Here is a 144,179-nt window from a genome sequence, read left to right as displayed (position 1 = left end):
CTCTGTACAGAGCCATGATCCCTTCCCTCCACCTCTCCAGGGACTGGACATATGTGAAAGGGGATATGCTAGGAAATATTAATTCTGCACCAGAAGCATCAGCTGCAGATGAAAGTAGTTAAGTTGCTGAGCAATAAAGCTATTTTTCTAGTAATATTGCAACATATACTGGAAGTTGGAGAGAGGGGTTCCCCCTTTTAAAGCTCTCCATAAATGACTTCCTTATGGCTTTCCCACTGTCTCCTGCCCCACCCCCAGCAGAAATTAATTCCCACCTATAAGCCTCAGAAAAAACATAATTTTCATAGAAATCAATAAAGAGAAGTGGAGAGTCACTGGGGGCTGCTGAGTGGTAACAGACACCCATGAATATAGCCTTTGCCCCTTTTAACTGCTGGGAGAGTCCACCTCAGCAATAACAGAATCAGCAAGGGCATGGGGCAGGAAAAATGCACAGGACTAAATTGCAAAAGTCATAGCTTCTGACTTTGGTTCAGCTACCTGTCAGCTGTCTGACTTGAGCAAGTCAGCCTCTTCCAATTCCAGGAAGACAGCACTATCTGTCTAGCTTACCTGTGCCTCTACTAAGATCTAGTAAAGTGAGATAAGAACAAGAGCAGAGGCCAATCTTGACTGAAGTTTACCATTACCAGGTGCCTCCTAAGCCTCAAAGCTGTTATTCCTCACAAGTCTCCTGGAGATATTTTAATCCTCATTTCGCAAATAAGCAGACACAGCTAGTTAAGATCCTTGCCCAAGGTCACCAGCCAGAAAGTCATTCCAACTTGAGGCTGTTGAGCCCATGCTATAACTACCACGCTATACTGCCCCCTCCAAATATGTTCGAAATAAATTTGAAAACTAAGAGTCTATACACAAGTTTAATTAAAGTGTGTAAGACAATAGATCCCTAAAGAAGCTGGCAGCCATGCTTGATTCACCCATTTCTTTTTCACTTTGCCTTCCCAATGTAAACAATAGCATAAACGCAACCACTTTAAAATGGATCCAGAGCTAACAAGCAAGAGGAACTGCCTAACTCATCTTAAGTCCCCAACCTTGGAATGTTAAGATGGGGCAAAATGACTTTTGGACTTGGTCTGAACAACCTTGTTTTCCAATGAACTGTTTGCAAAGATAACAAGATAGCAATTATTCCGACTGCTGGACTAAAGACTACCAGACTGAAAATTAAAAACATTGTTTAGAATTAACATCACTATGTTCTCCTTACCATTAGAAATGCCTTCTTCCTATTGATACAATTGTTCCCGTTCCGTTTCTCATATTCATTGCCTTTCTCTCCTAATCAGAACGTTATCTAGGCTTCTGCCTAAATTACTGATTTCGGAATAGTTATTGATCTCAATAAATGCTTGTTACCTCTCTCACATTGAAAAGCCTTTGAGTTTTAGATTAGCACCACTAAGTGCTTACTTCGGCCCCTTTCCACTACCAATTTTATTAAACTCCTTTCTCCTCCCCATCTCCCTCTTTTAGTTATTCCTTTTATTTCCCTTAGTTTTCCTTCTGTGTCCCTCTCCTCTACTAAGTCATTTAAAGTTTTTATAATGAATGCGATAAGACCCACCAAATAAAAGCACAACTTTCAAAAGTATATGCATTTAAAAGACTTTGTCTATCTGACTATTATATTTTAAGTGGCACTAAATATTTAGTAAGAATGCAAGACACATTTAAAATTTTTCTTTTGGTTTGTTTTCTTAACTTCAGACATTTTACAAAGATAAAATGGCAGAAAGCCTAGCGAAATTTAAAGAGTCATCACGAAACCAAAAGTCATTTCTACTTTAGATTGTCAGCATATGATTACACTAGAATTTTATCAAATTGAAAAAGAACATAGATTTGAATTCACATAGAATCTTAAATTCTTGAAGCTTTTTCCAGAAGGGCGCTGTTTACCCAGCTCCTATATCACCTCCTACTGATGCCCTTCCCCTAAGGCTGATGGAGCTGCTCTGTCCTCTGGGCCACATAGCACTTTGTTCATTCTATACCCTTATTTATCATCGTAACCAGGTCACATTGTGCCCTGTTTTCACATCAATCTCCTCCACTAAACAGAGATGGCTAGGACAAAAAGCATTTTATTCATCTTTGTATTTCAAGGATGCCCGGTACATCAAGATCCTTAAGGCAGATGTGTTGAATAATGGAAAATTCACATTTAGCAGGAAAACATTCAGATGGACTGGGGTTACCACAGTGCAGGACACTCTGGTGATTAGTGGCTCTTGATCTGACTAAATGAAAATAATCTAAAGCCTCTGGTTCGTGAGAAGAGGAAAATATACACAGTACATTTTTCAGACCATCATCCACAGATGGGGCAGGCTGCAGCTTGCTTCCTTTTCATCCAGATGATACTGATTTTCTGAGTTAGTGACACCAAAACTTACAGATCTAATCACCCGAAAATAAACCCTCCTTTCCTTTTCCCTGGCAAGGTTCTTCTGCCACTCCCCTCTCACTTAATCCAAACATCACTTGCAGAATCAAAGCATGCTGTCTTTTTTGTGGCCACGGCCCCAATTTCTCCCTCTTCGACACACTTCCACACATCCTATACCATCTGATCTATATAACAAGTTCTCAGGGGCCAGTTTACAGGTGAGGAAACACTGTGCTTAAAACTTGTTTAACGGTCACAGTGAGTAAAACTCAGTTTTTCTCTCTCCTGATTCTTAAACCAGGCGCCCCAGCAAAATCCCCAGGGGAAGCTTTTACAAACATGCACAGGCCGGGGCTTCAGCGCCATCACTTCTGATTCAAGACCTTCAGGGTGGACCCAACAGGTGTACTTTTAAAAAACTTTCCAGATGCTTCCGGGAAGTGCCTCGGGCTAAGAAGCCCGAACTAGACTACATAAATCTTGTAATGTCGTTATGGGTGTGTTCCGAACACTTGGGAGTTCTTTCTTCTTTCATTCAAAGTGGCCAGTGTACTTCTTCACACTAGGTAAACGAAACTAGCGCCAAGGGGTCGCTTTCCCTCGGTGAAGCCCCCACCCCGCCCGCCCCAACGCGCACACACACACACACACACAAACACCCCATGCATGCTGAAGCATGGGCGCTGTCGCTGATACCAAAACACGGCTGTGCACCTGCAAAAGCTACTGCGACCATAGCCGCGGGCAGACTGTCCCGCCTGCTACCCAACAAGGACACCCCGCCCCCATAATTCTCAGTGCGTCCCCTGGGGTCCTTGGGGCGCCACGCCTTGTCCCTTTTCTCCTGAAGTCTGCAGGGATTTCCCCGCCGCTACTTTGTCATTTTCTTCCCATCAACTCAGTCTCAGGGGACCACATTTGGGGTGGTTCAGAAATTACTGTGCGGTAAACGCAGACATCCCCGCGCCCTTGGCTCCCCAGCCTCTGCGCACATAGAACCTGGATCAGGCCAGACACGCCCCTCCCCCGGCCAGGGACCGCGGGGCGGGCGGGAGGTGGCAGCTCCTCCACTCTCCTGTCACCATCGCCCGCCCCTGCCCCGCCCCGCATAGGAGCGAAGAGCAGCTGACTGCACAGAAAGGGGAAGCGCCTCTCGAGCCTCACAAAGACGGCCCGCCATCAGCCAGTGACCCCGAAGCACAAGGGGCAGCCCCGACTGGTGGGGGTTTGGGGGCCTTCGGCCCTGCGAAGGCCCCAGCCCTGCCCAACCCAGGGCACCTGCAGCCTCGCGCCTCCCCGCCCGCCACAGCCAGGCTCCCGCGGCAGCCCCGCCCCGCCCCGCGACTTACCTTCTCATCCTCCTGACTCGCCACCCAGTTTCTCCTTGAAAAGTTCTCCAGCCGGACCCCGCGGCCCCAGCCGGCAGCTTGGGGAAAGCGGGCCGGTCCGGGAGTCCACTGGGCGAGTAGCTCGGCTCGGACTCGGCGGCGCGGAAAAGGGGAAGCGGAGGGAGCCTCGGCAGGCGATCCCCCGGACCCTGGCCTGCAGCGGTGGCCTCTCCGGGAGACCCTTACGCTGACTTTCCAACCCGGCGTTGATGACCCTGTCTCTCCCCCAACGACATCATTGCCATCAACTGCAGTGGCTAAAAGTTTGGGAGTTCAGGCCACTTGGGTTCAAGTCTTGCTCCACTACTTACAAATGTGTAATCTTAAGCAACTTACTATACCCATCTGTGCAAAGTGAGGAAAAGAATAGTACCCATCCAGGGCAAATCTAGGTTTTGTGGGTCCTGAAACTTCAGCAATGGGGGTTGGGGGCGGCTCTCTTAATGGGAAGGTACGTTAGGTTCAGGGCTTTGGAAAGAACTTAGACAAGTGAGGAGGCCTGAAGCTTAAACTTCTTTAGCTTTAAGCGTCAGGTGCCTCTGTAACGCCCTTCGAAAGACTGTTGCGAGAATTAAATAAAGAGACCCTCGTGAAACGCCTAGAATAGGTCTTGGCACACTCAACGGGTGTTTACGGTGATGAGTTCCCTGTAACCCGTCAGGTGGACCTAGGGGGGAAGGGAATAACACGGATTGTCAATTATGTCCCAGGTGTTTTAAATACATGTTGCACTTAAATCATGCACAGGCGTTAGTTATGCCAATCCTACAGCTCAAAAACCGCAGGCACCGAGAAGTTATATAATTGCGGTGGTCACACAGAACCCAGTTCTGCCACATTGCATGTACCTGTTTCTTCCACAATTCCACCTCACAAATATTAATACGTAAATATATTACTATGACTGGTTGTTTAAGCAAGAAAAGAATTTTTAAAATTCCCCCATGAGAAAACAAAATGGGTCAGAAATACTTGTATTTCTGATTTTCTGCAAAATTTCCCCAGCTCGGTACAATAGCAAATGGATTGCCATTGAAACTACACCCACTGCATGTGAAGTACCCAGTTGCAAAAATCAATAAATGGCTTTACTTTAATGTGTTCAGGTTACACATTTGCTTGTTCTGCCAGCCCTATGAGTTTACTTTTTCTATCGATTATTAATACTACCACAATTTAGATTAATGGGTTTATAATCTATCCCCAAAAGGCTAATAAACTAAGACAAACAATAACATAATGAAAGGAGCTTTCCTTGTGTAAGGCGCTATACATACTTTTCTCATTCAATCACTACATCTCTTTGCTATAGTTATAGTTACCCTCCCATGATGAAAGCTCAAAAAATGTATATTAAGTTGTCTAAATTCACACAGATGGCCAGGACTTGAACCTCGTTTTACTTGCATTCTAAACGTGGGCTCTTTTCTACACCTTGGGAAGAAGAGAAGAAACTAGCAAAAATAGATGAAGTCATCTATTTCTTGCAAAGTGAGGGGAAAGAAGACATTAAATTCTACGTTATTTTCTTAAAGTACGTTTCTATAGCAGGAGAACTAATCATAAAGCTTAGACCCACAACTTGATTTTCCAGAGCGAGGAAGGAAGATTGCCTAGTATAGTGTCAGGCACATAACAGTATACTTTTTAAATTAATTAACTAATTCATCAGCTACTGAAATGTTAATTGGTGGTGCCTATTAAATCACAATCTTTCAATATACACGATTCCTGTAAAATGACAGTATAGCAAAGAGAATCCCCACCCCCACGCTATTTTTTTTTTACTGTATCCACTCTTGGTCACTGTTGGCCAATAAAATGGGTAAATCAAATTTTAAGAGGGAGCAAAAGGAAGAAGGAAAGAACAAAGAATCAAAGGACCATAGGCCAGACGGGCAGAGGAAGGGAGAATGAGAAGGGATATCATTTTCTTGGCTGCTTCTCAGAGGGAAAAGATTTTATGTGTTCAGGTTACACATAAAAGGTTAAAAATATGAAAAAGAAATTCAAAAGTACGTTAACTCCTCTAACTAAATTGTGAAATTGAAGTCACAGTTTTATTTGTATTGTATTTGCGTGCAAACAGCAATACTTTGTTAAGACAGAAAATAAAATCTGCATCTAAGCAATCTTTGCCTCTGCCCCACCCCCTGTGGCTTTGGATGGGGTGGGGGATGGGAGGTCCCATATTTAGATAAAGAAGAGTAAGTTCACTACCTCTCCCTTAGGCAGAGAGGCATTCATGCAGGAAGTGAACTTTCAAAGACTTTAAAAAACAAATTCAATAAAGGAAGTGAGAGGGGGAGCATACAAGCAATTTTCAAGGAATAGATGATTTTTTAGTGTTCTGGGGGGAAGGGAGATGAAATGGTGGCACTAATAAAGGGAATCATAGTTAACATTTTAATGTTTACCCAGGCAAGCTGACTCCAGAGTTCACGCTCTTTAGCCCAAGCTGTCAAGCACTTAACTTCTAAGTAGAGCAAGTTAGGCCATTTGATCTAGCTATGGCAGGCTGGAGAATAGAAGACAGGAAAAAGGAACTCTAGGTGCTTTCTTAAATGACCTGCAGAAGATGAGAGGCTCTTGAGCCTGAAGTTTACCGCAAAGTTTAAGGAAATGGGTGAAGGGGGTCAAAAGGTGAAAAATAAGACCAAAAAATCTGTTAAATGAATTAATAGGTTGGCTGCACTGCAATCAGAATCACCTCTTCTAAAAAATAAGAAAACAGAATTGACTTCACTCATTCGACTTCTATTAAATATTATTTTGTATTTTTAACATAGCATTTTTATTGTAATGTATACATATAGCTCATGAATGAAAAAAACATAAAATTAAGCGTATTGACACAAAGTATTAACTTCCATTCTACATTTTTTTCTGTTGAGCACAAATCAGCTTTAATGCTCAGCAACTGAAATATCATCAATTATCCTTCTGTCTTTTTAATAGATTAATAACAAATCACTTGCTTATTGTATAATTCTCTAACAAGGCCAAAAAATAAATGTATTACTAAAAACAAAAGAAAGGACAAAAGAGAGAGAGAGAGAGCGAAAAGAAAGGAAGGAAGGAAAGAAGGAAGGAAGGAAGGAAGGAAAGAAAAGATTAAAAAGGATACTTGTCTCTACTCAATGATTTCAAGAGTAAGGATCATAATATAATATACCTTGAAGTATTATAATTTATTGCATCAAAATTATCAAAGAACTCTATTAAAATTACGTTAAATATAAAATGCAAAAAATGGTGGGAATCTAAGAAAAAGTTGACAAATCTTGTTGGAGGTCACTGAGAAGCTGCGATTGTCGGATGATGCGGCAGCTGGAACCCATGCTCTGCCCAACGTTCCCACACTCGGAGCCATTTTCAAGGACATGATGTTGACACCATCTGGACTGTGTACGTGATTGAACCCAGTTAAGAATTCTACAGAAACCTTCAGAGATTCTCCCTGGCAGGTGCAGGGATCGACTTGTCTTACAGCTGTTCAGAGCAAGCCTCTTGCTTATTAAGCTTCCACCTACCAATCTGGACTGATCTGCCTCTTTCTTCAGTCTCTCTCTGCCCTCTGTGAGTATGGGGGCCAGTTTCAGTTTACACCTAAGGACTTCAGAGGTTGTGAGCCCACAATTAGCAAGCCAGCCAGGAGACTAGAGAAAAGGGCCTTGGGAAAGAGGCATCCACAGAGGAAATCTTGTGTCGGCCATCCACCTCTGTGTGGGGAGGGGTGGCCTATGTGTCAGATGTCTGTGGACCTCCGTGTGAGGACGGGGTGCCCTGAAAATGCCGACTGCATTCATGCATTTGTTTGAGAAACCACCCATAGTGCACTGTGGCAAAGAAGAGGATGGCTGCCATAGTGGGCTCGTCTCTACTGTGGGCAGCTCTGCTAGCCACAGACACCCAACTAGAGGATGAAGCTCGAGTTAGAAAGTAGGAAGAGCTGAAGTTAGAGATGAATGTGCGGTGGATTTGATTGCTTATGGCAAAGCCTGATTAGGATGCCAAGAGGTAAAATTCCAGGGAAAGTGAGAAGAGTAAAGGGGAGGATGTTGTAGTAATTGACATTGAAACAGACCCCTAATACAAAGGAAAAATTTAAATAGTAATTACCCTAGACTTTTGATAATAGAGAAATATATCCCCAAAACTCCTGGGAGAAAAGCTTTCATTTTTTCTCTGTCCTTTGAGGTTGTAAATCTTATTATATTTTTGAAATGTAAACACCACCCAGGATTGTTTGAGACTAAAAAACAAAGTGTGTGAGTGTGGGAGGGAGAGGACTTTTTAAAATACAGACTGCTATAGAAGCTCCCTTGCCCCAAATCTAGTCGACAGTCTCTATAAGGTTTGCAGTAAGAGGTAAATTCAAATCTTAAGTCTTCTCCACAAATATTAGTAAAAGGCTTTAGCTATAAGGGGATAACCTCTTTGGTCTGCCAGATAGATGCATTTGGACTCAACTATTATATAAACTAATGAGCATTATGCTGTTGTACTTGATCATGGCTATGATTCATGGCATGATTTCATTTTGAAATGAAAGCTTATGGGATCTCTGTGTCTGTCTGTATATTTATGTATGTCTTATGTATGTATGTATCACAGATACATAACATATGTGATATTTTTCTACCTCTGGATGGTATTGCCAAAATTAATTTGTAAAAGAGATCTATTTAATTAGCTTAAAGAAAAATAAATTTTAATATCAGTAGTGTGCTTATGTAAAACTGAAACAATTTCCTTTCATGTGTGTGCTAAACAAATAATTGTCTTGGGCTATTGGTCTGTTCTTGATGGGATTGTGAAAGGTTTTTTTTTTTTCTTCTAAGTAATCTGCCTAGAAAATAAGGATTCTGTGGTTCAGTAAAATAATTTCTCGAGTTTCCTGTTGTCTTTATCAAGTCTTTGATTACTTCAGAAAACTGAGTCTTCTCTAGTAAAGGAGCTAAGTTTTTTTTACAAATATGTAACTTTCTGTATTTGCCTTTGAAGTCTTTAATTGTCACTTTGGTTAAATGAATAACTAAGCATTGTTTTACAGTACCTATGATCCTATTCAGTGAGGTGTTTTAAACCTTTTGGTAATTTTGACAAATGGTGAAAATCAAATTCTAAATGAATTCTTGATCTTGCCCTAACTTTGGGGATTTCCAGAGGGCCCCTGGAACATCTCAAAAAGATGCATTCTCTCTCCTTATAAAAGAGAGATATTAGACTAATTAGGCTTGTTTGATATGCTATATTATATGGAAAGCATCTTCAAATAAGAACTTTGGGTATATTTGTATGAAATTCCTAAAAATCTGATGTGTTCCGCATAGTTATCAGTCATAATTTTAAAATATACGTCACCAAATTTCCCTGCCAATGTATTACAATGAATTCTCATCAGATCTTTAACCATGACCATTTTTAAGTCTTTTGTCATTTACAGACCGTTATTATTTTACTCTGCCGCCTTTGCAAAAGTGCTTCACCTTCAAGATGATTCATAGAAAAGACTCTGACAAGTACAGGTTTCTGATAACTAAAATCAATTGGCCTCCACGTGGGAAGAGCAACAATGAACCTTCCCCAAGACTACCTGCACAGCCCACAATATGTCATGGGATGGTAGCCTAAGCTCTGTCCCTGTTCTCCTTCCCCACAGCAGTAAAATGGGCCATTACATTGACGACATATGTTCACATGTGAAGATTTGCCTCTGTTTCACGATGCTCTGTGGCTTTGCTGGAACATTTGTAAGAGAGAGGATGAGTGGTGAACTCACAGAAAATTCAAGGTCCAGGCACCATTGTGAGGTTTTGGGGAGTCATTTGTTCAGAACACCATCATTAGATATGGGGTGGTGGGCTTTGGGGCTATAAGCCCCCAGCACAACTCACAGTACAGACCTTCCTGGTAAGCAGCTGATAGCAGCACCCGTAGCTCAGTAGCTGGTGTCATCTCTTTGCAGATGAAACACAGAGTGGAATCTGATGTATAAAAGGTAGATGGGGGTAGGTGGGTATTAATGTAGAGTGCATGACTAATCACAAAGAAGATATTGCATTTGCAAATTGAGGGCTGCTGGATGTGCCACTGAAATTTGGATGTGAGGCTTGTCCTAACTAGGTATGTAACTAAGAAGAGCTGCTCTCTCAACCTGGGCTTGGAGAATGAATTCGCTTTATTTTATCTTATTTTATGTATGTCTGGTAGATCAAGTTTGTTAATTGTGTTTTTCAAACCTCTTATATCCTTACTATTTTTGTCTGCTTAACTCAACAGTAATTCAAGGTGGTTCTGTTATCTTCCACTATGTAATCTTGGTTTGTAAACTGGCCCCTGTCCACAGAGGTTAAGGAGAGACTGAAGAAAGAGGCGGATTGCTCCAGATTGGTAGGCAAGTGAATTTACTTGTGACGTTGGGCTCGGGTGACTGTAAGATGACTAGATTTCCACACCTGCCCACCAGAATCTTAACAGTTTACGTAGAGGCCTTAACTGGTTTCAGTTATTACACAGTCCGGGTGGTGTCAACAACACCTTACTCTCTCAAGGCCATGTCCTTGAGAATGGCTTCCAATGTGGAATCAGTAAATAGGGCGTACATTCCATGGGGAGGGGTGAGGATGGGGAGGGGTGAGGAGCTCCCTACTGCCCAGGTCCAGCTCAGCGGTCACATCTAGATGATCCCCTCCAATACCCCACCCCTTGTAACCAGATCTTAACAATCTTACACACTCTCTTCTCCACAATATGCCCTGAGCAGTCAGCAAGGCGTTTTACTAGCATGGAGGTGTCTTGTTTGACAGCTGTCTGTCTGCACTGGAGACAACAATACAGGCACATGCAAGAGAAAACACAAATTACAATTAGGATTCCCAAACCAATTTTTTCCACCAAGAGCCCCATGATCTGAACTACTAATTTATTAAGTCACCTAAACTGGGGGTTGGATCATTCGGGGCATTCACCTGTGCCCTCATTTAATAAAATGCTATATAGGCAGACACATCAGGTATGAACACACAACATTCTGTTTGGATAATGGCACAGGTGCCTCCTTGGGAGGCAGTAATAATGTCCAAGTCCATCCTAATTAGAGGACAGATTTTCTCATTAGAGACACTTCAGTGTTCAGCAAGAAAAGGCTTTGTTGGCTATCATTTAAAGCTTTTTGGGTAAATTTCTTAAGGGCTTGTGTGTGTGCTAAAATGTCCTCCAGGCCAATGGGAAGGATGAAGATGGTGGCCAAGTGATTATACCAGCAGAAAAGAGAACGTGCTCACCTGGCCTCGAGGAGAGGGAGGGTGACAGCTTTAAGAACTCGACCTGTTTGTGCATACCATACATGTTGCTGAGGAGGCAGCACTGTCAGGCATGAGGAGATGGGCTGGGAATGGGGTATGCCAGACCAGACTCCCACCTTCTCCCTTCTTTCGATGGTTTGTGTCCCATTCCAGGCATAGTTTGTTTCAACAGGTCTGGCTTGCAGTGGGACCCCAGTGGAGACTGAGTAGCTTCCCCCTCACCCAGAGGTGCAAAGTAACTCACCCATTCCATTACAAATTCCAGTAGGTGACTTCTTTCTTGGGCATGATGGGGCTTGTTGTTCTCAGCAGCAGAGCAGGATGCTGATCCACAATGGGAATCTGGACAATGGCTGTGTGCTGTCTCAGCAGGGGTCTCCAGTCTGACATATGGGGCAGCAGGCTGTACTGGATCATTCAAATGTATTAAGCCTGGGGCTTTAATCTACTTTAGTCTCCCTGGCCAAAGTAGTTTTACTTGCTAATAATTTAACCTGCTGCTTTAATACTCCATTTTTTTCTTTCTACCAGCCCTATCTATCAATGGATAATTGGGTAAAGAAGACATGGTATACTGTTCAGCCATAAAAACAATAAAATCTCACCATTTTTGACAACATGGTTGGATTTCGAAGGTATTATGCTAATTGAAATAAGTCTGATGGAGAAAGACAAAAACTGTATGATTCCACTCATATGTGGAATATTTTTAAAAATCAACAACAAAACAAATAAACAAACAAAATGAAAACAAACTCATAGATGCAGACAACAGATTGGTGGTAACCAGAGAGGAAAAGGGTGAGAAATGGGTAAAGGGTGTCTGTTGCATGGCAACCAGTGGAAAATAGACTTTTAGTGGAGAGCATGCTGTAGAGTATAAAGTTGTCAAATTATAACATTGTACACTTGGATAAAAATAAAAAAAATAAAAATTACAAAAATCCAAGCCCACTAAGTGTCATGGAATTGTACACTTTAAAATAGTTAATTGTATGTTATATGAATTTTACCTCGGCAAAAAAGAATAGAGAAAAAATTCAAAGCAAAAAAATTTTTTTATCTATTTTGAAAGAAACAAAACACAACCACACATCAATTATCTTTCATGATTATGAGGGCTGTGTTTTGAAGTTTGTAGATGTATAGAAGCAATTATTTTCAAATAACGAGGGATTTAGCTTCTGTGTGTGCAGATTACTATTCTTAGTAGTGTCTGTGGTAAATCTTGTGTTTTCTAGATTAATAACCAGAACTCAGTGAGGTGAACAAGTGTATGTAGGTATCATAGTTATACAGTCATACCTTGTTTGATTGCACTTCACTTTACTGTGCTTCGCCAATATTGTGTTTTTACAAATTGAAGGTAAGACCGTCTACCAGCAAAAAGATTACAGCTCTCTGAAGGCTCAGATGATGGTTAGCTTTTTTAGCAATAAAGTATTTTTTAAAGGTATATACGTTGTTTTTTTTAAAAAAAAAAAACAATGCTATTGCACACTTAAAAACTACAGTATGATGTATATATAGCTTTTATATGCATTTGGAAACCAAAAAATTTATGTAACTTGTTTTATTGCAATATTTGCTTTACTGCGATGCTCTGGAACTAAACTCGCAGTATCACTGATACATTACTGCATATTTTATCATATGTATATAACTTTTGCATAAGTACATAGTCTCTAAATATTTTCTCTAGACTTTATACTTTTTCAACATTATCAAAATTTCATAAAGGATATGACACAAGTATAATTACTTACATTTATTAGGAACCTATAATGTGCCAGGTATTAGTTTTCACTCTTTATGTATAATAAAATGTTTAAACACTGAAACAACCCTATAAATAGGTTCTAGAATGATTCCTATTTAATGAATGAGGAAGCAGAGGCAGAAATCAATTAGGTTGCTTTTCCAAGTTTTTTTCTTACAGCCTGTAAGAGGCAGAGACAGGATTTAAATCTAGGCGGCTTAACCCCCTGATCCTTGGAGGCCTGATCCTGAGTCTTAGATCTTTCACCTCCATGCTGTGCAAAGCCTGTATTAAAGTGGTCTAAGCCAGGAGTGAGGCGGAAGTCACTAATTAGTTCTCAGCTTGTACATGCCGGTGCCCACTTCCCTCGTGGCTCCTGGGGACTTCTCCAGTTTCAGAGGGGCTTCAGGGAATCCCCATCCAAATAAAGCAGTGTGGGATGGATCTGAGAACACTGATGAAGAGCAGTGGAAAGCCCCAGCCATTGAAAGACTTGAAAGACTAGCAATTTCCCTTCCTGTCTCTTCTGGCAGAACTAGTCAGAGTTGGTTTACAGAGACTGTAGCAGGTCAAGAAAGAAGTGGATATATGTGCATTCGGAGAAATGCAGACCTACTCTGTGTAAGTCCACACTGCCTAGATCCACATGCTTTCCAAAAACACTGAGGGGAGTGGAGTTTGCATTTTGAAGATCCGTTCTGAGGGAACAAACTTACACAAAAAGTTGTTTGTCACACATGCCTCTATCCTTCATGCTGAATACTTCACTTTAGATCTTCAAAGACTTCTGTAAAAAAAAAAATTATAATAATAAAGCCTCTCTGGAATAAAAAGACATCGTATTAAAGTTGCAATTGGTTCGGTTGGGCTTTGTTTCATTTTATGGCAAACCCCTCTCTATGTATCTGACGCTATGTTATACGATCTAGAAAACTGCTGTTAAAACTTTCTATATTAGTTTCCCAGGGCTGTTGGAACAGGGTATCGCAAACTAGGTAGTTCATACAATAGAGGTTCATTCTAATCTTGATTTTGTTGAGGAAACTCCATACTGATTTCATAGTGGCTGCACCAATTTACATTCCCACCAACAGTGCACCGGGGTTCTCTTTTCTCTGCATCTGTGGCCAATACTTGTCATTTCTTGTCCATTCAGTCTTCTCCTGGTGACTGTCTCCTACTTCTCTCAAGGTGTCCACCCCTTGCCTACTGTGGAATCAGGTACCTCTGGAAGCATGGACTCCACTTGTAATCCAGGGATGGAACACATGTCCAAGGCTAAATTAGTCGATTTGTTGTTATCCCTGGCCAGAATGATTGGTTCAGGCAAAGTGGGATTTGAACCAGGAAGTACATAATCTCCTTCAGGAAATGGAGGCAGCACTGAGGAATCAGAAACTAAGAAACTATGAAAGAAACTATGAAAGAGAAAAACAGAGTTATGGTCATGTATTGGAGTCCTGGATCACAAAGCGCCAAGACTGAAGTATTTGGACTGGTCAGTGATATGAACCCCTCAGTTCCCTTTTTGTTTCAGATAGTATGAATCTCAATATCATTTTTTTTCCCTTGCAACTGAAATAATCCTGACTTAGAAAAGGGAAGACAATTCCTAGGCATAAAAACACATTCAACAAATATTTACAGCTTTATGGCATACCTACTACATCCCAGCACGGTGCTAAAAATAAGTAAAATAGTCTCTCCCCTCAAGCTTCTCTTAGAAGAGAAAGTCCTTTACCAGCCTTGTCCTGGGCAGACTGGCATTCTACCTAGACTCTTTTGTCCACCCTAAACAAGACAAATACGAAGTTCATGCTAGTAGCTTCGTCAGGAGAAATTCCTGTAAGTATACTGTATAACAGATACAATTGGACATTTATTAACCACATATTTGTGGTAAACTTGATCCTTTTGAAAACCATAATCCCTCATTACAAAAAATTAAGCCATGACACCAATATAGAGCATAAATTTAACATTATCTCTTGAAACAGCAGTGCAGTTTTAAGGAAGTTGTTATTAAAGATACCCACATATAAATTAGAGGGTAGTTTGAATTAAATCCTTTTAAGGTTTATGTGCTGTGCACCACTGATATTCAAGGTTCAGTTACTTGGTGGAAATCTGGAACAGAAAATATTCAGCAGATTAGGCTGAAGAACAAAGAAAAATGTGCCATTCTGGGTACAGCACTTGGTGTACAAATAAATGCCATATTCACTTCAGTGCTTCACATGGCAGAGATAAGCCAACTGATGTTGATTATTAACGTGCTGGGAATATAAAATTGCATTTTAGCATTCCCACAAATAGTCTGACACAGAGATTTCAGCAGTTTAGAGCTAGTCAGAAGTTATACTACTTTAAGCTCATAAAAATCAGTATTATCACATGCATACTTAAAAAAATGAGCCAGTTATTAATACTAATTGGAATTTTAAAAATCAAAGGCTAAGTGGAAACACAGTTTCAGTAAAAATCTATACATGTATTATATTTTTTGAAACTTAAAAATAGACATGCACACAGAGTGAAAGCCAATTTTTACCTTGGTAATTACCTAGGATCTTGTATCTGAGGCAAGTAAGGCTTTCATATAAATTAGAAATGATATATTAGAATGGAAAGGAACTTTAAAGATCTTTAAAATTACTTACAAGTAGGGCAAGCTACTCATTTACAGAGTAAAGGTAAATCAAATAGCTACAAATACAACTTTCGTGAAGGCATGAGGTAACCCTAATAGGTCAAAGAACAAGTTCAAGGTAATTTTACAGGTTTTTGAATGTCAAAGAGACTTTCTGTATGGTAATACACATATCTGTATCTGTATCTGTATCTGTATTTGTATCTGTATCTACAGTTGACCCTGAAACAAAATGGGTTTGAAATGTGCAGGTCCACTTACATGTGATTTTTTTTTTTCAAAAAATACTGTAAATTAATTTTCTCTGCCTTATGATTTTCTTAATCAGATTTTTTCTCTAGCTCATTTTATTGTCAGAATAAAGTATATAATACATATACATATAACATATGAAATATATGTTGCTTGACTGTTTATGTTATAGGTTTAGTCTTCTGGTCAACAGTAGGCTGTTAGTAGTTAAGTTTTGGGAGAGTCTAAAGTTATACTCAGATTTTTGACTGTGTAGGGGTCAGCACCCCTGACCCCCATGTTGTTAAGGGTCAACTGTATACTTATTTCTATTTGTATCCATCTAGAAATATATATATATTCTAAAAATTTAAATAATCCTTTCAGAAAGACAAAAACAACCACCACTATCCCCAAACTTTGACTATAAAAAATGACTATTAGGATGTAACACTAGCCTTTTATATTACATATGATGCTATTGGGAAGACATATCCTTTTAGATGGGTCCCCGATTACAGCATCCAGAAAGTTTTACCTTCCTTCCCAGTATAAACATTTTCAAGAGTGTTAGCCTGGGTGGAGTTGTCATTTGTATCTCATTATATAGATTTGTAGAGGAGCAAAGATACTGGCTTAAATAATGGATAATCTCACAACTATGGTCTCATTCAAAAAATACTTTTGTTAAATAAATTCATCACCCTTAAATTTTTTTTCAGAAATTTGATGCAGAAGCATGAATAACTAGCTCAAATATAATTAGTATCTTTTATCAAAGTACTCCTAATACAAATGAATAACCTCCACAACATTTTTCTACTATACCTACCCATAAAGTATATAAATATTATTTAGCACTTAATTCCATTTATAATGCTTATTATATAAAAAACATATGTGTGCTAAAACTATGAAATCCTTCATAAAAAACAAATGTGTGCTAAAACTATGAAATCCTTCAGACAAATATTTCTTAGCTACTACCTTAAAAATTCATGTCTCTATGCACAAACTTCAGAGAGTGTGAAATTTACTTAGGACTACATGTCTTAATATGTGAACTCTAAAGTCGTTCTAATATAAAATAATTAAAATTAAAAATAATTAAAATTAAAAATTAAAATTAAAATTAAAAAAAAAACATTCATTAGATGAATGGCTAATAGTAAAAGTTCTAACAATAAGAAGCCTACATTTGTAAAACACTTTACACCTTTCAAAATACATGCTACACATCCATGCCTGAGAAGGACACCTTGCCCACACCTGAGGAGACATGTATGAAAACGTTCATTGCAGCATTGTTTGAAATAGTGAAACACTGGGAACTATCTAAGTGCCCTTAATTAGGAAAGGGATACATAAATTTTGATCTATTCCTATGGTGTAGCATTCAAATTAACTACATTCTATATCTCTCAATCAGACTAGATCTCAAAAATATATGCAAAAAGCATAGAATTATATGCATATTACTGTGTGTCTCAATAAAGTGACATGTATGTATATACATGCATATTGTTTTATTGAGAAACAATTCATATACCATACACTTCAGTTATTTAAAGTATAAAATTAAATGGTTTTGACAAATTACATTATTTTCAAAAATTTTTTAAAATTTGGTAAATACATGTAACATAAAATTTGCCATTTTAATAATTTTAAGTGTAGAATTCAGTAGCTTTAATTACATTCTCAATGTTGTACAGCCATCACTACTATCTTTTCCAAATCTTTTTCATTACTCTAAACAAAAGTTCCAAGTACAACATACAGAATATAGTCAATAATATTGTAATAACCTATTTATAATGTCAGGTGGATACTAGACTTATTGGTGAGGGGATCAGCTTGCAAGTTATATAAACGTTTAACCACTATGCTGTCCACCTGAAACTAACATAATGTTGAATGTCAGCTGTAAAAAAAAGTCTGTAAATATTAAGCAATAACTCCCATTGTGCCTTCCCACAACCTCTGGTAATCACTAATCAACTTTCAGTCTCTTTGAATTTACTATTCTAGATACCTCATACAAATGAAATCATGTAATATTTGTCTTTTTGTGTCATGCTTAATTTATTTAACATATGTCTTCAAGATTCATGTATGTTTTAGCATGTATCAGAATATCATTATTTTTTATGATAGAATGATATTCAATTTATGTATATACCGTATCTTGTTTATTCATTCGTCTATCGATGGACACTTGGGTTGTTTCTACCTTTTGGCTATTCTGAATAATGCTACACTGAACATTGTCACACAAACATCTGTTTGAGTCCTTCCTTTCAATATATATGCATACACATATATGTATAAGTCATATACGAATAAAGATGTATGTTTGGTCTAATGGGTATCCTGGAAGAATACTCATAGAAGTTATTATTTTGGTGTTAAGGACGGGATAGATATGAGGAAAGAAAAAAAAAAGTAGGCAAGAAATGGTCAAAGGAATTATCTGTAATACTTCCTTTCATTCTTTAGAAGGGCTGCATATACATACATTATTTGCAAGATTATTTTAAAAAGAGGAAAGAAAGCGGATTTGACAAAATGTAAAGTTGTTAATGAAGTAGAAGGAATATCCATGTTATATTATTCTTTGTACCTTTCTCATTTATTTAATTTTTAGAAAAACATTTTTTTTTCTAAAAAGTACATATCATTTGCTCCTCATGTAAAAATTGATGGAGGTAAGACTGAGGTGTTATACTCATTGTAAAGGGCAGAATTCTGAAATAGACAGTGCTGGACCAGAACTAGCTGAGGGTTTGGATAGAGGAGGGAGGTTGAGGAGGTAAACTCCCTAAACTTGTTGATGCTATGTACACAATCCTTAAAATTATCTACTTCATTTTTCCCCCATTTTTAACGGCATGAGACATTTCTGATTTGAAGGCCACTGCATTTGTGAGGAGACATGGAGGAAATAAGGATATCATTCTTTAAAGCTGCAGGATAGAGTGTAAGAGAGAAGGCCAGGGGACAAGATTAACAGCTGAGAACAGTGGGTATGAAATGGAGAAAAGGAAGGATTCCGAGGTAACACAGAGCAAAGAGAGAGAGACTTCCAAGGGTTATTTGTGGCAGGCCGTTTGTGTAATGTGAGAGATGAGATGCAGCTTCCTATTTCTTGATTTCTTAGCAGCACCACTCACCCTTTCCCAGTTTTCATCATTTCTGACTGAATGGGCAGGTATATGCGATGTGTATCTTTCAGATAAGGAAAACGAAGGACATGAGGAGCCTGGAAGGAATTTGGGATATGGTTAAGAATGAACCTTGGATAGCTTCATTACTAACTTGTGCAATATAATATTCTCTTTTTTTCCTAATATCTTTAAGTTGCTAGTCTTGGAGAGATGAAAAGAATCAGAGCTGAGAACAAAGAATTCTCCACTCACTAAGGTATTCATTTTCAGCTGAGGGCATTACAATCTAAGGAGGAAAGGAAAATTATCTGTGGTTATGGGTTCCACCTACACACGGCTGTCAAATTCATTTTCAAGCCTAGGGTTGAATACATCATTTCTCTATTCAAATTTCTTTCATTGCCGAAAGCAGTACCCAGCCTCCCTCCAAATTATCTTGGTATTTCTCAAGAAAAGGAACTCCAAGATCAAATTAATTTAGGAAATGAGTTAAGCAAAACTTCTTACTGCAGAACTTAAAAAAAAACCAGTCTGAAGCATGAATTTCCAAGGTGTGGAACATTTTTGAAACTTACTTAATCAAGATATTCTCTTCCACTTATCCACCCCAGGTCCTACCAAAAATAAAAAATAAACCATCTAAACCTTTTCAAGGAATTAGAATTCTGTGACACGGTTTTGGAAACCTTGACCTGTCCTGTGAAGAGCCTGGATGATGGAATCAGACCTGAGTGTAAGTTCCTGTCTTACTTTTTACTAGCTGAGTGATATTAAGAAAAAACTTAATTTTCCCTATGTCTGTTTGCTTATTGGTAGAATGAGATAACCTTCTCAGGGTTGTTGTGAAGATTGAGATCATTGTTATCTCAATCCTTGGATTTCGACCTTAACTTGTTTTTCCAGCTTTATGAAGAAAGCAGGAGCCAAAGAACAGAGGACCCTATAAACCATAAAAAGTTATTGGAAGTTATGGAAGGGTTTTTAAAAAAGAATGAGTTGTTTGAATTCTCCTGCCCTTGCTAGGTAGGGCAGATGGTAATATCCCCAGAGGCTCATAATGCCTTGTCCTTGTCTTAACACTTGTAAATCCTACTTATCACTCAAGGTCCTGCTCAAAAGACTTTTTCAACAATGACTAATCCATTTCCTCACTGACAGTTTGCAAAGATCTCTCCTTGTAAACACTATAGCCTTTTTTTCTATATCATTCTTTAGCACTTACTATTTGCTATTACAGGTCAGTTATTTATGTGCTGCTGTATTTATTTCCCTAACTAGCATCCTCTTAAGGGTGAAGTCCACATCTTATCCCACACTTGTAAACATAATACAGAGATCTGTAGCGTTCACTACATATTTTTCAAATGAAAAACATGTTCATCGCTTTATAGTTCACAAGGTGGCTTTCTTAATACATCACTGTAAGTAAATAAAGAGTTAATTTTCTCCTAAGTTAGCAGGAATCTACAAGTTTAGAGGTTTCCAAAAGTATTTTCTATCAGAACATCACCTGCTGCCCTCCTGTGTTTGATACAAATATAATTTTATACCAGAACAAGAAAAGAATAACTGACTAGATTAAATTTATTTGCATTGTATTTTGTTTTCTTTCAGTCTTGAATGGAATTTTTTTCCATACAAATTATTATTCTATTAAAGTTATCATTATTCAACATATTTCAAGTTACATTTTACTTAGTTATATAAGAACTTTCATATTGGTCTGATATTCCTTCCACATAATCTACTATACTTTCAATATCTCTATTTTTTTATCTGAGACAATACCGATTTCAAATTATTGTAATATGGCTTTTACATACTAGACCTATTTGGGCAAGAGTACATTTAAGACTTTGTACTTTGGAACTAGAAAGACCTGGTTCAAATCCTGGCTTAGTCACATAGTAATTGTGTGACCTTGGGCAAATTACTTATCTGAAACTATTTCATCTGCAAAACAAGATAATACCTCCCAAAGATCACATAAAACACTTAGCACACCATAAAAGCTATCAATATGTTAGCTGGGATTACTATTTAGGAAGCAAGTTTTCAAAAACCTGTTTTCTTTGGTATTACCTAGTTTGTTGAAGTTGAAGGCTACCTAAGAATGTGAATTAGCATGCACCTAACATATTTTCTGGATTAAGTTCTATCTTCCCATATTCAACACTCAACATTTACTAAACACTTGTGATGTGCCAGGGACCAGATACTTGAGATATATCAGGTACTGAAACAGATCAAAACCCTTGCCCTTGTGAAACCTAACAATATAAACCGTAGCCAGTTCATAGAGGTCTTTCTCTAAATTACTTCTAAATTCTTGTAGTTCTTATTGTCCACATTACTCATTTAATTCTTTAAGCTACACCGCACTATACTGTGCCCTCCTCCCTATCTCCAGTGCAGGTTGTCATCTCTCCTGGTCTACCGCTATAATCTCCAACTATAGAGTTGGGGGCTCACTCTCATGCCACTTTGTATACCTTTATCAAGTTTTATAAAAATGGAGATTTACAACTTGACTCTCTCCTACTCTTTAAGGGAGTAAAAAGCATCAGTGTTGATATTTTTAATTGCTGACAGTTATCTGTTCTTTTACATTCCCTCAGTCTATTCTCAACATAGCAGCCGGAGGGATCCTCTGAAACAGAAGTTGTTTTTTGTGAAGTGATGGCCCATTTCATTCATTTTTTGGGGGAAAAATGTCTGCCAAATACTCAAGTCTAAATAACCATAGTTTAATCTACTATTAGTCTATCCTTTTTTCTAAAAATAGTGGGAGAAGAATTTCAGAAAATCCATGAAGTCAATCCTATTTTCATACTAAGATTTTATTTGCCATTTTCACTGTATTAACATTTGTACAGATGGCACAAAAGCGACAGTGAAAACTACAGGCACTTAGCACGAATCTATTGAGAAATGTATGGTAGTGGAGAATACAATGACTATTGGTAGTTTGGTGCCATTGCCAAACTACCAATAGTCATTGTATTCTCCACTACCATACATTTCTCAATAAAAACAAAGAAAACCAAAAAATCAACTGTTTCACTTAAAAAATGTTCTTGATGAAGCAGTAACAAGTATTAGTTTTATGAAATCTTAGCCTTTGAAGAAACACCTAAATTTTTCATGTGACAAAACTGGTAGCACGCATAAAGCATTTCTGCTGCTACCAAAGTACAATGGTTTCTCAAGGAAAAGCACTTGTTACTACGTGAGCTGCAAAGTGAACTGGCTTTTTTCTTTTATCTCAAGGAATATCACTTTTACTTGAAAGAACAACGAAGTTGTATTCATTATTGGGTATTTCAAGATTTTCTTGAAAATGAAACAAAGTGAACCTGTCACTTCATAGAAAACAGGCAGTATTTGCTACCAGTGATCAAATTAGGCTATCAAGCAAAAACTTAAAATTGTGAAAAACTAACACTATCACTGTGAGTTTTTCAGCTTCCCACAACTGTAAGACTTTCCTAATGCGTTGTGGTGATACTAACAAATGTGACTTTTTGATGTGTACATAATAAAGTATGTCCACACTTGGAAGTTCTGTATAACTCAGTGAGCCAACACTTTCCAATACTTCGTTGTCACAAAATCACCTATGGGCAAAAGATTCCTTCAAAGTTTAGGATAAATGAATGAATTTTAATGTGATAGAGAATGAAAAGTTCAATGATCAGGTTCCATGTTGTAACTTTCAAGAAATTACTGTCTTATTGGGTTTTGCTATAGTATCAAATATCCACAATTTTTTGAAAAGGCTAGTAAAATATTTCTCCCTTACTACATATTTAAGTAGATTTTTTTATACTTCAACCAGAACTGTGTATCCCAATAGTCTGAATGCAGAGCAGACAGGAGAATCCAGCTGTCTTCTACTCAGCTAGACACTGAAGATATCTGCAAAATTGTTTAAAAAAATAAGCAAAATTATTTTTATAAAGTGTTTTGCTAACATAATGGTTTTATTTTTAAATGAATTAGTAAATTAAAAATTTTTTAAATTTATAATCTGATGAATATTGACAGCTATAAACCTCATAAACAAAGGCTGTGTAGGGTCAAGAATTTTGAAGAATGCAATGGAATTTCAAGGCTAAAGTGTTCGAGAACCACTGATCTGAAACATGCCCGCTCACATCATTTAAAAATCTTCCAAAGACCAGGTGCTGTAGGCATAAAAAAAAAAAATCTTCCCATGGCTCCCCATCTACCTCAGGGTAAAAGCCACATCGTTACATTGGCCTCCTAGACTCTTACCTGTTCCTTTTCCATTACCTGCCCCTCTATTCTTTCCCTTGCTCACTCGCTCCACCCTTACTTGCCTCTCTGCTGTTCCTCGAATAAGCCAGACACAATACCATCATTAGGACCATTGCACTGCACTTCTCTTTGCCTGGAAAGCAATATCTTCAGCTTTCTGCACGGCTTTACCCCTCACTTCCTTAAAGTCTGTGCTCAAATGACACCATTTCAATAGTTTAACACGAGCATCCTATTTAAAATTACAACCATACTGCTTCTCCCATCCTCTAGAGCACCTTGCAACGTTTGTTTATTTATGTCTACAGTTTGCGTGGCCTTCCCCTCCACCTCACCAGAATACACCTCCAAAGGCTTGGAAAAATGGAAAAAATGTCTACCACATAGGGCTCCACATATACCTGTTCAATGTTGAATGAATGAAAAATCTCATTTGACTGCTCATCATTTTTAATAGTATGTCCACAAAATCCCAAGAGAAAGAGAGGTTGCAATTTAGAGAGGGCAATGACAAAAAGGTCTTTTGAATGGGAGAAAAGAGGTGGGATACAATGATCACAAACCTCAATACTGAAGGCATTATGCACCTGAAAAAGGCTCTTAGGAGAAGGCAAGGTGGGACAATATTAGAATGTTGTGCAGGGCGGATTTAAGTGTCTGGCAAGGAATGCCGGCCTCGTGCCCACCCTGCTACCCCGGTTTCCTGTTCCGACTCCCACGAAAGCACAATCCCCAGAACCCACCATGGACCCCTCCACTCAAACACAGGTAGTCCACACCAAGAGAATGAAAAATTTCTAAACTTTATGGAGAAAGCAACAATGACAATTAGCCAAAAACGACCCTCCAAAATTCCGTCTCACTCCAGGGCCGACTCCCCTAGCCTTCGCTAGCTGTAGGATCTCCAGGGTCACAGTTCTCAGGGATCCTGAGGGTTTCCCAACGCTGTGTGTTCCGAAGGGTCCACAAGAAGGCAGGTCAGGCAAGAGTCCCCGGGTAAGCACTTCTGCACAACGAAAGCACGAGAAACAGGAGTCACAGATAATCGGTCCACGTGGGGACAGGAACACGGGGGGATGACGGCAAACAGGAAGAACGAACGCAGGAGGGGAAAGGTGCTCTCACACAGAGGTGACATGGGGTAGGAGGGTCTCAGTTCTCCTCGGGCTTGTCGGCTGGCGGTCCACAGGGCTGCAGCATCTTCTCCATCAAGTTGAAGCGGACTCGCGCTTTGCTCTCATTCTCTGCAATGGCGAAGTAGTTGAGAAGGTCGAAGTGGCCCATGTAGGAGCAGTAAGAGTCGCGGTGCTGGTTCACCAGCCACTCCCACTTGGTGGTGTCGGCGTGGCCTGTGCCGATGTACTTGGACTGCAGGTGCTCCAGCTGGCTGTGAATGGTGTAGCGGTCCGTCATCTTGCCGCTTTCCGCGCTGCTCCCAGGTCAGAGGCCACAGACGAGAGGTAGGGGCTCTAGAATTTCACGCCGCAGAGGAACCGCTTCACGGAACCCTCCAAATCCGTGCAGTCGCCGGCGAATGGCGTCACGGCGATGAAGCTGCGTGGGCTCGCGGTTCTGGGTCTCAGAGGCGGAAGCGGAAGTGTGTTCTGTCGCTGAATTGGAGTTGCCTAGGCGACGCTACCAGTCGGTCGCCCGTATAGAGAGCGTTGCATGATGGTCCATTTTAGTGGCCCTTTCCCTAAGTGGGAGCTTTGCATGCTGGGACTTGTGGTCTCAGAGGCCTCGTGCACCCTGGCTTCTGGGACTCCACGTCGCTTTTTAAGAGGCCTTAGACAGTGTAATGGGGATGGTATATGGGGGACGGCAGGGTCCTTGCGCGACTTGGAGCTGATAGGAAATAGGCAACCCAAGTAGGACAGAACCACAGGCGAATGAGAAAATAAACTAGGTGTAATTTTAATTTCTGGACTAAAGTGGCGGCGCGGTAGCCCCTTCACAACGAGGGGTAGATCACCCCGAAGTCTGGAGACGCGAGTTCTGGTCTTTTACAAGTCCTGTGGAGTGAAAGTTATTTATTTCAACGCTTGCAGGGCCGCCGTTTCCTGCCTGGTGACTAATGTACAGTACCAGTTCCAACACGTTCCGGCTCTCACATCAAGCCCCTCCTTTCCTCTTGAGCATATTTTCATATACTCCCTTCAACTCACCCCACCCTGCACGCCCCAGCCTATATTTTCTCTACGTTCCGTGCTGCTCGCCTCTCCAGTTCTTTGTACAAGCTGTTCCCTCTGCTTGGAATGCCTTTGTACCCTTGGCAAACACTTCACCCTTTAAGTCAGCTCAAAAGCATCTCCTTGAAATCGGCTTTGGCTGATACAGAGAGATGTAAATTATCCCTTCTCTTTACATCTTGTACTTTCTGCACTATCGCTTTATATCCTGTGTTTTGGTTTAAGAAGTTCCTCATGAGCACACAAACTACTTGAGAAAATTTACTTTTTCGATGGTATCTTTTATCATATTCTTTTATGATACTATAGTCTGACGGAGATTGTATTCCAAGAAACATTCGATGAATAGATAAACAACTGTATAACAGCCAAATAGAACTCTTTACTGGGAGAAAGACAACTTTAAACTAGTTTTATTCTGATACAAAGTTGCAGACGAGTTAATATTGTACTAAATACTGGAAATTTTCTAAATGTACATTTTAGATGCTCTCACCACACAGGCAAAAATAAAAAAATACTATGGTAGGAGATGGATATGTTAATTACCTTGACTGTAGTAATTATTTCATTATGTATATCAAATCATTTTGCATACCTTAAATATATACAATTTTTATTTTTAAAAAGATTAAAAAAGAAAACAAACATATTCGCTATGGGATCAAATGCCCATACCAAAATGAAAATAAAAGTTTTATTCTTTAGTTTAAACTTTGTCATAACAAACATTTAATTCCTAAAATGTAGAGACTATTATAAAGTATACCTGTAAATTCACTATCTGGATAGATCAAATATTTCCATTTTGCTATTTTTGTTTTCAACTTTATTGTTTTGTTTTTTAAGAAAAGAAAACTAGAAATAAACGAAGTCCCCTGTGTTTCCCTCCCTAATCTATTCATTTTAGGATACTATCTTGAATTTAGAGTTAATTATTCATGAGCCTGCTTTTTTGATTGCTGATAGTTTGAGCATCCGTAACCAATAGGTGTTAGTGTTAGGCATGTTCTAACGCTTTATATAACACCCAGTATATATTGTTATGAAAGTTGCTTTTTTCCCCACCAGTATCCATGTTGATTTATGTAGCTTTAGTTCATTTTTACTGTTGTGTAGTATGCATTAACATACCATAACATGTCCATTTTCTCAATAATGGACATTTAATTTTACATTTTTACTATAAGAAACAATGCTGCAAGAAATACTCTTGTACATATATTCTTATACATGTGAAGGAGTTTCATTGGGGAATATAGTTAGATATAAAGTTGTTGAGATATAGAGATGAGTATCTTCAAGCTTTGCTAGATATTACCAAATTGCTCTCTAAATTGGCTCTCCCACCAGCAGAATGAGAATTCCTTTTGATCCACACCCCACCTTAGACATTAAAAACAATTTCATATTAGATGAGTGGAATGGAATTTCATTGTGCTTTTACTTCGCATATCCCTGCTTACGAGGAAGACTGAGCATCTTATGTGTTTATTGGCCTATTATATTTCTGCTTCTGTAAATTTCATATTCATATCCTTTGCCTATTTTCTTATTGGGATGTTTTTCTTACTAATTTTTAAGAGATCTTTATATATGCAGGATACTAAGCTCATCAGTTAGAATGCAATGAAAATAATTTTTTTCCAGTCCGTGGCTCATCTTTACCCTCTCTTTATTGTGTCTTCTGTTGTACAGAGGTTAAGTTTAAAGTAGTAAAATCTATCAGCCTTCCTTTATAGTTCGTGCCTTTTGCATTTGGTTTAAAAAATGAAATAAAGCAAAACTTTTTTCTACCCTGGGCCTTCATTTTTCTTCTAAAAGTTTTAGAATTTTGGTTTTTTGTATTTAGAACTTTAATCTACCTGGAGGTTTTGTTTTGTTTTGCTTTACGGATCTAATTTTGAAGTACTTTCCTATATTGCTAACTAGTTCTTAGCTTAGTGATAACCAATCATTCATTAAACAGTACATCCTTTCCTTATTCATCTTTGGTGCTTCTGTTGTATATGAATAGGTCTGTTTCTGAGAATTCTGTTCTATCAGTTTTTGGCTGCATACCCACACTAGTAATATAAGATCTTAATTATTGTACCTTTATAATAAGTCTTAATATCTGACAGGGTGAAACCTTATACAGTTTTCTTCTTTCATAAATGTTTTAACTATTCTTGATCCTTTGCTCTTCTACATAAATTTAGAATTGTCAGTAAAATCTTCATGGAAATTGTAACTGAGTAGTCAAACAAAGCCATGAAAATTAATACTATTTCTATATCACTAAGAATGATTATAAGGATATGAGAGAATGTGCAAATTCAGAGATCTTTAGAGCTAGATTGAAAATATATTTACATGTAATAAGAGCCAAAGTGTATTAGTTTGCTAGGGCTCCCAAAACAAACTACCACAGGCCATGTGGCTTAAACACTAGAAATTTATTTCCTCACAATTCTGGAGGCTAGAAGTTCAAAATTAAGGTGATGGCAAGTTTGGTTTCATTCTGAGGTCTCTCTCCTTGGCTTGCCAATTGCCATCTTCTGTGTCTTCACATGATCTTCCCTGTGTGTCTGTGTCCTAACCTCCTTTTCTTATAAAGACACCAGTCATGTTAGATTAGGGTCCACCCATATAACCTCATTTTGCCTTAATTACCTCTTTATAGGTTCTATCTCCAAATGCAATCACATTCTGAATTGCTGGGGCTTAGGACTTCACACATGAATTTTGTGGGGGACACAATTCAGCTGTGGAACATATAAGAAAATTTGTTTCTTCTCATATATTTGTAAATTTAATTAATCATATTTGTGAAAATAATTTAAATATGTGAAAAGATTTTATTTGTTAAAACAGACAATTGCAATATTTATAAGGGAAATGAAATGTATTACATTAATAAGTGTGGCTTAAAATGTTTGAGAGTTAAAATTTAAAGTGGAACTAAATTTTATCCAAAGGCCCCTTAAAAATGATTGTGAAAATTTGCTAGACTTACGCTTTAGGATTTTAAAGCTGAACTTAAAAGCTTAAGAAAAAAGGCAATTTTTAATAAATCGAACACTGACTTTTCAAATGCAAATAAATCTCAACAGTACTTTCTATATTCCCCTAAATGATCATCAACTGCACCAAAAAACCCTGCTTTAATTTTGACTGTAAGTACATTCAATTTATAGGCTTATTTGGGGAGAATTTTAATCTTAACTCTACTGAATTTTCTCATCTAAGAATACAATATATATTTCCATTAATCTATGTCTACTTTTTTTTACTTTAAGTAAAGCTTGTATAATTTTCTCCCTATGGGTCCTTCACGTCTTCTGATAGATGTAGTCCTGGGTATCTGCTATGTATACTTAAAAGATGTTCCTTATGAGTCTTAAATTGTGACCTAGCAAGGAATATCACACATTCTTTACACTTATTGCCAATAGAGAATTTTGTTCTGGAACCAGTGAACTTGTTGCCAAGACAAGCCAGGACAGCTGTTATTATTTCATGCCTCAAGATATAACTCAAATCAATCCTGTCTGTAAAGCTGCTTCTATGTCCTATGTAACTATCAAATGTTGACGTACAATTTGGCATCTGAATAAGAAAAAAATATGCAAGAAAAGATTCCACTGCAAAAAAGATATAAAGTTAAAAATTTATAAAGAAAAGAAAAATATGTATTTTTAGAAAGAAAATTGTATATTGTCTAGTCTATTTTTTAAGTCTGGAAATGCAAGGCAATTTTTTTGGTTTTATTTTTCTTGTGCTGCTGGCTTCAACTTTTTAAAAAAGTTATTTAATATTTTTGAATAGTCAAGGCATCATTCAAAACAAAAAAGTATACAAAGGAATGCAGTTTCCAACATCTGCCCATTTCCTACCCCCATCCTCAACAAGACCATTGCTATGTGTTTCTTTTGTGTCCGTTCAGAGAGTTTTTTAATGGATGTATAAGCAAATATAAAGAAATATGATATTTCACCCCTTCTAAAATCAGATGGTAGCGAAATGCTCACCATAGTTCTCTACTTTGATTTGTCATTCGTGTTTTGTTTTCTTTGACATATAATGGAGATCATCCTATATGAGTACATAAAGAGCTTCCTCATTTTTTAGTCCTGTTTTACAGTTGTGTAATATTCCATTGCATGGGTGTAGCATATTCTAAATAACCACCCTCTTATTGTCAAAAGTCTGTATCCAGAAACTATATTTAAATTTTATTATTATTGCAGAGAAATGTGAACTTCAAATTAAAATGAACTAAAGTCACATTTCCTTTGTTGAAGAATTATTTTAGATGGCATTTTTTGTTTGTCAGCAAGTTTTAAAATATTCAAAAGATTTTCTGTATTGTACAGGTATCAATGCCATGTTTCACACTAGAGGTCGCCAAAACAGTATTTAACTAGTGGTTGAGAACATTTGTTAATTAGGCATCTTGCGTTTCTCATTACGATAGCAAGAATGGTACCTTATGACTGAAATATTGAAGACAAAAATTTGATTTGCTGTATTTTTAAAGAAACTAAGACTGATAATTTAGAGGAAAAGCAAGCAATCTTACCCTTTTCATCGCAAATTTTACTTTGGGGTTTTATATTTTGTTGGATTAAGCGGTGATGTAGAATTTAGGTGATATGGAAATTAGGGAATTTATTAAAAGTTTGTTAGACATGATCTTATTTTTATGTGATTAAAAATATCTTCCACTTCAGCTTTTCTTTTTCCATCCATGATAGATTTCATATATCTGAGCAGATCTAGAACTCTCAATTTTTGGAAGCTTTTGTCTCTAATTGGGCATATACTTCAAAAGGATAATGGGTTTTGTACCTTTTTATAATCTCTTGTGGGGCAGATATGATTACCTGGGCATGTATTCTACAACTTGTCATTTGAGATTTAATAGCTCTGTTCTTTAGTGATAACATAGAATCACAAGCCAGTACAATTTTTGAACAAAGATTTCTTATAGGAGAAATTTCACAAAGGAACTTTGAAGTATTATGTGCATGTTCCATTCATTGCAATAATACAAAATTTTTCAGCACTAAGATTGATGATTGACATAGCATAGGTACTAAATTAATATTTATTGAATAAATCAATGAATGCGTGTTCATGATAGCCCTTTGAGTAAAGGATTGGGAACAACTTTAGTTCCAACAATAAAGAAATAATTACATAAATTACGGCATAATCTGGCTACATATGGTATATCTCATTTGAATGTAAGTACCTTTGAAATGTGTAACTTTTTTCTTCATTATATTGCATAATGACTTACCCATTGTCAATACTCAATATTTAAATAATTGTTAAATTAGAATATTGTTTGTTCTTACATTGGATTGGGCAAGGAGATACCCGAAATCTCAAAGGATACCCCAGTAGTTGGAACTAGCCCCTTCGAAGTCACGACCATCTTTCGCCCTAAGCCTAAAAGATGTGGATTTGGGAGGAACTATTTTTTCTTATGGAGTTAATGCCAGAGAAAAAGAGCTGTGACAGGGCTTTACAAAATTATGATATTCTAAACTGTTTTAGAGTCACTTCAATGAGTTACCTAAAAGGAGTGCATGGGACAATTTTTCAGAGCTGAGACAGTTCAATTGAGGTCTTTGAACATTCATAATCACAAATTAAAATCTAAAATAAGAAGTGAAATGAATGGGACTTGCCTTCCATGTAATATTTCAGGCATATAATTAAACATGTGATTCATTATAGTCTACGCAGAGTAAAAGTCACAGTTGAACCTTTAGTAGAGGAGCCGACTTACAGCTTTTCTTTGACATGAATTTGAGCAAGTGTAAGGTTTGTCTATTTCCTAGGGAAGATTCAATGACTCTCAGTTTTAAATCAACACAGAGCAGTTGTTTCATCTTTACTTTTTAGAATAGGTATGTGTATAGAAGTGATGACATCCTCATCAAAGTATGGTTTCTTTCACTTTTCACAAGTTGCATTTACTTTCATAAGACAGAACCATGTTTCAAATTCTATGTGTGTTTTGTGATTTTATTCATTTGTATTATATCTTCTTCATATGTTGCCTATGAGTGTTTCTTAACTTAAAGGTCCCCAAAGGATCTGTGTTGATATGTTGCATATTGTGGCCCCAAAAGAAAATGATACAGAAGCAAGCCTAATATTTTTCATGCTGTTAATTTGTTTATTATGGTAGTTTAAGGCCAAAAAGGAATTTGGGGGTGGAACAGATTGGCACACACAGCTGTGGCAAAGTACCAATGGTGCCATTTTCCCACCTGTTCTTTTCACATTTTCTTCGGCTTATGTAAACCACTGTGCAAATGCAGTTTCAAGTCTCCCCACTTCCAATAGATAATCTGCCTCAAAGTCTCTCTTATAAAGAAATTCTAGCATGATTGCTGCGAGGACTTCTTTAATAATAAGTTTTGGTGAGTTAACTGCTTTAGTTGTCTGAGGAACTGATGCGTTCTGCAGAGCTACAGGAATATCTCCAGTTAAAGTCTCATCTATGGGGCTCTCAAAATAGCAACACGCTGTTGGCATACCCTTTGGTCTCTACTTTTGTGTCCCTTAATTTGCTAGGATAATCTTTATATTTGGCTTAATAGCTTTACTTAAAGAGGCTGATAAAAGTACCTGAAGTTCTATCCTAGTTTTCGTGCAGTTCTGTCCCGAGACCAAGACAGAGTAGGCCTTGCCCTGGGCCCCCTCGCTTTAGCGGGTCCTGCCATGGCTCCCCATTAGCTGCACCCTTCCAGGAGCTGAAGTCCATGGGTCAAGCGGACATACCCACTCATGCTTTCATTCCCCCAATCCCTGCCTCAAACACACACAGTCTAAGCATTGAAACACAAATTTCAAGTACAAACGGCCCCAAGCCTGCTCCCAGAGCCTATGCAGACTTCTTTCCTGGGTCTGTCCTCCCAAAGGCTGACATCGCTGCAGATCTGCATAGCCCTGGCCTGCAATGTACCCAAGGAATGGCTATTGGCTGGAGTGTTTACCTCGTGAACTCGGAGAGGCAGGTTGGGAAAATCCACCTGAACGGTTTGGGCTTGGAGGCCACTCTTAACTTAGAAATGATTTTCAGAAGGACTCAGATGTCTACCTGTGGTTCAGAAAAGATAACCCTGTACTTAAACTTCTCTTACGCCCCCATCTAGTCTCAAATTTCTTACTGGCAATAATCTTAAGGTCATAAATTGTATACTTAGTAACAATGGCTTGTTCCAAGGGGTAACCTCCATTCTCCTGAAATGGAACTTCTGATCACCTTCAACGTCAAAACTGCTTCATTTAGAAGGTGAATGACTTTTCAATCAGAAGAAGATTTATAATTAAACACAAAGATGATCAATCTACCATTAGTATAAACACTTTTATTGTTGGGTTTAGGAATAATCTATTTATGTGTATTATTTAAAGTGTTTGTAATATTTAAAAGACTAGCATTTTAGACTATCTGACAGGTTAAAGTTATGATTCAGATGTATTTATTTAATACATCTAATTGACATTTTTAAATTAAAAGAAGAACGTGAGCAAGCGTGTAAGTGGTATTCTAATATTTAAAAGAAATGGATTTACCAAACTTATAAGTTAAATTAAGATTTACAAAAGCCTTTGACATGCTTTGGGAGGTTTTTCTTATGAAGAGCCTGTGCTCGCTTGGTCAGGCATTTGGAATGCCTAGAAGTAAATTGAAATTAATTTACTTAATTTCAATAGTACTTAATTAAAATAGTTAAGGGAGGTTGTTAGATACAAAATCAATATAAAAAAGTAAGGTATTTCTATATTCCAGCCACAAGAAAATAAAATGGCCCACGCACAAATGGATGATTGATACATGGCAGAGGTGGACTGCAGGGAAGCAGGAGAAAAGACGATCTTTCCAATAAATGGAGCTAGGATAACTGTATACCATGTGAGGACAAACATGAAATTGGACCCCTAATTCACACTGTATACCATAGTCAATTCCAGGTGGATATGAGACCTAACATGAGACAAATTATAAGGTTACTCAAGGATTAATATAGGAGAATATTTGTATGACCTTGGGATAGAGAAGGGTTTCTTAAATGAGACACAAAATGCACTAACCATAAAAGTAAAGATTAGGAGGGCTGAGGAGAGCTCTGAACAGCAGGCAACACATTCAAGGCTTTAAGAGGGTGGCGAGCTCCAGGGTCACGAAGCCTCTGGAAGGAAAATCGAGCAATCCTTTTGTAAGTCCAGAAGGAGCTCTTCCTTCAAGTAGGCCCAATAGGATAGCATCTAAATTTTTTGGACCAACTGAATAACCTTAGAATATACCTAAAAGGATAACCCCCACCCCTACCCCCCACCCAGGGAGGAGAAAGTGGTATCTATCTGTGACACATCAATGGCATCCGAATCCAACTGATGGGAAGACCAGTGATGTTTCCAGGTCACCAATCATTGCCTCTTCACACTCAAGGGTCACATTTTATTACATGAAGAAGACCCAACATCAGACTTGAGAGCTGCAAGGGCTACCTCCTCCAGAGACAAGCCAGGTAAGAAGGGTGGCTAGAGGGAGGAAGACTAGGCAGAGGATCCCTGCCCAATCCCGAGACTGACGGCCTTGAACAGCTCTCACTACCAAGTCCCCAACCTGCCGGGAGGCAAACCAGTACTTCCTCCTACTAAGGGAAGCTATCGCTTCCCCAGATCCACACAAGAAACTTAAGAGATAGGGTGCCAAATATTACAGTTTCTTTTAGCCCAAAGGCACAGGGTGGCATGAGGAGCTGTCACACATCTGAAGCCGGGTGCACAGAGGCTCCACTGCCTTCCAAGGACTTCGAAGGAGGGGTGGTAGGTGGGGAGACAGTGTCAGGCCACAGCACGGATTGATGAATCAGTGGCATCTTCCTCTTTCTTTTTGCATCAGTGATCTGCTGGCTACTTGGGTATCCAGAAATGACTAAAATAGTAGCAGAGTGTAAATTCATTGAGAGAAAGAAACGACGGGGTGGAGGTGAGGGCGTAGGAGATCTCTGGACACCTACCCGCCCTGTTTTAGGTTCTCATGCTATTTACCTTCATGGACTCAGTTTCCGTCCTGAGACCACTCCTGTGAACTCCAGTGGCTCCTTTCCATTTATCCTCAGCGTATTGTTCTGCAGTCTTTTCTTGAAACATCTTGATTGCCTTTTCTTGGCAGCTATCAATGAAAATCACAAAGTTGTTCTCATTCTTATGTTTCCTGGGAAGAGTCTGTACCCTGATTCTCTGAGGTCCCTTGTTTCTGCCATCTGAAACCTTGGCCAGATCTTAGGAGGAATCTCTACCTTTCATTCACAAGGGACTGGTTTTAGTCTCTTTACAGGCCGGTTTTGCCTGAGAATTGTTCCTTTTTTCTTTTATCAGCCTTACCTCTCAGCCTTTCCCCTTCACCAGTGATGTACCAGAGGTCCCCAATCTTTTTGGCACTGTGGACCAGTGCTCCTATGAGGATCTACACCTGATGATCTGAGGTGGAGCTGAGGCGGTGATGCTAGCGCTGGGGAGCAGCTGCAAATCCAGATGAAGCTTCGCTAAATAGCCTGTTGCTCACTTCCTGCTGTGCAGCCTGGTTCCTAACAGGCTGGGGACCCCTGATGTAGACAGTTCCCTTCACAAGCTACAGTTCTTCCCCTCTATCAGTCCACTAACTTCTACAAGACTTTAAAAATTCATCCAAATATATCTGAGTAATCGGGTTAAATCTTTCATATGTCTTACTCTATTCCTGTTAGTAGAGGGAAGAAGACATGCTCAGAATCTTGGGATTTGGGGTTGAATTCTTTAATGGTATCTAAAAGGTTATTTTTAAATGCCAATTTTATATAAATGACTGTTGACTTTGGCCTGTTTCTGACACCTTTCCAGAAAAAAGTCAGTTGCTTAGATACACCAAAGAGCAAAAAGTTTGCTTAAGCCACCCTTTACAGAGTTTTGCAGAGCCTCTGAACCATATTCACAATTTCCAGAAGAGAAACTTGGAGACCTTAGGCCAGAAGATTAAGTCATTTGTCAGCAAAGTCTCAACTGGCCAATTCCACGATATATGCCAGCAAAGACAATGGGCTGGCAAGAGCCATGTTACTTTAATCTGTCAGACAAAAGTTTGTCCCAGTCAGCCTCTAAAAAAGCTACAGTCTCAATTCCCATATTTCACTCATATTGGACCAACTGTTAACAGACGGTGTTTGGGTGGTAGAGATTTTGGTGTGAGTGCCTATAAAGCTAATGCCAGGTGCTAGAAATATCTTCATCATTATTTAAATTTAGAAAAGAAACAATTGTATTTAGTTGCATTCCCATTGGCCTAGCTGCTTAAGTACCTGCAGGCACTAGGTACCAATCTCCACTTCTTATATGTAGCACATGGCGATCTGTAAAGGGCTTTGTCAACCAAAGACAGTTTTCCTCCTTTCAATTGCCCTGCTAACTTTGGAGCCAAGAAACACTCATTCCATGTAACTCTATCAAGCACTTCCTGTCTCCATCTTTTAAATGATGTGAAGTTTCAAAAGTCCTTAAAGAAAATTATGTGAAATTCAGAGCATTTTTTCCCCATTAAAAAAAATGTCATAAATTATGGTTAGTTTTTAAAGCCCAAACTCTCTAACTTGTTTAACTTACAATGAAATGTTGTAATGGTAGAAATGAACTACCATTTATAACTTCTTTTCAATACACAAGAAAATGATTTGTGAATTCGAAATTCGATGGCCGAGAAGAACCCGGACATTATAATGCTGGCCTTGTGATCTCCCTCCCTCCCCTACCCACTGCTGTCAGCCAAATGAGAGGAAAAGCTCTCTGGGGTGGAGATGGGGGAAACCAGAGGTGAGAACAGAGGCCTACGGAATGAGGAAGCATGAACCACAGCAAGAGCGTCTGAGCAGCAGTGACGGAGCTCCCCACCTTGTCTCCCATCTTTTTCCTTTCCTTCCATGAGCCATAGGCACGGTAGTCAGTCTGGTCACCGCAAAAAACAGAAGAGGAGTTTCTGCACACGTGAGCCCCATGAGGCTGGGCATCTACTTAGAACCTGTTCTATACATTGGAGACTACATTTGGAAGATGGAAAAACTCTTAGCATCCTTTTCTCAACCTCTAAGCTGCATTGAGAAGTCATTAGTTTCTGTATCTTTGTTAAGCCTTAACCTTTTTTTAAAAAGCATTTTTTGGCACCAAGTTTTTTCTAGACTTGCATCAAAAACAAAACAATAAACCTGTACTCACATCACAATGTAATTTTGATAGGAACATGTTGTTATATTTATGAGGCAGGATTGCATATGACATCTGAATTAAACTTAGCAATCATGTACTAAAAAAAGTAAAAGATTGCTACATCAGTCACATTAAAGAAAATACTTCTGTTCATCAAAAAAATACCATTAAAAGAATAAAAATACAAGCCATAGATTGGGAGAAGATATTTGCAGCCTATGTAACCAAACAATAAAAACAACAACAACAAAACTTGTCTCCAAATATATGTAAAACTCTTTTAATAAAAGTTGATAAGAAAAAAAGGAAGAAAACCCAATAGAAAAATAAATGACTTGATTATGCATTTCACAATAGAGGAAATGTTAACATACCGAGTAATCAGAGAAATGTTAATTAAAACAATGAAGTACCACTGCATGCCAACCATATTAGCGAACTTTTACAAGTTTTACAATACTACATATTGATGAGGAATTCTAATTTTTGGTGAGAATGTAGTATAAATTGTACAGCCACTTTGGAAAACAGTTTGAGATTACTAAATTGAAGATAGCCATACCCTATGTCCAAGTAGTTCCACTCCTGGATACCTCCCTGAGAGAAGAGGTTGTCAACGGTAGATGCACTTTTAACTTGGGACTAACCGAAGCATCTTTATATACTGAGAGCTGGGAACAAGCGCAGGGAAAGGCTGAAGTTAAAAGAGAGAATAATTTGATGGAATAAATTGAAGATCAGATAAAATCTAATTGAGGATGCTATTCGAAGAGATAAAGCGGCACTCCTTTTTTCCCCTAAAAGACTAGGGAAGGAATGCAGGCATTTTACTGGAGCAGAATAGAAGGAACTGAATACATTTATTCACCTACGAGCGCCTTTATTTTCTTCATTATTAGGAATCAGGGTCATATGCAGAGAAAAAGAAGAGCTGGGGTAGGCGGCATGACGAAAGAGTTATGAAGGTTTGAAATCGGAGTGGACCGGGTTTAGACGCTGAGCATCCCAATTCTCACTGCATATTTGGAACCTGTTGCAATGGGCCAAGAATGACAAAATTGCACAGAACTGCCTTATGAGTTGATTATTTCTATCGTTTCCCTGGCGGTCTTTCATATTCTTCATCTCATCTTTGTAAACTAGGTATTTCAAGTTGTTGCCTCTGTTGAAGGAGCAATCTGCATCTCAAACACTCTTAAGACACTGTTACATTCTGTAACTGCTGCTCAATAAAAAAAAAGAAAAAAGAAAAAGTCAGTGGAAGAGGTAGTGGATAGAGGATAGAACATCAGAGTCTCTTTCAGGCATTGGTTCTTGCTGGGACCAAGTGTGATTTAGTGAAAAAGGAAAGTATTGGGGGATAAACTTTATTATTATTATTATTATTATTATTATTATTTTATTTTTATTATTTATTTATTTTTTAAATCATAGCAGCTCTATAACTGAATAATTGTCTGACTTAGGGAAATGTGCAATTCTCAGGTCAGGTCCCCTTAGCAGCAGAGCCTGAGGCGGGAATTCTCAGTCAAGTGACTTGTTAAGGGAATAGTCTCGGGAGAAAGGGAGAAAGGCAGGTTTCGGTAGAAAGACTAAGCTCAGCTTCGCCTGATCCCACAGGCAGTGATGAAGCACAGATTACTCCATACAATTCATTTCACCTTGAGGCAGGAGGGTCCACATTCAGTACTGCCCAGGTTGGTCAGTTATTGGAATGGGCTATTTTCCCTATGGGAGGTAACATCCTAGGTGAGAAAACTTCTGCTTGGCCAAGGTCCGTTCTCCAGGAAAGGAGGCAGCTGTGGAGTCTTTAGTGGTCAATATTTACAGGGCCAAGAAATTAGTGGGCCGACCTTGTTGAGGACATCTGGGGAACAACAGCATCCACCACAGTCTACTCCTCGCATCCCCTCAGCTCCACTTCCTTCTCATCAGGTTTTTGGTTGGCTGAGATTTCCTGGAAAACTAACAAGAGAAGCGTTAGTGGATCAAACGCAGCTTCCCCACTGTGGCAGTTGGTCCCAAGGCTGTAACTGATATTTATCATCTCCCTCTTCCACCACACATTCCGGATTCCCCTCCCCTACAGCGAACACCAATATTAGTCTAGGTGGCCTGCCTGGTAGGATGATACAGACTTTCATCCTGTAGAGGTTGTCCGCAGGTTACCCTGCTCGTATTGAGTTATGGTTGCTGTACTGACCCATTTATAGTTAAAACTGGGTATCAGAAAACCAAGGGACACTCCAGTAGATGGTGTGAGGGCCAAATATACCAGCTCCTTATGATGATCAGGGTTAGCCTTAATAGTGTGGCGATTCTTTTTTTGCTGGCTGGTCTATAGCAGCTGCAGCTTTAAATTCAGTGGTTCTCTTACTGTGTTCTTTGGTGAAAGCATCTCCCCTCTGAGAACCAGGACCTCTAAGCCCACAGAGCCTAATGCTATGACAATAAGAAGCATAATTTCTCCAAATAGGTCACTAGAAGTGATGGTGGAACCATTCAGACTTTCAGTGGAGGTTTCCAGACCCCTGTGTTCTACTTATTGGGACACAGCACCACACAGTGGCTGATGGTTTAAGGTATATTCTACATCATGAATGATAGTGCTCTGTCCTTTGCAGAGCATCATCTCCAAGCTGGTGCCTTAGCTGTACCTTCAAGAGGCTGCTGCGCTGCAATTTCAGGCTGGCAGTTTCTGGATGGTTCTGGCATGATTCATAATCACATGCCCAATACTACTTTTGCTTTCAAAGAAGGTTCCTGAGCCCATAGACAATGCTAGATGTGATCCCATATCAGGATATCATATTTTATGAGCCTTCGCACTGTGGTGATAGCTGAGGTGAAGTATACTCTGCTTCTAAAATCCAAAGTGACCTGTAAAGCAAGTTGCAATGTGAAATAACTTGTCCTTTACTCTAGAAGATATATTTGGGCATTCCAGAGTGTTGACTCCTAAAAACTTCATTAAAATGTTAGGCCACTGAATCTTTGTAGAGTTTATCTTCCACCATTTGGGTTACAAGTCTTAACAAGACATCCACAGTAATTGCCACTTCTTGTTCATAAATCCAAATAACATGTCACCTATTTAGTGAAACAAAGTGAAGTTCTATGGAATGTCTCGATGGTTCAGATCTTTTTGAACTATCACAGCGAGAATTAACATAGTGTTGGGGCAAGACCATGAATGTATACTATTATCCATCCCATGTGACAGCAAACTGTTTCTAATCCTTCTTCTGAGAGATAGATAAAAGAAAGCAAATCAGAGAGCTGCAAACCATACGCCAGAGGCTGTGTTAAATCTGCTATAATAAATACACTGCATCTAATACAGCAGTTGCAAATGAAGTTGCTAATTGGAAAAGTTTGTAATAGCCTAATATCATGCTCTCTGATTCACCAGGTTTCGTTAGGCCAGGATGGTGAATATAATGGAGATATAATGAGGCCCATAACCCCTACATCCTTGAAATCATTGAAACCTCTGCCATTTCATTCCTGAGATATAATATTGGTTTTGACTTACGGTCCCGCCTGAGGGGTATAGTTTCAGGGACTTCTGCTTGCCTTTCCTGCTACAATAATTCCTATTCTACAAGTAAAGGAACTAACATGAAGGTTTTGTAAAATCCTAATGTCTGTTCCAATTGTACATTCAGAAACTGGGGATATGATTTCTGCGCAGATCTGTGGATCAGTGGACACATATGCCTGGCTAGGACTCCATTAGTTACTTGCCTTTCACGTACTCCTGTTTTAACCAGAGAGTCAGAAGGTGTTTCGGGTTTCTGGATATTCACATCAGCTCAGACCCTGTATCTAATTGTCTTTGAAAGAGCCATGTGTTTCCCTGTCTCCAGTGCAGGCCACCCTAGTGTGTAGCCATTAGACCATATGGAGAAAGAACTGAGGGAATTTCTGCCGTAGGCACTTGACATGGCGTTGCGGGGTACTTGCTCATGTGGCCCTGGCCTCTCTTTCAGTAGATGGAGATGTTCTATGATGGGTTTGAAAACTGGCTTAGGTTTGAAAACTGATTTCAGCCTTCTCTGAACTTTTGCCGCTCTTACAGTTAAATCTTATGTTCTATCTTCTTTGACTGCAGGAGATGAAGATCTCTTTAAATGCTGCCAAGGGGCCCTCTGAGTCTCACACTTCACTCTAAATTGCTGATTAATATATTAGACCTTGTTATTTTCTCTCTTTACATATCAGTGGCACTTAGCAACAGGTTCCCAATTCACCACAGGTAAAAGTCTTAGCAATCTCATCTCTACAGCACTCCAGGAGCTACCGGTACCCCACCTACTACTAGTGATGATGTTCTCGTTGTCAACTGACCAGCAACTGAATCAATATCGGAGTCTTCTTAGGATTAATTCTAGGACCAATTAATTGTCTTAGGTTGAGATTCCTAGTAGCAGAGTTTGAGACCAGGACTTTTGTGCAAGTGATTTATTGAAAGATGCTCTCAGAAGAAAGAGAGTGAGGAAAGACGAATAAGGCAGGGGAGAGGCTGAGCAAGGATGTGGTCTCAGCTGAAGATGAGCTTCGGTATGATGCCATGGGAGCTCTGGAGCATTAATTGTACCTGTATGACTCCTTGAGTCACTGCTCGGATGGTTTTTCTTTTTCTTTTTTTTCCCCCATGCCCTAGAAAGTTAACTGACTGTCCTTGTGTTAAAAAATGACTCAACATTGGATATAGTTAGAACTAAAAATATTAGTCTTAGACTTTATTTTTAATCCACCCATGTACTTCCCTACGCCGACTTCTAGCTTAAGATTCAGCTAGAGCGATGTGTGATCCCAATGTTCTGATCAGTGTCCTAATTCTTTCCATACAACCGGGGTTAATATAAAGTGCATGAAATAGTTTCGATCAGATTAGAAACAGTTTCAATCAGATTAGAAACAAGAACTATGGACACAAAAAGAGGTCAGAGAGGACAGAAGGGAGATAGACAGAGGGACAAATAAAATAAAAGTATAAAAGGGTTAATATGAAATGCTATTTTTCAGAAAGAAGTGAGTGTCCTTATAAGTCCAATGTGGGGTTGCTTTTCAAATAATCTATTAATCTTAATTGGGAATTTATTGTTTATTTTAAATTCTATAGCTATATTTCCCCTGTCTGAACCTAATAAGTAGCTAATGAATTTAATCAACATGGACAAAAGACTAATATGAGATAGGTCTTGTGGTTACATTTTAACACAAACAATTCAACATTGAAACTACTTTTATTTCTACCTTCAGTCATAAGAAAATTAGCAGCAATCAAACTAAAATTTTCCTTAATTATTTCTGAATAGGACTGAGAGTTAAATAGAAAGTAAAGCAATATAAGTGACACACGAAATGACTTAGCAAGTGTTTGACTGAGATAAGTTATAACACTTCTGCTAAAAAATTGAAAAACTGTCACTTCCTTGTAAGAGCTGAAAATAGCACTTACAAATTGTTCTTCTTGATGCAAATCCAATTAAGCTTTGTATATTAACACAGAACAGTCAAAACAATTCTAAAAGGGTACGAATAGACTTAGAGAAATTTACGTAATCAATAATACTAGATGGTTGATAAAGCATTTAATCCAGTTTAAATGAGTGCTATCCAGAGAGAGCTGACTTGAGGTTTTTCTCTTTCCTTCAGTAAATTCAGTGCTTACATACCAATTCTATTTAATAAATATGTGTTATGTAGCTGTTAGGTAAAAATTCGGAGACTGTGTAATCCCAAAACTACAAAGGTGAATAATCTGTAGTGAATACAGTGGCATTTACAATATAATCATGATTATGAATATGAAAATTTATAATTTATTATAATAGAAGGCAGAATAAAAACAGTGACTATTCAGAGAATAGGTAAGTTATTTTTTATAGAAGCAATAAAAAGTGTATTTATAAAAGAAATATCATCTGGGATAGTCTTGGAAGTATGTGTTGTGTTTCAAAAGTTGGTGATGACCTTTTAGGAAGATCATTCTTGTGGAGGGGTCTGTCAGGGAGAACTGAAATCTCATGGTGTATTCAGGAAATGGCCAGTTGAGAGGAACAGAAAAGAGTAGGAAAGAAGAGAGTGATCAAAGTGAAATGGAGGAAATTCATATCATGTTAAGTAAAAGAGTTTGGACTTAATCTGCAATAGTAGGGACCCATTGAAAATTATGGGACAAGAGAGTAATTTAATCGAATCTATGCTTCAAATCAATGACAAATGACAGTGACCTAGGAGAATCTGAAAGTGGAGACAGAGAGATGGCTGTGATAATAACTCAGGTGGACGATGAGGCCAAAGTTTGGAAAGCCTTGAAATGTTAGGTACCCAAGACAAGGACAGCTTGTTGTCTCCCAATATTCATTTCCCCTTCCTCCTTTGAGTAAAGATTAATCCTTGCCTCCACTGCAGTTAGATGGGACCACATGTTCTGGCCAGTGGATGTAAGTGTAAACAACCTGTGCAACCTCTGTGGACCGATATTAAGGGAAGAGGTTTCCTCTCCATCATTTCTTCTTTCTGATGGTTAGAATATGGTGCTATAGACTGAACATTTGTGCCCCTCCTCCCCATTCATATAGTAAATCCTAATTCTCCTTTTTGGTGAAATATTTGTTCATGTCTTTTTCTTGTTTTTTAACTGGATTGTTTGCTGTTGAGTTTTGAGAGTCCTTTATATATTTGAGATATAAGGCCTTTGTCAGATACATGGCTTGCAAATCCTGCATTCTCTTTGAAGGTCTTTCACAGCAAAAATGTTTGTAATTTTTGTAATTTATTAATTTTTTCTTTCATAGATCACGATTTTGGTGTTATACCTATGAACTTCTTGCTAAGCTCTTTCCCAAAGAATACCAAAAAAAAAAGCACATCATAATCAACCTATTGAAAGTTAGTGATATAGAGAAAAATCTTTAAAAGGAATCAAGAAAAAAAGTACTTTGAATACAGACTTTAAAGTACTCAAAGAGAAGATACAAAAAAATTAATATTTTAATTTCATGTATATATCTACACACACACAAAGGTAGTTTGACCTTACACAATTGGATTGCTGGTTAAGCAGACTTTGTAAGGCTGGCGTTGGGACAGGCAGACAGCAAGAAAATAGGCAGACAGGAAGTGAACAGGCAAACAGGAAAAGGAAGATGTATGTAAAGTGGAGGAGAGCAAGAAAACCATGGAGTTCACAAGGACAGAGTGAAACCCCTGTCAGTTCCCACTCACGCAGATCTTGATGGGATGAGTGTCCTGCAGACTCTGAGGCCCCTCATGACACAGCTTGTCACACATGCCTGGCTCAAAAGTTGGAAGAGGGGGATCCTGGAGCAGGTGCAGCAGCTGGAGGCCTGGCTCCTGCCTCACATCAACAAGACCACCCAGCAGGTAAACAACAATATGCATGAGCTACAAAAATTCCCTCCAAATCTCACACAAAACTGTCTCCTACAGCCCTCCCTAATCAGACTCATATAGGAAGAGGAATTCTGGGAAATACAATTGAGCCTCACATGTGATATTTCAGTTTATTTCAGCAAAATTTTAAGAAAGTGGACATAGTGATAAAGATATCTGAAAATCATCTGGAAAAAGCAGCATGCATATTCAGTAGGTTGAGATTTATTTCCCTGTGGGTTCCACATCCCCGAATAATTTCATAAGTTTTGCTGAGTGGAGAATATATCCAGCAAGGCCACAGCAGAAAACAAGCCCCTTTTGGATGGGATTTTGACAAGAATCTGTTATATTAACACAGGTAAGGGTAGGGTAAAGGGAACCAAGAAGGAAAACTGGGGCATCCACAATAAGCAGCTGGCAGGAAGCCTTTTCCTCCCACAGCCCCTAGCAGGCTGGCGATCAAGGGCAGCCATGGTGGTTATGTCCGCAGCCACCACCAGAACCTTAGCATCAAGGGCAAGCAGCGGAGAAGAAATACCCCGACTCAGTCTCATCCTGCTTTCCAGACTCCTGCCTAAGCCTTCTGGAGCTCAGAGCAGCAGGTAGAATGCCTGAAAATGGATATGGAAAGACATACAAGTGGCTAGCACAGTGAATGATATCCGATTCAGCCAAACATCCTAACATTTTACCAAAGAGCCAGAAATAGTTATGACAACAAGTATTCTGGTGTACAGTTTACATTTTCTGTAAAACTTGCTCTTTTACACTAGTGGTGAAACATATCATCATCTTGATAAATGCCACTAATTCTCATTTTCCCTCAAATAAAACACTGCCCTATAAATTAGGTTCAGAGCAAAGAGTGTGACTCAGCTCTCGAAAAAGTGATTTATAGAAATCTGCCATGTTCTCACTCTGCTTATCATAAAATTTTCTGCATGTAGTCAACTTCCGTGAGTGTTCTGAGTCACAATAACTCACAGTCAGGCACTGAAATGCAATTCGACTATTCTAAAGGTGAAAGTGAGTAACGGGTTAACATGCCACTCAAGTCACAACGGAAGAAGCAAGCTGCTCAACAAAGGCAAAGCACTTGATGCACTTAGTTCAAAAAGATGGTGGATTTAAACTCATAAAGTCAATGCCATAACAAAGTACTCCTCAAGTGCACTCTTACCTTAAGCATAAGTTTAAAAAGTCAAGCATCCGACTATTTCTTTGGACTACATTTGGGGATTGCCCTCCCTCCCCGCCTCCCTCCTGTCGTTCTCTGTTTTCGAGCACTTTCATGTACACTGTCTTATTTAATCCTGAATAGAAGTATGATCCCCATAATGCAGATAATAAAACTGCGGTCCAGGAACTTTAAATAGCTTGTTCACTTTATCCAGCTAGGAAAGGTACAACTCATAAATTAAAAGCAGATAACCTGCTTTCAAACACTCCCTACTTTAATAAAACACTTTGTAATATTTTAAAAGGCCATTTACCTGCTTGCTGACTTTGTAACCTATACTTTCTGTGGCCTGTCTTCCTAAAAATCAGGTCTTCTGACTTTATGCCTATGAATGCCCTGTCTTGCTAGAGGCATGATGTGTTAATATAACCTTATAGAAAAGCCTTTTTTTTTAAAGCTTCTTTGCAAACTTATCAGCTCTACAGTAATTTTAAAAATGCAAGTGGGAGTAATGACCTTTAAAAACCACTCTTTATGTCAAGAAATAATAAATTGACTACAGGTGCAGAAGTCATCAAATGTACCTGAAACATACATAACCAGCTCCTTAAATCCACTCAAAATAAGAGCCCAGCCGAAAGTCTGTGCATGTCTATTTAATCTTCTTCAACAAGCACTGTAGAGTGCAGGGTGGGGTGTAAGGTTTTCTCAGACACATGTTTTCAAAATAATCTACTCTCAATTGCACCCCCCCCACACACATTCCCAACGATGATAATAATAATAATATTTATTGAGTTTTTACTACTTACCAAGCAACTCTTCTCAGATCTTTACATAGTAAACTCATTTAATCCTCCTGTGTGCTTTATGAGGTAGGTGCAGATAATGATCATATGTTTTACAGATAACAAAGCAGGCAGAGGGAGGTGAGGTGACTTGGCCCAGGTCACCCAGTTAGTTTTGGCAGAGCCAGGCTCTGAGCCTAGCAATCGATTCTTAACTTGTGCATCTCACTCTGGCCTGGGGCCTTCATCAGGCTTCTCTTAGATGTATACCCATTCATCCGTCACCTTCTTCCAGAGCAGGAGCCATCAGTAGAGTACCCAATACTGTAAACACTCAGAAAGTTTACAGAATGATAGATTGAATGAACGAAGGAAGGAGTGTAAAAGAATGAATATACAAACAGGTGTTCTGAGAAGTCAGAAAAGGAAGAGGTTCTTTTAGAGAAAGTAGAGTTGGAAGAAAGGTTATATCCAAGAGCCTTGAGTCAGGGCAGAATTTTAAAAAGCAGAGATAAAGAAAAGGGAGCTTCAGGAGGAAAAATAATATATAAATCAAGTCAGAAACTGGAAAGTCTGGAGATACATTCAGAGAACAGTAGGTTGTACAAATTGGCAGTGGCTTAGTCTTGGGCTTCAGGAAGGAAATGCAGGGAGAGGTCTGAGGCTACTTTGCTGAATATTTTAAGTGGCTGACTGAAGGAATTAGTGCATCAAAAACTGGATGGAGGTCTCTGGAGGAGTTTGAAGAAAGAGGTGAGAGAACAACAATCTCAGCACCATGTCTTAGGAAAATGACACGTCAGTGATGTGTGGGAAGCTGGAGGGCGGGGCTACCAACCTGCAGCGAAGGAACATCTAGAGTCCCTGGACGAGTTTCAGGGAGCCTGCGAATCCCTGAAACGCACATCAGTTTTGTCTGTGTGTGCACATTTCTATTGAGACTATCCACAACTTTTCAACAATTCTCAAAAATTGTGACACCCCTTCCCCTGACAGGACGGTCCCAAGGCAACAGTCCAAATCGAGGCTACCATTCCATACCTCTAAATATTTTAAAATTATAAATGAAGATAAACTGTTAAATGAAATACGTTCTTCATCCTATCTTGGCAAACATAGCCTCCCAATAAGAAAACTGAAAAATATGTGACTCAAAGTTGGCAAATATTAAAAATGACTAAATTTAATTTTATCAATGTTTTGTGTGTTGATGGATCATCAATGTTTTAATGAATAAGAAAATATAATTCATACGTTATAGCATATTTATTTCATATAATTTGTTTTTTTGCCTTCATTTCAGCAAAACATTATGTTGTTATGAGATTTTACATAACTTTGTTCTATTGACAGTAATGAGCTAAATGATTTTTTAAAAGAATAGTAATGATATTCAAATTTTACTTTGAATTTATTTTTATCAAAAATGTAAATTAATGTAAATGTAAAAACCCTCAGCATATTGAACAATATATTAGAAATGACCTATTAAAACTAAAAAGCAATTAATATAACAATGAGATAGCACTGCATACATGTTAAAATGGATAAAATCTGAAACACTGACAAGGCCAAATGCTGGTGAGGATGTGGAGCAACAGAAGCCCTTATCGTCGCTGGTAGGAATGCGAAATAGTACAGTCACTTTGGAAAACTGTTTGGCATTTTCTTAAAAACTAAAATACTCTTATCGTATGATCTGGCAATCACACGCTTCAACATGTGAATGGATAAATGAACTGAGTATATCCACATGATGGAATATTATTCAACAACAAAACAACTATCAAGCTGTGAAAAGACATGGAGGAACTTAAAATGCGTATTGTTAAGTAAAAGGAGCCAATCTGAAAAGGCTACATACTATACTATATGATTCCAACATTTTGGACAAAGCAAAATTATGGAGACAATAAAAAAACAGTGGTTGCCATTAATTCCGCTAGTGTATTTTTAATCTCAGACATTGTATCTTTCATCTATATAAGTTCATTTAGGTCTTTTTTATATTTTTTATATCTCAATTTTTTGAATATATAGAATTCAGTTAAAATAACTTTTAATATCCTTGCCCGCTAATCCTAACATTTTTGTCGTTTTGATTGATTGATTTTCTCCTCATTATAAATTGAAATTTCCTGCCCTTTTACAAGTCTGGTAATTTTTCAATGGTGCCATAGATTGTGTATTATACATTGTTGGGTGCTGGATAATTCTGTATTCCCATGAGTATTCTTGAATTTTGTTCTGTTAAATTACTTGGAAACAGTTTCATTCTACCAAGGCAAAACTCTTCTGCCCACGCTACCCAGTGAATTATGTGGTTTTCCAGGCTAGCTAATGGAAATGGGCATTATTTATGGTCCTATGTGAGCAACTGTTACTGTTCCCTCCAATCTTTTTAGGTGGTTTTGCCTCCATTCTCTCTCTTTTCCTCTCCAGTATACTGTCCTATGAATTTTAGTCACCTGGGTTTCCCTGGACACTTATCTTCATCTCCCCACCTCCAGGAATCTGCCTGGTTTCTTCTTCCTTGTGCCATGTGCTGGAATCTCTCTCAAAGCCATAAGGTGGGGCAAGCAGGGCTCACCTTGTGTGTTTCCATTTGTGCCTCCACAGTTACTACTACATTTACATTTGAGAGATGTATCATACACAATATTTCGATTCATTAGCCCCAATTATGATCATAAATAGTCAATAATGACCTTTTCCTTAATTTAAACTTGTATTTTGGCATTTTATTATAGGGAGAGTTTTTAAATGATTAACTCATTAAAAGCATAGATTGATGAGAATTCTGGTCTAAGATGGCTCTTGAACTCATTTCCTCCCATGGATACACCAAATCTATAACTATGCATAAAAAATTCCCTCTGAAAGAAATTCCAGAAACTAGTTGAGTGACTCCTACACATTGAACAAACAAAAAATCCACAGCCAAAGGTAAAAAACAAATGCAGGGACACACCCTCACCATGAACCTCACCCACAGCATAGCCACATACAGTCCGGAGAAAAAGTACAACTCACAGCTTCTCCCAGATGAGCAAAGGGTTCGGATCCAACCTAGTGCCCCAATTATAAAGACTTCCACCAGATACCTACCTCTGAAAGCCAATGGAGTTTGTGTAGGCTAGAAACGACTAGTCCTGGGGCTATCTCCCGAAGGCTCAGCACAGAGGTTACAGTCAGAAACACCAAACACCCATCTCCCAGTTTTCCCTGGAAGAGGCCTATTTGCATATTTTAAAAGCTATACTCTGAAGTTCAGGCTCATAATTTAAAGCACAGTGAGGGGCTGACTGTGATCCTCCCCAGAGACCAGGGCGGCCTGTGAGTGCCATTTCTACGTTCTTCTTCTGGTCACCTCCATGTCTTCGCTAGTGTCTCTCTAGAAAGAGCTTGTGCAAATGTCTGACACTCTGGCTTTTATGGCTGCTGCCCAGGGATTGCATCCCTCAGTCGCCTGGCTCTGGTGGCCAGGAGAACTTAAGTTCCAGGTCCCACAGGACTGTAAAAAGAAGCACTTCTTAATCAGCTACCCACCCCACCCCAACCTCTACCCAGGGCTCAGCAGAGATGGAACAGACGGAAATGCGCATCTCCAGGTCTTTCCCTGAAAGAGGCTTATTTGCTCATTTTAAAAGCTGATGCTTAATTAAGCCTCAAGCTTCCAGGCTGTATTGGGGTGCTCACTGAAATCCTCTTTTGGGGGACACTGACAGGTCTTGGTACACTCTTAACTACTGGGACTCACTAAGAACAAAGAAGGTAGTTTGGGCAATCATAAAGGTTTGAGAGACAACCAAGAACTAGGACTGGGCTGAACCCAAAGAGAAGTACACTGAGACACATAATCACATTCCCAAAAGTTAAAGACACAGAGAGAATCTTAAAAGCAGCAACAGAAAACAACTTACCACACAGGAATAGAACGAATAATTCCAAAATTTGTGCAGAACCACAAAAGATCCCAAATAGCTAAAGAAATCCTGAGATAGAACATTTCCTGATTTCAAACTATTTTACAAAGCTATTATAATCAAAACATATGGATGGTATTGGCATAAAAACAGACACATATATCAATGGAACAACATGGAGAGCAGAGAAATATACACACATATCTATGGTCAATTAATTTATGACAAAGGAGACAAGCATATATAATGAGGAGACAATAGTCTCTTAGTAACAGAGGGAATGGCCTCTCTCCACTTTAATTCCGGCCTGCATTTCTATAGGTATGCAAATTGACTGAAGGAGTTCTGCCTGAGACTTGTGTCAATGACTTTATCAAAGATTTAAGGGACTGGGTCTTATCCAAACAAAGGGATTTGGAGATTTTGAGCTTTTCCTTAGATCCCACCTCTTCCCCATCCCCCACGCTTCCCCTGCTCCTACTTGTGATGAAAGACACTTGGGCTTGAAGGCAGTGCTTAAGATGGACTTGAGGAAACCAGAATGCTCTCATCTTCTGTAAAGGGGCCTTTTTGATAAATACATCTTTTTTATTCCAAATGCTGATCTCTTGAATATTAAATAGTTGATGCACCGAGCACACAGGCCTTGTGACTGCAACATCTTCAATAACTGGTGTGGGGAAAACTGGACAGCCACATTCAAAATGATGAAACCGAACCCCTAAATTACACCATGCCCCCAAATCAACTCTAAATGGATTAAAGATTTAATCTTAAGACCTAAACCCACGAAACTCCTAGAAGAAAACATAGGGAAACAAAAGCAAAGGCAACAAAAGAAAAAATAAACATGCTTTAGCACCTCAAAGGAAACCATCAGCATAATGTAAAGGCAGCCTATAGAATGGGAGAAAATTTTGTAAATTATATCTCTGATTAAGGGCTAACATCCAAAACATGTAAAGAACACATACAACTCAAGAGCAAAGAAACAATCTGATTAAAAGGTAGGCAGAGGAACTAAATAGACATATCCTAAATAAGACACCAATGGCTAACAGGTGCATGAAAAGGTGCTCAATATCACTAATCATCAGGGAAATGCAAACCTCACACCTGTTCAAATGTTCAAATGGCTATCATCAAAAAGACAAGAGATAATAGGTGTTGACTGTGAAGTGGAGAAAAGGGAACACTTGTGCATTGTTAGTAAAAATGTAAATTGGTGCAGGCACTATGGAAAACAGTATGAAGGTTCCTCAAAAAATTAAAACTAGAGCTACTATATGATTCAGTGATCCCACTTCTGTGTATTTGTATATCTGAAGAAAACAAAAATAGTAACTCAAGAAGACGTATGCCCTCCCATATTCATTGTGACATTATTCACAATAGCTAAGACATAAAAACAACCTAAATGTCCATCGAATAAATGAATAAAGAAGATGTGGTGTATATAGGAAATCCTGCCACTTGCAGCAACATGGATAGAACTTGAGGACATTTGTTGAGTGAAATAAGACAGACAGAGAAAGACAAATCCCGCATGGTATCACTTATATGTGGACTCTAAAAAAACTCAAACTCATAGAAATGGAGCTGAAAACTGATTGCCAGGGGCTGAGGTGGGGAAAACAGGAAGAGGTTGGTGAAAGAGTACAAATGTTCAGCTATAAGGTATGAGGATCTAACGCAAACATAGTGACTATGGTCATATGTAATTGAAATTTGCTGAGAGCAAAACTTAAATATTCTCACAAAAACAAGATCAATATGAGAGGTGATAGACGTATTAATTATCTAGATGGTGATAATCTTTTCACAATGTATATATACATATATCACTTGCACACTTTAAATGTCTTACAATTTTGTCAGTTATATCTTAATAAAGCTGAAAAATTCATGAATTGATGATTCAAGATAAATGTATATTTTAAAAGGAAAACTATCATAGCAATGATAATTAGCATCATTCAAATGAGTGCCGATTGTCTTCGAAATAAAGAGAATCATAGACAACGAGTAAAGTACTGCAGTGCACTTTTCTACTTTTAGAACAAAGATTTGGGGGTTCGCTTCATCAAAACATTAAATCAATGTTTATTATAATATCATCAATTTTATATTTTAGTGTGTAGATTTGTTTGGGTTTTATAGTCTGTAGCCATAGGAATTTATACTATGCTTATGTAGATAACATTGTATTAATAGTATATTTGGGTAACATTAGAGTAGAAATAATGTATCAACACTTGGTGCCATATATTCTTTTTCTTTGAAGAGGGGTCCACTCATTACTTAAATTGGAGAGATGATGTAGTAGGACCATGAAAGAAATAAGGTATGAATAGATTATGTCCCCCACTTAGACGTGCATTGTAATCAATTCTGATTTGTGGGGGGCATTTGTTTTGTAAATGTTTCTTTGTGACTAGGGATGTTGAGTTGTAGCAAAAGTTCCTGTTTCATAATTCATCTTTGCCCATCACCAACTTGTAGAAAATAAGGTTTAAAGAAATCAGCTGGAGTGGCCTGCTTTCAACACCCGGAGCTTAGTGATGCAAGGCCACGTCAGCTCCTACCAAAGATTCCTCCTTACACTTGGGGTACACAAGTAAGGTAAGGAACTGCGGACTGAGAAGAACATCTGTCAGTGTCTCCAAGGTCTCCTCAACAGATCATCGTCCCAAAGGCCGGTATTCTCAAGAAAAGACTTTATAGATTGAACTTGTGAGTCTACCACTCAGATTTCAATCTGTTTTCACTATTACTTTTAGTATGTTCATCTTAAAAAACATATTCATCCTATGAAACATGTTTTTTTTTGTGGTGCCAATATTATATTTTTAAATTTTCTTTAGGGTCATGGAGGGATGCTGGCTGTGGTTCATGAACTCACAGAAATTATAAACCATATTCAAGGAAGGAAGTCCATCTGAAGAGTGTGTTAAAGGGAAAAGTAAGACGAATAAAGACATGGAGCTGCAGCAAGGGGATGAAATGGATGAAGAGGAGGAAAAAGAGAAGAAAATCAAATCTCAGCCCCAATGTAAGGCTTTTTGGAATAGAAATATAGTTTCTAAACAAATAGCACAAATTCATATGAATGTAAAACTGTTTAGCCTATTTGTGAAAATTATGCTATTGAGAACTAATTTAATTATTCAGATTCAAAACCAGTATTTAAAGGCTTACGACTAAATTATTATCTGTAAAAGGCACGGCTTATTTGTTACCTTTTGTTTATGCTTTTGTTTCACTTTTATGAGTTCTGCAGGACAGGGCCATGGTGCAAAAAGGGGTTTACCAGAAATGAGTATTGAGTAACAGTCTCATCTTAAAATAGTTTTGCAACTTGTTATGCAAAATCACAGTTGCAGAAAAATTGGTTTCCCTTAAGAGCTATTAAGCAGATCAAGTCTACTCTCTCTGGACTAGCTTTTTTTAGCCCATTCTCTTTCACAGAAAATATTCTATTTGTATGCATAAAGCAGCCAGTACATGCTAAACTCCAGACCTCTTACAAGTATGTCAAGTTATCAGAGGAAAGTTTTCACTTAATTGCACTTTATGTTAAAATAAGAATACAGCAATGTCATTTCAGGAATTATAGGCAAGAAAAAAATTAATACCAAAATAATACAATTTCCACCACTTTTTCTACCCCTCCTTGTGAACCATGCACAGGAAGATAAGCTTACTGAACAACAAAAATTTGCTTTTCTATGAGTTATCTGTTGCATTATTTTTTCTTTTAATAATATTTCTAAGCTTACTTAGATTTTGACATTGCTCTTTGAGTGTAGGTAACAGGATGAAAGAAATCATTTGCTTTATTTTTTGGTACTTTTGTGGTCTTTGATGATGTTCTTAGACTCTTCATTAGTGTTTAAGAACTTGGACTTTTGTGTCAGACACTAGGATTTGAATCCAGGGTCTTTTGCTTGCTGACGTTGGGACAGCAGCCAGGAGACTTAAATATGTGACGAGAAGTCAATGAAATAATATATGAAAACGTTAACACAGTGCTTGGCACATTGTAACCGAACAATAAGTACTGGTTATCTCTAACACTGGTGTTAGCATTCTGGAGTTATATTCTTTAATGATCCGATGTTTGCTAATAATTGTACATTTAAATCTTGAGTTTAAGGATCCTGTATCAGAGTGCCAACATAAAACCGATGGTGCATTCAGATTAGAATAATTCAAGAAAGGTTTATAGATAAGGTTTATACTACTATAAAGGTGTAAGCAGGGTGGGAACTGTAAGGGACATCCCCCTGGGCTGTCATACCCCGGGCCTGAGACGCCTGAGTAGGGAGACGAATCGGGAACCAGGAAGGAGAGGAATCATGTATAATGGGCCACCTTAGAGAACAGTGACCTTCTGTTGAGGGACACAGAGAGCCCTTCTGTTTGGAATAAATTCCCTGCCCTCATCCCCTGCTTCTGCTCTCCTGCTGGAGTGCCCTGTTGGCCAAGCCCAAGGGAAGCCAAAGCACACAGAAGCCTGTTAGAAAAATCCACTCAGATCAACCTCCTGGGGGTGAGAGCGGAATGGAGGGAGGTAGAAAGTCTATCTGACGGGGCAAACAGAAGATATCTGCACACGTGCTGACAGTATAAAAATCTAAAAACTTATTTTGTCTTGTTATTATAATCATTGGTGATAAGTGTCTATAAAACAGAGTTGAAGCTTTATAAACATGCACTTGACAAGATCCTGGTAGGAATTAAGTTTTAAGCTACTGTTGGAACAATGGGAGAAAGAAGCACAGCTTAAAATACATGTTTGGTAAAAAATGAAAAATCTTTTAAAACCGTATCAGTGCTCTATCTCGTTATGCCTGGGTGCCACTCTCTAAAAATGCTGTCTCAGTGCCTTGAGCTTCCCCAAGTTCAGCTCAGTGCCTACTTTGGTCATTTATTTACTCGTCATTCAACAAACATTTATTGATATTCCCCAATGTCCTAGGTATTGTGCCAGGGTTTGGGTAAAAAGTAGTAAGTGGAATAGACATCATCTCCACTGTAAATCTGAGAATATTTTTTAAAACTTATGATTTAGTAGATAAGTGTTTTTGAATAATGTAGAGAAGGATTTAAATAGTTTAGTAACTCTGTGTTCTTTTTTCTTCACATTACTCACTGCCTCTTAGATCACGTTTTTGTTTTTGTTTTTTTTTTTTTTCAAAATTAGCTGTTCTAAGTGATTTGACCTTTGTGGAATAAACAAATTTAAGTTTATGCAACAGGTGATTTTTCTTCTGTGTGGTTTCTTTCCTGCGGGCTTTTTCTCAGTTGCTGTTTTCTTGGTAGCTGCAGTCTTTCTTCCCGCCAAAGGCTTCTTCTGCTTCATAATTCCAGCAGCCTTCTTTCTTTTCTTCCTTACCGCAGGCTTCGTGCCTGGAACCCCTTCCCATCTTGGCTTCTGGCGCTGCTGCTGCTTTATCCACCTGGAGCTTGTGATTGTGGCCTGGTGAGGAATGGTGTTCCAGCACATGGTCTTTGCACATGAGTTTAGTTGTATCACGATTCTCAGGTTTTTCGGTGGATTCTTCTTCAAGGCTCCGTGATGAATTTTCTTGCATGGTGCTCAGATGGCTCTTGGGTCTCTGGGCTTTTCAAGATTCTGCTAAGGTCTGTATTGAGTGTCTTGTCCATGGGAAGGCCGTAGTTACTCTTGAAAGAGGCAGCTTTACGCCAAGTGCCGTATAGATCCTCCAAATGCAGAAAGCACTTTCAGTCCAAATGCAGAAATGGCCCACCAGGAGCAAGTTTCAAAATGTTGAGTTTGCTTACCTTATGCAGAGTAATTACAGGGATGTTTCTGAAGGCTTCGATGATGGCGTCATCCTCATTATAGATGATGCAAGGAACCCTGTGGTGGATACGGTGATACGGTAACAGTTTCTCATTTGGCCCTTGCCAGTTCTCATTCACTGAAAGGCATGGACCTTTCTGATATCATTCTAGGCCTTAAGTTTAAGTGGCAAAACAGCTTCTGTGGTCTTCTTATAGCCTTCAACTTTATCTTCAACCACCAAGGGAAGCTCAGAAACTTCCTCAATACGATGACCTTTAAACATGAGCAGTGCTGCTAAGGCCCAGGCAGCCAGGGCAGAGCAGAGGGCACATCGCTTCTGTGTTGTGTTAATCCTGCGATGCCAATGGCAGCAGGTTTTGGTTGGTGCAAATGTGAAGCCCCCGTGATACGTACTTCTAAAATTCTTTTTGCACAAGTTGGTGTGAACAAAGTTCACAATATCTGGTCGAATGGGAGCCTCGAACACAGCTGGCAAAGTGAAATTTTTGCCAGATGATTCCCCCTTTTCGAGGTATGCTGATGTCGGTGGAAGAAGTCTGTCTTCTTAAAGGTGATCATCAAGAGCAGCAGAACCACATAATCGCTGAAAGCATAAATACAACATTTAAATATAAAAATTTGAGAACTCAGAAAGCAGCCATTTATGTGCTAATGAGCCACAGGGTTTTTAGGTGGCATGTTTCCTCCCTCCTAAAAGAAGGCTCTTTGTCTCAAATTTGAAGCTGTCCAGTTGTGGAGAAGCTTATCTAAATATGATTTATGAGACAAAGCAGAAGTACTTACCAGTATCTAGAAAGTGCTGTCCAAATGGGACATTTCCATTATTGCAGACAGTAACCAAAGAACTGTCTGCAATAACGGAAATGTCCCATTCTGGACTGTCCATCTTGGACACTAATAACCACTAGTTTTTATGGTTATGGTGGCTGCTATGCTATGTCACTAATGAGACTGAGGAACTGCACTAAAATTGTGTCCAACTTCGAGTAATTTAAATCTAAGTAGCCACATGTGGCTACAGTAATAGTGTAGATCTAGAACAAGATGTGTGAGGTGGGGCTTGCAGAGTACAAGTTGATTCATTTAACCTCATTGCCCTTTTTGACAGGGTTAATAACAGCTACTCAATTCCTCATATAACAACATTATGTAGCCAGCAGGATGTCAAACACAGAGGAAATCAATGATAGGTTACATGAAAATAACAAGTGTTGGCAAAAAGATGGATAAATTGCTAGCATGAATATAAAATGGTCACCCACTGTGGAAACAGTATAATGACAAAATTACATGTAGAATTACAATATGATCCAGCAAATCCAAGTCTAGGCATATACCCTAGAGAAATAAAAACAGAGACTGAAAGAGGAGTATTATTCAGCCTTAAAAAGGAAGGAGATTCTGACACATGCTACAACATGGATGAACTATGAGGACATTATGCTGAGCGAAATAAGCCAGTAACAAAAACACAAACACTACATGATTCCACTTGTACGAGGTATCTAGAGTGGTCAAATTCATAAAGACAGAAAGCAGAATGGTGGTTGTCAGGGGCTGGAGAAAGGGAAGATGGAGAGCTAGTGTTTAATGGGTACAGAGCTATAAGTTAGGGAAGATGAAAAAGTTCTGGAAATGACGGTGATGTTTGCACAGCAACGCAAATGTACTTAATGCAACTGAACTGTACACTTTAAAATGGTTTCAATGGTAAATCTTATGTCGCATATATTTTATCACAATATAAAAAAGATATGTTAAACATACATCCTCGAGGAGTTTGCAAACTAGCATGGAAAAGAGAAATGCTCTTTGGTGATTACTGCCCTGTGTGCAGATATAAAATGATTATTTAGCTGAAGGCTATGGGAGTGTTGTTGCACCAGAGGGTGTGGCTAGGCTAGATGATCTTCCAACCCTGAGATTCAATGGGTTTATGAGCTCTTCACATCTGGATGGCAGTAGTATACAAGATAGTATATACAGGTGACAGCCTTTATGTGTCAGCCATGCCCATTTCCAACTGCTTGCCCTGCTTTATCTGGGCTTTACCCGAAATTCCTCATAAGTCCTCATGGCTCAAAAAATCCATACTGGAGGTGAGAGGCAACCTCTCCAGAAAAATGTATGAAACACAGAAGACCTACCTGGGAGTCTAGTTGAAGGTGGGCAGATCAATTGCACAGAACCCAGGTTGGTCTAGACCTTGTCATTATCAATATCTGCATCCATTCATAATGCAAGTCTCTAAGATTCCATTCTCTGATAACCAACTTTCATTTTTTCAACTGAATGTCTCTAACCCCTCAACTGCAGCAGTTTCTTGGTGCCCTGGAACCTCCAATCCATTGACCTAACACCTTTTACTTGGCCTCATCGCCATCATTCACATCCTCTCTTCTTTCCTTACTTGGTTTAGATGCCATGGTCTTTCATTATAATCATTCCGTTGCACAGACTCTAAATACCCTGTCGCTTTCTCCTCCAGCATATACACCTGGCAACTCCACGTTCTGGTTATATCTGCACCTCGGCCTAGTTTTACTTGCACCCACATAGGCAAAGGAAGCTGATAAGGACACAAAACTATATTGACTGGCTGCCCTTTTTATTCACGATCTCTGACTTCAAATGAACCCTTAGTACTACCCAACAATTCGGCTACCTTTTCAAAGTCCATTTAATCTCTCACTGTCCCCAGATGCTATTTCATACTTTCTCCTCTCTTCTCAATTTTCCTGTCTATTCCTCACTCTCAGTTGGTGACTTCGCTTCTTCACTGATAAGTCTCGTTCCTGCCTGCACATTCACCAGCATCTGTGCCCACACATTCTGCCTCCCTTCCTGTTAATGGAAGGAGTCTATCTTCTATTTACCCCAACGTTCCATTTGTGCATTGGATCCCATCCCTGCTCATCTACTCAAGAATATCACTCTAGCCATTATCTCTTTTCTCACCTTTTCTTTCCATCATCCCTTTTTCTTTCCCTTTGGGCTATTCTCATGACCATACAAACATATATACATCTTCTAATTAAAAAAAAGAAATCTCTCCTTTTACGATACATTTCCTTCCAGCTATGGCCCCATTATTCTATCTCTATTTACTCTCTTCTTATTTTCTCTGGACCCACTCCAAAGATCACCACACATCACCAATACTCTCCTTATGAGGTGTTCCATTGGCCTCTATCTGGCCAAGACCGTTGCTCAGTTTTCAGTACTAATTTTATCCCTTTTAGAAGCACTTGACAAAGTTGATCATTCTTGAAACCTTTTCATTTGCCTTCTGGAACACCATTCTTTGTTAATTTACCTCCTATCTCATTCTCCTTTCTTGATTCTTCATCTTCGTGATCTCTGAGCTTTTTTGAAGGGCCCCAGGACTAGGATTTCAGAAATCTGAATTCTATATGTATATTTATAGTTGAAGGTGGGCAGATCAATTGCAGAGAACCCAGGTTGGTCTAGACCTTGTCAACGAACCATGTATATGTGGAAGACTTCCAAATTGATGTCACCATCCCAGACTCATCTATCCAGCTGCCTTTTTGACAACTTGACAACTCCAAACTTACAATGTCTAAAACAGAACTTTTAATCACCATCAATCCTCCCTGCCCCTCCCTCACCCCCAAACTTGCTTCACAGGCAGTCTTCCTGATCTCAGCAGAAGGAACCTCTTTTCTTCTAGTTACTCCAAGTAAAAACTTTGACTTATCCTTGATTCCTTTTTCTCTCTCACACCCTACATCCCATGACTCAGAGTTGTCGGCCTCTCCCTGTGACCGCATCCAGAACCTGCCCACTGCTCACCAGCTCCACTGCTCTGTCTTTGCATCAGTCAGGGGTCTTTAGAGAAAAGAACCAATGACAGACATCACTATCTATCCATTGGTTGATAGATTTGGATAGAGACAGAGAGAGAGAGAGAGAGATTCATTATAAGGAATTGGCTCATGTGACTATGGAGGTTGAGAAGTCCTAAGATCTGTAGTTGTCAAGCTGGAGCCCCAGGAATGTTGGTGATCTAAGTTAGCCTGAGTCTGAAAGCCTGAGATGCAGGAGAGCAAATGGTGTAAGTTCCAGTTTGGAGGGAAATTGAAGGCAGGAGAAAACTGATGACGGAGATTAAAGACAGGCCGAGAGAAAAAATTCTCCCCTACCCTGTTTTTTGTTCTATTTAGGCTTTCGCCAGGTTGATGAGGCCCACCCATATCAGGCAGGGCAGTTTCCTTTACTCAGTCTACAGATCCAAATTTAATCTCATCAAGACACATCCAAAATAATGTTTACCAAATTACCAGAGCACCAGAGGAGAAAGTATGAAATAGCATCTGTGGTCTAGTCAAGTTGACACATAAAGTTAACCATCACAGCTTCCTAACTGGTTGGCCGGCTTCCATCCTTGTGCCCTACTCTATCCTCAACACAACAGTGGACTAAGAAACAAGACAAAAAAAACCCCACATGTCACTCCTCTGCTAAAAATTCTTTAATGTCTTCCCTTCTCGATCAAAGTAAAAATTTCAAGCTATCGTGACCACCAAGGCCCCACATATTCTGTTCCCGACCCCTCACCCTACCACCTGTCACTCTTCCCCCACTCATTCTGTTCCGCCCACACTGCTATTACTCTAAGAAGCCAAGCATGCTCTTACCTCGGAGCATTCATCTGCAGATCCCTCCAGCTTGAAAGAGCCTTAACTCCAATATCCACGTTGTTTCCTCCTCAGATGTTTTCTTATCTTAGATGCTTTTGCCATATACACACACACACATATATATATTAGTTTATTATAACCCCACCCATCCTTTTTATTTTGCTTTATTTTTAAAATAAACTTTTTGGGGGGAATGATCTTATATTTACATAAAAATTGCAAAGACAGTATAAACTCTGTTCCCATTTTCTCTATTATTACCATTTTACATTAGTATGGTGTATCATCACAACTCATGAACCAATTTGATACTTTAGTGCTAGTCTATACTAGATTTCCTTAGTTTTTACCTAATGGCATTCTTCTGTCCCAGGACCCCATCCAAAATACCACATTACATTTAATTGTCATTCTCATTAGGCTCCTGTAGGCTCTGGATGTTTTTCAGATTTCCTTTGTTTTTGATGATAGTGACAGCTTTGAGGAATTTTGGTCAGGTGTTTTGTAGACTGTCCCACTATTGAACTTTTTCTAATGTTTTTCTCAAGACTGGGGTTATCAGTTTGGGAGAGGAAGACCACAGAGGTTAAGTGTCATTTTCACCACATCATGTCAAATGCATACTATCAATATATTCATGACTGTTAATGTTGACCTCGATCACCTGGCTGAGGTAGTGTTTTTCAAGTGTCTCCCTTTAAAGTTACTCTTTCCCCCCATTCCATACTGTATTTTGGGGGAGAAAGTCACTATGAGCAGCCCATACTTAAGGAGTGGAAAGTTCTTCTCCTCTTTGAGGGTGGAGTACCCACATAAATTATTAGAAATTCTTCTGCAGGGGCGATTTATCTCTTCTACACCATTTATTTATTTATTCAACCATTTATTTATATCATTATGGACTCGTGGATTTCTTTACTTTGGGTGATAATCCAATACTACTTTATTTATTTCGGAGCTCAAATTGTTCCAGTTTTAACTATGGGGAGCTCTTCAGTTGGAGCCTGCGTTTCCTTGACATTCTCCATCAGTGTGGTGCTTTTATTCTTTTTTTGAACACTTCCTAACTTAAGCTTCAGCCTTATTTTGCAAGATACCATAAAATAAAGTTCACGCATAATACACACTTTATCTTTCCCCGCTGGAATGCCAGGTCCTCGAGGGCAGGGTCTTACGGTATTTTTGACCACGGTTGCATTCTCAGCACTTGGTGGACCCTTGACTGGTGTTGAATGAATGAATGAACCCTGCTAGCGTTAGGCCCAGCTGAGGGGAGTGAGTCCGGGTGGGTTCTGGGAAGGCAGTGCTCAGCCTCGGGGTGACCTCAGCCTCGGGCAGCCGCAGCTGCAGGGCCAGCCGCTGCCCTGGTCATCACGCCCACACTCAGACCCGCCTGCTAGAGTCCCCGCTGCGGGAAACTCACCCGGCGGCCAACGTCACCAGCGCAGCGGGGATTCCCGGGGAAAGTCCAGCGCCTCCGGGTGAGGGGCGCGAAACAGGGAGGTGGGGAGGAGGTTGTATCGTACCTGGGGGCAGCATCCACCCACCGCTTCCCAAGGTCAGTAGCGCACAGACACCTGACCCGGCGGGGACGCGCGTGAGGACGCGGCGCTGTCTGTCCGGGGCGGGGCCAGATCCCCAGCTGTGGGCGCTGCCGACGCCGAGGGGCTGGGCCGGCAGCGCGGAGCTGGGGTGGCGGCGGAGTTGCTGCCCGACGCGCGGGGAGTCGCGCCGCGGGCTTCCTTCCCACGACCGAGCGAGCGCAGCGCGGGACAGGCGCCCGCGCGCGGCAGGGCTTCTCGGTTCGCACGCTCCGGCTGGTTCCTGGTTCGTTTTTTCTCCTTGCGCCTCTTTTTCTCTCCCTAACTGCCCCAGAAGCGAGGACACGTCCCGCGTGGCTGTACGCGGAGAGCTGCAAGCAGAGGCGCCCTGGGGTGGGGGGCTGGCTGCTCCGGGACCGGAGGGATGCCTCCGGTGGGATTTCGTGTCTGGCATGTCAGGGAACACGGCATGGGGTCTCTCATATGGAGAGGAGTGGTTATGTTTATTTTTCTTTTTTCTTTCTTTCTTTCTTTCTTTCTTTCTTCTTCTTCTTTCTTTCTTCTTTCTTTCTTCTTTTTTTCTTTCTTTCTTTCTTTCTTTTTCTTTCTTTCTTTCTTTCTTTTTCTTTCTTTTCTTTTCTTTTCTTTTCTTTTCTTTTCTTTTCTTTTCCTTTTCTTTCTGTCTCCTGGTAGGCAAGGAACTGTACATTTAAGGCTTTTAAAATTATTTCAGAGATACCTGTTGATAGGATTCCCTGAAGTATACGCCGAAGACTACTTTTGCTTTAAGTCAAAAGGCTGGAATTTGGGGGGGGGGTGTGTTTTGTGTGTGTTTGTTTGTTTTTTTAATTAGTTGGGCATTACTTCGGTTTGACCACCTCTTCACTACCTATTAGGTTGCACTTTCTCAAAAATACCAGAATGGGTACTTCTTGACTTGGCAGTATGACTCAGGAGCCAGGAAATACGGAGACGTTGATACAGCCTTGAAACAGCTCCTTCCAAGCCCACATGAGACTCTTTTTAGAACGAAGACAGGAAAAAGTGGCAGCGCTTATGAGAACCATACTGTCAGCGAGAGGGAATTCTAGACTCCGCTGACACCAGCTGAGATCTGTATTATTACTTCCTGTGGTTCTCACGCACTTGTTTAAGCCGTTTGTCAGCAAAGGGAGGAGTTGTTATTTCCACACGAGTATCCAAAAATGAGTCACAGGGCTGCTCTCTTCATGGTGAGACTTTGTTAATGAACTTTTCAAAAGTGAGGTTTTGCTCTGGCTATTTAAAATAAGACTAATGCGAAATGGCTACACTGCTAAACTGGGGCAACTGGTATAGGAAGTAACAGTTCAAGTTTTCAGTTTCCTAAAGCACCTGATGGTACAACATGCTAGCTAGGGTTACTAGGCCGATGTCAGATAACCATTAAAATCACATGCTTTGCCCGAGAAAAAAATTTCATTATTCAATAACTGCTTTTTGTTCTTACTTTCACTGGTATGGTATGGTAGAAATATGTCATTTTCCAGAGTGATTGTGTGTCACGCCCTGAATCAGAATGTTTCAGTTGGTTTGTCTTTAGTAAATTAGTGCTTAAGCCACATGAAAATTAATGAAGAAGGTGGATATCAGTTGGAGCTGAGAAATGTAAATGTTTAAGCTGATAGGCCCCATTGCAGCTGGGCAGTAGTTCTTAGGAAGGAACTGTACATTATCTCCTCACAGAGACAGAGAAGGGCAACAGCATCTCTGTTGGAGCTGAGCTGAGCCAAGGTCAGTCCAGCATACAATTATCAGGCACCTTCTCTATGCCAGATTCCTCAGTGACCTGTTTGTCCAACCATGAATATGACAGGATCCTGCCCGCAAGGGTCCTAAAAACTGGTGTGGAAGACCGAAAATCTACTGGAAAATCCAGTAGGAGTTGAGCATTATTACAAATCTTTGCCCAGAGCAGGGCTTCTATCTCAATGTGACTGACATTCTGCAGATCTGGGATTTTGAATGAATTGTGTCGGCGTTGCTGGAAGAATGAGGAAGGTTTTGAGTTTAATCCTCTACTTGTCTTTGTAGGCAGCCTGTGCTTATGCAATAAGTGCTTCATTCAATAAGTGATGTAAAAAATATATGAATTAGGAAGGCAAGATTTTTTTAAGTTTATTGGAGTAACATTGGTTAATACAATTATGTAATTTTCAGGTGTACATTATCATTTGACATGTATATTGTATTGTGTGTTTACCACCCAAAGTCTAGTTTCCTTCAGCTACCATATATTTGATCCCCTTTACCCACTTCATCCTTCCCCTATCCCCCTATATTTGATCTCCTTTACCCTGTCTACCTCCCCCCCTCCTGCCCTACCCTCTGGTAACCACTAGTCTATAGTCCATGACCCTGAGTCTCTGTTTGTTTGTCCTGTTCATTTGTTACTTTTAGGTTTATAACCCACATATAAGTGATATCATGTGGTTTTCAATTTTTTCTGTCTGGTTTATTTCGCTTTGCATGATTATGACAACCATCCATGTTGTTGTAAATGGCAGTATTTCATCTCTTCTTATGGCTGAGTACTATTCTATTGTACATATGTACCACAGTTTCTTTAGCCAATCATCTATCGTAGTACACTTTGGTTGCTTCCATGTCCTGGCCACTGTGAATAATGCTGCTATGAACATCGGTGTGCAAATATCTTTTTGGATATGGTTTTCAAGTCTTTGGGGTAAAAACTCAGTAGAAGGATCGCTGGATCATGTGGTAGATCAATTCTTAGTTTTTTGAGGGACTTCCGTACTGTTTTCCATAGTGGCTGTACCAATATGCAGTGCCACCATTCTAACATTTGTTATTACGTGTTTTGTTGATTACAGCTATTCTAACAGGTGTGAGATGGTATATCATTATGGTTTTGTTTTTCATTTGCCTAATAGCTAGCAATGTTGAATATCTTTTCATACATTTGTTGGCCATTTGTATGTCCTCTAGGGAGACGTATCTGTTCAGGTCCATTGCCCATTTTTTGATTGGATCATTTGTTTTTTTGTTGTTATTGAGTTGTATGAGTTCTTTGTATATTTTGGATATTAGGCCCTTATCAGAGGCATTGCTTGCAGATATATTTTCCCATTCAATGGTTCTCTCTTTTCCTTGTTGACGATTTCTTTTGCTGAGCAGACGCTTTTTAGTTTGACGTAGTCCCAATCATTTATTTTAGCTTTTACTTCCCTTGCTTTTGAGGTCAAATTTACAAAATCCTCTTTAAGTCCAAAATCCTTGAGTTTAGTTCCTGTTTTCTTCTACGCATTTTATTGTTTTGGGTCTTATATTCTAGTCCTTAATCGATTTTGAGTTAATTTTGGTGTGTGGTGATAGACAACAGTCTAGTTTCATTCTTTTGTAGGTGGCTTTCCAGTTTTCCCAGCACCATTTATTAAAGAAGTTTTCCTTTCTCCACTGTATGTTTTTGGGGCTTTTGTCGGAAATTCTTTGCCCATATAAATATTGGTTTACTTCTGGATTCTCGATTCTGTTCCACTGGTCCGTGTGTCTGTTTTGCTGCCAGTACCATGCCGTTTTGATTCCTGTCTCTTTGTAGTATAATTTGAAGTCAGGCAGAGTGATGCCTCCAGCTTCGTTCTTTGTTCTCAGGATGGCTTTGGCAATTTGCGGTCTTTTGTGCTTCCATATAAATCTGATGATTTTTTTGTTCCATTTCTTTAAAAAATGCTGATGAGATTTTGATGGGGATTGCATTAAATCTGTATAATGCTTTAGGTAATATGGTCATTTTAACTATGTTGATTCTTCCAATCCAAGAACACAAAATATCTTTCCATTTCTTTGTATCTCCTTTGATTTCTTTAGGTCCTTCACTTGTTTCATTAAATTTATTCCTAGGTATTTTTTTCTTTTTGTTGTGATTGCAAAAGGAATTATTTTTTCCACTTTTTTTTCTGACACTTCATTATTAGACTATAAGAAAGTTAAGGACTTTTAAACATTGATTTTGTAGCCAGAGATTTTACTGTATTTGCTTATTATTTCTAGTAGTGTTCTTGTGAAGTCTTTAGGATTTTCTATATAGAGAATCATGTCATCCACAAATAGTGAGTTTGACTTCTTCATTTCCTATTTGGATGACTTTTATATCTTTCTCTTGTCTGATTGCACTCACTAGGACCTCCAATGTTATATTGAATAACTGGTGATAGTAGACAGCCTTGCCTTTTCCCTGATCTTAGAGGGAAGGTTTTTAGCTTTTCATCATTAAGTATAATGTTGGCTGAGGGTTTGTCATATATGGCCTTTATTATGTTAAGATATTTTAGGAAGGCATGATTTTTAAAGTTGTTTGAATTGACCATACTTCATGTTATTTAAAAATCATGTAAAAATAAACCCAACCTGTTATTACCCCTAGACAATCACAGGAACTTCTAGTTACTCATCTTTTAAAAAGTAGTGACTAATTAATAGCTTGTAACTTTATAGCACCATATTGAAGCAACTTTCTGATCATTTTTTTTTTATAGTTCAAATCAATCTTTTCTAACACATTATAGCTGTATGAGCCAAAATGAGTAGATCTACTGTGTCACAGTTTACTGTTGAGATTGAAATCTGCTGAGGGCTTTTGGACTTGATGCCAAAATATATTCAATTCCTTTACTTTCATAAGATATCCAACTAGTGAGGGAAACAGTGCAAAATCCGATACAACTTTACCTGAATTTCCATACTTCATTTCTCTCACGAGAGCCTCAAAGTTACTTTTCCTATGGGAAAGAAAAGATTGAGTGTGTTCATCATTGTGCTCCCTGAACTTGTCACAGGCTTTACTCATGATAATCGTTAGGAAGTATTTATTGGTTAGATAATTAACATTAGTGTAAGAAGAGGAGTTGTCAGGCAGATGGAGTGATAGGTGGCCCAGCAGCAGGATCAGCATCGTACAGTCAGGGAACCCCAGCCTGTTTAGTGTGGGTACAGGGCAAGGGCTGGGGAATGGGCTGGAGAGACAGGCTGGGCCAGATCACAAAGGCCTGTGTGCCCAGAAGGAGCGGTTAGTTTATCTTATACAGGACTTTAAGCAAGTGAATGATATTCTCAGCTATGTGTTTTAAAAAGACAATATAGAATCAAGATGGAGAATAGATGAGTTAAGATACACAAAAATAATAAAATACCTAGGGAGGCACAGAGGAGATTACTGTAATGTTAGAGAAATGAAAGAAGGCTTGAGTCAGGCAGTGATAGCGAGGAATAGAAAGGAGGGAGGGAGCTGACAGATGTTTAATAGGTGCAACCTGGCCCTCTCTAGAAGTAGCCAGTGAGGGAGAGGAAGGAGTTTAGGATGACTCTCACATTCCTACTTGGTGACTAGGTTAGGAATGCAGTTGAAGGGTAGGTTTGTGCTAAAGGATAAGGAAGACCTCATACTGTGCTTGAGGCATAATCAGTTTTCATTAAAAATTTTTGAATGAATAATAATAATAGCTAAAATTTATTGGGTACTTATTATTTCCAGGCACTATTCTAGGTTCAGTCTTTTACTACTCACTGCAATCCTGTGAGATAGGTACTATAACTGCTTTTGATAGGTGAAGAAAATACAATGTTAGTAATAGATAGAGCCAGGAATTGATCCCAAGCATTTGGTTCTAGAGCTTGCCACCTGAACCACACTGCTATGATATGCCGTCTCCATGAACGAATGAATGAATGAGTGAATGAATGAAGTCTCAGACACTGGTAAACTCAAAATGGAGTCATTGTCTCGATCCCAACAATTCTCCTTCATCCAGGAATAGCCCAGTACATAACATGGGTGCCCAGAGGCCCTATCGTGCTGCACATACCTGGTTGATCTAGGAATAAGCCTACAATAATTAGAAATCTTCTCCTGGGAATTTTAAACATTTTAGCAGAGATTAACAGTGACTAAAGGTTTCCAGAGCTTCAATAACCATGTCCTTATAGCTGCCTTGGTTATCTCACATCCCAATCACTGGACATTGAGTGCTATGTGTTTCTTAGATGCACTCAAAGTTTTGTTGCTAAGACCTGTGATATCCTTCCGGTGGGGATGTTAATCTACAGAGCATGGTCCAGTGGTGGAAGAAACACTAACAAAGGCAGGCAGGTTTGTAACAACTCCAGATCTTACACTCCTGGCTTGTGATCTGCTTTCTGGGGCCTGTTTTGTTCTAGTTTCACCCTGGAGCAGGTTCTTGTCTTCCCCCTCCTGCCTTTAACTTGTAGAACCTTATTAAGTGAAGCTGGCCTGCTGTGTCTCCGGTCCTCTTGATTTGGGCTGGGCAAAATGGCTCCAGTTTCCTGGGTTCAGGTCTTACTTTCTGTTTGCAGCAGCCAGGAAGATTCCTTTTATTCTGATAAAGGTATTTTGATCAACAACCCCGTCCACCCACTCCAAAAAACTGGCCCCAACTCTTCACTACTTTCATCGTTTTATGGTCCAACCTACTTGGATTGGATTAATACTCTGATTTTTGTTCAGTAAGCAGGGTCTAATTATCTTTTCCTCAGAGGCCTCTACTTTGGACCATTTAAGGATTATAAGCACTGAATTCATATTGAACCTAAACTGAATGAGCAAACTCATCTTAAGTTTGAAGTTCTAAAATGGTCAAATGTCTAAAACTTGAAGTTCTTAAATGTTTTCTCCACATGCTCAGAAAATGTTTCATTCAGCATTTCTTCACAATTACCAGGGAATGAAGATATTTATTTATAGTTTCCCATTATTTGAGACTGACATGAAGCCTTCTGGGATGATCCAGCCCACATGTTGACCCCTTGGTTTGAATTCCTATATTCCTGTCTGTAATTCATTCAGTGCTCGACTGACAAGAGAGTGAACAGTTTTGGTTACTATTTCATGTGGATTTGTCTTGCTTCTTCAGTTCAACTGTGGTTTCCCTGAGAGCAGAGAACCACTAGAATTGGGGGCTCTGGTAGGTGTCTAAGGCCCTCCCGGTTCTAACCATTCTGTGACTTCTGCTGATAAGGAAACCGTCCGTCAGAGTAAGTCATTCATTGGTTACTCCCGGGTCTGTAGATACCAGACATTATTTTTGTATCTCACTCAAGTTCTTTGTAAGGCTTAAGAACTTGGTCATTTAAATATAAAGCACAGTTTTAGAATTGAAGTTATCCTTCTTGATCTAATTAAATGTTTTCAACTTAATTTGTGTACTTTTTTTTTTTACTTTTCATTGGGTACAGTATCAGGGTAAATCAGAAAATACTGAATTGTCTAAAAAAGTATTCCCCATTTTGTATCCCCAACTGTTCTCTCTTCTCTATTTGAAAATGTAAAATGACATTCCATTACTCATTGCATAACTTATTGAGTAATAATGTGAATTCTGACTTTACAGAGTAGTGGAAATTGGTCTGTTGCTGTCTTCAGATAGAAAACAGTGAATAGGTATTGTTCTCTCTTCTGTTTCAGTTTCAAGATTGCAGCAATGCACATCTTATCTCCTGGTTTTATTTTCTATTATGTGCATGAGTATATTGATTTGAGACACAAATCTGTTGATTTGAAATAAATTGGGATACAGCGTGTAAGCCAAGTTGTATATCAGTAGGTAGCACACTTCCTCCTTCCCTCTTTCGTGGTTAATGCATGATAAACCAACATATAGTTATTTAGTTGACAATATGATATAGCTCTTCATTATTTACGAAGAAATTCATATATTTTCTCTTTTAATTCTCTTAATTTAATAAGCCTGGCAAGTTAGAAATAATAAGTGTTGTTATTATTATTGTTATTGTCTGTATTTGAATTCTATAGATGAAGAAGGACACACTTGGAGAGATTAAGTGACCATCCAATACTACTCAAAAAGTAAGCTTCAGAAGCCCAGTACACATTACACTGTCAGTATTTGACTGAAAGAGGCACGTTAAGTACTTAGGTCAAGTTCCCTAGATAGACTCTGAAATTGCGTACAGGAGGTTTATCGGGAGGTGCTCTGAGAACCATACTTCTTAGCAGGGGAACGGTCTGCCGGTTTACACAGAGGGTGAAATTGAACTGTGGTGCGTATACAATGGTGGCCTCAACAGAGGGACTTTTGGAGCTGGGATGGCCCTTCAGAATTGTTCTGCCACTTCGAAGCGAGGGAGCTGGTCATTGTATCCTTCATATCAACTAGTCATTGAATGGGGCTGCACCCAGGCAGAAAGCGTAATCTTGGGTTGAGCAACTTCCTTCGTCAAGGACAATTCCTGGAACTGTGAACCCTGGCAGCTGACATTCCTGGCAACTGGAGGAACAGAAAGCAAGTTCTGAACCCAGGAAACTGGAGTCATTTCTAGGATAGAGGACACAGCCTTGGTCCTAAAGGGGATCTGAGTGTCACATCATCCACAATGTTCGGGTGGAAGAGAGCATTCACCTCTGCACGGGCTTGCTTGTGTCTTTCTGACCCAGACCATCTCCCTCCTGAGTGGAGCCAGAAAGCTGGCGTTTTGTCCAAGGCCCTTAACGCTTCAGACTAGCTGACCAGACAGCAAGAAGACAGTCGCCTTAATTCTAGGAAGGTTAGGAGCAGAAGAAGAGCCAGAAGTGGGAGAGCTGGGGTGGGCGGTGTAGTGAGGAGGAGTAGAAGAGACTGACAACTCTTGGCTGTCCAGACCCAGAACAAAAGTGTAATGCACACTGGTCATTGCTATAATTCTAGACTTTAACACTGTTAAATGGCATAAACAGTTTTGTGGCATTAGGCTACATTTTCTCTCTCTTCTCTCCCTCCTCTCTTCTCTCTTACTCCTCAGCCTTTTAAAGGCCTCAAACCAGTCCAGTGAATCTCAATGTGTAGGCTATAGATTATAAGCATGAGAATTACCCGGGACATTTAACCCTGCCTTCCCCACCCCAAAATAAGAACAGCAACAGCAAAGAAAACAAAGTCCAGTCCCACATTGAGGATCTACTAGAACAGAATCTTTAGGAGTGAAGTCCATGAACTGGCATTTTTAACTTAATTATATTGGCTGCCAGGGTTCACATTTCCATAATTAAGTTTTTCCCAAATGATTTCGATACATGCTATAGTTTCAGAACCATTGCCCTTGATGGTGACCAAGTCTTTTGGGATTTTTCAAATTAGCAAGAAACTATGGGAACCATGGAACATCAGAGGAACACCTCAGCATTAATCCTAGCAGGACTGACACAGTGACATTCATCCCTTGTCTTTCATAGCACATTCCTGGTATAGAGGGCCTGGCCGAAAGTCTTTGCCTGGCATCTGACCAAGGTTGCTGGAGAGAGATGTCTCTGCCTTTTACTAATCAATATACCCAGGCACGTGATAGAAAATTAGAAATAAAACCAGATGTGCATTGCTGCAATCCTGAAACTATAACAGAAGACAGAACAATACTTGTTCTCTCTGCATCTTAGATAGCTAGGTGAGAGAGGCCAAATTCTTTGAATAGTTGTAGATTGGGGGCGGGGGGCAGTCAGTGAATTTAGAGGAATCAGTAAACTTTATAGGAGAATGAAGTATCAAGAAATCTCACGCTAGATGAAGCTTTGAGGTGCTGTCTTAAAACCTTAATTGACCATCCAATAGGATGACAGAGAGAGAACTGTGACAAGAAAGTATATAATCTGATTCATCAAAATAGAGAATGATTCTTTTTCTTCAAAAGAAAAAGTACTTTTAAACTTATCAGTTTTAAGTCAGGTCATTACAGGAATATTAGTCACTTAAAGAATAAGCTAATAAACTCCTAGGATATTTTGGTATGTTTTGTTCACTCTTGCAACATGAGATTGCTGTGGTCCCCATGCTTTCGATGCTTTATGCCTTCGCTCAGGCTGTCTCTCTGCCTGGGTTCCGTCTCCTTCTCTTGCTCATCAAACTCCTACTACACCATTTAGAATCTGCTTACACGCCATCTTCTCTAGGAAGCTTGCTCTTTCCTTCACCCAGAATGAGTTTGCCACCCACCATGGAGCTCAGAAAGTACTCCCATATATCCCTCTATTATTACATTTTTTACCATTATTTTTCCTCTCCGCCTCTGAGTACCTTGTGTAGGGACCATCTTTTTCATCTTTGTGTACAAGAGACCCAGCCTCATCAAAAATGATTGAGGGAAATCATTCTGGCAAGCATAGTTATTCAACAAATATTTATTGAGGCTCTCCTCTATGCTGGACACTCTGGGGTACATGGCAAACAAGTACAGACCCTGACCACGTGGAGCTTATGGTCAAGCAGACGATAGGCAGTCAAGTGATTAACAGAATATGGCGATTGTTCAGAAGGAGAAAGCACTGGACAGTGTGAGATCATAGAGCCTGCAGCAAGGCTTAGACTAAGGTCAGAGGACATTTCCCATTCTCATGAAATAACATTTATGGAAAAATGGAAGCTCTAGGGCTGGCTTTGGTTACCAGATGTGGGACCTCTTTTTAACAAAGGAAAGTCTTTTGGTCAATCTAGTTCAAAACCAACCAGTCCTTCGTGCATGTTTGTGTGCGTATGTATGTGTGTGTCCAGTTGTGAGCACATGCATTGGCAAAGAGAGAACGAGAAAATGACTTTTTTCATTTATCGAGTGAAATAAATAGCAAGGAACAGAGAAATTTCTGTGTGTGTCATACAATGTGCCTTTGATAGAAGTTAGTTTGTTAATATTTTAATGTATAATATTCAGTAAAAGAAAATAAACTCAAAGCTCCGAAAATCATGAACTAATATTACAGCTTTTTAAAAGTGGATTTTAAGAATCTGATGGTTCTGGCTTAGGAGGGTGCTTAACAGACCAAGGTTGAAGCACACTCGCTCAGAGGTCAGCGTCTGCACTTTCTTATCTTTCAACTTCACTTTCTTGGCCCTAGTGAGAGAGGATGCGGCGCTGTGCTCCAGCTTGTAGCCTGAACCTGCTGAGAAGTTCATACTGGATCCTTTTTCTCCTTTTCTGGCCAATTCTTACTCTTTTATTATTCTTCTACCTGCTTATTTCTCCCCATAAATTATAAGCTTAGTTGAGGGAAGCTATTGTGATTTCTTGATTCTTAATCTTTGAATCTCCTGCAGCTCTTCTACTGTAACTTATTTACATTTGTTACATTAAATAACCTTAAATATAGTATCTGAATTAAGAGGCAGTTCTTGGGCTGAGAAAGTGACCAGATTGGTTCTCTACTGAGCACCTATTTCTTCTTTAACTTGCCATCACAAAGCAAATATGCCAAGAGCTAACATGTATATATTTAACCTATGAATGACTACTTTAATTAAGAATACCATCCATTCGACTGATTGCAAGGGAAGGAAGGATTAAATCGTGATGGAGCAGCATGTATTAGTTATAGATGGAGGTATAGAATGCTCTGCTCTTCCTCATTTAAATCAACTTAAAACACATCCACACCACCTGGCATCTTAAAACAACATTGATACCACAAAAATGGAGTTAAAAATTATAGTACAAGTGAAACTATAACTCAGGCTTGAAGTGTGATTTCTTCTGATGACCATTTGCCATGCTTTCTCAAATCTTTTCTCCCATGCCAAATTTGGTATATTCTTTGGTTTATTTCAATTATAACTTAATTTATGTTCTAATATTTTGTCTTGCTTTTACTGTAAATATTGTATTTAAGGATATGTGAATGGTAAGGGGAATAATTCTGGACGTTTGTTCTTACACTTTATATTTTGTACAGTTCAGACTTCATTTATTGCTGAAGTATAGGTAATTAGTTTAGCCACTGAATCCAGTTGAATGCTATCTTACTTGTAAATTAGTTCAACTTTTATACTTTCATTAAGAATTGAGTTTTTTAATAAAAGGCTATGGTGGTGAAACAAAATAGTTTCTCCTTTCGAAAATATAGAACTCTTTATGGAATGAAGCTTCTTCCTTAATGAATCAAAATTATAGTAATGTTAACTTATCTGAAAAGATTAACAATTGGTAGAGAAAAACCTCATTTAATCAGCATATTTTTGCTGTTGTTTAATTGGAAAATTTGTCAAGTCATTAATTGCCCTTTGCTGAAACTTGGAGTGCTTTGGACATTTTCTCCTTTCTGTTGATATCTAGATGCCTATAGCTACCGCTGATAGCAGTGTAAACACACAATAAGCAATTTTCATTCTTTCCATTTAATTTAGTAAATAATGGAAAGATAGTTCTGATTCTCTCCCTCATTTTGGCTATGTTATTTTAAATTTGTATTTTTTGCTAAATAGCAGACAAGTGTTTCATATTTTTATTGAGAATATTTTATCTCCTGTGAATTATCTTTCTGTATGTTTTGCTCAGTAATTTGCTGTCATGTTAATTTCTTATCAATTGGGGTTGTCTCTTCACATAATATTAAGTACCTCTGTAATATCTATTATGTTTTGTGCAAATATTTTCTTTCAATCTCTTGCTTTTATTCTTTATATTTGTTATTCTTTTTTATTGCTCAGAAATTTCAAATTTTATGTAGTCAAATTTGATTATCTTCCTCTTTGAGATTTCTTCTGCAAGTCTCAAAGAAAGTGACCATTATCCAAGATATTCAGTCTATTTTCTTTTAGTGTTTCTGTTATTGATTTTGCATTTTTCATTCTTTGCTGTCTCTGAGGCATATTTTGGGATCTACATTAAGGATTAGATAGAAATAAGTTGTTGTTCAGTTATACTAGCCTAGTTGCTTAAATTTTTTCCTCCTTTGTTATTTTTTGATAGCTCTTTCATATATTAACATTTTATGTATAAATGGTCTATTACTCAGTGTTTTATTCATTTCCATTTCTTTAATTTTTATGTTCACAAAAATGTCATGCTTTTAAATTTTGTTTTATGATAGGTGTTAATGTCTGCTAAGGCTACATCACCAGTGCTGTATTCTTTTCAGTTTTCAAAAAAAATTAATCATTTATTTGAGGTTTAATTTAAGATCATTTTCTTTTACAGATTTTTTTTCTAAACCCTGGTGGGCATTTTGGATTTAGCTCAGTTGAAAAACTACCCTAGGGAGAACTCCAGATTCTACTTATAAATGTGTATTAGTGTGAATTCTAAAGTGGAATCTGCAAAGAGATGTTTATGTGAGAAAGAGAGAAAAAAGTAAGCAGGCTAGAGAGAGAGAGAGAGAGAGAGAGAGAGAGAGAGAGAGAGAGAGAGAGAGAGAGAGATTGAGAGAGAGAGAGTGTTAGTTCCTAAGAAGTCCTAGTTACTCGTAACCAAGCCACAATTCACAGCGTTGCCCTTTTGGTTAGTGTTTTGGGTTTTTAGAAAGCCTTTTTTGTTCTCTTTCTTTATTCTTTTCCTTTCTTCTCCTCTCCTCCTTTTCCCTTCCTTTCTCTTCTTTTTTTTAGTTGTTAATTTTATCAGACTTATGCATACATAATTAAAGGCTCAACTAGTTCTATAAAACAAAAAAGCGAAAGCCTAGTCTGGTTCTTTTCTGTTCCATTTCTCCACAAAGGTATTTACTTTTGACTATTTTTGCTGATTCTTTTGGTATTTGTATTCATACTCTAAATAAACACACTTCTATTTATGTATTATTTTCTTGATTTTTCCATTATCTATTGACTTTTCCATATGGAAGTTGATGTTTTGGCTCATTTTCACCTCTCTCCCCCAAAGCCATGCACCCTTCCTGTTTCTCTCCCTATCCTCCCGGTACAACTATATCATAATTTGAGTTAGATGAATATTCAGCAATTATATTTTATGGTTATGAAAGCGCTAAACATAGCCAAGACATGTATTATATTATGATTGCTTTTCCATAACTACATAATATTTTTTGCATTCCTGGAAGTTAAGTGTCTGTTTGTTGTTGTTGTTAGATTAGTTTTACTTATACTTAACAATCTATCTTTCTGATGAAATCTCACCTGTGGCATACTCACCTAATTTAGACAGATGGTCTTTTTACTCAAGTTCAGAGCTGTCGTCTCAGAGTTTCCCTTTGTCTTCATTCTAGTATGCCTTTGCCTTTCTCTGTTGGATCTCATGTTAGGATTTTATATTCTGTATCTGCTTTTTTTTTTTCCTTTACTTTCTTATTATGTTGGAATGTATTCCCTAGTCTCTTCCTGAGAAAGAGAACATGAGAGAGAAACATTTTTGAGACTTTGTATGTCTAAAAGCATCTTTTTTTTTTTACTTTCATATATGATTGATGAGTATAGAATTATTGAGTATAAAATTCTGGGTTGAAAATATATTTTCCTCAAAGTTTAAAGATATTTTAAAGATATTATTCCATTATGGTTAGTTTCCATTGTTGCTATGTAGAAGTCCAAAGTGTTTTGACTCTGCTTTGTAGGTGATCTCTTTCTCTCTGTCTTTCTCTCTCTCTCTGCCTCTGCCTCTCTCTCCCTCTGTTTCTCTCTCTACAGCTCATACGATGTCTTCTCTCTGGAATTCCTGTTATTCAGAATTTGAATTTAAAGGACTGGATCTCAAAATTCCTCATCTCTTCTCTGTCATTTTTCACCTCTTTTTCTTTCTTTCTTTCTTTTTACTTTTTGGAAAAGGAGCTTCCATTTTCCTTCTTGTAGGACATAGGTCAGTGTGCTGTACAGTAAGTGCAGGAAAAGGACTTGGAGGTCCAACATTCCTTAAAAACTTTCATTTAATTCTCCTCTTTTCGGTTGGGTGTCTCTAACCCAGTCTCGATTCAGAACCTAGCCTGTCTTCTCTCCTGCCAGGGTAGGACAGGGAATAATGGATATTCTCATTCTTAAAAAGGCTTCTGATCAAATCTTATTTCTTGTTAACCCACCACCTCTTTTCCGTAGGTACTCAGCCTTTACTTCTGATTCCAGAGCCTTTGGGTATTTATTTTACGGTGTACTGTAGGTTGTTTCTTGACCCTCTCCACTGTTAGCTTAGGATTCAATTTTCTTATATCTGCTAGGCTAATTATCATTTGTCCATTTTCTTTATAACTTCCAAAATTTTGTTGCTGCTTTCTTGTCTCCTATTCTTTATACTAATTGGTGTATGCCTTTTTGAAAGTTCCTTTAGTGGGATTTTGAAAGGGAACAAAAGTAACACTTAATTTGCTATTTTGCCCAGAATATAGAAGTCATCTTTAAAAATACAAATGTGTTTTCTAGATTGAGTAGTATATTAAACCACTAATATGTAAGAGCAGATATATTCACCAAAATAGCTGTTTACTACCTTAAAAAGTAGAGGATGGAACATAGGACTGGGATTATGTTTAAGTGGGTAAGTTTGAATTTGATAGGAGAGGGGAAAGGTGAGACATCTCTGTTTGGAGGGCATGTCGAGAAGGAGGGCAGTTGTGGCCATAGTGGAGTTTCTTTAAGCCAGGACAGATTGAAGGCAGTAAATAAAAAGTAAGTAATTGAACTATCATCTATAAATTTTCTTTTTGATATTCATGGAGAGAGTGTATGTTTATCAACATGAGTTGAACTGGAAGGATTGCATTTTTTGAGAATTCGCTCACTGTGTCAGGCACCTTACTGAGTACTACTTGAGACTGATAGTGTTATTCCCATTTGCTCAGAGCTGGGAGTCCAACACAGGTTTATTTGACTTTGCAGCCTCTTTTAAACACTAAGCTATTACATCTTTGTGTCATAGTTGACACCAGTTACTGAAATTAAGAAAATTTTTGTAATTACACAAAATACTGAAGATATATTTCTCTTATCATCTTCATAGTTCTGTCTTTAAATGTGTTGAGAACAGGAAGCTGTACAAGTCAGTTTTGGTTTTAGCTATCTCTGTATTTTAAATATTTCAGAAATCTATTTCACATTTCTGAAATTTTCATTTCTTTCTTTAAAAATGCTTTATATGAGCTTTTTTGTTTGTTTCTTTATCTAAAAAATATATTTTAAAGGGAATGACACCGTGTCTGTTTTGCTCACTGAGCTAACCTCATCCTCTCATATTGCCTGGCATGTAATAGACACTCACTAAATACTCATTGGATAAACACGTGTAAGTCTCTGTCACAGTAGCCTGTGCAAACACATGTGTCCTGAAAGCTGTGGACAAGAACATCAATCCCATAGTCTATTTTATGAATGTTACTTAAAATTAGTTAACTGGATACCTAACTTGGTTTGCAAAAATAAAATCAACCTAACAGCTGCCATCATTTCTATTGTGTTGTGTATATTTTGGCTAACAGAATTGAGATATTTTAATATACTGTTAAAATCTAATTATGATGAATGCTCAACAGAAAGTAGAAATGGAAGTTATGATATTTAAAACTGTATGTATTTCATGGTTTCTGGGAATTATTCTACATGGATATTGGTAATCTGTGCATGAAAGAACAAATAGTTATTCTTTAGCTGTAGAATTTACTGTAATTCGGGTGAGACAGGAAGTTGCCCGTTGATTCCAATTGTGAATGTTACCAGTACAACAGCCAAGGTGCAATGTCCCTTTTATCCAAAATAGAAGTTCCACTATGAGGAAAAATTTAAGTTCTATTGTTATTAAAAGGTCTGTAAAATTATTTTTTCAACATCTATAGATGTTGGTTCTATATAGTACTACACAGCACAACTACTGCATGGAACCATTTATGTTGGGGTTAATATATAAGAAATTTGGTCAGCTCCTTCTTGTTCATTTGTTGGTTTTGTTTTGCAGAGTTGTTTATCTCTTTTGATAGGTATAAGGTAAGGTATTCACTTTTTAAATTGAGGTAACATTGCTATACAACATTATATTAGTTTCAGGTGTACAACATAATGATTTGATCTTTGTATACACTACAAAATGATGCCTGCAGGAAGCCTAGTTACCGTCCATCACCATACAGTTGACCCTCTTCACCTTCTTCCTCCTCTGATAACCACCAATCTATTCTCCGCATCCATGAGTTTTGTTTTATTTGTTCATTTGTTTTTTGTTTTTTGTTTTTTGTTTTAGATTCCACATATAAGTTAAATTATATGCTATTGTCTTTATCTGTTTGACTTATGCCCTCAGGGTCCATCCATATTGTTGCAAATTGCAAGATTTCATTTTCTGGCTGAATAATATTCCATTGTATGTATGTACCACATCTGCTTTATCCATTCATCTATCGATGGGCACTTAGGTTGTTTCTATATCTTGGCTATTGTAAATAAAGCTGCAATGAACATAGGGGTGCATATACCTTTTCAAATTAGTGTTTTCATTTTCTTCAATTAAATACCCAGAATGGAATAGCTGGATTGTATGGTAGTTCTGTTTTTAAATTTTGAGGAAGCTTCGTACTGTTTTCCATAGCGACTGCACCATTTTACATTCCTGCCACCAGTGTATGAGGGTTCCCTCTCCTTCACATCCTTGCCAACACTTGTTATTTCTTATCTTTTTGACACTAGCCATCCTAACATGTGTGAGAATATCTCATTGTGGTTTTGATTTGTATGCCCCTGATAATTAGTGATGTTGAACTTTTCACGTTCCTGTTGACCATCTGTGTATCTTCTTTGGAGAACTGTTTATTTAGATCCTCTAAGCATTTTTAATTGGATTACTTACTTACTTACTTACTTACTTATTTATTTATTACTATTAAGTATTTTGAATTCTTTATGTGTTTTGGATATTAATCCTATCAGATACATGATTTTCAATTTTTTTTCTCCCTTTCAGTAGGTTGCCTTTTCATTTCGGTGACGGTTTCCTTTGTTGTGCAAAAGCTTTTTAGTTCGATGTAGTCTCACTTGTTTACTTCTGCTTTTGTTGCCTTTGCTTTTGGAGTCAAATCCAAAAATTCAACACCAAGACCAATGTCAAGGAGCTTACTGCTTATGTTTTCTTCTAGGATTTATGGTTTCAGATCTTGCATTCAAGTCTTTAATCCATTTTGAGTTAATTTTTGTGTGTGGTGTAGAATAGTGGTTAGTTTCACTCCTTTGCATGTGTTTGTCTAGTTTTCCCAATACCACTTATTGAGAGATTGTCCTCTCCTCATTGTATATTCTTGGCTCCTTTGTCATAAATTAACTGACCATAAATATATGGGTTTATTTCTGGGCTCTCTATTCTATTCCATTAATCTATTTTCATGCCAATACCATAGAGTTTTGATTACTATACCTGTGTAATATAGTTTGAAATCAGTGAGTGTGATACCTCTAACTTGTTCTTTCTCAAGATTGATTTGGCTATTTGGGGTCTTTTGTGGTTTTATGCAAATGTTAGAATTATTTGTTCTAGTTCTGTGAAAAGTGCCATTAGAATTTTAATAGGGATTCCACTGAATATGTAGATTGTTTTGGGTACTATGGATATTTCCACAGTATTGATTTTTCCAATCTATGAGCATGGTATATCCTTCCATTTATAGTCTTCTTCAATTTCTTTCATTAATGTCTTATGGTTTTCAGTGTACAGATCTTTCACCTCCTTGGTTAAGTTTATAACTAGGCATTTTATTGTTTTCGATGCTATTGTTAGTGGGATTATTTTCTAAATTTCTCTTTCTGACAGTTTATTACTAGTGTATAGAAACAACATATTTCTGGATATTGATTTTGTATCCTGCAACTTTACTGAATCCATTTATCAGTTATAACAGTTTTTTTGGTGGAGTCTTTAGGCTTTTCTTTTTGAGGAAGTCTTTGTCTTTATTTAGATTAATGGTTTATGGTTATTTTTCCTTTTATTTCATTTCATAGTGATTGTCTTCAAGTACAAAATCACTTCACTTTGCTTTATGTCTGAAACTATTTAAGGATAGCTTAGAAACTGGAATTTATTTTATATCCTGAGATTGTTTTTCTTGTAAATAACTTTGAAAACTTTTCATTAGCAGGGATAATGGAAATAAAGTTCATGGTGGATTTAGTAACTAATGGCAACATTCACAAAAGCATATTATCTACCTCACCGAATAGAATATACATAATCACCATGCTTTCATTTTTCTATAAATAGTGTTATGTTATCTGCAAATAGTGACAGTTTTACTTCTTCCTTTCTAATTTGAATACCTTTTATTTTTTTCTTGCCTAATTGATCTGGCTAGGACTTTCATTACTATGTTGAATAATAGGGCAAGAGCGAGTATTCTTGTCTTGTTCCTGATCTTAGAAGAAAAGTTTTTAGCTTTTCACTGTTGAGTATGATGTTAGCTGTGGGTTTGTCATATATGGTCTTTATTAAGTTATGTTCCCTTTATTCCCACATTGTTGATAATTTTTATCGTAAGATGTTGAATTTTGTCAAATGCTTTTTCTGCATGTATTGAGATGATCATGATTTTGATCTTTCATTTTGTTAATGTGGTATATCACATTAATAGATTGTAAATGTTGAACCATCTTTGCATCCCTGAAATAAATTTCACTAGATCATGGCACATGATCCTTTTAATATATTATTAAATTTGGTTTGCTAATATTTTGTTGAGGACTTTTGCATCTATGTCTATTAGGGATCGTGGCCTGTAATTTTCTTTTCTTGTAGTGTCCTTGTTGAAATTTGATATTGGATATATGATTTGCTGCTTACCAGCACCTCTGTCCCAGGAGAAAGTCCCAAAAGACCCCTGTGCCTCCAGCACATGCTGTAAGATTAGCTAATGAATCAACCTTCATGTATGTTCTAGGTGCTTTTTAAACTGCTGCCTTTGCTCTGGGTCCTGGCGTGAATGAGTCTGTGTGCGAACACTTTCTATTCCTTACCTCCTTTTGGGCACAAATCCTTCCCTCTTCAGCAAGATGCCTTGTCTTTGTGCAATCCCTCCTGACTGTGGGTCATCACACCCAGGGCAGGGTTTTTGGCAAGACCAAGTCTCCGCCTCACCCATGCATATCAATGTGGTCCTTTTATCCTTTGTTGTAGTGGAGCTGTTCAGCTAGTTTTCAGATCTTTTGAAGGGAGGATAGATCTATCTGTGGTTGTAGATTTGGTATGTATTTGGAAGGAGATGAATTCAGGATATTCCTACACCACCATCTTGAACCACCTTCATGAGATGTTCACTTTGAAATAAAAATTTTCATTATGATAAGTTAGTTTGTTTCGTTAGCCCTCTTTTATACAGTTATTGCAAGGCATCTAACTCATACTTTCCTGAGGTTCTGAGTAAATATAAGACATTAATAGTCTGTCCCTTGAATTATAGAAATAATATAGAAACTGAAAATAGAATGGTTGTTTGGTTTTAACGTCATTTTAGATTATATGGTCTGCACATGTTTCTTAAGGAGTAGTTTCTCAAGGAGCAGTAGCACCTTCTCTTGCATCATATTTGCTTTCAGGAATCATATCAGTTAATTGAGGAGCAAAATTTCTTTCCTACATGTTCCTGTATCTGACTAGAAAATAAAACAAACCCTGCCATCACTAACAACACAACCTAAGTAATGGGGTATGTTGGGGAATAGAGCTTACCTTTGTATGTTTGATGGATACTTATTGAATTAAAATTGTTAATCTGCTCCCACAATAAAACCTAGCCACTGACTTTATAAACACTAAGTCTTAAAGAAAGCAGTACTCAGGCTGGATGAAACACTTCCAGACTCAGAGACTTCGGGATGTGTGGAATCGGGGTAACCACCTTGAGATTCTTAAACATGAAAGCAAAACATGAAGATTATCTTCAAGTTTAGAATTTCCTTTCCCATTCCACGTTGCCTTTGGTGTTCCTTTTTACTTGATTTCACAAAATGCTGGTGGTTTAAAGTACAGTGGGACCTGCCCTGAGAGATGCCCCTGGCAGGGAGAAACCTCAGAGGACTCCTGTGGTTTACCAGGGAAATGTTCTACATTTCACAGTATCGACATCAGTTCTTCTGAACAATGCTGTCTCTTAAGTATTGACAACCTTCTAGACGAGAAAAGAATTTGGAAGACTATGTATTTGACTTGGTCATTGGTAATTTATGTAATTGTTATATGTAGTAGTATTCGATGATGTGAAATTTTTTATTTCAGTGTAAAATAGTTCGGTATCATTTGATTTCTTCTTCTTCCTCTCTTTCCCTGCCCCACAAAGAACACGAGTTGCTTTCATATTCAAAAAAAGAAAAAAGATTTTACAATAAAAGAATTGGAACAAAAGTAATTTAAAACTCTAAATAACATAGTAATGCATAGATGTTAGCGTTCACTTATGATTATAGATGAGATGGGTAATAAACCGTTGGTAGTACATTAGCAAACCCACTATTTATACAATAGCTCCTGAATCTACATTACTTTTTTGAGTGAATTAACAGCACAGAATAGAAAATAATGAGTAACATATAGAATGTTTACTCTGCCAGACACTATTCTAAGAGCGTTACCTGGATTACCTCATGTAATTCTCTTCACTGTCCTACACAGTAGGTATTATACATGGGGAAGATAAGGTATAGAGAAGGCGACTACAAAGAAACGTGACATAGCAGAGGTTTAAAAGTAGTCATGTATTACTCATTGCCCTCTTACTGCTAGAGACACTGAAACCAGTGAGGTAGCCAAGGCCCAGTGGTGACAGAGTTGAGATTTGAATATCTCCCCAGGCTCAACACTTGGCCACTTTCTTACAATTCCCTAATAGATGTGGAGCTCTAAGCAGATTCTACAACTCTGAAAGAAGTATCCTGAAAGCCTTTCACACGCTGAAAGATTAACAGGGCCATAATCAACTTCTGATGTTCCTTAGAAACCTACTTCACATCCCACTAATTTCTATTCTTTTTAGTATAATAGCAAGAAATGGCTGTGGTGCAGTCTTAGATGTCAAAAGAAGGTTTGAAACATGGCAGTGGGGTCATGTTGGGAAGTTGCATTTTGCCCGTCCAGTGTTCTTTATTGTGGCGATCTAAACAGTAGACTTATGATACACTTAGAACTATCTACCTCCATTTCAAAACTAGCTCTTCCGGTTTCAGAACCTTTTATCAGACAGAAACTCAGCCAAGGTTAAAAATGCTCAGTGTCTGTGTGCTGTCCTGCCTCCAGTGCTCAAAGACACCTGCCTGGCGAGCACACTGCAATATCAAACAGTGTCTGCAGAGCCTTTCTGCAGAGCCTGCTTGCATGTGAGATAATGTTTTTTTAGCACTTTTTTTCCTCCTTACCATGCTTAAGACCACAATTCTCAAAAGGAAAGGAAGGCTGTCCTTGATGTCCAGAAACACATGCCTTTTGTGTATATGGTTTATAGTAATGTTTTTATACAAAATGAATGGAATATTATAAATGTATACTGCATTAAAATCAAGGTGTGTAATTTGGCCGTGATCATCCAGTGGGTGACATACATCATCAGGACAAGTATTTGATGCATGCTGCTTAGGTTTGTGTTTTTAAATGATAGCAATAATCTTTTGTTTTAAATGCATGAGCATTTACTTTCCAAATTATGATTTATCCATGACTCACGTCATTCTCCTAGGTCCTCTTTAAATAAGAGTACACATTATGGGGAATAGAGAAACCTAAATAGGGGTGTATCAGTTTGCTTTGTCAGTATAACAAACCACCCGCAATTGTTGTTATTTCTCATGGTTGTAAGGATTAAATGAGATAACCCATATAAAGCTTCTACAAAAGTCTGTGGCAGAGAGTAAGTCCTGGGTGATTCTTTCACTTGGCTCACCTGGGCTCAGTCATACAGCTGTGTGGAAGGTCGCCTGGAGGCTGGCCTCTCTCTCCATGTGGTCCTCATCATCCAGGAGGCTAGTCCGAGCTTCCTCACATAGTGGTTTCAGCGTTCTCGTTAGTAAGAGAGGACAGCTAGAGCTGTTGAGACTTCTGCTTGCATTGTGTTTTCTCCTGTCCTTGTGGTCGAAGCAAGTCTCGTGGCCAAACCCAGATCAAAAGGTAGAGAATTTGATACAACTTCTTGTTCAGAGATACCACTAAGAATTTCTGGCCATTTTTCGCACTCAAGTATAGTCGGCTTCTGGCAAAATTTATTCACATGTCTCCTACAAGAAAATATGCTCAGTGTCATCCTAGGGTTCCCAGAAGTCTTACCTCATTATGGCATCAGCCTCTAAGTCCAGAGGCTTGTTCATGATTTTTATCATTTCTGGATAGAGATATGACATCTCAGATATATTGCTTCAGATATGTATCCTCTTGATCCTTAAGTAGTGAACTAAAAAGATAAGGTATCTCTCCATACACACCCAACAGAAATTGTGAAATAGGGAAAGAATAACTAAAATATATAATCCATTAAAAAAACACACACAAACAAAATACAGAGAGCAATCACTGGTCCACAGTACTGTCCAAGTCCATGCTGGTAGGTGCCCCCGCTCCTGGGCCAGGGGATGCTCCTTGATGAGGACCCAGTTCTGCTCCTCAGGGGTGGCTCACTGGTGGATAGTTCTCCACGGCTCTTGGCTCCACCCTCTGAAACATTCTCCTTTCCCACAAGATATGGCTGATTTTTGTTTCTAAATAGCTTCCTTTGCGTAGTTCCTGCTCATAGAAAGTCAAGTACACAGAGGGCTCTTTTCCTTTGAATGGTTTCTGTCACATTTAGGTCATGCTCCTGAGCTTGTCAGTGTAACTCTCTTAAAAACTGTGGATTTCCTAAGAATTCCATAGGATCAATACCCCTAAAACCCACATCCACAATTGTTTTTTTCAAGTCAGACAGATCTCTACTTTGGGCCAAGTGTCAGGCTGTTATGGGACAACACCTTCAGGAGTCTTAGAGCTCCTTTTATCCAGGTGAGAAAGGCTACTAGGCACCACCTTAACTTTTAAAAAGGTCTTTACTCTGAGGCCATTTCTTAGTACCAGAATCTTTTCTTCCAGCTGAAGAGGATGGAGAGGTAAAAGGTTTTATTTTATAATCTCATGAGTTCTGATTCTTCTCTATTTTCTCTAAACAATTCTCCTCAATTAATTCATCTTTTAGCTCATCTCTCTCTTGCAGAACCTTATATGCAGCCAGAAACACTCAGTGAATTAGACGGACCTCCCTTCCCCACTAGCTGACTCCCACCCAGGAGCCAAGCAGAGGAGAACACAGATTCTCTCTGGTGAGCCCAATTCCAAGAGAAAGAAGGAGGATGAGGCTAGGTTACCATGGACAATTTCCCCTTCCAGATTCACCAGTCAGATAAAGAATCCATGCCCCTTGGCTGGAGGAGGTGGAGTGGAACACATACAGGAAGAAAAAGTCAGAGTGGGAAAGAATGTTTCTTCTTAACAACACTAACACCACATACCATGAAGTCGTCACACAGCTTCAATGCAGGATTGAGTGGACAAAACATCGACATGGCCTCTGGACAGATGTGACCTTAAATCCCAGCCTTTTATCTTACTAATGGGATAGATTAGATAAGGAACTTACCTTTTTGGGGATCTAGTTATTAGTCAATTGAAAATTATGTTACCCTCCTCACAAAGTTACTGTGAACAGTATTGGTTATGTATATCAAGTGTATATTTGATTATGTATATCGAATGTCTAGTACAAAGACTGGTTCATATTGGACACTTAGTTTGTCTCTGAAATTAGTTTTTACTTCCTTGCTTTACTTAGTAGGTTTGACTCTAGAAGTTTGCTGACCTACCTATAGCTTACCATTATTAAATGCTTGGTTTTTATCTAATTTCTTAGTCTACTAAAACCTGTAAGAGGAATGAGAAGAAGGTTGGTAGCAGTATATGGAGATAACTGAGGTAGGGTTTGACATTTTAACCCTGAAGGAAGAAAAACATTTTAAAACAAACAAAAGTGCATCACCACACAGTTCAAAGATGTTAATAATGACAATTTTAGTCATCAATAAATCATGTCCAGTGTCCTCTCGTTAAGGAAGCAATGAAGTATATATCACTGCATTTTAGAGGAGGATTTCCAACAAAAAATGAGTGAACACCTTTCCCATTTGAAGAGAGAAACTTCAGTTAGGTAAAAGTCCTTGATGTGGAAAACCCTTATGTGTGGATGATGTTGGATAACCAAGCTTTTTCTGCAGCCAAAAATCATAATTTGTTTCCTTGGATAATTGAAGAGGAATAACCAGTCAACAGGATTAGAATCAGTAGCTCAAAGGACTTTGTCTAAGAGAAAAAGAAACAAAAAGAAATGTAAAAATTCTGTGGTATTGCCTTTAACTGGTATTATGAGTTGGAAAAGAAAGTCATTAATGATTCTAGAAACTATTGATTTATCTTTTTTAAAAAAATACTCCATGGAATAGTTATGAAATATAAAATTTGTTCAAAGACATGCACAGTTTCAAACTGGACTCAAAATTAATTCTTCATCATTTTCTCTTTCTACATAGATTCCTTTTATATTTTCCAGCCAAAAGCTTGCTTCACATTCCACAGCCAAATCCAAAGCAGTTGTATGATAGAGCAACAACTTCGTTTATAAATGCTAATGCAGATAAGATTGGAAGGGCTCATATAGATTATTTGACCCTTGACCCTGGAGCACCCTTGTCTTTATTTTCTCCCTTAGCAAGCTCATCTGCTAGCATTTCCTCACTTCTATGCCCCTGACTCTAAAAATTCTGTGTCCAAGTACTAGTGCTTTGTGATTTCAACAATCTTGGGTCAGTCATAACCACGGTGAATATTATAGAAGAATTATCTGTGAGCCTTAATAATTCTGTGGACTTGTGGAAAGTTGTGATGAGTTACTGCCTGAGTGATCTAATAACTGAAACATCACAGTGTTTGAGATATTCTGCTATGAAGAAATTATTGTGGGAAAGAAGGTAATGGTCTTAAATGGTGAAAAGATTTCTATATATTCAATTAGATTTAGGTTATTAGATACTAATAATTGTTCCAAATATGAAACCTCAATGAGGAAATGCTGTGGTCTGTTTGTGTCCCTCACATGTTATATGTTGAAATCCTAACCCCACAAGGTGATGGTGTTAGAAGGTAGGGTCTTTAGGAGATGATGAGGTCATGAGAGTGGAGCCCTCGTGAGTGGGATTAGTGTCCTTATACAAGAGGCCGCAGAGAGCTTGCTTGCCCCTTTTGTCATGTGAGGTTATAGCAAGAAGATGAACATTTATGAACCAGGAAGTGGGCCCTCACTAGACACAGACACTGACCATGCTGGTATCCTGATCTCAGACTTTCAGTCTCCAGAAATGTGAGAAATCAATTTCTGTTGTTTATAAACTACCCAATCTGTGGTATGTTGTTATAGTAGCTCAAATGGACTTAGACAGAAAATAAGTTCTCTATCAGATTAAATATTTCAGAAGCTTTTGGGGGAAGGCTCAGGAAAAAAAAGCTAGTGTAGCTTTGTGGTTCTCAAGTCAGAGTTTCAAGTCAGACTTTCTGGATTCAGATCTCAGCTCCACATTTCTTAACTGTGTGCCTTTAGGCAAGTTGCTTAAATTCACTAGGCATCAAGTTTCCTCACCTGTAAAATGGGAATGAGGTTAATTGCCCATATAGGAGACTACACAGTGCTTGACATGTTGTACATGCCTAATAAATATTAGCTGTAGAGCAGAATGTATGGATCAAATACAGGAGTAGCTGCTTTGATTTACATGCTTTCAGATGCATTTCTACAGAATGCATCTGAAAGCATGTTGCTATAAGTAAAATCTTGACTGCCCACTGGCTGTTTATTGACTATGCATATTGGACTGACGCCTTCTCCTCAGGCACTGGCAGAAAATTCTGATTGAGGGAACTGAAAAGGGAAAGTTGTTAGGGAGCAACAAATAAATAGAATGGCCAAAAAGTGGGGACTATCTGCTCTTTTAGATTAGACTTTCCCAAAAAAATCTTTTGGAAAAGCTCCTTTCCACTTTTGACTTTAGAAGAGAGAGGAAACAAGAGACATTTTTAAATGATTTTTTATAATTATAATCCATTTCGATTATTACTCTTCAACTTCTCAAACTGTGCTTTGAGTGAACCCCAAGAAATTAAACTATTAAATGTGTTCTTCCCAATGTACTTTAGACCCAATGCATGTTTTTTGTTTTTGTTTTTTAATCAACTTTAGAGCAGCAAGAAGATAAGTCCTTTTTTTTTCTTAGCTTATAATTTTTAGAAATTCAAATATTTCTCCCCCCTCTTAGACATGTTATATTTTATAAAATCAAGAAATGGAACAGAATGGCGGGTTTTACTCAGTTGAATGAAATTATTATTTATGGATCTGAATCAACCTGTTTGTGAAAGTGCACTCCTTGCCCTGTAAGAGTTGTGTGACTCGGGTGTGTCCTAAAGAGTCACTGCTGAATTACTGTGACACAGGACCTATGGGATTTCCTGGCATGACCTGACATCTGTCTGTGGTGTCTCTAGGAGGGACTGGATGAGGTGGTCAAGAACAGTGCATTCAGGGTGACCACACAGGGCTGTCCTGTGCAGCCCAGCACAAGGGTGCCTGGCCACAGGGACATGAGGGGCTGGAAATCCATTTATGTGCAGTTCACCGGGCTCTGTGTCCTGATACAGAGCTTCATCCACCAGGAGGAAGGGGTACTCTTTTAGCTTTCACAAAGATGTCCTATGGTTCCTAGTCAAAGACTAATTAAGGTGCCATGTGAACCTGTGGTGAACCTATGTATAAAGGCACATTCTGACTTGTAATCACCATTTTCTTTCAAGAAGACTTAAAAAATTGGTGTAAGATCAGGACTTAGGAGATACAGATGATAATATCTGAAAATCAGAATGTGGGTACTTTATCATGGAGGTACAGGAGTCACTGCTCAGAAGTCCTCATTGGAAACATGTATCTTGGGGCAAGATCTTTTTCGTTTCGCTAATAGCTGAATTTGTGTGTGTGTGTGTGTGTGTGTGTGTGTGTGTGTGTGTGTGTCTAAATGTGTACTTTAGTTCCTATTAAAATGAGAACTAAACTTTCTGAACTCACATTACAGAGGAATAGGCTCTAAACCATTTCTTTGTCATAAGTACAGAAAGGAAGGCCCTTCTCTGCTTTTGGATTTGTTCCCTTTCTGTAATCTACAAGTTCATCTCCACAGTAAACCTCACATGATTTGCATATTGCCCTGCTGTGCATTGTGCATCTCCATGTCTGAAGTTTCTCCCAACTTGCAAACGTAACTTTACCATATTGCTGTGAAACAGGGAAATGTTTTGTTTCCTGGTAATAGGCAAAATATGCTTAATGTATAATGTAGGGATTGTATAAAGACCTCCTTTTAACTTAATTCTTTCTTCAAAGATCTTATCTCCAAATACAGTTACATTCTGAGGTATTAGGGTTAGGGCTTCAACGTATGAATTTGTTATTGGGGGTGTGTGTGTACAGTTTAGCCCATAACTATGCATGAACAATTTTTTTCTTGTTCCCCTTAGAATAAGTAGGCACAAAGCCTCTCTTTTATGGCCAGAGATGTGAATATGCATTGCACTTATAACTGGTTCTCTTAGAAGGAAGTAGAGAACAATGACTTTCATGGCTGTTCTTAGTAGCACCCAGAGTATAGGTTATTTATGTAGTTTTTACCCCCGCTCATTGATCTTCTGAGGTAGTTACAAACATGCTTTCCAAACCTTTCTTTCCCTATCTTTCTGAATCTTTCTGTATCTTTCTGAAACTTGATTGTTTGCTCAGTAAGACTGCCCCAACCTGGGGACTGTTAAAGTTTTGGAAACTGCATGATGTTTATAAATAAAAAGCTGCCATGATAAGTGTCTATGGAATGGGTCACAAATTTGAGTGTGCTTAGAATCACTTGGAGATCATCCAGACCATCTGAATCAGAAACTCTAGGCCCCTGTAATGTGTGCAGCTCTCCAGAAGATTCTGTTGCCTCCTAGAGTCTGAGAGCCACTGGGCTGTCATCATCTGTCTGTTCTTTTGTTTTCTCTTACATAAATTCTGATTGCCCAATGGAGTAAGGCTTGTGAAACTTCCCCTTCCTTCCTCATGGGATCTAGTTCTCAGGACAGATGATATGCATGCCTGAAAAGAAAATTCGATAGCAGATTTCTGGTAGTTGGTTGTAAATTTTCTTTTGAATTCTTCATCTCTGTGTGAATCAAAACAGGATTTATTTTAGCAACTTTATGAATACAATATACTAAAGTTTATTACCTTATTCATCATGGTGAGATAGGAAGGTCAATAGACGGAATTGAAAGAGAGACAGTTTCCCAGACAAGCAAAAACTCAAGGAGAGTTAAACCAGAACTATGAGAAACATTAAAGGAACTTTTGTAAGCAGAAAAGAAAAAGGCCAAAACTAAAAATAAGATTTCTATATAGGAAAGGAAAAAAATTTATAAATGTAAAGACATTTCACGCATGGATTGGAAGAATCAATATTGTTAAAATGTCCATAGTGCCCAAAGCCATGTATAGATTCAATGCAGTCCTTATGAAAATTCCAACAGTATTTTTCACAGAATTAGAACAAATAATTACAAAATTTGTTTGAAACCACAAAAGGCCCTGAATAGCCAAAGCAATCCTGAGAAGAACAAAGTGGGAAATATCAAGCGCCCTGATTTCAAACTATACTATAAAGTTATAGTAATCAAAATAGTCTGCATTGGCACAAAAACAGACAATAGATCAATTTGACAGAATAGAGAACCCAGAAATAAACCAATGCATATATGGTTGATTAACCTACAACAAGGAGGCAAGAATATACAGTTGGGTACAGACAGTCTCTTCAATAGTGTTGGGAAAACTGGGCAACCACATGCAAAAGAATGAACTAGACCACTTTCTTACACCATATACAAAAATAAACTCAAAATGGATAAAAGAGTTAAATGTAAGACCAGATATAAAATTTCTAGTGGAAAACATGGGCATTAAACTCTTTGACATTGGCCTTAGCAGTAATTTAAATATATGTATATGTGTGTATATATATATATATATATATATATATATATATATATATATATATATATATATCCATCTCCTAGGACAAAGACGACAAAAGCAAAAATAAACAAATGGGACATCTTCAAGCTACAAAGTTTTTGCACTGTGAGGGAAACCACCAACAAAACAAAAAGGCAACCTTTCAAATGGGAGAAGATATTTGCAAATGATATATCCAATAAGGGGTTAATATCCAAAATATATAAAGAACTTATACAACTAAAATCAGAAAAACAACCCAATTTTAAAAATGAGCAGAGGACCTGAATAGACGTTTCTCCAAAGAAGACATGTAGATGGCCAACAGACATGAAAAAATGTTCAACATCACTAATCATCAAAGAAATGCAAATCAAAACTACCGATAATGTACTTCAGTTTAGTGCTTGGTCAATACTCGGTGCTTAGAAATGTTTGAGGGAAAAAAAGTATATTCTAATGGAAATTATTAAAAGTTAAGAGAAACTACAAAATGCAAATGAGATACAACTTCATCTATCTGCATGACTGTTATCAAAAAGACAACAAAGAATAAATGTAGAGAAAAGGGAACCCTCATGCACTGTTTGGATTGTAAACTGGTGCAGTCAATATGGAAAACAGTATTCAGATTCCTCGAAAAATTAAGTCTAGAACTACCATATGACCTAGCAATTCCACTTCCGGATATTTATCCAAAGAAATCGAAAACACTAGTTCAAAAAGATATATGCATCCCTATGTTCCTTGCAGCTTTATTCACAATAGCCAAGATATGGAAGCATCTTAGGTAGCACTTGATAGATGAATGGATAAAGAAGATGTGTTATGTATATGTATATACGCAGCCATGAAATCTTGCCATTTGTGACAATGTGGTTGGACCTAGAGGGTATTATGCTAAGTGAAATAAGTCAGACCAAGAAAGACAAATACTATAAGATTTCACTTATATGTGGACTCTAGAAAACAAAACAAATTAGCAAACAAAACAGAAACAAACTCAGAGATACAGAAAACAAACTAATGGTTGCCAGATAGCGAAAAGATGAAGGGGATTAACAAATACAAACTATTGATTATAAAACAAATCATGGGATGTAAGGTACAGCATAGGGGATATAGTCATTAGTATAATAATAACTGATGGTTATTAGACTTATCTTGGTGATCACTGTGTAAGGTATATAAATGTCAAGTCACTGTCATACACATGAAAATAATATTGTCAACTGTAATTAAAAACTAAATTTAAAAGAAATTCCCTCCAACTCGGAGAGCAAAAGGTATTTTCTCAGTGGTTCAATTTGTATTTCCTTGTTTAATAGTAAAGTTCTTCATGACTCACTTTTATACATTTGCTGAAGATAGTTGAGTATAGTGATTAAGTGGGGTACAGTGGATCCCAAATATTCACTTACTGGTGACCTCGAGTACGTTCCTTCATCTTCTTATGCTCACTTACCAACTCTGATAATGACAATGCCTACTGCATGGAGTCTGTATGAAGATGAAAGAGGATATCACATGAAAAGTGCCTAGAAATTCATTATTGGCATTACAGTAAGCACCTGATACATATTAGCTATATGGGCAGAGAGAACATTATTTTGCCTTGCTAAGCAGGGAAATGATCATAACCACCCTTACAAAAACATAGAAATTCTACTTGAGCTGCCAACTTGTTTCAAAAAGCCATTGAAAGCGGGAAAATATTGCTGCTGTGTGGATAAATGGAGTGTGTTATATAATTTTTACTAAGCTTGTGTATGACTGAAATTTTTCCATATAAAATTTTTTTTTTTTAAAGCAGCTTTGTTAACGACGCTTACCACTAGGGACTTGGGAAAAACTACGTCTTTCATTTCTGACTCTATCTGGGCTACACTATATGATTCCCGCCTAGATGTAGATTTTCTTTCTGTTCACCTCTCCTACTTGTTAAAATCACATTAAACTTAACTATTTCCCTATCCCTTTCACTTTTAATATCTTCCATTAGCATATATCTTTTTTTTCCCCTCAAACATTTCTAAGCACCGAGTATTAAACAAGCACTAAACTGATATATGTATCAGTGATACTGGGCGGAGAGCAAGGAGATTTTAACTTCCAGATTTTATACGTCCTTACTAGATTTTTGTCTTTGTATATTTTTTTGTTGTTTTACTTCAAGCATGTTTTACTTTTTAACACTTTTAAGAGTGTTAAAAATTTAAACCATGATTTATATAGTAATCATTTTAAGAACTGTTATGATGTACAGAACTGAGATGGCGACCAGTGCTGAAATAGACATAAAATAGACAACAGTTAGAGTTGGCCCCAAAGCCTTGTAAATTAATTCTTTTTATTAAAAATTTTTATCTTTGTAAGTCTTCCTATATTTTCCTTTTTCTCTGTGTGTTTCGACTTGTGATTATGGGGGAATTTAAAGCAAGAGATGGATTCCCACTGCAATCTAAAATTTTGTATTGCTAATTGGGGTCCGGGCACCTGTAATATTGAATTGCAGACACCTACAGGCTGTAAAAACAACTGTGTTCATGACTCAGTCACATTAGTCTTTTACTTGTAAGCAAAATGCCATAGAACATTTAGCTCCTTTCATGCATTTAGTACCTACACCCGGGAATAAAGAATTGGGAGTGTTAAGCAGAACATTTCTTTATTTTAAACTTCAGTTCCCTCAGTGCAAATATTTGACTCTCACTCAAGGAATTTAACCTCAGTATCTCTATTTGCAGGCAAAATGAAGGACCGGCTCTCAGACCTTCTAGAGTTATCCAAGCAGTATGACCAGCAGTTCCCAGAAGAGGACAATGAATTGAACTCACCCCACGAAGACATCGTGTTTGAGACAGACCACATTCTGCAGTCCTTGTACCAAGACATCCAGGACCTTCAGAATGAAAACCAGCATCTGACCGCCGACGTGAAGCGGCTAGGAAAGCAAAACACCCGCTTCCTCACGTCCATGCGGCGTCTCAGCAGCATCAAGAGAGACACCAACTCAATTGCCAAGGACATCAAGGCCCGAGGGGAGAGCATCCACCGCAAGCTGTGTGCCATGAAGGTGCTGAGCGAGGAGGCGGAGGCCCAGCATGGCCCGCACTCCGCGGTGGCGCGCATCTTACGCTCACAGTACAGCGCGCTCACCCGCAACTTCCAGCGCGCCATGCACGAGTACAACCAGGCCGAGATGAAGCAGCGCGACAACTGCAAGATCCGCATCCAGCGCCAGCTGGAAATCATGGGCAAGGACGTCTCCGGCGACCAGATCGAGGACATGTTCGAGCAGGGCAAGTGGGACGTGTTCTCAGAGAACCTGCTGGCCGACGTGAAGGGCGCGCGGGCAGCACTCAACGAGATCGAGAGCCGCCACCGCGAGCTGCTGCAGCTGGAGAACCGCATCCGTGATATTCACAAGCTCTTCCTGCAGATGGCCGTGCTGGTGGAGGAGCAGGAGGAAACCCTGAACATCATCGAGCTCAATGTGGAGAAGACCCTCGACTACACCGGCCAGGCCAAGGCGCAGGTCATCAAGGCCGCGCAGTACAAGAGGAAAAACCCCTGCCGGACCATCTGCTGCTTCTGCTGCCCCTGCCTCAACTAGCAGGCTGGCCTGGGCCATCATGCGCTTCCCAAAGTGCGCTGGGAAAGATTTGGGGACCCTCTTCACTAGAGTGAGTTGTCCCAAACCCTGTGGACCTCGATCTTTAGAGAAAAAAGAAACTTGAGGTCCAAGAATTCCAACCCAGCCCATGCTTGGGAAGATGGTCGATGCTGTCGGATATTTCTTCAGTAAGAACAGACACCCACTGAAGTTGTGTGGGGTCATTATATGGCGCGTTGCACCCTTATCTTAACAGAAGCCAAGTGAAGAACTGACTGACGATTTAGCGTATTGTAGGGTAAATGTCCAAGGCATGTTTCCTAACGAAACTCTAGGAGGAAGTCAATTCTGCACTGGCTAATAGTGAACTCATTATTAAAACTTAAATTCATTTACACTATCCTGAAAGTATCTTGGTTCTGTTCAATTTCACATGAAATTGACCTTGGGAAAAATTGTACTTCTTTCATTTCCCATTCTTCATCTGGTTTATGCTATGTGATTCTTGTCTAGATATAGATCTTCTTTCTCCTCACCTCCCCTACTTATTAAAATCACATTTGACACTCATTCTTTTTCCTTATCTCTTCACTTTTAATATCTTTCATCAAAGTGTATTTGGGAATTTTTTTTTCCCAAATATTTTTAAGCACTGAATATTGAATGAGCACTCAACTTGAAGTATGTATTAGTCACATTTTATATATTTTTCATAAATAAAAATAATTTAAAATTTATCTTTTGTACCTTATTACAAATGCACATATATATGTAAATGTGAAGTACTAATATTTACTAATATTAACTAATGAATGTACATAATGACTAATTAATTGGTTTTTACTTTTGTAAATACATAAATATCAAGAAAAACACTTTTATTGGTTATTGGTGTTAATTTTCTTGTTTTGAGTTCGTCTCACTCCCATCTGCGTCTCCAGTCAAGTTAGAGTCAAAACTTTAATTCTGTGATAAAGACAGATGTCAAAGGCTGAAAATGCATACAGAACTAGAGATAATAAAATAACATTCTTTGAAATATTACTTTTATTTTACTGTGTACCATTCCTTTCATGCATTGAAACGGAGTAATTTAAAATAATCCTGTTTTTAAGTTAGTTTAATAAACATTACATTATAAATATCCCTTTTATGTATTTGTGTCTTGACCATTTAAGTTTTGATCAGTTTACTTTTTCAATTATTATTTTTAAAAAATTTTTTTACTAGCAACTTAAGGCTACAAAACATCTGGATGGAATTTTGAATAGAGAATAAAAAAATGAAAAGGAATTCACATTGGGGTATTTTCTTTTCTCTCCTGAATTACCATAGTTTAGCAAAATCGTCATGCTTTGGAGATTTGGTTTCATTTGCAAACTTTTAATGCCCTTACCCATATTTACCGTGTTTCCTGTCTTTCTTCTGAGTCAACTCTGAACTCTTTCTACTCATTATTTAATAAATGAGCGAATTTATTCAGCGGCTATAATTCTCAGATCCTTCAGACAGTGAAATTTTAAAAGGAGTAGAAAGAAGGGTGTGTGAACTCTTTGGAACTCACTGACTAGCCTGCTTCTGACCATGAAAATCTAGCACTGCATCGAATTTTAATTTCATGGTTAAATATAAGAATTGTGGAAACCAAGTCCCACCCGGCTCTTCTCATATTTCTCCTGAGTTCTTTCTCAGCTAACTCCAGGGATATGTTTCACCTTTGACCTTATTTGACCTAATTCCCTTTCCCTAAAAAAAAAATAGTCTTCACACAATTCCATTGCTATGTCTTTCATGGTACAGAAGAGATATTGTAAATACAGACCACCAGCTAGTTTCCACGAGAGAGGATAGTTCATGCATTTGACTTGTTTAAATCCATAAAGCATTTTCTTTACTTAGAAACATTCATAAAAGTAAACGAGTTTGCTGGCTCTGTGTATTTTTTAATTCCCCGTATTTCACACTGGAAAGTTGGATAAAAACTGCACTTTGATATACTAATTGATCAGTGAATTGCCTGTGAGAAGGCACGAATTTTTCTTCCTTCTTTTTAGTAACTATCTGGGTGTGTTTTCAGGTTAAGAGCACAGATTCAGGAGCTCTCTCATTTTAAATCCTGACTCTGCCTCACACTAGCTATATGACTTGGCACACTATTTAATGTCTCTGCGCCTCAGTTTCCACATTTGTAAAACAGATATAAGAGGACCTATAAGAGGACCTCACAGAGTTGTTGTAAGTAAATGACTAGGTAAATAAAAGCACCTGGCACATGCTATGTTCAGTATTGTTAGTATATAACTCTCTGGTAGACTGAGAGAGGTGTTACTGATTTGAGTCAATGAATATTAATTATCAGGGGAAAATATAAATGCTTATTCTTCTGTTGGTAGTCTAATAAAATGGAATAAAGAAAGCAAGGCTCTATATTCTTGGAATATTAAGGCTTTTATTTTTTTCCTGTAATGAAAAAACTATTTTCACCGTGGCATTTCTATTCCTTCTCATATCCAAACATTTTATATCCAAATTAGATGTTCCATTATAGTTCAGTCTTCGGTAGGTCCACGATGGACTGAAGGAAGGATCAATTGGCTCTTCCCACATCCTGCCTATTTCCCCTGAGCCTTGGCTCTGACTGCCAATGCCAATCAATGCTGGCTTTTCCTTAGGAAAATACACCGAAGAGATCAGGTTAGTTTTAGTCCATGATGGTCACTTGGCAAATTCTAAAGCTTTGGGCAGAAGACTGTGTAGATATGCAAAATTCATACACTAGCTATCTTCTTTTAACGACTACTCCAACTAGCCAAATGCCAAACTTTGCAAGCAACCGCAGATTATAGGTGGTGACAACCCCAGAAATATCAGAATAGGAAAGATGCCCACCTAGGAGGCATCAGAATCCAAGATAATCTGAGTTACAATTTTTAAAAAGCCGATCAATAATTTAAAAATGTTTGAACTGTGACTTCATGGGAGTGTTTGTGTCCTTTTAGAACAGTGACTTGGAAAGAAAACAGCGTTCTTCTTGTACCAATGCTTTATATTTATTTAAAAACAGTACCAATGCTTTATGGTTAAAAGTCAGTTAAATGTCATATGCAAATATTTTTCAGGCTCTACATGTGAAGTTTCTATCTTGACAGGAAACTGCTGAAAACTGTGTATAGCTTAAAAATAATATAATAGGATAACTGTAGTCTTAGCTTTTACATAGAAATCCTACCATTCTATTTTCTACCATCAGACATATTTCTTCTTCTCTCTGAAATATGCAGGGTATCTATCTGCAGCATGCAATTCATTCATTTGTAATCAAGATGATAGTTTGAAACATCCAGTTGCAACCAGAATAACAGTGGACTTGCTTTTGACAGAATGGAAAATCATTACAATTAATAAAATGGAGCTATTAGAAATAGAAAAGAAATGGGATCTAGAATGTAACTTCACCATCATATAACTATTGAGCATCTTTATTACCAACATGTGTTATGAAGAATAGACCAGGTGTCTTTCTGTATCCCAGTATCCCATAATATTTTATAGTGGGTAAAAATAACAGAGCATGCAATACATACATACATACATACATACATACATATCCTTATCTCTCTGTTTTCAAATAGGCCCAGCTACTTGCATGTACCCAGCCTAATTATCCTAAACAGAAAAGCACATGTGAGGTGTGTGTTCCTCTGTTTCTATACCAGGATCTTTATATTTTCCATCAACGTGATCTCCAGTTATGTACCCCTGTTGCCTGATACCTCTGACAGATCCTAGGTTACCCACACCTGGGGATTTGTTTTAAGCCACCATAAATCTATTATGGAACATGGTAGGGAGAGAAGGAATGAGTAAATAGCTGCACATAGCAAAGCTCATTGGCTGAGGCTGAGCAGTGCTTCAGATTTCTAAGTTTTCTTGGAGATGGACGATACCGCATATCTGTGCTACATTCATTTCATTCACTCCTGCACTCAGTTTTTTGTTTTGTTTGCTGCGCGTGTGGACTTTTCACTCTGTGTGTATTCCTATCTGTGTAGTTTCTGTTCAGCTGCTTGCTCTGACCCACAGCCTGACTGCTGTTCATCTGCAAGTTTTCCTGGCTGTCTTTCACCATGACCTTCAACTTATGTGCACTTCTGGGCACCAGTCTGGATCTGACCGTACTTCGCTCAATAGTCGTCTTATCCCATAACAGATAGACATGTCACTCAACTAAGAGAGTACCAACTGGTATAATTTTTAGTTTACAGGATGCTTTGATCTCATTTTTTGTTTTTCATGACAATCTTGTGAAGTAATATTATCATCTCATTTTTTCTAAGAGATGGGAACTAAGAATTCAGTCCTCTAATACTTGACGATAGTTATGTACTCCCATGTATCTATTTCTTGCTCTCATATTACTAAGCTTCCTTTCTATGATGTTCACATCAATCAATCTAGAAGCACAAATTTCATGAAGAGAGGAAATGTGTATTTTCTTTGACTAATCTCTGTAACGTTAATAAAACATGCTCTTCCCTTGGCCTTCTGACTCCACATTTTTTCTCCTACATTTGCCTTATGGCTGAATTTATATTCAAGGCTTTTCCTCTTCTCAGTCTACCAGTCTCCCCGAACTATTTCTCTCATTACCAGTCTTTCAAATACCGTCTTCCTAAATGCCAACCACTTCCAGATCTGTATGTCCAGCCCTGACTTCTGAGCTGAGAGTCAGGTCTATACATCCCGTCACCTAGCAAACATCTTCAATCAGATGTCTCACCAGCACTTTTGATGCTACAGAATTCGCCATCTCTCCCAAACCAGCAACTCCTGTTTACCCTGTCTTACAGATGGCATCATCAACCACTTTCGACCCCACTGACCAAACTAGTAGCCTTGCTGCAGCCTCAGGTCTCCCTCCCACCTCGTCTCTCTGGAAATCTGTGCCCTTCTGTCATCCCACTGCTATTCCCCAGCTCAGATTATCCCACTTTCTTGCTTTCGTTATTTCAGCAGCTTCCAACTGGTCTCTGGCCTCTACTCTTGCCCCTCTAATGCAATCTCTGTACTATAGTCATAGTGCTTTTTCTTTATGTCATTATGATTGTTTTTATGATAAAGTATACATAACATAAAAGGTAGCATCTTAACCATTTTAACGTACGTAGTTCAGTAGTGTGAAGCACATTCATATTGTTGTGCAACCAATCTTCAGAACTCTTTTCATTGTGCAAAACAGAAATTCTATACTCATTAAACAACACCTCTCTATTCCCCCCTCCCCTCGGCCCCTGACAACTGCCATTACACTTTCTGTCTCCGTGAGTCTGACTACTCTATATAACTCATATAAATGGAATCATATAGTGTTTGTCTTTTTGTCACTGGCTTCTTTCACTCACCATAATATCCTCATAGTTCATCCACGTCGTAGCAGGAGTCCTTTTTTTAAGTTTGAATAATAGTACATTGTTTATATACTACATTTTGTTTATCCATTCATTCGTTCATGTCATTAATCTGCTCAAAATCTTTTGACACTTGTCCCATTGCTGCTGGGATAAAAATCCCAACTTCTTAGTGAGTCCGACCAAGGCCCTGCAGGTTGCAGGCCCCACCTGCTTCTTCAGCCTCATTCCTCCCACTCATCTTTGCATCCTCTCTCCTGTTCTGCTCTGGCCATTCCTGCAGGTTGTTTCTCTACCTGGACCACTTCCCAGGACTCGCCCCCTGTGTTAGTCTAGGTCCCTTGAGAAGCCAGCTCCAGGAAGAGATTAAACATCGCAAAAATTTTATTAGTGTAAATGCCTGGGATAGAAAATAGGGAGAGAGTCCAGTTAGGCTGAGAATGATCAGATCTATGCAAAGCTGACCTCAGTATAGGTGAAAAAATGGAAGTATTCTAGACTGCTGTGCAATCTAAAAGGATTTTGCAAAGCCAGGGGGAAGTCCTTGAGGCAAAGTCAGCCTTCAAAGGCTCCAGTGTCTCCCAGGAACAGTCCTGTCTTAGTGTCCCTGCTGTCATTGGTGGGGAAAGCCAGTGGGAGGTGTGGTCTTAATGAAAATAGGTGGATTCCAGAGCAAAGCACCCACCCATCTATTATGCCGATGCAGCGGTGAGGTGCATTCTCCAGGCCAGCATCATCCCTCTCTTCACTATGCAACCTGTGCTTCCTCTGCTAGACTGTTTTTTTGATTTTTAAGGACAACCAACAGCATCTTATTTATTTTTTCATCTTAGCATTTTGCATAGTATCTTTTTTTTCAAAGGTATTCAAATGTTCATGGTTTTAATGCAGAAACAGATATTCAGAAGTTGTTTTCTGTTATGAGTGACTTTTTGTATACATTTTTTAATGTGTTTATTTTACAGCATAAAGCCCAATATCTAGGCTCCTCTTCCAGTAGAGGGTCTGTGCTGGGTGCTGGGCCCAGAGCGGTGTCCTGGGAGCACAACCCAAGGTGAAACTTGGTGAGGGAAAGAGAGATGGAATTGGAGAGAAAGCTACTTGGGGAGAAGCAGATAATCCAAGAGAATAGTCAGTCTGAAAAGGCTCTGCAGTGAGAGAATGAAGGTCTCAGTCACAGGATCTCAAGCCAGGGTGACTGGCCTGGAAGACTACTGCCTTATTCAAGGTTGGATGCAAAGGAAGTTGTAAAACTAAGTTTTAACTGGAAAGGATTTTCTTTTCTTTTTATTCTTCCAGCCATGTAAAACAAAGATTTTTTTTTTTTAATTTTGGACAAAATGCATTGGCTTGGGTTGCAGATACAGATATATAACATGGCATCTAGTAGGGTCATTTGTGCAAAGTATTTAGCTCCTTGCTCCTAGTCATAAAAGGCTGTGTTTCAGGGCTTTGGCTTTGGGCATCAGTCCTAAACTGTCCTCAATCACTATATATATGAGAATGCCTTGAGAAGCCTCTGTCCATTCTCAGTTATGTAGGGGTACCCCTCCCCACCCCCACGCATATACAGACACCTTAGGAATTGTAATGTTTATTCAATACAAAAATGTTCAATTGCATGTGCATCGTGCAGAAAAATAACTGCAAGACCATTTCTTCCCCTGTAGGAGTTGAAGACCAAGGAGATGTTGGAGGACCCTCCAGTGTCCTTTCTTTGAGATGTGAGCTCGGCTGGGCTGCAAGGCCCCAGCTTTCTCCCAGATGAAGCTGACTTGGCAAATCTTCTGTTGGGTGGCCCCAGGTGTCTCCCAGCTGCCAGAAGCTAGTGCTCCAATACTTTCAAAACACAGTTGTGGACCAAATCAAGAAGAGAATCTGCAGAGGGTAGAGAGGACATACGAGGAATGTTACACTTTGATTAAAAAAAAAAAAATTAGCCTTCTTCATGTGACAAAGACAGGAATTTCTCTGGTGGCTAGGAATGTTTAATTAGTTTATTCTTTTGCCCTGCCCTGTGGTTTACCCTGGTCTAGTGCTCCTTTAAAAGGGCATAGATGAGGTAACATAGATTCTCTTCATAATTTTCATCTGCACTTTGTCATCTGGTTCATGGAAGAAACCTGTCAAACAAGAAGTGTTACTAAGATGTTAAAACATTCACTTACCCAGGAGAAAGTAAAACTGATGGGGAAATGAAAGAAAATATCTGTTCTTTTAGTGCTACAACTCATCAGTAGGGTAGCGTGCATTGGCTATTATCAATATTTTAAGTAACTTTGCAAGAAGTTCTCATTTCCAAAAGGAAATCACAGTTTTATTAGCCAAAGTTGCATCTCTTCTCACTGACAGTTTCAGTACTACATTAAAAATGGACTGGCAGAACACACTAGGGGACATAACGATGAGGAAGAAAAATTCTTTCTGTCTTGATAAGAGACAAGAGGCTTAGAATTAATATTTTTGGAAGGGATAATCTAGTGGTGCGAATGAACTTGAAATTGAAAATAAAAAGAAAGGAAATACCCAGTTACAAGATAGGCCAGAAAGTAAGATTACCCCGGACACCCAGAAAAACAGAATAGAATTAGGGAACATGACCAAAGTGGACCAAAAATTAGAAAAGAGAAGCTGAAAACACTAAAAGTAGATGAAGATGGTAGATTTCCTTTTTTTTTCTGTGTATGCCCTGTGACTATAATTTCATAAAATTGTATATTATGGTATTCTATGGTATAATTTTGTTTGGGCTTAAATTCAGAGTGGTAAGTGGGATGAAAATTTTGGAAATTTCTCCTAACACCTAAAGGTCTTTATAAATTTCTAATAACTCAAAGCCTTTATATTCATTTGCATATTGATATATTTCACTTTTACTTTTTTTGTTAAAAAAGGAAAAAGGTCTGCCTATTCTTACAGTTTGATAAAATATAATTTCCACTCCTCTCTTCATCATACTACCATATTATTTTTTTAACAAGAAATAAACTGGACAGACAATTTGATTAATTCCATTTACTCTATTGTTTCTTTGCTTGGTCTGCTATTTTATTCAGAAGAAAATGTATATATATATTTTTTCCATTTTCAAAATTTCACAGGGTCTTAAAAATAGTAGATAGTATGGTCTATACCTCAAATGAAAATTCCTGGAATTAAAGGTATACCATATTGCAACTAGACAACTGAATTATCTTCTTAAAATATATTGCAAAAGCAAAACAAAATGAAAGGAAACATTCATGATTTATATGACCAACTCCTCTGATTTATTTGACAGAAGAAAGAGGCTGTAATATGCCAAAGCCCACATACCTGGTGTGGGCTTCGTTGACAGTATTTACCTTCTCTGTAGCTGCACCTGCACACCACATAGCTGTAATAAATCACCAGGTGTTGTTAAGGCAACTAAGAAAAAGAGGGAGAGAAATTATTGATCCCAAGTGGTTGGTAGCATAAAAACACAGTTACCTCACACATTGGTCAGGTTATTGGTTCAAATAAATTAGCCCACCCACTGATATGTGAAATGGCTAAGGATTCTGCCCTTGACTCTCTTCTTTGCACATTCTTTGTAGTTAATCTCACCCATTCCATGGCTGCCTATGGTGATTATTTCCAAACTTTTGTGGAGAAAAGATTGACCACTGATGACCCCAGCAGCTATTTGGTTGTCCTGCCAACAAACGAACACATAGACTCAACTTTACCCAAGGTACTTAGGTGTTGGTGTAAATTGACAACCTCCCTGAGCAGTGGCACCCAAGCTAGACTTTTTCTTCTGCTTGACCGTTCTTATTCTCACCTTTGAAAAATGTTGTTTTTGAGTAGTAGGTGTCAATTCATAATGTATCTAGCTGCCCGAGCATACCATAGGATGAGAAGAGATTACTTAGGCATCGTCCTGGGGCAGCCCCACTGCCTGTGGTTCTGGCCTGCACCGTGTGACATCTGTGGCATCTGCCCGAGCCATTCACCTTCAATAATATGTATCTTTAGCCTAGACTTGTCGCCTGAGCTCCAGCATTTTATATCCTGTCTACTTGACCTCTCTTCGTGAAATATCTCACAGGTTCCTTAAATGCAGATTCTGCTCTTCCTCCTATGGACCTCCTTTGGTGAATGGAATCATTATTCTCCCAGATCTAGAGGCAAAACACCAGAATGACCTTCATTCAGTTCTATCCTCTGTTCACAACCAAATTGAATGAAATTAAAGAACTGCTGTCAATACTAAAAAAAAAAAAAGAATATTTTTGAGCTATTGTGTGGTTAATGTAATCCAAAATGTACACCAGATACTTGAGCTGTGAAGGCAGATATAATTTCCTGTTTGGATTTTCCTAATTGACCCAACGAGAAAGCATCTCACACATCAGGAATTGTTTTGATTTACATTAAAATTTATATAATCCTTAATGTGGTTGTTCATTCAATAAATGTCTATTAAGTGCACAGCTGATAATTATTAATTTTGGTCCAAAGTTGCATACACATTTCTTTTACACATGTGAGTTTCCTGGGACCGCATTCTTGCAGGCCTATTGTCCCAACACAATTTTAATAGCTCTTTCTTTCCCTTTCAAAAGTGTCTGGGTTTGGATGATAAAGTGTTTGGTCACCCAGCATATATATGATATAGAATCTGTGTCTGTCCTCGTTTGATATTTTCTAAGTTCATCCTGCCCTTTAATATCTAACTAGTTTAGTCTGAGCCCCCAACCTAAGTGGCTGCAGGAAGACCCTGATTTTGTCATAATCTTTTTGATGGCAGAGGGTCTTGCCTTTGATTTGTAAAAAAAGCAATACTTATGAAGCACAATAAAGCAAAAAGCAATAATAAGAGGTATACTTGTATCTTTACATTGTAATGTCCTGCTGCCTCTTGTTATATCGGTAATTCAGAAAAATCATTGCTATCATAATGGCAATCCTTAATAATGGACAAAAAGGCAATTTTTTTTCCTGCTTACTCTATAGGATATATGTGTACTATATTTCATGAGATTTGATACAAAAATTTAAATTCTATAAGTACTTTAGACAGAAAATTCTCTAAGAATAATGTATTCCTAATAATATCACATGCCTTCATTTTTATCATAATGCATAAGATCAGGCAGAGTGAAGACACTTCTGAAGTCTAATTTAGAACTTTTCAAGTTTTGTACACTCATATTTGCAGGTAAATGTAACTTATACTTATTCATTTCGGTTTACAGTTATATGTGGTGGGAAGGTAAGATTTATGCTGGCTTTTGGAGGAGAGTTAGGCAGAGAAGAGCAGCATGGGAAAAAGCAGGAAAGGGACAGAAAACAGCTTAGCATCTTCAAGGGCAAAGGCGCCCCAATTTATGGGGTTTCACATTCTATTTATTCACTTCTATACTGTTTAAATTTTGTACAACTTTTATAACTTGAATCTGTTTTAGTAAAGGTATTTTCATCCTGAAAAAGAGAAAAAGAGAAAAAAATAAGTATAGAAGCCACACATCAAAGGATTCTGAGGAGAACTAAAAGTAAGTAAGTGGATTTGGAAAGTGTGGGCAATCCGTTCAAGAGTTTGAAAATGAATGGAAGAAGAAATGTTAGCAAAGGGGTCAGCAAGATTAGTCTTTTAAAATATATGTGTGAAAACAAAATATATGCTCGTGAATACATAATCAAAGTTAAAGAAACTAACTTTGGCCAGTATGTATATTAGTATATTTTTATAATGCATGAAAATAACACAAAACTTAGCCACTTAAAACAATACTCATTTATTATCTTACATAGTTTCTTAGGGTCAGGAAATCAGGATCATTCAGGTTCTGGGTCTCTCACAAGGTTTTAGTCAAGATGTTGCCCAGGGCTCCAGTAATCCGAAGGCTTACAGTGTTCCCAGGGCTCCAATACAGTGTCCCAGAAGATGTGTTTCCAAGCTCTTATGGGACACCTTGGTTCCTTGCTGGTTGTTCTGCACCACAAGGGCCTTCAAAGGGCTGTTCATGACATGACACCTGGTTTCCCAGATGATAGCAGCTGTGCCCCTTGATAAACTAGTCTCTTCCGTTTTATACTGTTCATTAGAAATGAGTCACTAGGTCCAGCCCACATGGAAGAGGAAGGGAATTAGGCTTCAACTCTTGAATGGAGGTGAATCAAGGAATTTATGGACATATTTTTTAAACCATTACAGAATGCATAAAGAATACCATGGCTTAAATACACACACAGAGTGAAAAATAGTTTAGAGTGAAACATTTCCCTGTGAGAAGTATGTCCAATGCAATTCCTGAAAATGAAGCCATTTCGGTGTTACAAAATCTGTCTTAATATCGTCATTTTCTAATATTGTGTTATAAAATGTCATTGTGTAGTGCTTTTCACATTTTGTGCCAACACTCAGGTAGATGTTTGTCATGCCTTTCAGTTGCCAGGATCTTTTGAATACTCTTCCTATATTTGGGAAATTTCCTGCATTTTGAGGCTAGCTATCTAAGGTAGAAGCCAGAACTTTGCTTCCTAGTTTTCCTTGCAGCTGGGACCTAGAGATGGAACTTGTGTTCTTTCACTCAGACAGTTTCATGTAAGATGTGAATTTGGAAAAAGAGCGACACGGCCCAGAATCCAGCCAAAATGGAGGAAAGAGCTCCAATTAAAGATGGAACCAGACCTTGGACTCTGCATCTCAGGATTCAACTTTCCCCCGCCTTGGCTTTATTCTCAGATAGCCTGTCTCTAAGCAGTGTTCCCAGGGCTCCAATACAGTGTCCCAGTTGATTAGTCTCAGAATTTTCCTCAATTGCTTCTTTTAAAAAAGAGTAGTGGCACAAAACGATAACATTTTTTTATTCTGCCCATAGATTCGAGGCCCTGGGCGGTCGAGAATGGAGAGGAAATCCTGGAAAAGGGGTGGACAGAGCAAAGTGAATCTCCTATACAAAGGAAGGAGGGCATGACGGAACAGTGACGAGAACAGAAGCATCTAGGTGCACGGCTGGGTCTAGGGAACAGGGAGGAGGCCAGTGCAGTGGGTGTAGTGCCTGCAGCCAGCAGGGAGGGCGAACAGTGTCACAGCAGCCTGCATTTGCCGTGGCGCGGCACACACACAAATTTCTACAAAGCTTTCTTCCCGTGTGACTTGCGACACACGATAAGGAGAAAAGCGACCCATCGGTACAGGGGTCAAAGAACGCTCTTGCTGCCCATGCAGCTCATTTCTTGAAGTTTATCCCGTTTAGAGTAAAACAAAGCAAACACCGCCCTCTGCACTTCGTACCCATACCACCAGTCTCGGGAGCCCCCAAAACGTACTCTTAGGAACCAAAAAGTTTACCAGTGTGTTTGCCGCGCCCGCGCACCTCGAAACCGAAAGCAGAACTGAGCGAGCCTCCCAGCGCCGCCGCCGCCGCGGAAAGCGCGCCGAGCTCCACTGCAGTTACCCGGGCGACCGTGGCATGCCGGGGCAACAGTGAGCTGAGGCGGCGGGAAGTGGAGGCTCCGGCGGGAAGGCCGCCACAGCTCTGGCTGGGAGAATCGAAAAGCGGCGGCGAACGCTCCTCGGCATTCCTGAGGGAGGGAGCGAAAAGGACGGTGAAATACACCTTGTAGGAAGAACGACAGGAACACCGCTTGCCTGCACCAGGATGGCCGAGTGGTTAAGGCGTTGGACTTAAGATCCAATGGACATATGTCCGCGTGGGTTCGAACCCCACTCCTGGTAGTTGCCTTTTTTTTCCCCCCCCTTTCGACACTTTATTTTTTAAAAATCAGTTTCACCGAGCATATCACAGCTTGGACTCGAGAATCCGCCTTCTGGCAGGGAGAGGCGCAACCCGCACAACGCGCGCCTCGGCTTCCCACAGGCGCAACGCAGATGACTCGGCAAGCGGGCTGGGCGTGGTACGCAGGCCGCGGCCTGGTTTCCGGCAGGCGCCGCCCCAGCCCTCGGCTGCGCAGCGGCGAGTGTTCGCGGGGCCGAGGTGGGGCCAGAGCTCCGGCCGCGGCCTGCGCAGCCCGCAGGGCGGGAGCCGCCGGGCGGGCAGGATGCTTGTGATGTGGCAGCGTAGTTACAGAAAACTGCCTCTGCAGGAAAGTCAAAATAACTTCTTTTTTTTTTTTTCCCGCCAAAATTAAGTATGCATTTCTTCCGCGAACTCCTCGAAGGCAGAGACAGTATCCATCATGGTCTAGTTTTGTTTTTCTTTTAATTCTTTTTTTAAAATGAAAGTAATATAAAACCTAGAGGGGAAAAGGCTGCAAGTACAGTGAAAACAACCCTTTATTTAAAATCATTTGAGAGTAAGATATAACTAGGTGCTGTACTACAACCATTAAAATCAGGAAATTCACTTCGGTATCTTACTATCGTCCAACCCCAGGGCCCATTTAATCACCAGTTGTCCTTTTGAGTAAAAGGCTCTTGTTCAAAATCATGCATTTTATATTCTTGTCACATCGTGGGCTTCTTCCATCAGTAAGGATTCCTCAGTCTCTCCTGACCTTCGTAAACTTGACTCTTCTCAGGATGACAAGCCCATCATATTGTAGCACACCCCTTTTCCAGTTTGGATTTGTCTGATGTTTCCTGATAATTGGACTCAGGTTATGCCTCTTTAGCAGGACAATCACAGAAGTGATGCCGAGTTTCCATTGCATCTTCGGAGGTGGCATGGTTTTACCGTGGCCTGTTAACTTAATTCACTTGATTAAGCTTTTCTGCCAGGCTTCTCCACTGTAAAATTACTCTTTCCTTTTGTGATTAATACATATTTTGAAGGGAAGTGCTTTGAAGCTATGTAAATATCCAATTACTCATCAAACTTTCCATTTTATTCAAGTATTTATAGAATCAAATATTATAAGTATGCACTTATGGTGTCCTATTTTAATTGATGGTTACCGTCTATTTTACAGTTATCTGTTTTGATACTCAGTGTCCAGGATTTGGCTAGTGGGAGTCCATTTAAGCTGACTTTTGACATCTCCATCATTCTTTAGCATTTCCTTACTTCCTAGTCCAAAATATTCCATGCTTGTATTTTTTCTAACCTAGCCCTAGAATCAGCCATTTCCAAAAGCTCTCTGGTCCCTTTTAGTGGAAGATGATATTTAGAAATCAAGCTCTCAGTGCTAGGTGTGCTAATTGTTTTTTATATGTTACTGATCTCAGACCCTCTCAGTGGACGGAATTAGGGAGTGTGTGTATTTGTGTGTACATGTATATCTATCTATCTATCATCTATCTATCATCTACGTACCTACCTACTTACCTATGAATCTATGTATCTATATATCTAGGAGTTCGTACCAATACCTCCAATTCTGATCCAACACTACAGATTTTATTTAGTTTTTCTACCCATGTTTGCAATTCCCTGCCCCACCCCCCAAATGTAACATCTGCCTTGTTGGGGCCCATCTAGTGGCTTTAGAATTGAATTGTTCAAGAAGGGAAGAGAATGAAATGAGCATCCTGCCAGCGCTGAGAAATGGCTATGAGCCAGTCACTGTTAGACACTTGGAATACACAGACGAGTAACCTAGTCTCTGCTTCAAGGAGCATAGATAGTGAGAGACAGAGATTTTAATTAACCCATTTTTAATGAGAAAATATGAATTATGCCCAAGGTGCCGAAAGAGCAGTGTGAGAAGCCCTAACTCTTCCTAGAGAGTCAGCTTTAGTTGAGCATTGAAAGAAGAAGAGCAGAGCTCTGGAAGGGAGAAGGAGGAAATGGAGAGAGATACAGGTGGGGGAAGCCACCTTGAAACTATGCTAAGTATGGTGTCTGGAGTCTACCGAAAGATTCAAAGCAAGAAGCAACCTGATGAGTGTGGCATTTGGAAGGATCTGTATCTATTAATGTGGAAACTTTTGGTCTGTCTATATAGGCTCAGGAGAGGTTGAATTGGCAGGAAATATTTTTTTGGAGAAATCTGTTTAATTCAGTCAGTGGCCGGTTAGACTGAGCTCAGCCTATTCTTTTTTCCTCCTTAAAAGCTGAGCAAAGGGAGGAACGAAAGTGATGTGAAATCTTCCCAGCTTGTGCTAATTTATGTGTTTGTATCAGTATGTTTAGGTGCAGATATGGAATGATATTACCAAGAATAAGCAAGGAGTAGTGTGGACTTTATTCCTTTAAAACTATATTGTATTAAAAAGAAAAAAAAAACTAGATCAAGCTTCTAGTCAGTAGTAACCAGTGCCTATGCTTTAGCACAGGTGGTAAAAGGCCAGCTAGTATTTTTCTTGAGCTTGATGAAATTCTGACAAACAGATCACTGAGATACCACAAAGAGGAATGAAATGACATCTAAAAGCCACTGGTCTAGAAACAAGAGAATCTGCTGGATGGATTGATCCTAGGACACTGAACCACACGTTTTTCTATTGATCAATATGTATGGCCTACTTAACTATAATCTTAACAAGCAAATTTCGATGAGATCGTTTGCTTTATTGTAGCATCTTCTACAAAATGTTTTATCATCAGTTTCCTCAGATTAGCAGGATTCTCTAAGTGAATTTAATTTAATGCAGCAAAATTTAAGACAAGGTGACTTGGTGGAAAGAAGTCAGGCTTTGGGGTCACAAAGACTTACCGACTTTCCCAGGTTACGTCTTTTGCAAAAAAAAAAATACTATTTCCTTCTGCAGAGTGGTTATGAGGCTGTAACATTCTTCTCAAAAAAGTAGATATTTCAGAACTAAGTTCCCTTTTCTTTTGTGGGAAGTGCGGTAGAACAACACCACACAAGTAGAAAGAAATCTTACCTTGCATATGTAGACCAACTTGCAGTTTTCAAAACACTTTTACATTCATAATCTCCTTTGATAGAAAAGATCATAAACCCAGACCCATTGTACCTAGGTGGTAGGCACAGATAGACACAATTTGTTAAAATAAATTTAAAAAGTAATGTTTTCTTTCATTCAAAATTATATAGAGAAAACTAGATGATATCAGTTCTTAAAAATTAAAACCCTGTCCTAAAATGTAGCAGAATCTTTACTTTTTCTTGAAAAGTAGACTTGTTATAGTAGACTCTTTGTTTTTCAAAATTCTTAAAATATTTTGTGTTTAAATTTGAATTATGTGTAAGTATACCGCTGCTAAGCTTAGAATGATTTTCCAGTGATTATTTTAACAATAAGAAATTAAGTCACTACTTTGAATTATAAATTAAAAGTGTAGATTCATAAGCATCCTTATTCTGGGTTTGAACTAGTTGTAAGTTATTCAAAACTGATAATTTTCTCTTGGACTTCTTTACACAGAACTCTGTAGGAAAAGCGTTGTCAATACATTTAAACAGTGACACCTACTGGTTGATTTGAGGCAAATTTATTTGTTAAGGTCTGCTTTTTTTTGACTATAAAATCCAAATAAATTATTGTTTCACAGTTACTGTTTTTTTAATTTTTAAAAAATAATTTAAATTTTTTTCAATTACAGCTGACATATAATATTATATTAGTTTCAGGTGTACAACATAGTGATTAGACATTTACTTAACTTACAAAGTGATCCCCCCAATAAGTCTAGTACCCACCTGGCACCGTACATATTTATTACAATGTTATTGACTATATTCCCTATGCTGAACATCCCTGTGACTAATTTGTAACTGCTAATTTGTACTTCTTAATCCCTTTACCTTTTCACGCATCCACCAATACCCTTCCCATCTGGCAGCCTTCAGTTTGTTCTCTGTATCTATGAGTTTGTTTCTGTTTTTGATTGTTCCTTTATTTTGTTTTTAGATTCCACATATAAGTGAAATCACATAACAGTTGTCTTTCTCTGTCTGATTTGTTTCACTTAGCAAAATACCATATATGTCCATGGTGGGTGGAGGGCTCAACCAAGGAAAATGGCGCCTGCCAATACTTCTGTCTGGGAGAAAGCCGTCCCTCCAGCCCTCTCCCTGAAACCAGACAATTCAGTTTCTCCGCATGTGTCCCCGGCACTGTTCCAGCTGCTGCCCCAGCAATGGAGCTCAGAGCAAGTGTGTCACCAGCAAGTGAGTCCACACGCGGGGCCCTTAGGAGGACCGCCTCGGTCTCCAACAGCCTTTCTTCTCACTTAGCCACCATCTCTGCTGATTTTCACAGCCAGAAATTATGGGGACTGCTCTTCCCAACTCTGGAACCCTGGGTTGGGGAGCCTGATGTGGGGCTGGGATCCCCCCACTTTTTAGGGGGGACCTCCGCAGCTGAGATATCCCTCCTGTTCTTAACCAGCACATGTGGGCGTGGGACCAGCCCGGTGCCTGTCCCAGCCCTCCTATCAGCCTTCAGGTGGCCCCTCCTGTGCGTCCTTAGTTATAGAACTTTTGTTCAGCTCGTCTTCAGGCACATCTCAGTGATGGTTGTCCTGTAGTTTTGTTGTAATTTTGATGTGGTCGTAGGAGGAGGGGAGCTCAGCGTTTACCTCAGCCATCTTGACCAGCAGTTAAGGCCATATTAAATCCAGCCAGTAGGTTGGCTTTCTTTTTTCTCTTTCAATCATTAATGACAGGTCTGCCGTCAAATCCCAAACCACTGACAGAACTTTCATGAACTATCATTTTAATTGAATGAACAAGGCCTTCATTTCATCATGTCCATCATCTTTGTTTGTTTCAATACATTTGTTCAAACTCCAAAACTGATTATGAAATTGAAGAAGAATAGAGATTTGAATTAGCCATTAGCTTTTTAATTTTTTTATTATTTATTTATTTATTTTATTAAATTTATTGGGATAACATTGGTTAATACTGCCATTAGCTTTAAAACACAGAAGTCATGTCCAGTTTGAGAAATCCTGAACGAGAAACTTTTTTTTTTTATCCTTAGTAGCAAGTTCAAATTTGGAGATCTTAATTATTCCCTTTGTTTTACATTTTGCTTTTAGATGCAATTGCAGCTAATTAATAAACAACTTGAATGCACATCACATATTTGCTAATTGTTCAAATGAGATAAATAAGAGTGTCCCAAGTTTAAATGAGTCTGTTCAGTTATAAAGATGCCGTGTAAGAGTCAGGAAACATGACTCCAGGTTCTCGGCACCTATGCTACTGCTGGATAGAGGCCTATTTCATACCATCTGGTTCATTGGGAATTACTTGGTTTCATTTTCACCTAAATAGGTTTTGGTGTCTCTGAACTACTTATCACAGTGCCTGGCAGAGAAGCAATGATTGCAGCAGGTCCTTACTGACGTGAAATGGAAACTGTGCCTAGCAGAGTATCTCTAGCATGTCATATGCACTGTATAAATGTTGAATAAATAAACAATCTTAAAATCCACTGAGTATATTTCACAGTTCATTCTGTTTATTGTACACATATTAATCCTTAGTTAGGATATGTGTTTTAAAATGTACTCAGGATTTGTTTTAATCAGGTGTGCTAAGACATGTGACATGGAAATAACTTGTAAAGAAAGAGTTTTTAATACGCACAGATCCCTAGAAACCAGAATCACAGCACACCATGCAGGGCCACATGAGAAATAATAGGGCTGGTCAAGAAGTGGGACTGAGGGCAAAGCATAAGCAAGAACCTTAATTGTGGTTTCCACAGGAAGGAACTAGCAAGGCAGAGTAAACAGGCTTAAGATTGGCAGGTTTGAATAATTTCAGCAGGCACTAGGTGGAGGGACTGTCCTGAGTTGCCTGGTATCTCTAGAAATTAACTAACCATGGGAGGGGCAGTCCCTCCCTGGTCAGCAAGGACCCAGATGCCAGGGCATCAAGCATATAGTGAATAAAAAAATATAGTTAATATAGAATGGGTTCAGGCTTTCTCACATTTCTTTTTCTTTTTCTCCTTTCTCTTCCCTCTCCAACTAAGGTGGACTTTAATAAGGAAAATCGAGATTCAGAAGTTCAAAGAAGCAAACATGTAAGTCTTTTTTGAATCATTTCTATTTGAGTAGGTTACACATTCAAGCCTCAAATTTATCTTTGGGTTTAGGTTGTATTTTCAGAGATTTTATTCATCGCTTTGGTGTAGTGAGGCTAGCAGTCACTGAATAAGGTAATTTTTAAAATTGCATTGAAAAAACTGGATTATTAAGAAGAGTATTGAATATTTGTCTCAGTTTCACAATCTCCTTTATATATTGTGAAATACACAGCGAAGGTACTAAGAAGCAGCATAGAGCTGTGATCAGGAGTCAGCCAGCCCAAGTTTTAATCCCATCTCCAATCCTTATTAGCTATGCAACTTGGGACTGGTTATTTAGCTTCTCCAAGTCTTTGTTTTTTCACCTGTAAAATGGTTGTGAGAATAAAAGTACCTATCAAACAATTTATGGTGAGGTTTAAGTGTGATGTTGATAGAATGTTTAGAAAGTGCCTGGCATATAGTATGATCAGTACAGTCATCTATTGTTATACTTAGTGATCCTTTTAAAGTATTCCTGTGGATTGACTATGAGACCAGTTTTGCTACAAAGGTAAAAGTTATTCACGGAATTAATTCTGCTGTTGGGTATACATTGTACTTGCCATAGTAAGTGCAGTAACGTGGGATCATTAGAAAAAGATATAATTTTTAAAGACATGATTTTGAGGAGAGGAGTATAGATTGCATTCTTCTGATTTGTTTATTACACTTTTTTTTTTCATTTAAAAGTATTTAAATGCCTGATTTTCCATCATCAAAAATCTTTTCTTAAGCAAAATTCTGGGTGATTCCTTGAGTAATTTTTATGTTAAAAAATATCACAGAGTTCTAAATTCTAACTTTTCAAATTTATGATAAGTGAACTCATTGTTTTGCCCTGGGTGTCACATCCACTGGGTTAGTCACAAGTAACTATATTAAGGATGTTCACATTTTTAAAACACTAGCAATCTAACCCACCCAGTTCAGCTTCAATTTTTAGGTGCAAGCAGACTTATTTCTTTTTCATTCCACATAAGAAAAATAAGAAACCACTATCCCTTGAAAGATGTGCAAAATAATATATAATGTCATGCTTTTAAGGGTGGAAAGTGCTTCACAGACTGGCATTGATGTCTGTTATTATGCAGGAGAGCTCTTTTCTGTGATTTAGATTAATGCCTCATTCTAACAGTGCATTGCAGAGAACAACATGTAAAAGTATACAATGGAACCACAATGAAATTCTAAAGTGACCTAATGAATTGAAATGACCTCAATAATATACTAATTGAAGCAATTAGGCAGTTTCTTTAATGCTGATTTTAGTCTCCTGTGAATAATCCTCAGACCAAAGTGAGATGGAGATGAACTTGGATAATTCTGGATGGAGAAGCCCCCTGGGCAGATCTAGTGTGGAAAGGATGTTCCCACTGGATATCTCTGGTCTGCCACTACATCTCAGTACCGTCAGTCAGCCAAATGCCTGCTTATAGAACACACAGCTACTGCTGATTTTCGCCCACGTTTTCAAAATGTCTAGAAAAGTCTTGTAGGGAAATACCAGCACTGAAAGCTGAGCAACCTCTAGTTTCAACTGAGCAATTCATTCATTCATTCATTATTTTTTTAAGTGACTAGAATTGGTAGTGCTGTGTTGGTGGCTAGGATACAGCAATGAGTAAGAAAAACAAGGTCCCATCCTTACATTTTATTAGGCATTAAACAACTAATCATGAGATTGATTTTTTGATAGTCATGTTTTTTTCCTAGAACTGCAGGGCACAGTTCAGAGCAGGAGAGGAGTAGCAGAGAGCTTTCACAAAGTGGATGGAAAGTGAATGGAGTAGCCTTCCACCTGTCACCAGGAGGGAGCCTGAATTCAGCCCACAGAAAGAGAGAGAAAGGGAGAGAGGGAGGGAAGGAGAAAAGAAGAAAGGAAGAGAGGTAGGGAAAAGAAGATGTAAGGAGAGAAAAAAGAGAGAAAGAAAGTAGGAAGAAAGAAATGGAGGTAGAGAGGAGGAGGAAAGAAGGGAGTCTTCAAAACCTGACTTGAATTCTTGGATCCAGTTGTTATAGAATCAGCCCCACACTTGTGTTTCCAAGTTAACTTAGTAAATTCCTCCTTCGTATGTGAATGGACACAAGTTTGTGTTGGCTTGTTACTGAAGCTAAACTGGTCCTTGCTAACCTGACTTTTGAGTATCGGTATACAATTCAATAGCTTCTTGACTATCAAAGGAGAAAAAACCATAATGTTTCAGAATAGGAACAAGTCATAGCTTCATGAGATTTAATTATGGGCTTGTTGAATGTTAGAATTGGAAGGGATTTACTTAGACAAAGCTTCCAGTAAGGCCGAAATAATAACCCACTGACCACTCCTGACAGAGGTAAACTAGTCTCTAAACCAGTGATCCTTAATAGTAATGGCGCTGGCCCTAAGGGACATTCTGGAAGAATGCAGGGCACTTTTGGCTCGTTATGATAATTTATGGGGTCCACTGACATTAGGGAGGGGAAAGGGATGCTGGGCATGCTGCAGTGTATGGGCATCCCGCAGAATAAAGAATTATCCTTTAGCCTGCAAGATTTTGGGATGTCCAGCAGGATATTCCTGTAGGCTAAAAGCCTGTTTATCTGAACCCACAGCCTAAGTCCATTTTTAATATTAAACAGAAAATATTTTTGCAAGCTTTCAATATGCAGTGAATTTTCCAAATGCACAACTACCATGTGAATCGGGAAAAATCGTACTTTGTTTTATTAGGAATTTCATCAAGTTAGTTTCTAATATTGGAAAACTGACATCACTCACATCAAAAGCAGCGGTGGTATTGGAGTCACTGGTTCAACACGCCTGCATCAACATGCATTTGCAGCTGTTAGATTCCTGATTGGTCTGCTGGGCTCTGTCTTTTATTGTCATGCTCTAGCACTTACATATTAAGAGGCGATGTAGAACCAGAAGTCTCCAACCTCCTCATTCGTCAAAGTGGGCTTTTCATCCTAACACTGACTCAGTTGTTCCTTTGTTGAGATGGGCACAGCTTGTCTGCTCATGCCCCTTCTGGAATATCTGCTTCACAAGTTCAGCTGAGGCTAAGTGGGCAGGACCACATTACCCCAGCCTCCTTGACACAGTTGACCAAGCCAGGGATGGGCACCTGAATCAACAGGACCAACTACATTCTCTCCCAACAATTTGAATTATAAATTTACTGCAAGGATACATAAGGTCATTTCTGCTGTGTGTACAGAGAAGCAAGACAATTGGACGTGCAGAGAGAAAAGGTTGAAGCAAACACAGAAGCAGAGATGAGAGACCCTGTGGCCAATAAGGGAAAAAGACACTAGTGAGCAGCCGCTTTGGCCCCCAGGTGGATTTCCTAACCCAAGTTTCAGACTTCAGAAAGCCTGACTGAACACTCTGCTGCTTGTACTTGTGATACAATGACCCCTGACACAGAAGGTGGCCTTTAACCTGGCCAGCATCTCAAGAACTGAGAGGCAAGTAGAGGGAGTCCTGAGCTATTCTAAGGTTTAAATTTTCCTCTAAGCTTTGCTAATTAATATGTCTTATTTGAATACATGTAATTGATTTTTAAAAGACTTTTATTTGAAATAATTTAAAACTTTCGGAAAGGCTGCAGAAGTAGTACAACCTTTATTCAGATTCCCCAGTTGTTCAGATTTACCACATTTGTTTCAGTTCTTTTTCCCATTCTCTCTCTCTCTCTAATTTTCTAAAGTAAGTTATAAATATGATACCCCTTTAATCCTACACAAAGATACTCTCCTACATAATACAGTATAATCATCAAAATTAGGACATTGATATTAATATCATATTATCATCCATTCCATAATCCCATTCAAATCTCATTGATTTCCTCAGTAGTGTCTTTAAATATAAACTCTTTTCTTTTTGGTTCGTGTCTCTAGTCTAGGCTCTTCAAGGTTCCTCGGTCTTTTCTTCACCTTCGTGACCTTGACCCTTTTGAAGGTACAGATCAGCTGATATAAGAAACTTACATATATCAGCTCCTCAGTTTACAATTGTCTTATATTTCCTCATTATTAGATCCAGGCCATTAATTTTTGACAGAAATATCGTAAATGTGATTCCATGTTCTTCTTAGGACATCATATCAAGAGGTACAGGATATTTATTTGTCTTATTTTTAGTGACGTTGATTTTTACAACTTAGATAAGATGATATTGAACAGGTTTCTCCACTGTTAATTACTAAGTCTTTTGTACTTCCACCCACTAATATTAGCTTCCACTAATGATTTTTGTCCCAATTATTACCATGATTTTTTGCCAAATGGTGATTTTTCTCTGTGTTCACCATTTCTTCTGTATTTCTTAGTCGGCATTGTGCTGTAAGAGAGAACTTCCTCCTTCACATTAATTCATTTACTCATTTATATCAACTGTGGACTCATGGATTTGTATTTTATTTAATTAGTTATAATCTATATATCACTAACTAAAATTTGGCTGTTCAAATTTTCCCAGATTTGGTCAATGGGAGCTCCCTTGAGCTGGTCATCTCTTCTCCCTGACTCTCTTTATACTGCTAGCCAAGTGGGTCCAGTCTGCTTGCTCTGGTCACACTGACCTGACACTATTCCTAACCTTGGGCCATACCCAATCCCAAGGAGCTATGACTATAAATGTTGAACTTGACACAGCTGTTTTAACAGCCTTTATTTCAGTTATTCTTTAGGTTATTGAGATCATTTTGAATTTTGATTCCGTCATCCAGTGCATTTGCTGTCCCTCCTACTTTTGAGCTACCCAAACTTTAATACATTTTTAGTCAAGTTGTTGATAAAATCTTGAACATAACAGGGGGAGACTTTCTTGTTATTAGAGGTATTCTTTCCAGGTGGAATTGATACATTTACATATACTCTTCGTATGTTATTGTTCAACCAGCTCCAAACTTAATTTAAGGACTATGCAGTTTGCATTTATTCGTTTTGCCCACAAGACATCTTGAGATATGTTTTCTAATAGTGTGCCACAATGAAAATGCATTCTGTCTGTGCATAGTAGTTATGTTAGCTTGACCTAAAATGTTGTTAATGAACCCACACTGACTTCTACTGCTCATTGCTTTCTTATCATAGGGATTAAGTAACTTGCTCAAAGTAAAACTGCTAAGCAAAGTCCTGGAATTTGAACCCAAGCTATTATATCTCTAATACCTTGCTCTTTCACAGTATTCCATCAGTTTAAATAGGTTGGTGAAAGGACCTCCTCTTCCTATTTTTACATTATGTTACTTTTATGAGATATTGTCAGAGTGTAAGTCTTGGACCATAGGACTACTCAAGGTCAAGACAAAGGTTAACCTGGCAGGGCCAAGGAGTTACCGCTTCAGTTCCTGGGTGTATATAGGTAGCCATTCTTCTGTTTCTTGAACCCTTTCCAGGATGTCCTACTGAATTGCCCATTTGATGTACAGATTGAAACCTAACTTAGAAAAGCAGGTGTGAGTCTCTTTAAGAGCAAAACATTTCTAAAGCACAATTATGAAATTAAATTAATTGTACATGTGAAACATTTATCCAAGATTGTTTTATCTCTCAGATTATCAATATTTCAAGTATGGATTTCTATGTAGATTTTAAGCTTAAGGAAGTTAAGAATTTTGGTGGTTGTTTTTTTCTTCTTTTTTAACACCTTTAATCTATAGCTTAGAAATACCACAAAAGGTATGAAAGGAATACCAATGTACTGGATGGAGGTGGCTTTGCTAGACATAAAAAAAGAAGAAGAAACAAACAAAAATCTCAAGTACCATTAAGAAGTAATCCATTGAGGCTGTTTTGCTGGTAGAATGCTGCATGCAAAGGTCACATACTTGGGGTTGTGGTTATGTTGAAGGGGTAAGAACAGAGAAAGAGGAAAGATTCTTAACACAGGGAGATGTAAGCTGACTAGCAGAGTGAAAATCCCCACAGAGGAGTCTATAAATTCAAGAGAAGTGGTGGGAGTACTCCTTGGAATACTTAGGGATGAATTGCATGAAATAACAGAGGTATTTTTGTGGGGAACAATCCCAGGCTGGCAGCAGTTCAGACAAGTCCACCCAGCAGGACTTGGCCACTTATGGCTCTGAATTTCTGGAGTAAGGGCTCCCCGCCTACTTCTTAGGAAAATGACTTGGGGGCCCCCAAGTCCCTTTTGATCCAGAGAATGCCCACCTACACTTGTTGTACCTGAAGCTGAGCAAGCATGAGGACTCTTGGGAAGAATTGTATGAGCTTATTGATTTTACCCATACAAATATCTTTTTTTGTTCATAAAGTCTTTATACAAAAGTAATATTTCCATCTCCTGTTGTCATCAAATAAATCTAGATATTTTCTCCTGGTTTTATTCATTGTTCAGAAAACAATATTGCTGAGACTGCTGGTTTCCCACTCTCCACCTCTCCCATCTAGTCTCCACTTCATCCACAGAAATTGAAGCACAGGGTTTGACAGGACACAGAGCTGCCTGGAATAAAGACCAACATTGTCCAGCTCTTCTCATAGCTGCAAGCTGATGTGACTAAGATTTGGCCAATGACTTGTAAGTAGAGTATTACTGGAAAGCTTCCAGGAAAACATTCTTAAAAGACTTTGTGGTATACCCTTTGCCTGCTCCTGGGAACATGGATTTTCTGGCTGGTGCTTCAACCATTATATTGGACCATGAGGATGGTGGTCACAGCCTAGGGTTGTAAGACAAGTGAGCTAGGAAAAGGTTTTTCATGAAGCCTTAATAAAGCAAAGCTACCTAACTTTGGACTGTCAACCTTTAGACTTCCATGAAGACTAAAATAAACTGTTATTTGGGGAAGGTTTCTTTCTCCGCAGCCAGTGCTAGTCCTACCTGATAGTAATACAGATTAGTAGAAATAACAGTATAGTACAAGACATACAAGAAAGAAGTCACTGACCATCTCCCCATACTAACACTTGAGCTTTTTATTTTTATCTCATGTCCTCTGAATCCTGCTCTGAAATACTGAAATACAGTTTAAGAGAATGGTCAAAAAAAAAAAAGAGGCTTACATGCTTAATTTTTTTGCTTCTAAGCAAAATTACAATAAACTAATATTAAGGTGCCAGGAAAATTAGACAGCAGTCTCTACATATATTTTTTAAGTTTCTTTAGGACACAAAAGAGTTTCTGAAATTGAAGGCACTGGTGGTGAGGTCAGCGATGCTGAAGAAAAAAATTAAACATCATCAATGTCTTTTGGTCAACTGGTAAACAGTATCAACTTCTTGTGATCTGGGAAATAAGACATGAATTGATAGGTTACTTGGATCTAGCAAGTAGAAGGTCATTGGCGATGAGCCATACAATAGCAGTTTTAGGTGGCAGGGATGGGGGTTGGGGAGAGGCTGCTTTTTTTTTACATTCAATGGAAAAGTAATTTAAATAGTTGGTTGTTCAATTGATTGATTGATTGATTAATATTTGTGTACAAACCCAGATTATGTTAGAGAAATGGGGAAACTGGAAAGCAGTCTTTTTTGGAGGGTAAAATTTCCTTTATGGCAGGCACCATAGTCCTGCCAAGGTCCTTCTTCTGGGCACCTAGGAAAGGCGAGGAAGCACTAATGGCTACCACTAGCCTTAATAATCGCATTAGCCTTGAAGGGCATTAGAGATATAAGCAACTCCTCTACTGTATCCAAAATTGAGCACTTATCATAAGGAGAGAGGCTGAAAACGAGGAGAGAAAAATGCTAGGCAAAATGCTGGAGAAACTGACCTGCCTTTTCAGGGGCTAGAATTAGGATGGAAATTTGGAACTTAGAAGACTTTCTGTTTTTTTCCCACTGTTTGTATTTTCTACAATTATTTCTTTTTTGCAAAAGCTTGGTATTTTGTAAAGTTCTCTAATCATGTAAAGACCATTTCTTCTTTTTATCTCTGTTTCTCAGTGCCTTGCGTTATCACTTGCTAAATATATCTCACCATTTTATTTACTTCGAGCCGAGTGGAAGCGTTGACACCATTATGTGACTTCTCTACATCCAACTCTAAGCTGCACTTTTCCAAGATAAATCACTGTAATTACTTATTCTCTTGAAAAGGAGCAGGAGGTGTAAAAGCCAAACTAATATGCACCTTAGCCCACCCAAAAGGCACTTTAGAAACTGCTGCTCAGAACCCTAAACTTTGACTCCTGTATTTCCAGATCCTCTAATAGTATCAGATAGTTGAGAATTGTGGAATGAGTTGGAAACTTTTACTTATTTTTCAAAGACTGGCAACCATAGATACATATTTATAAGGATTTTTATTGAATCCTATAGTGTCAGCCCTCAGGGCTGGTTAGCTCATCAACAAACTCAAACATAAACTATAAATTAGAGATTTGGAATTCAGAGTAAACTTTCAAAGCTAGGGCTAGGAAAGTTTTTATTCAGTATTTGGTTTATTTGTAGAAGGCAATTTTTATCTCATTTGAAATTTTCTTAGGTGATTTAAAATGTAATCATAATTACAAATTAGAATTTCCTTCCCTTCATGGTGGCAGAAAATGAAGTTTGCTAAAAATCATTTCCTATTCCAGTCTAGGATAGAGAGAGAAGTTTCCTGAAAACTTGGATGGACAAAAAATAGTCCACATAAGTACCTTGAACTTACTTTATAAGGATAACATGCATAAAGGCAATCACAGTTTTCATACAGGAAATGTACCAGCATCAAGGCCTTAATGTCAATTACAACTTCTTACCCCAATATTAGTTGCCAAGTCCTCTAAAAATAAATATTTATTTTTCTGCTGCAAAAATTTCTTGGTTTGTTGTTCAAGAGCACCTCCCAGGCCTTTGGGGGAAAAAACCTTGGCTCGTCAGAAGTGGTTCATGGTTTTCTCTTCTTTACTCCTGACATTTCTATTTTAAACACATCCAAAATGCACTCTCTTAATTGCATGCTACACAAGGAAATGGTGGTGGTGTTAAAGAGAAAACTACAGGCCAAAAACGGTGTCATTCGTGCTCAAAGCTCATGATACCAAACCTAGATTTAGTACCTGTTCTAATTGCAGTTTCAACCTCTCCCACAAACATAATCTTAATCACTTAGTCTGGAATTTTCTGGTTAAGCACCAGTAATCTGTCACATGGGGCTCTCTTGTTTCTCACAGAAAGGAGAGGCAATCTGCATGATCAAAACTCTTCCCATTCTCTCCTCCCAAAGAAAAGACATCCTGGCCCCCAAATTATCCTTTCTTTTGTTAATAGTTTTCTCGCTCCACCCTTCTTCCTAGAAAAACCTTCATTTTGTACAAACCCTGTGAGCACTCTTCTAGTTGCTAGATGAGATGCTGCTGGATTCATGAGATGCTGCTGGATTCATGAACTGCTTAACCAAGCCAATTAGATCTTCGAATTTACTTGGTCAAATTTTGTTCAGTGGAAGATATTAGGATTTAGCTCATTCTCATAAAAGCAAATTTTTAGGTCATGGAAGCTAATCATAAGCAGAAGCCAAGAAAATAATTTGCAAAATTCCAATTGCAAAATTAATTTATAGAATAATCTGGCACATCAAATTTATATGAATTTATAAAATTTGTTATTTGCTTTTACAAAATATTTGATTTCTCAAATTTTCAGTATTTCATATGGGAATCTTTCAGTTCGTAATTTTTCTTAATACACAGAATTGTTTTAGCTAAATTCTTATTTATTTTAAAATGGTCTTTTGGTCACAAACAGTTCCCATTCTGAACCATTTCCTTTGCATAAACTCAGGTATGGTCCAAAAACCCACCACGAATAACAAAGACATGCCTATCACGAGGTGGGGGTGGGGAATTCCAAGAATTTAGAATCTCCACTCAAGGGACTGTAGACAAATGCCAAACTAATATGCACCTTATGGTTTTAAATTTGAAATTAAAATTTAAAGCTAATAGAGATGTAAAAATATTTCTGTAAAACTAATTAATAGGTTAGTAAAATTGACAAATCTGATACTTGGCAAGTTTGCTTGATGCAAACTTGGTGAGTGGTGATTATATTATGACATAGCCACCCTTTATAGTGTACTGGGTATGCTGCATAAACCTGGTGGTGCCATTCACATAGACTATGACATAGAGACCCTAGACCTGACCTAGATCATAAGATGTCTGGTGTGTGACATAGAGACCCTAGACCTGACCTAGATCATAAGATGTCTGGTTCCAACCAAGTAGCGGGTTGGGAGCTCCAGTAATTAGATCAGCAATTCCAATCTAATTTGGAGGAATACACATATGTTAGAAGTTCAAACTAAGGGGATAAAATGGAGCGAGCAGCACAGCCTATAGGGTATGTTAGAATTATCTGGAGGAGAATTTTTAAATCCTTATATCCAGATTGCACTGCAGACCAATTAAATAAAATTTTCTTGGTGGGATCCAGGCATGGACATTTTTTTAAAGAGCTTTCTAGGTGATTCCAATAGTCAACTGTTGTATAACAGAAGACTCTGACTGGCATTTTGTCCCTTGAGGGGAGATTCTAAATTCTTGGAATCTCCCCCATGATAGGCGTGTCTTTGTTATTCATGATGGGTCCTTGGACCATACCTGAATTTATGCAAAGGAGATGGTTCAGAATAGGAACTGTTTGTGACCAAAAGACCAACCAGATGATCAGAGTTACATCTTTGAGCCACAGTGATATTAGCCCAACCTCTCAACCTCCAGGAAGAGGAGGAGGGCTGGAGATTTTCTGTCACCTGGCCAATGATTCAATCAACCATGTCTACATACTGAAACTCCAACAAAAATTCTGGACACAGAGGCTTTAGGGGAGCTTTCTGGTTGGTTAACACATGGATGTGCTAGGAGGTTGACATGTCCTGTTTCCATAGTGAGAGGGCATGGAAACTTTGTATTTAGGACCCTCTTGGACCTCACCCTATGTGTCTCTTCATTTGGCTGCTTTACAATATTTGTATGCTTTTACAAGATTTGTATGCTTTACAATAAAACTGTAATCACAAGTATAGCACTTTTCTGAGTTCTGATAGTTGTTTTAGCAAATTATCAAACCTAAAGGGATAGTAGAAACTTTGGAATTTGTAATGTCTGAAATGAGGCAATCTTTTTGGAGAAATCCCTTAAACCTGTGAAATCTGATGCTAACTGTGGGTGGTTAGCATCAGAATTGAATTGTAGTATTGCAGCAACCCGAGTTGAGAACCGCTATTCTAGGAAAAGGTGGTTCTGAGCATTAAGTGAGTGTCTGAATCAAATCATCCGTCTAAGTCAGGGTAGGGATACCATAAGGGTCCAACCAGGATGGGGGGTAGGGTGGCTATAGAAAGAAGTGTAAGGAAGATAGGAATGAGGCACAGAGGCAGGGCCTCAAAGTCTCATATGGGAATGAGAGTAGAAATTATGAACCAGGACAACAAGTCAGTCAGGCAAAGTGCCTATATATGGCAGGACTCTATAGCTCACTGCTCTAACAAATAAGCTCCATTTTCCCCAGATGCAGAGGACTTTGGTACAGAGCCACTGATTCTTTCCAGCATCACCACCACCAAAAGTCGTTGGAAGGGAGCTCCCTATTTAACCAGCACTGGTTTTATGATGAGAGTGGAATTGAACCAACCAGAACTGTCATTGCCATGGCTGGTTCGATCTGGAGTCAGTAAGTACAAGATTTAAATAATTGAAATCCTTCCCATGAGTGGCTTCTTAAAAAGATATGCTATATATACACCATAATTTCAATGCGTCCTAGTGTCTTGGATTTCTTGATATTGAAGTCTGAATGAGAAACCTTGTCAAAGCTGGGTTATCACTGAGAAAGTTGAGCTGGCTGGCTGGCTTCCAAGAGGTATCACAAGTTGGCAGTCACCCTGATGCATTTGCCACAGTCCACAGTCTTAAAACTTTTAGCTTTCTCTTTCCATCTTGCCACACTCTAGAGTCGATTCAATTTGGACAAGCCAACCCACACTCAGTAAACCTCAGGAGTCTGGAGTATATAAACCAAAATATGTATTAATTCATAATATATCAATATGACTGGGTTCTCTCTGTACATAAAACTACTTGGGAAAAAAATTCTACAAAAATTTTATGTGGCGAGCATGTAATGAAAACAAGTCAAATTGGTTAGACCACACTTAGGATTCTTGACTCAAGCTCTGTGAGATGGATGGTGTCCTTCTCCACCATGGGGTTGTGCCTACCTGCTCTGTGACGAGTCTTTAGCCTCGCTGCATGGCATGGGTTAGGCCCTGCAGTGATTGCCTCTGCGACTGTCTCATTGCTTTCTTTATTGATCAAGTTTCTCTGCTGATTGATTTTTCTTTCTTTAGATGTGTTATTAACTTTAATCAGGTGACTCCAAATATTTCGAGCCTGAGAGCCATTCTGTGTCTTTATCAAGGTGACTTTACCTAGCTCTCCTTTTGTCCATCACGTAGTGATTTTATGTTTGACTCTCAGAGAATAATTTTTTAAATTATCTTTATTGTTTTCTTCTGATTTAAAAATACATTTTTTATTGAAAAGTACATAAAAATGTTAAAATCATTCATAATTTCACCACCTAATTAGAACAAGATTATATTTTCTTATAAAGTTTGTTTCTGGGTTACTGTATTTTTAACAATCTAGTAAGATATAATGTACATATAAAATTGGACACTTACAACCATTGTAAGTGTCCAATTCAATGACTGTCAGCAAATATGTGGAGTTGTACAACCTCCATCGCAATCCAATTTTTGAACACATCTATCAGTTCAAATCAATTCCTCATGCTCATTTGCAGTCAATCCTTGTTCCTACCTCCAGCTCCAGCTACCACTAACTTATTTTCTGTCTCTATAGATTTGCCTATCTAGACATTTCATAGAAATTGAATCATATAGTATTTGATCTTTCATTACTGGCTCTTTTTCACTTAGCATAATGTTTTTGAGGCTCGTCCATGTTGTAGCATGCATTAGTATTTATTCCTTTTTAATGCAGAATAGTCCTCCTCGTTTGGATATGCCACATTTTATTTACACATTCATTTTTTGATGGAAGTTTGGATGATGTCCACTTTTTTGGCTAGTATGAATAATGATGCTGTGAACATTTATGTGCAAGTCTTTGCATGGACATATGTATTCATTTCTCTTGGCTAGATACCTGGATATAAAATCGCTGTACTACATGGTAAATTTATGTTTAATGTTTTAAAAAACTGTCAAATTCTGTTCTAAAGTGGCTGCACTATTTTAAATTCCCACCAGCAATGTATGAGTTTTCCAGACACTTGGTATTGTCTGACTTCGATTCTAGCCATTTCAGTGGGTGTGAAGCAGTATCTCATTGTGGTTTTAATTTACATTTTCCTAATAACTAATGACATTAAATATCTTTTTCATGTGTTTATTAGCCACATGTATATCTTCTTTGTGAAATGCTCATCAAGCCTTTTGTCCATTTTAAAATTCCAGTTGTCTTCTTATTGTTGATTTGAAAGAGTTCTTTATGTATTACAGTTACTAGTACTTTACCAGATACATGATTTGCAAATGTTTTCCCCTTTCTATAACTTATTTTTACATTTTAATGGTGCCTTTGAAGAACAAAAAGTTTTAATTTTGATGATGTCCAATTTATCACGCTTTTATGTTCTGCTTTATGATGTATTTTGAGTATGATGTGAGGTAAGCATCTAAATTCACCTTTTTGCATGTGGATATCCAATTATTTCAGCACCATCCATTGAAGACAATTCACATTGAAATGCCTTGGTCCTTTTTCAAAAATCAATTGACCATAAATGTTTCTGAGCATTAAATTCCATTTTATGATGTCTTTTTAAAAATATTAATACCACACTCTCTTGATCGTTGTCATTCTATATTAAGTCTTGAAGTTGGGAACTTTGTTCTTTTTTTTTGCATGTCTACTTTGCTTTTTGAATTACAGTAAACCACTTCGTTTGGGTTTTGATTATTCTATTTCCATTATTGCTGTCAGTTCCCAATCATGGTTGCTATCAGGATATGCTGTGCTAGAACCCTCTTCTCCTCTTCCTCCTCCTCCTTCTTCTTCTCACCAGCTCATCTTAAGTAGATGCTTTGATCTGGAAACCTTGTTGGCATAATGCTTTCTGTTTCTCCCACCATGCGTGGGTTACCAGCATAGAGAGAGAACTGGGAAATAACAGCCCCGATGTCGTTCCAGAAGGGAGGGCACTCTTTCTTTCACCTCTCACTCCAATGTTTGCACATGACGTTCACAATAAAGGAGTTGATTTTCTTGATGTACTCTTTGGTCATACTTCGCCCCGAATACTGAGTTCCACCACAATATGCATTTTCTGGTAAACATAACTTGCTTTCCCTCTAGGACACCAACTCTGATAACACCAAATCAATCATTTCTCTTTCCGTAGTTGGAAGGATTGAAAGAGAACTGAATGGGTTTTTTCTTTCTCGCTAAACAATTCAATGTTTTTAATGTCATGCTTATGTGCCATCTAAAATCATCAATCTAGTTACATGCATGGAAAGCCTACGGCCTATTTACATTAGTGCTTCCCAATCTTTTCCCATTGTTACTCATTGAAAAACAATGTCGGTGTGGCATGTTGCAGTGGTCAATTAAGCCACCTCAGGCAGCTGGTCCAGGATAATGTAGGGAGAAGGCAAGAGAATTAAAATGTTAAATCAAGCTACATTCAGAGACTGCAATGTGCTTATCAGCCCTGCAGCCAGGCCACAGGACACCTGCAGAACAAAGGAAGATTTCTGCTGGGATTGCTAACAAACCATTTCCCCACACTGTAAAGGGGAAACGGGAAAAACAGAGTCTTTAAGGGGCTGCCCTAAACAAAATAAAATTGTTCATTCTCTATGGCTAAAACCATAGAGAACCTAAGGATTAAAGGCTGGAAACTGCCAGCTGGCCTTTCACCCTGCATATTCTTACCTTTTCACACTACATACTCTTCCCCTTCCCCTTCCTCGCTGTATGTCCATATCAAAGGAAATGGGTAAACTTGTCTTTAAACTGCAACTCACATGAACTAAAGAATGATATATAAACTGACTTCTGGGGTCCCTCTCATTGTCTTTCTTTCGGTCCCTTTCAGTGTCTTTACTCTGTCTCTCTATCTTTGCCTCTATTGTCTTTGTTCCCCTGAGTCTCTCTTAGGCTGTCACTCTCTGCCTCCGAGAGGAGACCACGCTCTGTCTGGGGAATTTTACCCCTTCTCTAATAAAACTTTCCTTTTGGCTCTAACTTTGGCGTGTGTGTTGAATTCTTTCTACATTTTCCGCCAAAGAACCGTCTTTTCTCAGTGCAGGGCTTAGTCTCCCCTCACTCAGGGGAATTTGCCCTGTTCTTCATCAAGGGGAGCTGACTTCAGCTCAGGCAGCACCCTACCTCACCCCTCTGGGAGAAGAAGAGATGGATATATTGACACACAAGTCACTCCACCAGTTAGCATTTTATTAAGGGTTCTTTCTGCAAGTCTATAATTCTATCTGCTCTTTATGTTTATGGAATCTAAACACTTAGCTCTAAGTAGTTACTTTTTGTATGTGTGTCTGAGAGCTCATAGTCTAGCTAAGGACCATCTCTGCACCATCTGGAAAATTCTCTCATGGGATATTTGGTATCTCCCTTTGTGCGTAAGACAGAGAAGAAATCAAGTTGCTATGTTATGGGAAAACAAATCCCATTTGCTCCCTGACCACCAAATGAAACCAAAGACAGCTTTTCTTTTTGTATTTATGCTACCCTTTTCTCCAACTGATGCATTACAAAGTCTGAACTCAGTAACCTGTGTGTGTGTGTGTGTGTTAAAGAAAACTTGCTTCAGAGTCCTTCCAATCTTGCATGTGTAAATGCACTTTTGTTCCGAAAACGATCTGTTCATTCTAAACCAAATAGAGATCCAGGTAAGAGGAAACTGTTGTGTTTAAGAGTGGTTGTTTTGGCGGAAGATACCTTATTTGGAAGAATTTGAAATGTTGCTAAGGCTCCCCATGGCTCTGTGACTAGAAAACATCTGATATCAGTTTATAGATTCCATGACTCATTAGGTTTTGGTCTGTTCCTACTGCCTTAGTCTTCTGTCTTTATCCCAAAGGCTTCTCGCACAAACAGACTTCAGTATTTTCCTAAATGGACAGATTATTCATTTGAGTTTATTTGTATGTGTTTTCTGCATGGTCTGTTTTTCTAATTGTAGCGATTGACTGTCACTGGTTTTGGTTTTTTGAGTTCCTTTCTTGGGTGGTAGATCATTTTTGGCTTCAGGCTGGAATGTCCCAAAATAACTGCTGTTTAAGAGACTACTTGTGTGTTGCAATTTTAAGGAACTCTCATGGTCGAGGCTGAGATCTATCTATAGGCACTAAGTAGAGTGGGAATATTTATATCTCTGATTTCTGCTCAAGGACTCTCATTACTTCAAAATACATTAGCCCTATTCTCCACTTAAGCCTAGAAGAAGCAAAAGTGACTGGACACCTAAGAATGTGCTTTAGACTGAATGTATTTTCCAAAATTCATATGTAAAGACTCAACCCCCAATATCATGGTATTTGGAAGTGAGGGCTTTGGGAAGTAATTAGGTCATAAGGATGGAGTCCTCATGAATGGCATTAAAGCCCATAAAAATAAGATCTCACAAAACTACCTCCCTGCTTCCACTGTGTGAAGATACAGTGAGAAGACAGGCTGTCTATGAACCATAAAGCTGGCTGTCATCAGACCTAGATCTGCTGGCACCTTGATCTTGGATTTTTTAGCCCCCAAAGCACCTAGTATATCTCTGATCTTGTCTTGACTATTCTACCTTACATTGCAGTTGCATTTAGCGAGTAACCTGCATTTAGTGAGTATGCACTATTAGTTTATATATATAATCTCTAATTATTTAACAACACTGGCAGGTGATCTTATTATCTCCATATTGTAAATAAAGAAATTGAAACTTAAAGAAGCTAAGTAACTTGCCCGAAGTCACACAACTAACAAATGGCAGAGCATTCAAACTATGCCCTCCAAGTTGTTCTATCTTCCACAGCAGATCTTAAGCAACATGAGGGAAGTGACCATTTTATCTTTGTATCCTTAAGTTAAAAAAAAAAAAAACCAAGTTGAAGAAGAGCCCTAGCATTTCCGTAACACAAAGGAGAAAAAAAAACAAAACAAAGCAAAATAATCCACTCCGATTTTGTATTAGTTTGCTAGGGCTGCGGTAACAGAGTACCACAAACCAAGTGGCTTGAACGACAATAATTTATTGTCTCACAGTTCTGGAGGCTAGAAGTCTAAGATCGAGGTGATGCAGGACGCAAATTTCCCTGAGTTGGGGGCGAGACCAAGCCCTGCACTGAGAGAAGAAGAGTGTTCTTTGGTGGAGAGTGTAGAAAGAATTCAAAACACATGCCAAAGTTAGTCAAAAGGGAAAGGTTATTAGAAAAGGGGTAACACTCCCCAGACAGAGCGTGGCGTCCTCTCAGAGGCAGAGAGTGAGAGAGACAGTGAGAGAGACAGAATAAAGGCACTGAGGGGGACATGGAAAGGCAGTGAGTGGGGACAGCGAGTGAGACAGAGAAAAGACACTGTCAGGGGCTCAGAGGGACAGAGACAATAGAGATGAGGACAGTAAGACAGACAGAGTACGGGCACTGAAAAGGACTCTGAGTGTTCAGGGAATTTAGTTTATATATCATTCTTTAGAACCTGTGAGTTATAGTTTAAAGGACTTTGTTAACTCATTTCCTTTGATATGGACATACAGTGAGGAAGGGGAAGAATATTTAGCTTGACAAGGTAAGAATATGTAGTGTGAAAGGCCTGGCAGTTCCCAGCCTTTAATCTGTAGGTTCCCCATGGTTTTAGCTATAAGGAACGACTCTCGGTTCCTTTTCCCCTTCACAGGTGTGGGAAATGGACTGTTAGCAATTCCAGCAGAAATCTTCCTGTTATGAAGGTGTCCTCCTGGCCTGGCTGCAGGGCTGATCGGCATATTTCAGTCTTTGAATGTAGCTTTATTAACGTTTTAATTCTCTCGCCTCCTCCCTACATTAAAGGTGTCAGCAAGGGCATACTCTCTCTGAAGGTGCTAGGGAAGTATCTGTTTGGGGTCTCTCTCCCAGCTTCTGGTAGTTCCTTGACTTACAGCAGCATAACTCCAATCTTCACATGGTGTTCTCCACTGTGTGTGAATCTCTGTGCTCCAATTTTTCCCTTTTATAAGTCATACTGGATTAGGGGCCCATCCTACTGACCTCAACTAACTACATGTGCAACAATCTCATTTCCAAATAGTCACTGTGGTACTGAGGGTTAAGACTTCAACATAGGAAATTTTAAAGACACAATTCAACCCAAAACACATTTCTATCACGATGCTGATCCCTAAACCAGAAAACCTGATGTAGTTGTCCCATTGCACTGTCCTAAAATCTACACTGCAGAGGGCTCAAATGATCAATTCAGACAGTTTCGTTGTGACAAAATTGAGCCCAGTTTTCGCTTAGATCTTCAACAGATTCAGTCTGGCACCAATGTTAGTTAGTCTTTCATGTAATCAAAAGAATTCACCAACGAAGCACCAAAAACTTGTTCTGCTTTAAGCTGCCATAACCTGTGGTTTCCTCCACCCGTCAGCAACAGGGGTGAGGCAGTTACTGTGTATAACATTATGATACCTAGAAGCTATGTCCAATAATACTTAAAATACTTAAACTTTATTTCAAAGTGGGTTTAGCTTAGTAAATTTCACTAAGCTTTCGCAGTAAAAGGAAATGAAATGTTATTATCAAGAAATATTGCTATCAAGAAAGAAGTAGGGCTGGTCATTTAGAAAGCTCTAAATGGGAATGGCCCATTCAAAGTAGTTCATAGTGCAAAATAGGTTAGAATGTTGCAGAGTCAAATTTTTAAATATAAAGTCCAACCAACCACACAGCACATTGCATGTAAGTGTTAAGAATATGGAATAGGCCAGTCGTGGCTTTCGTTCAATAGATTGCATAATTTCTGAGGAGGGAGATTCTCTCTTCAGACTTTCGTTTTTATCCTCAACAATGCCTACCCCAGGGCAATGTACAGAACAGGTTTTAATACACTCAAAAACATTTTTTTTTAAGTGGCTTATCTCTCTTAACAGAAACAGGAAGCTTTCAAAGTTAAATTTAAGAAGTTAAGTGAAGATGGGTAATGTTTTACTATATCTCAGAAACTGTTCTAAGTACAATCAGGGAATAAGGTAGATTCTATTATTTCCATTTTTAAGATAAAAGAACAGAGCAATTAAATAGCTCAAACTGCTAGGAAATGGTAGACATGGGAATTTGCACCTAGTCTGTTGGCATTTATAATCCACGTTCTCAACCATTGTGCTATATGTCAGTTAATGCCACTGGTGAACAGCCAGAGCTTCCCTTGTCTAGGGAATTCTTCCACTGAGATGTTTGCTCTCAGCTAATCTGTGCATTGCTCCTGCTGAATTACAAAAATGCAGTCTAGTGATTAAGCCTTTTACCTTTGGCATTACTCTAGACTTAAGTTCAAACCCTGGCTTTGACATAGGTTGGCTGTGTAACCCTGTGTTACTGAAGTTGTGATTACATGTTTAACACATTTGGCACAGTGCTTGGTACAAAATAAAAATTCAACAAATGATATCTAAAAAGTATACCTATTTCGTAATATTTCATTATATGTATATACATAATTTATTTGCTGTTGACATACATTCATGTTGTTTCTAGCTTTTGACTATTCCAAATGAAGCTATCATGAACATTCTTATACTAGTATTTGTGTAGACTTATGCTTTAATTTCCTTTGGGTAAATACCTAGAGTGGAATTGGAGACATATGGCAGATATTATGGCAGTTTTAAGAAACTGCCAAAGTGTTTTCCAAAGCGTTGGTACCATTTGGTATTCCCGCTAGCAATGTATGAGAGTTCCATTTACTCCACATTCTTGTCAACACTTGATATCGTTAGTTTACTTATTTATTTATTGCAGAATTTTTAAAAATTGTGATAAAAAACATAAAATTTACCACCATAATTATTAAGTGTACAGTTCAGTAGTGTTAAGGATAGTTATATTTCCGTGAAACATCTCCAGAACCTTTTCATCTTGCTGACCTGAAGCTATACCCATTAAACGACAGCTCCCCTTTGCCCTCCCCCAGCTCCTGGCAACCACCATTCTACCTTCCATCTCCTATGAATTTGACTACTTTAGATACCTTATATGAGTGGAAATATACAGTCGTTTTTTTTTTGTTTGTTTGTTTGTTTTTGTGAATGGATCATTTCACTTAGCATAATGTCCTCAAGATTCATCTGTGCCGTAGCATGTGACAAGATTTCCATTCTTTTTAAGGCGGCATAGTATTCCATTGTATGCCTATACCACATTTTGTTTCTCCATTCATCTGTTGATGGACATTTGTGTTGTTTCCACACTTTGGCTATTGTGAATAGTGCTGCTATGGACATTCTTTTGGATATATATCCAGAAGTGGGATTGCTGGATCACGTGGTAGTTCTAGCTAATTTAAAATAGTATGGATATTTAAATTAGTATTTAAGTTAGAGTAATTAATCGAGCAATTAAAATAGTAATTAAAAATAGTATGAGGAACTGTCATACTATTCTATAAGGTGGCTGCACCACTTAAAAATCCCACTAACAAGGCATTAGAGTTCCAGCATCTCAACATCCTTGTCAACACTTGTTCTTTTCTTTTTTTCTGTTTTCTTTAGTTTTTTTTTGTTTGTTTTTTGTTTTGTTTGTTTTTATTTTGATGTTAGCCATCTTAATGAGTATGGAGTGTTATCTCATTGTGGTTTTGATTTACATTTCTCTGATGATCAGTGATGTCAAGCATTATTTTTCATATGGTTGTTGGTCATTTGTATATTATTTTTGGAGAAATGTTCTTCAAGTCCTCTGTCCATTTTTTTAATTGAGTTAACTGAATATTTGTTGTTGAATTGTAGGAGTTCTAACCCATTATCAGATATAAAATTTACAAATATTTTCTTACATTTCATCGGTTGCCTTTTCACTGTCAATTATGTCTTTTTGATGAACAAGTCTTTAAGTTTATATATAGTCCCATTTGTCTATTCATGCCTTTGCTGCCTGTGCTTTTGATGTCACATATAAGAAACAAATACCAAATTCAATGTTTGAAGGTTTTCTTCTATGTTTTCTCCTAGGAGTTTTATAGTTTTAGATCTTATGTTTAGGTCTTTAATCCATTTTGAGTTATATTTTGTATATGGTCTAAAATAGGACCCAGCCTCATTCTTTTAAATGTGAATATGCAGTTTCTTCAGCACCATTTGTTGAAGAAATTGTCCTTTCCTCATTGAGTAGCCTTGGCATACTTGTCAAAGATCACCTTCTTGATGAGATTTATTCCTAAGTATTTTATTCTTTTTTGATGCTGTTATAAATAGAATTCTTTTCTTAATTTCCTTTTCCAAATTGTAATTTTTATTCTTTATAAATGCAACTAATTTTTGTTTGCTGATTTTGTATCCTTCAGATTTGCTGAATCTGTTTATTAGTTTTAACAATTTTTTTTGTGTGTGGAATCTTTAGGGTTTACTATATATATAAGAGCATGTCATCTGCAAATAGAGAAATTTTAATTCTTCCTTTCCAATTTGGATACCTTTTATTTCTCCTCCTCCTCCTCCTCCTCCTCCTCTTCTTCTTCTTCTTTTTTTTTTTTTTGCTTATTTCACAGTTAGAACTTCTGATACTTTGTTAAAAAAATAGGAGTGGGCATCTTGGTCTTGTTCCTGATCTTAGAGGAAAAGTTTTCAGTCTTTCAACACTAAATATAATATTAGCTGTGGGCTTTTCATATATGGCTTTTATCATATTGGTAGTTTATTATGAAGTTGGTTTCCTTATAGTTCTACTTTGCTGAGTGTTTTTTTTTATCATGACAAGGTTTTAGATCTTGTCAAATGTTTTTTCTACATCAGTTGAGATGATCATGTGTTTTTTGTTCTTCATTCTATTAATGTGGTATGTTATATTGATTGATTTTTATATATTGAACCATCCCTGCACTCCAGGAATAAATCCTACTTGGTCATGGTTTATAATTCTTTTAACGTGCTGATGAATTCAGTCTGCTAGTATTTGGTTCAGGATTTTTGCATCACTTTTCACCAGGGTTATTGATGTGTAGGTTTCTTGTAGTGTCTTTGTCTAGCTTTGGTATCAGGGTAATGCTGGCCACATAAAATGAATTAGATGTGTTCCGTCCTCTTCAATTTTTTTCTCTACCAACAAATGAGATGTGATGATCAGGGAAAGTGAGGTGTATGAAATGGGCAATGTCAGTCAAAAGACAATGTCAGTCAAAAAACAACATGGCACAGACTATCAGTATCCTGTCTTGGCTTCAGAGATTTGGTATATCACTGTGTGAAAAACAGGTCTTGAATTTATATGGAATAGAAAGTAGACTCAGATGAATCACAGATAAAAATAATTTGAAATGATAACAACAAAAATCACAACTGATAACATTATATTTCTGAGTGATTAGACAGAAAAAAAAAGGCATGGAACGGATAATTCTTCTGTGGCCATTGTTTGGTACAGTCTCATTTCCAAATCATGTATAGTCATTATACAAAGGACAAAGGACAAAGATTTAAATATATATTTTTTTCTTACTTTATAAATACATGTTTTAAAACCTTCCCACAAAGAAAAGTCCAAGACTAGATGGCCTCACAAAAAAATTATACCAAACATTTAAAGAAGGGTTAATGCCAATCCTCTTTAAACTTTTTCAAAATTTTTGGATATTTTCCTTCCATTTGTCCCATGACAGAACCTGACTCACTTGCCCAAGTAACTACACACAATTAATAGATCTTTTAAGAACCAAATTTCTGGGCATTTCAGACTCAGCTCTTATAAATTGATAAAATGCCTATAATACAGGTCTTTGAAACATGGTTTTTATTTTTTCCTACAATCTAATCTTTAGTCTTTTCCTGATTTTCCAGCCTGGTCATCTGTGAGCCAGGGTATCTGTTAGGAGGTTTTGTTTACCGATTTGCTCTCCTTACTAATTAGTGTTCTGCTCAGATTTACTTTTCTTCAGGTTTCAGTTTTGATGGGTTATTTGTTTCTAGGAATTTTTCTCTTTCTTCTAGGTTATCTAATTTGTTGTCATACTATTTTTCATAGTATTCTCTTATAATTCTTTTCATTTCTGTAGCACTGGTTGAAATAGTCCCTCTTATATTTCTTATTTTACTTACTTGAGTTTCCTTCTTTTTTCTTTATTTAATCTAAGGGTTTCTCAATTTTGTTGATCTTTCAAAAAACTAACCCTTAGCTTCATTAATTTTTTTTCTATTTTCAATTTTATTAATTTCTCCTCTACACTTCATTATAGCCTTCATATGGTAAATTTTATGTTATGTATATTGTTGTGCTTTTTTTACAATTAAAAATTTTAAAACATTAAAAAAAGAGAAAGAAAACAAAGCAGTTTGTCCAGGGGAAGATACAAGAGTGAGGAATTATGAAGGGCCATGAGGAAACATTTGAGGCAGATAGATTTTCTTGACCATTGTGATGGTTTCACAGATATAAACATATATCAAAACTTGTCAAATTGTACATTTTGCATGTGCAGTTTATTTATGTCATTATACCTCAATAAAGCTGCTAAATTGCAGATTTTCTGAAAATAAGACAAATATTTAAATTTTCAGGCATTCCTTATTCCAAGTGATTTTTTTCTAAGTGTAGTTCAAAAAATTTTAACTAAAAAGTCATTATGACTAAATTTGTCTCTTATTTAACATAGTCATAGCTCTCCAATTTTGATCCTTATCTGCCATTACAATTCCGAATCCTCTAGTCTTAATTTTCCTCAGAAAGAGCAGCACTGTCAAGGGACTGAAATTTAAGAAAAAGAGATACTCTCAACCATTTTTTTCAATTAGACTCTTTCATTATCATGTTTTCTGATAAATATCCATCCCATCAAAAGAGGTTTTATCTATGAAATAATATTATTCTCTTTATTTTTCTAAGCAGGTAGCATTTATGATATTATTACAAATACTTAATATGTTTAACTTTGGAGATTTATTTTTTCAAGAGCTTTTAGATGCTAATAGTGTTGTCAAAATTATACAGTTTAAACCACAGATGAGACTACTTTTACACTAATACTTTTAAAAAATCTAAAACCCTACTTTGTTCAAATAAACTGAACCCAAAACACTAATATGTGCTATATAATAGGTAAAAGATGTTTTAAGATAACCAGACTTTGATGCTATTTGGCATTTTTCTCTTTGATTCCTAATGATTACTAATGTAATCACATCAGGTTCAATGTAATCACAAGATTATTTTTTGTTTTTGCTTTCAAAACTAGAAATTCCTCCTTCTTCATTTAATTAATTCCATTATATGCTCCACCTCCTTGTACGCATACAGCAACCCCAACTCAGCATAGTGGCTTAATGTACAATTTAAATCTTACTTGCTCCAATCATCCCTGCTGAAGACTATGGCTTCAATGTAATTTAATTAGCATTTTATCCAAAAGATATTTATGAATGTGAAACTATGTGCCAGGGCTCTATACCAGAGACACAGTAGCGCATGAGAAAAACACAGTCAGCCTATTGGAATTTATAGTCTAATTGGAAGACAGATATTATAACATGGATGAGTGTAACAATAAAGGAAAAACATAGTCAGCCCTATTGGAATTTATAGTCTAATTGGAAGACAAGCAATTATAACATGGATGAGTGTAACAATAAAGGAAGCACAGGATGTTTGCTATGAGAACATGTCTTTTTCTTCTGGGCTTCAGGAGGGAAAATCCACTAGGTAAAAAAATGATTGTGTATTCCCTCCAACTTCCTGCTCCTGGCAATCCCAAAGATGGATAGGGAATGTCTGTATTGAAAAGTAAAAACGAGTTCCTCTGACTAATTTTTTTCTTCCTTTTTAGGAAAGTAGAAACATCCTTTTTAGCAGTAGGCATACTTCCAGCTTAGCGGCCGATCGGGTAAGACTAGATATTTATAACAATTCTCTTAGTTTTCTCTTGGTGACTAAGCTGTTCCCTTACATTTTATAACTATTCCTGCCTAGGAGATACTTAGAAACTACCTTCAAAAAAAGATTGCATTCCCACATTTTTAAATAATAGTTAAGGCAATTGTTAGACTATATCTACAAACCGGTTTCATGAGAGCCTTGAAGAGAATTTTTTGTTTCTTTTGTCTTAGATTTCTTGAAATACCTGGGAGTTCTCAGAGAAAAGACTCTGTTGACTTTAGGGTTATGTTTATAAGTCAACAGTACAGAAATATTTTTGGTATGAAAACCATTTGGTGGATCTACAAGCACAGTTAAGCTTGTCAGAGAGTAAGTAAATGAACAATCCAGGCATCTTCCGAAGGATCAGAGGGTCCAACCTTAACCCCAATGTCAACAACAGCCGAAAGAGCAGAAATAGGGGTCACGTCTGGTTAAAACTACAAAAGAGAGATAAGATGTTTCCAAAAGGTTAACCTAGGATTATCTTTCAACCAGGGCTAAGCCAAATAGAAAATAAATTACATGTTTACGTACAGAATCCTATAGAATTAAAACAGGTCCAGAGTCCAAGCCCACTTAAGTAAATTACTTTTTTCCCCATGTTTGTAACCCTAGTTTGCAGAAGAAGGTAAGAGGAGCTCTGATACCTGCCACTTAAGTCTTGCCCCAACCATCAGCTTCCTAACATCCCAGGTGTGCAGGGGTGGATGTGTGAGATTAATTCAGCAATTCTATTGAGTATATAATTCTTTTAGCTTACAAGAACAAAGCACTGTCCTGGCAATAGACCTGGAATAGTCAGGCAGTGCACCTGCGTGGATGTCCCTAAGTAGAAAGAGCCCTAAACCTTGGCAAAATCATGTAACCTCTTGGGTCTCATTTTTTCTTGTTTTAGAATGGTCTAGATTAGAAGAGCGCACATCTAAATCACTGGGAATGCTTGTTAAAAGTATTTCTGGTCTGCCCCTGTAGATTCTGATTAGTAGTCTGGCATGAGGATGGCGGTGGAGGGAGGGAGTAGGAGTCACGTTAGAGGTGGAAGTCTGGGTTGAAAGCTATTTTCTGAAAGCTCTACTGGTGAAACTTAACTGGTCACCAGTTAAGTTTCGCTCTAAAATTCTCAGGAATGGTTTCAGGAAACTACATAGTATATATTCCACGAGCGATACACTAATATTGTACTATATAAAGCCTCATAATCTATGCTGAAAATACAATATTTGTTGGTCTTTCCTCCCATCTCCCAAAGACCTGGGTTGACTCCAGGGTTATAAAAAGTAGTAGTAATAATAATAATAGTAATAATTATTATTATTATTATTATTATTATTATAACAACAACAATAGCAACAACAACAAAATTTCCTACATGCCAGGAATTGTCCTAAACACTTCATATGTCTTTATATAGTTCTCTCAACAACTGTAAGATAGAGTATTACTATTATCCCCATTTTATAGGTGAAGAAACCAAGGCACAGAGAAGTCAACACAGATAACAAAGTGTACCAGGTAGATTCAGGCTGACTCAGGGTAACTTTCTATATGGAGAAACCCAAATAGTTTTCCCCTTACATTGGGTAGCAATATGGTTTTATGGAAAAAGCTCAGGCTTTGGTGTCAAACGTATATTCAATTTCTGGTGTGACTACTCTTTAGCTGTATGATATTGGGCAACCTTACTTAGCTTTGCTAAGTGTCTTAATCTCACTGGGCTGCTATAACAACAACTTAAACAACAGACCTGGCAGCTTAAACAACAGACATTTATTTCACACAGATCTAGAGACTGGGACATCCAAGATCAAGGTACTAGACAATTGGGGTCCTGGTGAAAGACCTCTTCTTGGTTTGCAGAGAGCCTTCTTCTCATTGTATCCTCGTTGGAGGGCTCTGGTCTTGGCCTCTTTTTATAAGGGCGCTAATCCCACTTTGGGGGCCCCCACCATCATGACTTCTTCCAAACCTAATAACCTCTCAAAAGTCCCACCTTCAATTACCATCACCTTGGAGGGAGGGCTTCAACGTATGAATTTTAGAGGGACACAAACATTCAACCCATAGTACTAAGCTTTCATTTATCTGCAATATATATATATTACACCTATTTATAAGGTTTGAAAATGAAATAAGATTTTTATAAGGCTTTTGCTCATTCTCGTAGTAAAACCAAAGTAAAACATTCAAAAAAATTTTTTTTGACTATGTATCAGGCACTGTTGAAGAAAATTTAAAGGATAATCACCATTTATTAAATGCATGTTTTCAGAACTATGCTAAATGCATTCATAATACCCTTATGAAGTAAGTGTTATTATAACTATTTTATAGATGAGACTGAGAGGTTAAATATTTTCCTGAAGTCAGAACTGGTGAGTGGCAGAATGTACTGATATAGTGCTTCCTCTATTTAGACAGGAATATTCATTAATTAAAATTTTTCACAAAATAAAGCTAAATGAATACTTTTACCGAGGAGTTCTGAGGCTACAGAAATGTTTACTCTGAGCCTTTGAAGGAGAGAATTCAATCCTTTCATATTTATGATGGTCTTATTTTCTGTAGAAATTAGGACACATGGGGAGGAGGCATCAGGAAGATATAGGTCAAAGGGTACATAGTTTCAGTAAAGCAGGATGAATAAGTTCTTGAGATCTACTGCACAGCATAGTGCATATAGTTAACAATACTGTCTTTTATACTTAAAACTTTATTAATAGGGTATATCTTATGTTAAATGTTCTATCAAAAAAAAAAAAAAAAAAAAAGAAGGTAAGGAGAACTTTCAGAGGTGATGATTATGGTTGCGGTATTGTTTATGAAGATGGTCTCATGTGTGTATACTTATCTTCAAAATCACTGGGGTATATACATTGATTATGTACAGCATTTTTTGTATCTCAATCATACATCAAAAAAAAAAAAAAAAACCAACAAAAAAAAACAAGATACATGATATTATAGTGGGGTAAAATGGCCAAAAAGGAATATAGGAGTCAAGATCTCTTTTTCTCTCCTCTCTTCTTCCCATCCTCCACTTATGACATCTCTTACCCTTGGCCAACTTCAAGGGGAGAAGTATAGCTCTGAAATTACTAGCTTGAGGGCAACATTCTTTTCTAGCTCTAGAATTCTTTAGTGTATGAGCTGTCACCCAGCCCCTAGTTTTCTGTCTCTGATTCATCAAAGCAGTATAGAAACATTTATACTCTCTCCTCTGGAAGAATTCTTCTGTGACCTTTTCCACCTCCAGTCCAGCCTGTAGGCTGAATATCTTTGTTAAAGACAGAAAAACTTAGTTTTTAGGGAAACAGATACACTGGGATTGAGTTTTCTTTTTAGAAAAAAAAATTTCTAGATAAAAAATGACTTCTAATATTTAAAAATGTGTTGGTTATGAAATTATTGGAAAAAAGAGAAAATAATATTGAAAACTTCTGAAGAAACTACAGTGTAATCACAAAACCACACGACTGGTATTAGAAACAAACATAACTGGAAAAAGTAATACAACCACTGAATCTCTACTTGGCAGAATCCAAACACTTGGCTACTCGTGGTAACCACTGGAAAGGCTGGAGGTCAAGTTCAGGGAGGTGCCACAGAGAAACCACACTATTCATCCAGGCCAGCTAAAGACAGTTAAATCAATCACAAAGACAGAGAAATGAACACTAAGACTTCTAGAATTTAAAGAAGTTAACCCCAGAATCTTGGCTCTGCTGATACAGCGACCCCTCAAGTTAAAAGTGAATAAACCACACCATAAGCACAGAGAAGATAAACACAATATGTAGGGCTCTGGCATCTGAAACACTTAAGGAATAGTTCTTGGAGAAGGTTCTACTAGAAATGACCTGATAATAGTTCTTGGAGAATGTTCTACTAAAAATGACCTGGTAACAAATAATATTTTGTGATAATTAAACAAAGATTGTTAGTCACAATAATTATGGTACAACACCAAGAAATAAGCAAAAATTTACTCATATATATTTGCGTTTTAAACTCTTTCTTGACCTATCTTATCTTTCCAACCTATAATTCTAATTTGGTCCAACTTTGCTCATCCACTTAGTTTCATTTTATTTAATAATTATATAAATAACCTTAAACCTTAAGTAGAGAAATTGACAGGTCACTAAATAATTATTAAGGCAATGGCAGCAAGAAATTCTCTAACTCTCTCTCTCTCTCTCTCAAACAAAGGTTGTTGTCAGTCTGGTGATCTCAGGCCTTAAGTATTTGGCTTTACCCTTTGTTCAGGACTCCTGGTAAACCCGGATTGGGGAGGGATCTACAATTAAGATGATAATTCCCCCTCTCTCCTCTTCTGCCCAAGCTTTGCATGTATAAAT

The 144,179-nt window shown here is 38.2% G+C and overlaps 2 protein-coding genes, 3 long non-coding RNA genes and 1 other non-coding gene across 10 annotated transcripts; 3 read left to right on the top strand and 3 right to left on the bottom strand.

Moving 5' to 3' along the window:
• Positions 1-9,186: 9,186 nt before the first annotated feature.
• Positions 9,187-15,419, bottom strand: LOC120589415 (uncharacterized). The gene is made up of 4 exons (XR_005649485.1): positions 14,534-15,419; positions 13,590-13,660; positions 11,359-11,517; positions 9,187-10,629 (listed from the first exon to the last, which is right to left on the bottom strand). It is a non-coding gene; the product is annotated as an uncharacterized LOC120589415 (long non-coding RNA).
• Positions 15,420-23,986: 8,567 nt separating this feature from the next.
• Positions 23,987-24,792, bottom strand: SF3B5 (splicing factor 3b subunit 5). The gene is made up of 2 exons (XM_039846989.1): positions 24,328-24,792; positions 23,987-24,208 (listed from the first exon to the last, which is right to left on the bottom strand). The coding sequence occupies exon 1, from the start codon at positions 24,613-24,615 to the stop codon at positions 24,355-24,357; it is 261 nt and encodes an 86-aa protein (XP_039702923.1). The 5' UTR covers positions 24,616-24,792; the 3' UTR covers positions 23,987-24,208; positions 24,328-24,354.
• Positions 24,793-52,560: 27,768 nt separating this feature from the next.
• STX11 (syntaxin 11) lies at positions 52,561-96,704 on the top strand. Of its 5 annotated transcripts, XM_039846984.1 has the most exons (3): positions 52,561-52,675; positions 52,807-52,994; positions 94,543-96,704. In XM_039846984.1, the coding sequence occupies exons 2-3, from the start codon at positions 52,922-52,924 to the stop codon at positions 95,409-95,411; spliced, it is 942 nt and encodes a 313-aa protein (XP_039702918.1). In that variant the 5' UTR covers positions 52,561-52,675; positions 52,807-52,921; the 3' UTR covers positions 95,412-96,704. The 5 variants fall into 5 exon arrangements, with proteins under 5 accessions (XP_039702918.1, XP_039702920.1, XP_039702921.1 ...); XM_039846986.1 differs by lacking the exons at positions 52,561-52,675; positions 52,807-52,994 and adding an exon at positions 61,809-61,920; XM_039846987.1 differs by lacking the exons at positions 52,561-52,675; positions 52,807-52,994 and adding an exon at positions 61,866-61,997.
• A 5,693-nt stretch (positions 96,705-102,397) lies between these two features.
• Positions 102,398-107,693, bottom strand: LOC120589410 (uncharacterized). Its single transcript, XR_005649483.1, has 3 exons — positions 106,594-107,693; positions 104,164-104,227; positions 102,398-102,697 (listed from the first exon to the last, which is right to left on the bottom strand). It is a non-coding gene; the product is annotated as an uncharacterized LOC120589410 (long non-coding RNA).
• LOC120589411 (uncharacterized) lies at positions 104,013-114,703 on the top strand. Its single transcript, XR_005649484.1, has 3 exons — positions 104,013-104,534; positions 107,668-108,524; positions 114,648-114,703. It is a non-coding gene; the product is annotated as an uncharacterized LOC120589411 (long non-coding RNA).
• Positions 108,445-108,527, top strand: TRNAL-UAA (transfer RNA leucine (anticodon UAA)). Its single transcript has one exon. It is a non-coding gene; the product is annotated as a tRNA-Leu (tRNA).
• Positions 114,704-144,179: the final 29,476 nt, after the last annotated feature.

Source organism: Pteropus medius, unplaced genomic scaffold (assembly GCF_902729225.1).
Source record: "Pteropus medius unplaced genomic scaffold, Ma_sr-lr_union100, whole genome shotgun sequence".
NCBI lineage: Eukaryota > Metazoa > Chordata > Mammalia > Chiroptera > Pteropodidae > Pteropus > Pteropus medius.
The sequence above is the reverse complement of the archived record's forward strand: the minus strand, read 5'-3'. Positions and strand labels throughout refer to the sequence as shown.

Coding starts and splice junctions, on each gene's coding strand:
- SF3B5 (XM_039846989.1), bottom strand. CDS start 24,615: ATGACGGACCGCTACACCATTCACAGCCAGCTGGAGCACCTGCAGTCC.
- STX11 (XM_039846984.1), top strand. CDS start 52,922: ATGGAGCTGCAGCAAGGGGATGAAATGGATGAAGAGGAGGAAAAAGAG. Junction 52,995..94,542: donor AATCAAATCTCAGCCCCAAT/GTAAGGCTTTTT, acceptor CTCTATTTGCAG/GCAAAATGAAGGACCGGCTC.